Source organism: Narcine bancroftii, chromosome 7 (genome assembly GCF_036971445.1).
Source record: "Narcine bancroftii isolate sNarBan1 chromosome 7, sNarBan1.hap1, whole genome shotgun sequence".
Lineage (NCBI taxonomy): Eukaryota > Metazoa > Chordata > Chondrichthyes > Torpediniformes > Narcinidae > Narcine > Narcine bancroftii.
Genome location: NC_091475.1, coordinates 151263055 through 151407233, shown reverse-complemented (window position 1 = coordinate 151407233; position 144179 = coordinate 151263055). Strand labels below are relative to the sequence as shown.

The window sequence follows — 144179 nt, the reverse complement described above, 5'->3', positions numbered from 1 at the left end:
TTAGATAATGTTGGGAAAGTAACTGTCCTTCGATAGCATTCATTTCCTGCCTGGTACATGTTCATGGATTGATTGGTAAACAATTGAACTCACTAATGTTAGATATATCTATGGTAGGAAATGAAATACAGTTTTACTTCTCAAGTTGTCATTTGAATAGCCCATTTTGGATATAAATAATGTTGCAACACCAGATTAAAATTAAAGATGTCAATATCCCAATGAAAATATTTAGTTCAAAGGAGGAAGGGATGACAAAATCTAAGCTCTCAAAAGAATGTGTCTTTGTTGCCTGAGTGTATTTTTTTGCAACTCCCTTTAGTTGTTTGCTAATGCCCAGTGATTAATATTTTTGGTAGAATTATGCATTGCTTTACAAAATTTGTTTTACCAAGTTGAAGCTTTAAGTTCATTTATTGTCATGTGCACTGAGGTTCAATGAAAAGGTTTGTTTTGCATATAACCCAGCAAGTTGATCCATACATAGTACCGCCATCTGTACACATAGAGTTATAGTGAGAGTTAAATTCTAATAGAGTAAGAGCAACTTGTTTTACTCGTGTGGTTTTTTTCAGTATTTTCTTCTTGATAATAATGTTAATGAGTTTATTTCATATACAATATACAAATGCACCAAAATTTTTACTTGCTGCACAGGTACTTTGTAAAAAAAATCCAATGCTATACTACTTCCTGTAATTGATTTTTTAAAAAAGACAAGAAATAAAATGGAGAGAGAGATAACACAGAAGAAAATTTAATAGCTGGAAGGAGGGAGAAGAATGTGTGATTGGGGTGAAGTTAGGTAGATCCAACGGAGCCAGCATAAAACAGAACCCCATCCTATCCTGTGTTCCGTCTCCAGACCTCGATTTGAAAAGGTAGCATGTAAAAATTAATTTGGTCACGTATTTTCTCTGAAGCAGGATAAAATCTTGAGATGGATATTGGGGTGGGAGAAGGTGTAGATATTAGCAGAAGTTAAAAAACACATATTACGTGGCATTCCTGAAAAATTCAACAATAGATGCTTGACTCCAAATTCATGGACAGTTTTTTTTGTTCTTGTGAGATTCCTGAAAGGACCTCCCATTAGTTTTGGTTACCGACCTGCAGGAAAGACATCAATTAGATTGAAAGAATGCAAAGAAAATTTACAAGGATATTGCTGGGATTGAAGAGCTAGGTTCTCGGCAAAGGTTGAATAGATTTGGACCTTATCTCTGGAGTGTCAGAGAATGAGGAGAGATTTGATAGAGGTATCCAAAATTATTAAAGGTATAAATGCAAGCAGGCTTTTTCCACCAAGGTTAGGTGAGACAAGAATGAGAGGACATTGGTTAAGGGTGAAAGGAGAATTGTTTAAGGGGAACATTGGGGGAACTTGTTCACTTAGAATGCTGAGAGGTACAAGCAGCCAAATGAAGTGATGAATGTGGGTTCATTTCAGACATTTAAGAGGAGATTCAATTGGTACATAGATGGGAGGGGAATGGAGGGCTATGGTCCGGGTGCAGGTCAGTGGGATTGGGCAAAATAAATAGTTTGACGCGGACTAGATGGCCTGAGGGGCATGATTCTGTGCCACAGTGTTCAATGGTTCTAATATACTGTATGCCTTTCACTGTTTAACAGGACTTTTCCCTTTGACAGTATTCCTGCACATTGACCATATGTGACACTGTGTCCTGCACTTTTGCTTTATTGTAATGCTGTTGTTTAATTTGTGCATTGCGTGCGTATTTAGTAGAGGATGACTTTCTTGGTAAGCACGCAAAACACAGGTTTTCACTACATCTGAATACACATAAAAACAAACAAGTTTAACAAAATTTCTGTTTCCTGCCCCACCCAGCCAGACAGAAGGGATAACTGAGTCTTGGACAGGTAGACCTGTGTCCTAAACATAGCCACTCATTGGAGATCCAGGGGAGGGTGTGGAGGTGGGATTAGGAAGGGTAGTGTGAATGCATGTATGTATATGTATTTGTGTGTGCATGTATGTGTATGACAGGGAGAGGATGGTGATGGGTGTCTCATTTTTTAACTTTACATTTTATTTTTGGATGTCGACATCACCTTTTGGTAGTAAAATTGTTTGATCCATGTTCTGTTGAGAAGCTGGCTGCAAACTACCTTCAATTCCAAACATTTGGGTGCATTGTTAGGTTGGATCTGATTGCAGGTAATCCTTTTGTTAATTTGATACTAGGTTGATGGGGTTGGCCAATTTCTGTCACAAAAGAACATTAGTAAGCAATTTTATCTTATTCAGACAGCTTTTTACCACTTTTTGATGAATTGTCTTCATTTTCAGACTCTTTTTATGTGGAATTCAAACTCAATATGGCATGGGGGTTCTCAATTGTTTTCTGGGTTATTGTCCACAAATCACTGCTTATTATGACATTTCCACAAGATGGCACCATATACCATGTATTTTTTATATATTTATATGGAAGATAACAAGCTGCATGTTGGTGTAGATAACTACTTGATCGACATGCCTGTTTCCATGCTCTATTGCACCATACATAGCAATGATATGGCGGTGGGGGGGGGAGGGGGGGGGTGGAAGGGAAACACTTGAAATACAAGAGTTTTCATTTCTTCTGAGCGATGTTCTCCTTGTTGCACTCTATTAAATCAGCTCATTGATCTTGGACTGTCATTCTTGATTAGGGAAAAATCATGATTCAGCTTCTGCCAACGTCATACATAATGTATATGTTAATCGCAATTGTTATTTACATATAAAATGGGTATGTTGTTTTCTAATTAAATTTCTTTGTAATTGCATTTATGCAGATGATTCACAACCTTAAGGCATACCAAAATGGTTTATGTTTAATAAACTATTTTTGAAACATAGTCACTATTGAAATCTGTTGAGCCCATTTTAGATCCATAAAATCTGCTTTACCATGTGCTGCTTATCTCGCCAATAATTTTATACGACTGATTTTCCACCATTTATAATTTGTTTCTTGAATAGCATGTTTAGAGCTAAAGTCTTAAGTAGGTTGAAATTACTCTTTAATTTTGTAGGGTTTTTTTTGGCTCTGAACTAACAAATGTATCCCTATGTCTTTTAATGACACAAGTACTTGGTCTGCTTCTTTTTATTGCCTTCTAATGATTTCACACAGAGGTTTGGTACAACAGTGACTTGCATTCTCATTTTGAGGGCTATTAAAAGCCAGTTGAATGGCTCTGGTTCTATATGCACACAAAGGCTTGGCTGTATATGAAGAACAATTTCTAAAAGACAAACCAATGTATTTTACTTGAATTATTCAATTTTTAAAAATTGTAAATTCCATAATGCCACCTGGTGTGTTTTAAACTAGATCTTCCTGATCAATTTTCAGGGCTTTTAGTCCATTAATTTAACTACAGTGCTACCATTCTCAACAGGATTGTAGAGGTGGAATGGGTTATGGATAGAGAATGTGTTTTGGTGATGGAGGAATTTGAAAGCAAGGGAGAGAATTTTAAGAGTGCAATGTTACTGAATTGCAAGTCCTTGAAAATCAGAAAGCTCTGGTGATATCAGAGGATGAATGGGTGGGGTGGAGGAGAACAGGAGGAACAAGTCATTAAAAGCAACTTTCCAGATCAGCAAAACAATTAAAATGCTGACAAAACTATGGGATTTATTTCTGTTGGGTGTTGTGAAATTATGCAAACTCAGAAGACTGAGGTCAGGCTTAAAAATGCAGAAGGCATCGTTTTAGTCTTCGTTTAGTACTGTCCTTTAGGAATCTATGCTGACTAGGATTGATTGGCATGAGTTTTTCCAAGAGTTTGCAAAATTTATCCTGACGAACCAGGATCAGAGTCCCTAGTCATTGTAGCTAGTTGATAAGGCAAAGATGTTAAAGTAACTTTTTAATTATTTTCATGAAGAACGTCAAACAGTACAGCACAGGAACAGACTGTTTAGTCAAAGGCCATGATGCCAAATGAAACCAATCCCATCTGCCTGTACATGATCTATATCCCTCTATTCCTTGCATGCCTGTCCAAATACCCCTTAAGCATTGCTATCATATTTGCTCCCATCACTAAACACCTCACCTCCCAAACTTATGGCATTGTGTTCCTGGCATCGACTATTCATTGTACAAACCAAGTCATGCCTTGCACAGTCACTTCTCACCTTCAAGCTGTCCGCACTGACATTTGACATTTCCACCACTATCTATTCTATCTATGGCACTTATAATTTTATAAATGTCTTTCAGGTTTCCCCTCAGCCTCAAAAGCTCTAGAGAAAACAATCCATGTATGTCCAGCCTCTCTTTTTAGCTACATTCTGGTAAATCTCTTCTGTTGTCCATCCCAAAGTCCCCACATCCCCACATCAAATATGAACAAACCATAGTTTTATATGGCTGCAACATTGCTTCACAATATTTTATGCTCAATGGCATGACTGATGAAGACAACCTTGCCATACATCTTTATCACCCTGTGATTTGTATTGCCACTTTCATATGTCTGTGGACATACCCTAAAATTTACTGTTATTACTTCAATTTTTGTAATTCTTTTCATGCATTTTAGTTTTTTTTTAATTAACAAAAACAAATTATATTTCAGATGTTTAAATATCTTCATTTAAAAGCTGTTGCATTAATTCATCTTTCACAGTCAGCCAAGGCCTGCAGCTGGCTTTCCCAATCATCAGGGCCCCTCAGGTTAGCAAAAGGATCAGTTTCTTCTTGTTGTGTAGTGTCTATTACTACTGGGACTTGTAAGGTAAAACATCATGAGATGGGAATGTGTAAGGAGTTACCCTGGGCAGGGCTGTAACAAGATGTGAATGCATCCTTGTACTTACAAGATAAGAGAGACATTGATGGATTGAGAGGCAGGAAGCTAGCAGGGAAAGGATAGCAACAGTTTTAGTCATTGGACAAGTAATGATATGATGATGTTCTAAGCACGTATCCAAGGGTATAAAAAATCACCATTTTGCTGATAACGGCAGAATGCATTCTCCGACTAACATTGTTAGTTGCAAGTGTTACAATCCGGTAATAAAGAACAAAGAACCCTGATTTCGACTCAGTCTGGTGTTTGTCTCACTCATTCATGAACAAAGCAGACCTAACAATTTGGTGACCCCGACGTGATGGGTGAGTGAACACTGGACGACGGTTTCTGTTTTTTCTGACAATCATCTCAGCCGGCTGATAAAAAGGTCCAGAGAAGCCTGTTTTAACAAAATTCTCTTTTTTTTTTAAAATCTTTATGATTGTCAGTAAGAACTGGAGATCGGACAAATTAGACGACCACAATTGAAGGTCGCATGCCAGGATTGTAACACGTAAGTGATTACAGACAAGATAAAAGTCCTTAAGGTGTTTAAAAGTCTTTATTGTGTCGTTGCAAAGTCCAATAGAGTGAGAAGGTGGTCTATAAACAATTGAGGACCTGAGTTTTCTGCCCTAAACTGGTTATTAAGAGGAGAAATCTCCCACGTGAAGGTTGGGCTTTGAAAGAAAACAAAGGTTCAGGCTTATTGGCCTCAATTGTATCTGAGAGACTGACTTATAAATGTCCGGTAGGTATGATAATGTCTGTACACTTGAGAAGTTAAGAATTTATTTCCCCAATTCGCCGTGGTGGAATACCACAGCAGACCTAACAGACTTCAGGATGTGAATGGCAAATTTGACCTGCACAGCCTACATATTTTCAGATACGAGGTTACAGCAATTCGAAGCAGAGAGATTGGGCTAGTAAGATCTGATGCACTCCACATATATGTGGAGTATTTCATGTAGCAATATTTCCTCAAGCCACTTCCAACATTTAATTAGATTTAATTTGCCTGTTTCACAATGTCTTTAACCTCCCTTAATTCCTAAAGCCTTATCTAATTCCTGACAAAGGTCCCAGGCCCAACATGTTCTCGGGATGCTGTGTGACCTGCTTAACTTTTCCAGCATATTTGAGTATTGTACTTGACCCCAAAATTTGCAGATTTTCTTAACTTACCTAACTGAAGTCCATTTATATTACTCTTGCTATGTTCAATTCATTTGCCTTCAGCAGCTTTGAGAAGCTTATGGCTGATGACCGCTACTTGTACAAAGAAGTACTTTAAGATATCAGTAATGAGTGGCCCAGTTCTATTATTAAACAAGGCAGTTAATTACATGTCATTAAAATGTGTGATCAATGGGATTGTAGATTACCACTTCAATTTCTTTTAATACATAGAGTTAGCTACAAGTAAAAGCACAATGCCGGAGAAACTCAGCTGGTCAAACAATGTCCTTTGTTATGGAATAAGTTAATTAAATTTTGATAAAATGTATCTTAAAAGGTGAAGATTGTGAGGTTTAGTTATTAGGTCACATTTCACAAACAAACATCTCAATTGCCATGCAAGAGCTATGCAAGGGTAGACTTCATGTCTGTAGTTGGCTTTGCAGAGACAATGGGAAGTGTTTGTGAGAGTTTCACAAGTAGGTGTTAATTGACCAGCATGTTTGAACAGTGTCCAGGCTCAAGAACTGAGAAATCTTTTGTTTTTAGACTGGTGCCAGAGTTTTAAATTTTTTGTTGACGTTTGTTGTCCTAAGAGGATCTGTGTGATTTTGCAAACAGAAAAAAAACATCCATTGTTTGGGAGAGTATTCTGCAGCAGTTTATGGTGAAGGCAGCAAGATGGAAGACCTGCTGTATGACCCCATTTCAAGATGGGTTCGGAGTTCAGCCTATTCTAAATCTCTGTAGTCAATTGCAGAGGTTGTGGCTGGTTTTTGTGTTTCTCCTGAAATGGGGGGGGGGGGGGGAAGAAGAACTCTTTGTGGTATCCTGGAAGAAGAGATTATCTTTTGTAAAAACCCAAGAGGGGACAAATTTCATTGGTAAGGCACCTCAGTTGCTGATTGAAGGAGATCAGTTTGTGTGTGTCCAGCAAATACCTCCCTGAAACCAACAAAGACCTTCTTGAGTGGTAACAACATAAGTTAAAGCATCAAAGCTTGGTGAACATAATATCTGTTAAATTCTGTGCTCAGTGTGGAAGATGGCCTGATACCGGGGAACTTGGAGGAGTGAGAAGTGAATGATTGGACAGTGGCCATTGCCTTGGTGAATTTCTGTTGCTGCTGGTTTTGGGGCTCATAACACATTAATATTAGCAGATGCTTGGCCTTGACCCCTTCATGAAGGTATGGAAAAATGTTGGCAGGCTTCTGAACAAAAGACTTGAGGGGGTGAGGTGGAGAAGAGGGAGGGAGGGGATAGCAGAGATCAAGGGGAGGAGGGTTGGCTAGGTGAAGGGAGGGGGAAAGGCAGGAGAAGAACTGAAAGGGGAAGGGAAGGAGGGAGGGGGAAGAGGAGAAACTGGAAAAATTGATGTTAATGCCATCCGGTGCTGTTCCTGCAATTTGCAGGTGGGATAGTACATAAGGCCACCTGATGCATTAGTTAGTTAAAAGCATGCACAGGTATTTGAAAACGAACTGATCTTGCAATTCCACCTTCTTGGCAGTGGTCAACCACATTCAGGAAAACCTCTAATTTCCCATGCCATTCTCTCTTCTCCCAACACCACCATGCTATCAGGTAGCTCCACCACTGGAAAATAGAACCGACCTCCAGTCCCTCCAAGGCATAAGGCAGAGAGAAAGATAGAAACAAACTAGTCAAATCAACTTAATTGTAATGGTCTATGCAGTTAACAATAGCCCCTTTTAAATTGCAACACCTGGGCAGCCCTCCTGGGACTCAAGTGTGATTACTAGGGCAAAGGTGCTGGAATTGCCTTTTAAATTGCAGGGGGATTAACCCATTAAATCACCAACCTGGCAATTTAAGGGGGAATCCCACCCCTGCAATGACATGTCACGCACTCACCGGAAGTACTGCAGGATGTTCAGATACTGGCGGCCTGGTGATGCACACACACAAGCACTGATGTCACCCGAATAAACAGGTCAGCCACTTTCCTGTTCAAATCACCCATGGGCATGACCTAGTTAAGTTTAACTGGGTTCCTTGACTACTTCTGAGGTAGGTCAGGGACCCGGTTGGATTCTAACAGGGTTGACCAGGTCGGACCCTTTCTAACTGCCATGTAGTTAGGGCACTAACTGAGAAAATTGACCGGTTAACCCATTATACATGACAGCTTGAAAGGCCCTAATGAGAGGTGTAAAGTAACATGGTTTGCTAAGAAATTTAAAAATTTTAAGTACTACCACTACAGCAAAGTATTTTCGATTGGTCAATTCCAAATTCAAATTCAAACATTTTCACACAGAGCATTCAAAACTATTTGTATTGTATTGTTAAAGGTGCAAATAAAACCACAATCAATTGACAATTAACACTTTGATTGCTTACGAGACCTAATTTTGTTTACGCTTTTTTGTTCAAGCCTCATCCAGCAGAAGGATCAGTTTATTACTGCCTGTCCACTGAATTCCTTAATCATTTCAATTAGATCATTAGTGAATAATTTAGTCTTGAGTGAATACAAGCCTGAAATAGAATCAGCAACTTAGATACCCTTAGGATGATTGTGACTGCCTTGTGCCAAGCCATGCTCCTCCTGCTAGTTTTGCTGAAGATCCAGCAGGGCAGCATAGTTAGCGTAGCGGTTAGTACAACCCTGTTATAGCGCTAGTAATCTGAACCATGGTTTGAATCCCACGCTGTCTGTAAGGAGTTTGTACTCCCTGTGGGTTTCCTCCAGGTGCTCCAGTTTCCTCCCACCATTCAAAAACATACCGGGGGGTATAGTCAATAGGGTGTAAGTGGGCGGCACAGGCTTATAAGTCGAAAGGGCCTGTTACTGTGCTGTATGTCTAAACTTCATATAAAGTTAAATTAAATCCTTCCATTATTTTACTTACTTCTGATTTTATCCCAAAGGCCAGACAAATAGAAGACGGAAAGTATATTTCAGTGTTTTCAAATTAGTCTTTTCAGACAGAATTAAATGGTGTGTCTATACAGAACTTTGAGGAAAGTTGTGAGTGCAGGGCTGGACTGTGCCCATGAGCAGCTGGTGGATCTGCAGGCAACTGTTAGCTGTAGGCAGTGTATGCCTCTTGCTTTCAGACTAATGCAGCTGCTCTCTGAAGCATGGAGTTCAGAGTGCACTGAAGATCAGATGGGGATCTACAATGACCTGAGCTGAGGGGCAAAATACACTTAATATCTGACCCCGTCAATGTTGCTGACACATCAGAATCAGGTTTATTGTCAGGAACATGTGTCATGAAATTGGCTGTTTTGCAGCAGTAGTATTGTGCATCACAGGTGCAAAAATCTAGAAATTACAGTTTGGTGAATGCAATATTTAAAAATAAATAACTAGTGCAAATAAATAGAAAAAAAATGATGTAGTGTCTATGGTTCATTGTCCATACAGACATCTGATGGCATGGGGGAAGAATCTGTTTTTGTAATGTTGGGTGTACGTCTTCAGTCTCCTGTACCTCCTCCTTCCTGATGGTAGCCATGAGGAAAGGGCATTGGGCTAGGTGGTGAGGGTCCTTGAGGATAGAGGCTGCTTTCTTGCGCTGCTGCCTCTTGTAGATGTCCTTAATGGAGTGAAGACTAATGCCCAGAATGACACGAGCTGAATTTACAACCTTTTTCCATCCTGTGCAATGGCACCTCCATATGATGATGCAAACTGTCAGAATGCTATCTATGGTACACCAGTAGAAATTTGTAGGAGTCTTACTCCTAACAAAATGTAGCTGCTGACAAGCTTTCATCATGATTACACGTCCAGCAATTATAACAATGACTATCATTGTATTTTACACTTTAATTTCATATTTCTATTTATGCTTGTTTCTTGCATTCTGCTAATTTTTGTTTGTTACTTGTGTTTTGCTCATTTATTTTTTCTTTATTAATTTTATTCACAGTTTTTATTTCAACATTCAGGCCTTTCCGAATCTGTTAAGGCAGCCCTCGCCTGTGGCTTCAACCTGGCTGCCTGAAGGCCACACCCTCCTCCTTCATGGAAACATCTACAGCGGCAATTTTTTGAGGTTGCCTGGGCAGATGATGCTGCTAAAAGCTATTGTGGTTTTGGGGCTAGCCTGGTAGAAGTGCTGGGAGACATTGTGAGGCACATCTGGCTACAGCACAATCTGATTTGGTTATTCCGGATCAAAATTAGGCCAATCGGTCCATTGGGTCAATTGCAGCTCCCACCAGAACAATCCAATCCCATCCACCTCTCCGTAATTCCCCCTTTTCCCCCATGGTCCCGATTTAATGCCAATTAACATCCCTTTGATTTGTTTCCACTTAATTACACTAAGGGAGTAACCCACAATAGTCAGTCTAGGTGTATGGGAGCCAACCAGAACATCTGAAGGGAACAGGGAGAATGGAGAAGCACCAAGTAGATAACACCTGGAGCCAGGAGCTGGATTTGTGCCCCTGCATTTTGAATGACATTAACCAGTATTTTGCTTCTCTGCAGCAAGATGCAACTTTCCATAATGTGGTTGTATTTAAATTCTTGCCTCCAAATTCTGAACCTTGTTCCAAAGAAGGAATTTTCTTACATTCCTTGTTTTTAGACTGTCAGAAATGAAAAAGGAATGAGGTTAAAAGTTTTGATCCACTGAAATTTTATCTGAAGCTTTACATTCTTTTTTTTTTGTACAATAAATGGTACTTGGAAATGATGACCATTTAAGCAGTGGACCCCCAATAGAGATATTTTCCTTCAAGTTAAGTATGAGAGAAGTGGTAGTCATTGGGCGTGGGAATTGTGTCTCTTTGATGGCCAGTGGACCGAGGTCCCTGAAATAATAAAAAGTTAAACAGGATGAACAATTGATCCTGACTTCTTAGCAATAATGAACAGTCCCTTTCATGCTCTGAAAAAAAACCTGCTCTACAATCAAGTCCTGTCCCATTTAAACTCTAGATAATCACGGTTTTAAAAAAAAGGCAACAATAGAACTTCGCCAGATGTCACTCAAACAAGCCCAGTAGATCCTAGGCATTCATTGCTTCATTATTTTCAGAGAGGAATGACAGAAAATTTCTGAAAAACTTGACTCATAAACCACCCAATACACTGAAATAAAATCTATTTTCATTGTGTTTAAAAATTGTTACACAACTTGATAGAATATTTCACTAGAGGTAGATAAACTGGCAACTAATTGGAGAAGTTGGAAAGAAATAGGAAGTAGAAGGTAACAAGATAATACTATACTTACAATGAATACCATATTTGGAAACAATGCGACTGTAAATTACCTGGGATTTTTTTTTAATTTCAAAGTCAAATGTTGCTCTAATTCAGTCATTCTTTTCTGCTTTCCAGCGTTCAGTTCTTCGGATGTCTGGCCATAACTAGGATAATATTTGGACCTTAATGGTCCTAGTGAAACCCAAAATGAGAAGCTGGAGGGACTCAGCAGGTCAGGCAAGATCCATGGAGAGAAATGGATGGTCAACAATTTCAAAAAGGGTCCTGACCCATTTCTTATCATGGATGCTCTCTGACCAGCTGAGTCCCTCCAGCTTCTCATGGTTTCCTCAAGCTTCGAGCATCCACAGTTCTTGGGATTTTCTTGAGATATATCTAGTTCACTGAAATGTTAATGTGTAACGTCCTTTACATAAGTGAATTAGAAATGTGTGGGAGTATTTTAAAAAAATTTGATGTTCTGAAAAATCTGCTGCTCTGCCAAAGGGTCATAGTTTTCTTGTAGCTGCAATTGGGAGCAGGAGGAGGGCTAAAAATTCACATTTATCATATTTGATGATCTGAGCCATGATCATTCTTCACTACTGCATAGATGTCATATTTAACCTTCACGTAATAATTATTGCAAACAGGCCTCTGTGATTGCCCACAATGGCTCTCTGATTGGCACATGTATGTTATTGTACACATGGACAATTGTGCCAGCTTTTCCTGAAGTGCATCATGTGAATGAGGAGTTGGCACCTATGCCTGTAACTTGTGCATTTGATGAATCTACAGCATATATGTGCATGAAAATGTTGTGCTGAGCAATTGAATTTCTGGGCCATATCTATTTTACTGTGTCCTTGATTGAATTTTTGTAATGGAAATAGTCAAACTGTTTTATGTTCATTCAAATGTTCACTTGCAATACCATTGCATTTGTCTATTGCATATTTGGCATTTCACATCAATGAAAGATTACATCAATCTAACATTATCCTGGTTTCCATTGCACCTTTTCTAATCTTGGCCTTTTCTTACCCTGCCCTAAAAGCTTCAATAGTGACTGTTATACGCCTCGTTAATGATGCGGTTGACACAGTTGAGAATGAAGGTATTTAATTTGATCTCATATGTTTTCTTGTGAGAAGATAATGTTTGCCATGTTACAGACAAGCACAATAGCTCACATTAAGAAAGCATTTTTGATATTTTGTTTAAATGTTTAAAATTGGAGGGGAATCAAAATTGAGTTAAAATATTAACATCAAGATGTTATTTATTTAATCGAGTAATTCTAAATGTTCTGAGTATTTTAAGGGACAAAGTATTTGAGATTTATTCCCTACTTTGTGGTAAGCCTGAAATTACATGCGGGAATGTTAACCATTATCTTTCATTCTGGCCACAACATTAATTCATTCACCTGCAACTCCATTCCTTCCCTGTTCATTATCTGAGGATAAACTGATTGTTTCCAAACATGACCTTCTCCTAAGTCCAGAGCTAGGATCACTCCGCCTTTCCTAAATCCTCAAGGCTGCCTACATTCTGTGATATTGCTCTTCTGTGCTCCTGGCCTAGCTCACCCTCGTTGTTTGATAGTTTTAATACCAAGAAAGCAGTTATTTTTTGTACCTAGGCCAAACATGAGAACCCATTCAACATCACATGAATAAATGATCTTCTTGTTGTCACTGTATTAAGTCTGTACTTCAAAAAGTATTTTAATGTGTGTAATTCACTTTGGGAAACTAGAGAGCTCTGGAGAGTAATGGATAGCAAAACATGCCCTAAGGCCCACTGGCTGTTCAGTGACCATCAAGCATCTGGTTTTATACTAATCCTACCCTAATCAGTTTTTTTTTACTCTCCACGAGACATAAATGCATGTCTTGCATTCCTTTTTTATTCTTGAACATTTTAACACATCTCAGCCATGCACGCTTGAACTCAGCTGATATATTGCTGCTTGTTCATTGACCATCACCATCCCATCTTCATAAACATTCCAGTGACTTGCCGTTTGGCCATGAGTTGATATTAAAATTATAATCCTGTTTCCTTGACCTTCTATGTACTTGACCCTCAATTTCTCTGAAACTTCTGTCATCCCCACAAATCATTATTTCTCTGCACCAACTCTAAATCTAGTCCAAAGCACAAACTCAATGTTCTACATTTTTTTTGTCTGTAACCATGACTAGGGACCCAGACTTTTAATAGCAATGCTAAACCTCGGCACTTTGCTACCTCTCTACCTCTTCCTGTCCTTTAAGATGCTCTTTAAAATTACCTTTCTGATCATATATAGAATGGTCTTCCAAAATGACTCACTCCTTGACTGGAAACATTAAGGTCATTCTTGTTTCACTTCAGTATTTTTAACATGGAAATATCCTTATATTTTGGGAACATTGAAATGTTTGAATTTGTTATTTTTTCAAAATAATTGTAAATTACATTATCCTTCTGTTACTACTAACCTACTCTGTTGTACACTAAATTTGATTAAACAAAGAAAACACAATTTTTCATTTAACCTTGAAGAAAACAGAGCATAACTAAATTAGGGTTAGGATTAAAATTGAACAATTAAACAAGATTAAATCTATTAATACAAATTATTAGTCCAAATTTTCTTGTATCTAGTATTTGCAGTACTGAGATATTATTGATATCTTCATGGGGCATGACATTAATGCAATACTTTTCAGTTGGCCAAAATCCTATTAATTGGAAATTGGATTCTGGCCATGTCTAATTCTCCAATACTTCATCTGGCAAGATTGTTATTGATATATCGATATTTATCAATAACAACTTTGCTTAATAAAAATTATAATTCTATGTTAAATGTCTCATAATGCAGTAGGTTTAGACTGAAAGTGGTGAATTCTGTACTACTTTGTAATGGGTCTATTTTACTTTTTGAAATTAATTCTTTCATAGAGAAAGCAAAACAAAAAGTAACACCATCTTACCTCCAGGGTAAATGTCCATGCTGTCTTTTAGAGTGATAACATTGTCTACATGCTGTATTATGATGATGAACTTGAATTTTGTTTTTAACCACTCATTTATTTTTCACTTTCCACCTGACAGTGTCCCTTATGGAGGAGGGGCAGAACTACAACAGAGGTGACTCCCAGACTTGCATTCTGGTTGTTAATGCACTCCAGTCTTTTACATTAAATAACCATTTGCACTGTTTTCGTACCTTTGTGCATGCACGCAATGTAAACTGTGAGATATGTGGTTGTATTTCACAGAGCAGAATACCAAATAATCTGCAAGGGCATTTGAATATCCCTACCTTTTTTTGTTGACCTTCATGCTGAACTCATTACGTTGGAATAATGCATTTCAACCTAGTAATTTATTTAAATTAGTGTGCAGTTGTTTAAGCACAAAAGTGGTGACCTTAAGACTAACCTGAAGTAACTTATTTTAAAAAATCACTGTGGATTAAAGCCTCAGTTATCATTATTCTAATTAGAAAGGGGTCACTGAGCTGATTAACTTGAAATGCTTGATCCAACACTGTGTTTGTTCAGCTGAATTTTATCCATATTGTGCTTTACATTGAGAAGTGAGTGGCTTTCATAGCGCATGCTGAGTTTGGTTGCTCTTTGCATGAACGTGACAACTTACATTATTCTGAATTCACTGTTTTGTAAATGCCTGTATATATTAAACTTCAAGTACATAGAAATGCATCTCTGGTGACAGGCTGCTTAGGAGAGAGAAGAAATAACAATCCAATATGTTCAATATTTGACAGACAATTTGGACCATTTGTATACTTTACAAAATATCATACTTCTACACTGTACATGTTGGCTAGGAGGCATGTATTAGTTGGCAAAGTTTCCATTGAGAGAGAAAATTGTATTTAATAAGTGGGTAGAAACTGCAATGTGAAAACATCTTTTTAATCAGCAGATCTTCAAAAATACTATGATTGCCTTGTAACAAATCAGATCATTCCTTGGGGGGGTAATTGGATCTGTGATTAAAGATGTACACAACACACTTGAAAGCATGTTGCCTTTTAGTTTAAATCCAATTTTGTTTTAACTGTTATCCAACAGGATTAATCAAAGCAATCGATCAAATTCCACTCAGCTGTATTAACAATAGAAATGTAAATCATAAAACATGGCGTTCAAACCTTTTTTGAAAAGCAGCAGAGAGAAGTAACTCCGCTGATAGCTTACTCTCAAGTTACTTATAAAATTAAACGTGCTATTGTATTGTTTCAATGTAGCATATCATTGGGATACTTCAGACTGGATGCCAAGCACTCGACTACCCAATATTGAAGAGGTGCCACATTATGAAGTTGCTGATGCTGCGTCTGTGCATCATGAGAATGTGTCCACACTTGATACAGAGTACTACCTTGGAGGATATGACATCGACAATGACTTCCCGCCTCCTCAAGATGAGGAATTCCTGAGTCAGGACCAACTTCCTCCTCCCCTGCCAGATGATTACCATGATCAGTATGAGATCATCCAAACACACCATGCCACAGCAGCAACAAACACCTTAAACTCTACTGGCCGAAGAAGACCGCATTTCCATCCCAGCCAGTACCTTCCACCTCATCAGTTGCCAGCAGAGGGTGAGACTATTGATGCCCAAGGTGGCAGAGACTATTGTACATTTCGTGCTAATTCAAACAAAGACTTAGAGAAAGTGATTGTCGACAACATCACAATTCCTATGCTCACATCAACAAATGCCTCATCATCAGATATGTCAACAAGCTGTGGCTTTGATGAGTCTGAAATAGTGATGAGTGACTTTGAAAGTGGTGATGAACTTAATTTTAATAACCATATCTCTTTTGTAGAATCTCAGTACCAGACACAGGTATGATGACTGCATGTGGACTTCAAAATCTGAAACAAAATGAAAACATCAAAAACACTGAGAATAAAGTGATGCAGTGGCAGGAATGTGAAGACTATTTCATGGGATATTTACATCCACAGGAAATTATGAACGCAAAGAGTAGAATGAATTGATTTCTTCCAATTAGGTACTAATTTTTATTATGCCCACAACTGACTCTTTCCAAAATGGCTCAAAATTACTCTTTTAAGCAAGTATAGCCTATAAATTTGTTTTTAGCTCAGTCTACGTGGCAGCTAAAACTGCAGAAAGAATATCATCATTGACATTGATGAAATTCTGAGGTATTGTCCACCTGGTAATGCATTTGATAATATACGAAAAGTGATCATCTAACAGTATAAAATATTAATCGTACAGTCACAAACTACATTGATAATTTTAAAACGTAAAGGATGAAACAATAAGAAAATGCACTCTCTTAAACAATGAGGAAGTAAACCATTAATTTTGCTTTTGACAGACCTTAAATAAAACTGCAGTACATGTTTAACAACCCACCTTACATTGTTTCAATTCCTGGAATGTATGCTTGTTGACGGTCTGAAAGTAAGTGATTAATAACAGTAATTTTTTGCAATGTAGTTATGAAAAATAGTTGCCAATAAGAAAAATGTCCTACCTAAAATATCAAGATAAAATCCAATTTGAAACTTACCCATTCCAAAATGATTGAATTACCACAATGTTTTGTACCATATTATTTCTATATCAAACTACATTGAATTTAGGTCAAAGTAACAGTTTGCAAAGAAAGTGCAGTCATGTTGGTTAAATTGTAAAAAGCAGTCATGAACACTGGAGTGAGAGTTTTTGCAACTCTAAATGAGTAAGTAAATTTGCACTGTGGGCTCATAATGTAAATTTGGAATAAATGTGCTTTAATGGTCCAGTGTATGCACTCATATAAAAAAATCTCATGTCTTTAGACCATGAATTGATTTTGTAGAAGAAACATAGAAGAAGATCTCCAAAATTAAATGAAAGTCACTTTCAGACTTCTGTTTTTGTGGAGTCCACCTATTATTGGACTCCAACCCCACAGCAATAGCTGTATAAACTTGGGAATTCTCTTATAATATACTGAGTAACACTTTCAAAGGCAGTGATTTGGAAATGTGTTTCAAATTTTATGACCTTTAAAACTTAGGATGCTCCAAACTAAAATAGGTTTTGTAAAATCACAGGAGTCAAGATGAAAATTCAGTTTCCAAAATGACTCAGTAAAATGGAATACATTTCAATAGAAAATTATTTTAATCAATCAACAGCAAAGCTGTTTTTTGCTATTTAAAAATTGATTTAAATTTACTGTTGCATCAGAAAGTTAGTCCATATTAAGTATTGCCTCCAGTAAAACAGTATTGTCCAGTTTAGTTAAGGCATTCTAAATGTAAAGACTCTGCATATAGATTTACCTCTGGATTTGCAGATGCAGTATTTGGATTGAACCCTCAAGTGATGTATAATTTGAAAGTCATTTTCTCCTTTGATGTTGGAGATCATGGCTGAAGTAAGTTTGCTTTAGTTCACTACATTTATTGCAGATAACTATACCACAAAAACCTGCTATGTCACAATTCATAGCCAGAGCAAAATATGAAGAAAACTACATATTTTTATGCACCTTTAGAGTCTGTTCCATGTATTCTCAAAGCAACAATGCCACTGAAATTCCAAGAATGTGGTTATATCTGGACTCTGATTTGTTTATTTGTATGTAAATTATCTCACAGCAGCTGTGGGTCTATGGCACTGCATTTTAGAAAGTTATGAAATTTGATATGCCTCAAGATTTCTACGCTTTTTGTAGTATTGTATTAAACTGTTGTCCTGTTGTGTACTTTTTTTATTTACCTGCTGTTAACAGGCTTTGTAAAGATGCAAGTTTATGTGCTTTATAAGTTTGTATAAAGTGTACATAGACATAGATTGGGTTGTTTAAATTTTGCAAGCTTTTGTAGATATTTAATGTGTCTGGGATGCCTTGAGTTTTTTTTTGCTGATAAAAGTGAAGTCTCACTCCAAAGCAAAGACTGATTAGTATTGATAACATCTTTTTAAAGAAAGGGATTGTAAATTGATCAATGAAATCCATATTGTTCATTTTAATAACACAAATATAACTTTTATCATTGCCGAAGATTTTTAGTATGGTGAAATCGGGACAGCTGCATAATCCTTTGGAATGAATTCAGCAAACCAAGCTCTTCATATATTTTGTAGTTACAAGAGGCAATGAGCTAAGGATTGTGTCTTGAGTAACCATTATGAATATATCAAGTCTTTGACAAAAAATGGCAATTTACTGCAAAAAGATAAGATTGTTTCATAAGCGTTACTAAAGGAAAATCAGATGCTATCAGAACTTGGAGTTATTTCAATGGTAGGTGTTATAGATGTTGTAGGCAGTCTTAAAAACTGTAGTATTTTACGATCAGTCGTTGTATATTATACAAATTGATTTTAACTGCCACTACATTTCAGAAGTTCATGTAACAATAAAAATGTTTTTAATTAGTAATTGTGTTTTCCACAGAAGTGACTCACTGCATTTGGTTTTTATGTCCATACATGAATCATGATTTCTATCTAACTAGTTTTTGAAAAATTTTGTATTGTGTTTTGTGAAGTTTGGGGGGAAAAAAGTAAAATGTTCATGTATCAGCAATCATAAAGTTAAACAACCCTTGCAAAGATTCACTAAGAGAGTCAAGCATTAGAAATATACAATTTTATCTTCGGAGCTATAAGAACATAAGAAATGGGAGAAGGAGTAGTCCATTTGGCTCAACAAACTTCACCATTATAGCTGATCTGGCTATGAACTCAGATCCAACAACCTGCTTTTCCCTGTATTCCTTAATTCCCTGATTCTGCAAAAAAAATCTAACTTCTTTGTTGCAATGATGAATTTGATTTAACACAAGGAGCTTTAAGTTCCAAATATGGCCCTTTTAAAATCATCTTAGCAGTTTCTAATATGATACAGGTAACTTTCAGCACTTCTGCACTAAGGTAGAAGTAGATTAAACTGAACCATGAACACAAAACCTCTGTGCAGCATTTCTGCCATTTATCTTGATGCGTGTTTATTTTGAACACCCATACCAAATCAATGTGCAGCTTCCAAGCGTACTTACAGCTGGATTATGATTCTGCAACACATCAGCACAATCTCCCTGCAATTCATTTGTGAATGCCTTGTTAAATGATACAAGTCCAGTGATGCCTTTCATTGCAACAATGAGGTATGGCAGAGAAGCACATTCCAGGTTATGGATACAGTATTTTAATTTAAAATTGTTTAATTATTTTAAGTGTCTTCTAATTGCAGCCATTCTCGACCCTTTTTTTTGGCTATGCACTCTGCTCAAAGTTTATGGGCCCCCTTCCCTGCAAAGCACTCACATTTGGTAGGTTTCTTCCGTATTTCTATGAACTACATAAAAAATATTTTTGTCAGATGAGGTGAAAAGAAAACAAGACTTACTCTGAGCGTAACAACTGTGACTTGTGGTTCCAGGACAAACAGACAAATAGGCATCATTCTTATTGAACATTCAAGAAAGAAGAAAACATCAACGTACATGTTACAAAAAATTGGAAAAAAAAGATTCATAGAGCGGAATGAGTCAACAGGAAACATTAAACATAAACTCGAGGATGTGAAAACTCAATAAAAATAACTTTAAAAATAATCCTTATAAAATAAAAAAATTCATGAGATCCTTCAGCTTGACTGTTCCTGTTCAAGTTTTTTTCATGTCAGAAAGGCATTGAAAAATGCACTCTCTTAAACAATGAGGAAGTAAACCATTAATTTTGCTTTTGACAGACCTTAAATAAAACTGCAGTACATGTTTAACAACCCATCTTACATTGTTTTAATTCCTGGAATGTATGCTTGTTGACGGTCTGAAAGTAAGTGACTAATAACAGTAATTTTTTGCAATGTAGTTATGAAAAATAGTTGCCAATAAGAAAAAAGTCCTACCTAAAATATCAAGATAAAATCCAATTTGAAACTTACCCATTCCAAAATGATTGAATTACCACAATGTTTTGTACCATATTATTTCTATATCAAACTACATTGAATTTAGGTCAAAATAACAGTTTGCAAAGAAAGTGCAGTCATGTTGGTTAAATTGTAAAAAGCAGTCATGAACACTGAAGTGAGAGTTTTTGCACCTATAAATGAGTAAGTAAATTTGCACTGTGGGCTCATAATGTAAATTTGGAATAAATGTGCTTTAATGGTCCAGTGTATCCACTCATAAAAAAATCTCATGTCTTTTGACCATGAGGCAGGAACAACCTATGGTGAATTGATTTCGTAGAAGAAACATAGAAGAAGATCTCCAAAATTAAATGAAAGTCACTTTCAGACTTCTGTTTTTGTAGAGTCCACCTATTATTGGACTCCAACCCCACAGCAATAGCTGGTCCAGTCCTTCTTAGGAAGCACGTGAGAAGAAGCAAACCTGACCCCCTGGTGGAAAGGGTGAAACTGCTCCACACCTTCTTCTTCTCTGTCATTGATGAGTACTCCTGCTTCCCATTCGCCATTCCATGTCCAGACAATACCACCTTGTCTGTTATGAAGGCCCTAGACTCCATTTTTACCCTGTTCGGGAATCCCAGCTATATCCATAGCGACCGGGGCTCATTCTTTATGAGTGACGAGCTGTGTCAGTACCTGTGGCAAGGGGCATCGCATCCAGCATGACTACTAGCTACCACCCCCAAGGGAATGAGCAGGTTGTAAAGGAGAATGCCACAGTCTGCAACACTGTCAAACTGGCCCTGAAGTCAAAAGATCTTCCAGATTCACACTGGTAGGATGTCCTCCCCATCGCGCTCCACTCTATCTGGTTTCTACTATGTACCACGACCAACGCTACTCCTCATGAGCTTCTATTCACCTTTGAAAGAAAGTCGGCATAGGGAAGTCTGGCTCACCACTCCTGGTCCAGTCCTTCTTAGGAAGCACTTGAGAAGAAGCAAACCTGACCCCCTGGTGGAAAGGGTGAAATTGCTCCACGCCAACCCCATGTACATCTATGTGGAGTACCCGGATCGCTGGGAGAACACTGTCTCTATCAGGGACCTGGCACCCACTGGAACAGAGGGTCTGTTGCCTCTAGCGCCCTGCGAGCCATGGAGCTCATTCTCACCATCCCCAGTCAGGGCCTCAGGGATGCGGTTCAGGAGGAAAATGCACCTCCACTGAGCCACGAACCTAGCCCACAGCTTCTCCCTCACAAGGGGACCAGGAGACACAAGGAGTCCAAGGCCCCCCAGTGCCAAGGCACTCCACCAGGATCTCCAGACCCCCACCACTTAAATCTGTACATTTATAAATAACTGCATATGTTTCGACTTTTTTCTGAACCCATGTTCTCAGTCTTCATTCACAGACCCTAAATTCTGCAGGAAGGGGTGAATGCAGTGAACAGGGATTCACTGGTAGTGTGTTGTGCTGATGGCTGGTCCTGCCTCCCGGCTCTGCCCCCATCTGCTCACAGATAACCCTGGTTTTCCCACCTAAACCCAGAACCCTTCCGAAAACTACTGTGAGACCCTACCCATAGTTATAAGCTAATAAAAGCATTTGTTCTCCCTCCTGTCATTAGAGCTTTTATTCATGCTACACTGGTGGACAGTGAAAAAGATTATCTTAAATTATAATAGGATCTAGATGAAGTAAGAATGTAGGTAAGGAATAGCTGATGGAATTGAACTTGGATGTGCGAGGTGTTGCATTTTGTTATGTTAAACCAGGACAGAAATATTACAGTAAATATTTAGACCCTAGAGATGTGTTGCAGAACTGAAGATTTGGGATACAGGAACACAATCCTTGAAAGTGGCAACACAATTAGACAGGATGATGAAGAATATATTTGGCATGCTTACCTTATCTGTCAAGACATTGAGTATATGAGTTGAGAGGACATGTTACAACTCTGGAAGACATTGGTGGGAACACACTTGTAGTTTTGTGTACAATTCTGTTCGCTCAGCAACAGGAAATATGTCATTAAGCAAGAAAAGGTGCAACAAGAATTCATAAGGCTGTAACCTGATTGGTGGGTTTCTGTTATTGGGAGAGACTGGATATGCTGGGACTTTTTTCCTTGTAGCACAGGATGCTGAAGGGAGACCTCAGAGGAGAGTCATGAGGGTGCATAGATAAGATAAATGGTCATTGTCATTTTTCTAGAGGAAGAGAGTCTAAACCAATGGTTCTCATACTTTTTTTTCTACTCACATACCACCTTAAGTAATCCCTATGCCATCAGTGCTCGGTGATTAGTAAGGGATTGTTTAAGGTGGTATGTAAGTGGGAAGGGAAGGTTGAGCATCATTGCTCTAGAGCAGGGGTGTCAAACTCAAATTCATGGAGGGCCAAAATTAAAAACTTGGACTAAGTCGAAGGCCGAACTAAATATTTATTGAAAATTTTCAACAACATCTGCATCTTTTCTCTTCTTTCAACATATGTAATGTTAAACTTTTTCTTATTAAAAGAAATGTTTAATAATAGTTTTGGATAAACTTTTTCATTGTCATTGTTATTGGCCCATTTCCTTTAGCGTCTGAAACTGTGCACATGACAAGTCATTGAGGGATGATTAAAGCAGTGGTCTTCAAACTTTTTCTTTCCACCCACAGACCACCTTAAGCAATCCCTTACTAATCACAGAGCACCAATGGCACAGGGACGCGAGTGGAAAGAAAAAGGTTGAGAACTGTTGTATTGTGGTAACTCCACATCTGATTAGGTTAATTGTTAGGCAAGTAGTCAGGGAAGGACCCCCCCCCCCACCCCAAGAAAGGCTTAAATCACAGGAGCAAAATAAGCTTCCGTCTCACTGCTCCCAATCTTACACACAGTCCTGATGTGGAATGTGGGGTCGCAGCTCCACGTTCACCCGAGTTCAGGTGCTGTCTGTGTGGAGTTTGTACGCTCTCCCCTTGTCTTGGACCAACAGGTCGGTCACCTGACGAAGGCACCCGAACCCCCCGTTGAAACGCCGGCGTCCGGGGCGGTGGAGGAATTGGCTGAGAAGAGCGCGTTGCTCCCACCCCCCTCCCATGGTTGGAGAGGGATTAAACTGCGATCTCACGGCGCCGGGCTCGTCTCCAACAAAAGGAATGGGAGGCAGGGTCCGCCGCGCACGGAGCGAGGGGGAAGGCATCGCCAACGAGACGTTCGGTCCGGCATCGCCGCTGAAGCGCAGACCCAGTGAGGATGGTCCCCAATTCCAGCTGCGTCTGTGTGTCTGGGAGCCGGGCGGGCTGAGTGCGGCGCTCCGATCCCCGGGATTCGGGACTCTGAGATCCCTCCAGACCTCCGGCGTCTTCATTTTCACCTTCAGTGTGCATGCACTATACATGGCGCAGCGGCCAGCGGGCCAACTCTAATATATATTTAATATGATCTTGCGGGCCAAATATAATTGACGTGTGCTCTAGACCCAATTGTTACTGAAATATTTTGCTTGAGAAAAATTGTCATTGTCCCAGTTCCTTTGGAGTTATGTAACTGTGCACATAACACGTCAATTATGTATGATTATAACAATGGTTTTCAAACTTTTTCATAGCATTTTAAGTAATCCCTTACTAATCACAGTGCACCTATGGCAAAGGGGTTACTTAAGGTGGTATGTGAGTGGAAAGAAAAAGTTTGAAATCAGCTGGTCTAAACTAAACAGAATAGATTTAAAGGAAGAGGGAAAAGGTTCTGAGGGGCAACTTTCTCACTTTACGGTAGGTATAAGAAGGGATCTAACAGATGAAAAAATAGATGTGGGTACAATTACATGTAAAAGTCATTTATACAGGTGATGTGGGTACAATTACATGTAAAAGTCATTTATACAGGTGCGTAGAAAGGAATGGTTTTGAGGGATGTGCATCACAGGCAAATGGGAGCAGTTTTGACAACTGTGTAATATCATCCCTTTCCTTTTAATCTTGATAAAGAACCTAGACTAGAAATGTTGACTGATACTGTCTGACCTGCTGAGTTCCTCCACCAATTTTTTGTTTGATCATTCATCTCTCCACACGCTTCAAGCCAGAGAATTCAGTTCTACAGCTTGCTCATGCTGAGTTACTTTCCTGCTACGCTCTCAAGCTCCAACATACCTATCTTGACACCAATGTAGGGTTTGTGCATTCTTTAATATTTGTCTTTCCTTGCTGGGCTTTTTAGCCTGCCATAGAATGTCTGCCTCCTCCGCTACAGCCCTTCGGTCTTCAAATGAACACTTGGATAACAAGACTCTAATATATCTGGCATTTGCTCTAAAAAGAACTGCTCAAATAACATATTGGAATTTTTGCCAGCTTCCAGGAACAGCATTTCATCCATTAGTTCTGCAGGGGTGCAGTCTCCCAACCCATGGAAATGTAATAGTTTGGCTGCCTTTTCCCTATGGGACATACCATATATACATAATAAAAATGATTTTAAAGCTGATATGTGGTAGATCCTGTAGGAAGTTGCTGACCGTCTTAGCGACGGCCTGGTCCAGGGCACTGACAAGATGGTAATAACAAGTGGTGTCCAATTTGACTTTGCAAAGGTGAAATTGTGCTTCAGCCTGTTGGAACCACAGTTCAGGCTCAGCTGTCCAGAAAGATGGTAGCTTCATAGCAATGGCTGCAGTGTCCATGTTTGAACAAAAATATGTTTTTTGACTCCTTGGGGTCACCAGTTGTAGCCTATGGAATCACAGTGGACATGATGAAATTGCCACACAAAACATTTCTAGAGTGAATCAAACGGATTTACTCTTCATCACCTGTGTAACTTTTTAAAAGCCAGAATCATGCACCTGGTGTCATCACATACTGACATCACATGGCTGGTTCGATGCCTCCTGGGAGTTGTAGTGCCACCATAGCACCACTACATTGGGACTTTATTCCCTGGAGCACAGAAGAATGTGGGGAGATTTGATAGAAGTATTTCAAATTATGGTGGGTAGAGAGAGAGAGAGAGAGAGAGAGAGTCAATGAAAGAAGGCTTTTTTCCTCTGATGTTAGGTGAAATACAAACCAGAGGACAAGCGTTAAGGGTGAAAGGGAAAAAGCTTAGGGGGGAATATAGGGGGATTTCTTCACACAGAGTACGAAATAAGCTGCCAGCAAAAATAGTGAAATTTGAAAAGGTACGTGGAAGGGAAAGATGTGGAGGCATAAGGACTTGGTGCATATCAGTGGGACTAGGCAAAATAATAGTTCAGCACAGTCTAGAAGGACTGAAGAGCCTGTTTTCTTTGCTCTAATGTTGCATGAGTCTATGGTTTCAGGGATTATTATTCTTGAAAAATTAACCTGCCCTGTGTGCCTCCATTCCATTGGGAGTACTGTGTCAGCATGCCACAAAAAGAATTAGATTTATGTTTGAAGTGAATCGGAGAGGGAGAGCCCAAGAGCTGTGAGTAAAATGTTTGTTTAATTTAAAAACTGAATTGAAAATTATGCCACACATTTCAGGTAGGCCGAGGGGAGGGTTTGGAGCCGAAGTTCCTGACACCCAAGTGATAGTGGTCTTATTTTATACCTGAATATATAATGGACAGTTGTCATGTGGGTAGTGTTTTGTAATTTGTCATTTGTAGTTGTGGGAATCCTCCCAAATCTTTTGAACTGTGTAGCTCTCTTTAGATCTCTTTTTCTACTGGAAAGGGGCAGAGTTCTGTAGATGTATGAAATATTACTATCAGGGATAATTTGCTTGTATTCGTGAGTGACAACCTGATAAATATGAAACAAGTTGTATATGTAAACTAATGTATGCTAATAACAACTTTGACTAAGGGAGAATGTACTGTTCTTCAGTTGGAAGTGAACTGAGGTTCTTCAGTCAGCGACTGGCATATTTTCATAATAAACATTTAGAAATAATAGTTCATGGCATTCAGATTAAATCACTTTCTTTGTACGTATGCAAATATCCTGTTGTGAAATTGGTTTTCTTTGATGAGGATTTGAATTTGGGTAAAAGGGTTTGTAAATGTGATAAGATTAGAAAAAAGAAACTCTGGAACCCTGAGAGTGATTGCAAAGTCAGGAACACTGAGTTTAAGAAATTTATCTATTACTTGCAGCTGGAACATTGATAATGAATAACTCAGAATATTCCTAAAGCCATTAGAATTGAAATGCTCCATTTATTGCATCCCCTTCAACAAGCCATCTTTCACAGACACTGACAAGTTCAGAGATAGAGTCCATCTTTATCTCTTCCTCCTCCTGTTATTCAAAAAGCTTTCTTTTCTGCTGTTACCTTTGTAAGGTTCAACTAAAGAGAACATGAGGAGATGGAAGATCTAGTCAAGGTAATTAAGCTTGAGATGTCTACTCACTACTTTTTGATTTATCTTGGCATTTACTGTCTCAATTCTGTTGATGAATAAGACCTTCATTTGAGTTTTACAATGGCCATTGAGCACACCTTCAATTGAATTGCTTTTAATGACTGATACTTTTGAAAATAACCATCTAGTACAAACATCAGAGTACATCTGCACTGAAGTTAACCTTTTGTAATGCACTAGAGCAATGGTTCTCAACCTTTTTCTTTCCACTAACATCCACTTTAAATAATCCCTATGCCATCAGTGCTCTGTGATTAGTAAGGGATTGCTTAAGTTGGTATGTGAGTGGGAAGGGAAGGTTGAGAACCACTGCTCTAGACCCAATTGTTACTGAACTATTTTGCTTGAGAAAAATTGTCATTGGCCCATTTCCTGTGGAGTTATGAAACCGTACACATAACGAGTCAATTAAGTACGATTAAAACAATGGTTTCAAACATTTTCTTCCCACTACTTTAAGTATTCCCTATACCATAGCTGCTCTGTGATTAGTAAGAGATTACTTAATGTGGTAGATGGGAAAGAAAAGGGCTGAGAACCACTGCACTAGAATGAACATGTGACACTTCAAGTGCACATGGATCTTCTGCATTTGATAGACTGTTTCAAAGATGGCAAAATGAACATTAAATCTTTTTTGATTGAATGTTACTTTGAAGACATCATGGAGATGAGTGGAATAAAAGAAGCTACTTTGAGATCCAAGTGTGAAAAATACACATCTTCCTGTACTTTGCCTTTATCAATAGCCATGAAATTATGGTAGGCAGTTTTAAATATGTGAGACAATTTTTAAATTGTAAAGTTCAATTTATGATCATGCTCCGGATTCACTGGACAATTAAAGGGATGGAGCTAGTTCAGCCAGAAACCCCTCCAATTGATATTTAGCATTGAATGAAACAAACTGCAGCCCTTAAAGGGACAAACTAAGGCATCCATCAGTTCTTGAGAATGCTAAATCAGAAAAAAAGTGTTATAATTCAAGGAGAGAACGAAAAAGAATATATTCCATCCGTGAAAAGGTGGATTGTAAACATTGAGGGAATTAGTGTCAATGTGTTTAATTCTGTGATGTATAGATTAATAACTGAACTACTATGGTGGGTTGAACTCAAAATTTTGTGGGTTGCATTTGTCGACCCCAATAGATAACTTAAACAAAAGACCAGAATATTTTGGCTAGATCTTCCTAATGTGTTTGGAATTATGCTCATTGGGAGTTGTTCACCATATGTAATTGCCAAAATTATCCTCATATCTTTTAAATTCATGTTTTTCTTTCATTTACCACTTGATTAATAACATTAACAGAATATTAATGATGTCAGATTTTTAGGTTAATGGAAAGGTCATTGCCCTGATGCCAGCCTATTTTCACACCACTTTTATATGAAATTACTTTTCCATCACCATCCCAACTTATACTACACCTATTCCAATCCCCATTTTCAACCTGACCTTTGATTATAAGAAACAAATTAAGAAATCAGTAAAGTTAGGGAATAATTAAAATCTGACCAGTGAGATGCTTGCAAGTGCTTATTCATTCATGCCTCTTTTAAACTGCAGCACCAAGGCGGCCCTCCTGGGACCCAGGTGCAATTACTGGGGCAAAGGTGCTGGAAGCATCTTTTAAATTGCAGGGGGAATCTACCCATTAAATCGGCAACCCGATGATTTAAGGAGAATCTGCCACATACTCACTGAAAGTACTGCTGGATGTTCGGATGCTGGCTGCCCGGTGACGCACGCATGCAAGTGCTGATGTCACCTGAATAAGTGGGTCGGCTAATTTCAAATTGCCTGAGGACGTAACCTAGGTAAGTTTAACTGGGTTCCCTGACTTCCTCTGAGGTAGGCCATGGACCTAGTTAAGCCCATTTAACAAATCAGTTTGAAAAGACCTAATGCTTGAAGCTCACCCAGTTTCTGCAAAGGAGGGCATCTATTAAACAGCTTGTGATTTCCTTCACACAACCCCTTTTTTCCTCTATATCCACATGAGATGAAAATGCCTCCATTAATTTATCTGGTTATAAGCATTGCCACAGGTATGGAAAATCATCTATCATTCAGCATTTTTCACCAGATTTTACAACAGTTCTAAACTTGTTCAAGTAATCAAATAAAAATATATTTGGGTAAATTAACCATCCTTTACCAATACTTTTACCAAAGGTTTTTATTAAACTATTTAGTACAAATCTTTTAAAATTGTTGGTGAAACTTCAGCACTTGGATTCCTAAGCAGAGCACAATACTTCAACCTCAAAGGCTAGAAGAGATCATTTTTTTCAACGGTTTCATAGATCTTTAAAGGTTTACACATATCTCATGTGTAGGAATGAAAACAATCAATGTTGTAAATGTGACTCAAAAATAAATTCAGATCTGCTAACCATAGCCTTATAACATCTCACAAGCTGAACATCCATTCCTGATATATAACATTAAGAATGTCAATGCTTAATCAGGCTTTTGACAGGTAAAAGGCAGTGAGAAGAGGACAGTTTGTTCTCATAAGTTGTGCTGTTTCTGTGCCACATGTTTGTTTTGGAATCAGATGAATAACATTGTATGCAGAGAGGAAATTAAAAATGCAAGTTGTAATTTATAGTGGAGCGGCAACCAGATTTACAGACCCTTTCTGCTTAAATTTAGCTCCAAATGTAGCACATCTGAAACACAGCCTGGCTTCAGTACTGGCAATAAGAACAGTTAAAATTACCACCTCTAAACTGCTGCCAAGCACAGCCTGTTATACTGTTCAAATGGGGGAAAAAAATAAGATAATTAAGGAGTGCTTGCTAGTGATCTTCATTTAATTAACTTGAGAGACAACATTTAATTTCTATGGGGGAGTTCAACAATAAATAGCACAGTTACAGAATGATCCTTTACCCGGCTCAAACACATAAAGCCCCACCTTTGTTCTACAATGGATGAGGATAGATTATCTGGGTTAACTTTGGTCTCCATTGAAAGACAATGGCTACTGAGGTAGAATATAATAAAGTAATAGATAACTATGTTAGAAGAGACTGTTGTAGTTCCTGCATATTGCTTCATTTTATTTTCATTTTGCATTTAAAATGTACAATAGTTAAATAGCACATGTTTTTATTATGTTTTGATTTCAAATACAAATAACAATTATGTATTTCCCTTAAAACTGTATCTTCCTTAAGTTCATGAATGGGAGGTCTGCAACGTTATGGAATGGAATCAGGTAAATGGAACTAGCGAAATAATGGTCGGCACAGACTAGAAGGTCTAAATAGCCTATTTACTGAGCTGCAGTGTTCTATAGTTCTTTGTTCCTCATATTTTGCTGTTAAATACAAAATAAAATGTATAATCATTTTAAAATTATTTGTTATGCATGGTGGATGTGTTCACATTAATTTTGTTTGTGCGCTGGTTGCAAAACCTGTGGGCACGCACAGTCATGGTTGTGGTGCCTTTTTTATGTACTCTTGCTCCCCCTAACGTCAAAACCTGGCTACTCTACTCCCCTGCTGGTCCTTATTGTGTTGAGAAAGTGTCAGGTTTGAAAGAGACGAGTCTGGATGCAAGGGTAGCAATCAAATGTTACTTTTATTAACACAAACAATTAATAGAAGAGTGTATGAAAATCATAATGGGAATAAAACACACAACCACAGCTGTGTGGTTATATGCTCTCTCTCTCTTGCTAACATCAAAACCTGGCTACGCTTCTGAACAGAACTTGCAGGCCCTGGTGCATTTGGTAATATTCTCACCTTTAGGTTAAAAGATGAACTCTGGGTACAGTACTGACAAAAAAATCTACATCGTCAAAGTGACCATCCTTTAAATATGTTGCTAAATCTGTGCCCCAGAAGAAGAAGAATCAAGATTTTATTGTCATCAACATGTCTCAAAATTCATTGTTTTGCATCACAGTGAAAACATTTCGATAAACCACATTTCAATAAAATACTGCAAGAAGAATAAAAAGACAAAATGTGATAGTGTCCGTAGTTTATTGTTCATTCATTTTTTTAATATTAACAAACAGCACAGTAACAGGCCCTTTGGCCCACGAGCCTGAGCCGCCCAATTGACCTACAACCTTCGGTACATTTTGAACTGTGGAAGGAAACTGGAGCCCCGGGGGAAACACATGCAGACGCAGGGAGCATGTACAATCTTATTACAGACAGCATGGAATTCAAACCGATTACTGGTGTTGTAATAGTGCTGCACTAACCACTACGCCAGGGGTGGCCAACCTTTTCATTTTTAATCTTTAATTTAGACATATAGCACAGTAACAGGCCATTTCAGGCCACATATACTTACCAGGAGTGTAGGTTAATTGGGCGCCATGGATACATAGGCCGAAATGGACTGTAACCGAGCTGTATGTCTAAATTAAAAATTAAAAGGTTGGCCACCCCTGCACGACACTAACTGTGCCACCATCTGATGGCAGAAGGGAAGAAGATGTCCTTGTGCCGCCGAGTGCTCATCTTCACAATCCTGTACCTTTTTTACAATGGTAGGAGAGAAAAGAGGGCATGGTCTTGGTGGTGGGGTCCTTGAGTATGGAGGCTGCATTTTTAAAACACTAGCTCTTGTAGATGTCCTTGATTGAGTGAAGACTGGTGTGTGTGATGTTGCAGGCAGAGTTAACAACCCTCAGGAGATTTTTCCTGTCCTGAGCATGGCCACCTCTTTACCAGACAGTGATGCAACCAGCCAGAATGCTCTCCATGGTACACCTGTAGTTTTTGAGTCTCTGGTGACATACCAAATCTCCTCACAAAGCAGAGCCGCTGGCAGGCCGCCTTCATGTTCGCATTGTCATGGAGACTTCAGTGATGTTGACACCCAGGAATTTAAAGGGCTTGACCCTCTCCACTGCTGGCCCTTCGATGAGGAATGGTTTATGTTCTCCTGATTTCCTTGGTTTTGCTAACATTGAGTGCAAGGTCGTAATTGTCCTATCCATCTCCTCCCATGGTACTATTTTGGAGGAATAATAGGGATCAGTTCTGACTTTGACAGTACATGCCCCTAAATCAATGTCACTTTTTAGCTAAAGTAAATAGAGAGCGAGGAGGAAACACAGCACTTCCCCGTAGGGTTCTTTTACTCAGTCCAACTATCACTGGCTCTGACCAGGCTTTAATCAGCTTGTTAAAGGAGCCGGCACTGGTTTATTTTAAAATCCTGCTATTTTGGTCTGGCCTCAAGAAGGCAGAGCCTATGTTCAGCAGGAGTCTCGAGGAGTTGCAGACTCCGGAGAAGTAGAGGATTGGTGCAGGGCATTTAAAATAGGAAGAAAAACAGCCTCCCCCTCCCTCCCCCCCCCCCCCCACCATTGAGATGGAGAAGCAGAGGAGATGACTATGGAATGGTTACCAAGGCTACGAACTGGTGAGGGGCTCTGCGGCTGAAGAACACACAGGCGGCCGGCGGACTCGAGGTGAAGAACCCATGAAGGCTGTGGGCTGCTGGCAGCTGCAGTCAAAGGACTCACACTAGGCTGCGGACTGCAGGAGAATAGCTGGACATTTACTGAAAAGGTACAAAGTCAAGTCACCTTCATTTATCATTCATACCGTGCTGGCACGGTAAAGATGAGATAGCATTTCTCCAGGACTTATATTACATAAATGTAAGTTAAACACATTAAATATTAAGACATAAAGTAACAGTCCCCAAATGTTCTAGGAGTTCAGGAATCTGATGGCTTGGCGGAAAAGCTATTGGCCAATCTGGATGTAAGGGTCTGAGTGCCATGGTTACCTCCTAGTGGCAAAAGGAAGAACAGTTTACTTGAGAGGTGTGTGGAGTCCTTCACAATGTTTATTGCCTTTTGCCTCCATCAAGTGTTGTAAAAATCCTTCATGGTAGGAAGAGAGCCCCAGTGATCTTTACTACTGATTTAATTAGCCTCTGCAGGTTCTTGCGGTCTGAGGAGGTATAGCTTCCAAATTAGACAGTGTTGCAATTGCACAGGTATTAGTATCAGGATGCAAGAGAGTACTGAGGGTTCAAAAAAGTTTCCTGATCATGTTGGAGGTTTGGATCTGGAGCTTGGGTTGCTGATGGTTTAGACTAGATTTTGTATGGTTGCAGAAGCTGTGGGAGCGCTGGAAGCAAATCCATTTGTACTGACGATAATCACAACAGCAGTGTGAGTATCTTTCTTTGGCTTGGCTTCGCGGACGAAGATTTATGGAGGGGTCATGTCCACGTCAGCTGCAGGCTCGTTTGTGGCTGACAAGTCCGATGCAGGACAGGCAGACACGATTGCAGCGGTTGCAAGGGAAAATTGGTTGGTTGGGGTTGGGTGTTGGGTTTTTCCTCCTTTGTCTTTTGACAGTGAGGTGGGCTCTGCGGTCTTCTTCTGTGAGTATAAGACAGCTTTAATAAACTAATATGTACACTAAGAGGTCTTGGCTCTCTGCAAGACAAACGTGGAAGCCTAGACTGTAGCTCTGGACTGCTTTATATACAAGGATGACCCCTGGTGACCTAGTGGTGTAATTACATATTGCCACACCACTGACACTCAGTGATTCTAGGGAGACTCTTGTTTACTTCTCTTTCTCTGACTGTAAGAGATGATCAGCAATTTCTGCAGATGGCCTGATATCAAGATTGTCAATCAGGACAGTCAATTTCATATAATATTAATATTTTAGGGTGGCACAGTTGGAGCAGCAGTTAGTGCACCACCTTTATAGCACCAGTGATCTGGATCAGGGTTTGAAACGCGCACTGTCTGTGAGAAGTTTGTATATTCTCCCCATGTCTGCATGGGTTTTCGCTGGGGGCTCCGGTTTCCTTCCACCATTCAAAAAGTACCAAAAGTGTAGGTTAATCAGGTGTAATTGGGCAACATGAGTGTGTGGGCTGAAATGGTCTGTGTCTAAATTTAAATTAAAAAAAAATCCTTTCTTGTTACATGACAATAATGGAATCTTGAATTTTAAAACAATTTCATTTATTATTATCTTTTTGTTATTTGTGTGCAAAATAATTTGAAACATTCTGAATCATGAAAGACAATGAATAAATTTAAATATTTATTTATATTATAAAGGTCTAATTTTGGGTGATTCCATTTAATCTTACAGAAATATTGGCTGAGATGATGACTATTTTTAGGTGGTCAATGTTTAAGATATGCATTTGCAATAAGAATTGTAAATTAACACAGACTTAAATGTGATAATAGATGAGAAGAATTGAGCTGATATATGTCAGGCCTGTATATCTAATACAATAAATGTAAGATAAGGACTGGTACAATATAATTATTTTTACATCAGCTATACCTCACACCACAAAAATTAAATAATTGAAATCCGATTGATCAGATCAGTTGTTTTAAATGTGGCGAAGTGGGAACTTTTTTTTAACATTCACCATGGTCTTGTGATAAAGTAAGACTTTTTTGGCTGGAATTAGGAATTATTTTTAGAACAAATTACAAGAGTCCAACTTACACAAAATCCAGAATTATTTTTATGAGGTAACATTATGGGGATAAGATCTAAATTAAAATTAACTAGATATCAGACAGAATTTGTTAAAATTACATTAGCAGGTTGCAAGAAAGTGTATTGCAGTTTGGAACGATGGAATGGGGAAATGTACATTTGTGTTCCCCTAGAGAAAATTACTTATAATTTAAGGAAAAAATATATATTTTTACAAATTTGGCACCTGTATCTACAAAAAAGAGAATTTAAATTTTTTTTTTAGATTTCTAAATGTTCTTCTTAACCTCCAAGACCTACATGGAATTCCATTAATGATGAAATAGATAAGAAATTTAGACTAGATGGAATTTAACATTTTCAGCAGTTTATTCTTCTTATTCTTATTCCTTTCTTTCTTGCCTTTTATTTCCTATTCTAAAAATTTGCTATGTACTTTTCATTCTTTTCTATATCTTTTCTTGGGACTGTGGGGGTTGGGGGAGAAGAGATATTGGGGTATTATCATCATATATTTGATACTAAAGATATTATTTATTTGTATTTTGAAATATATTTTAATGCATGGTTATCATTTTAGATAAAATATTTGAAAAATAACAATTGTAATCAATCTAAAGATAGATTATGTTGTTAATAAAAGTATACACCCTTTATGTTATCTCTTGTAAATTCATCTGATTTTATAAAATGAATGTTCTTCAGTTAATTCCTTGCATAATGGCTTGTTTTGTAAAATTATTTCTCTGCTAAGTGAGAACAGGAGAAAACTGAACCATGATGTAAAATCTTAGGTGAATGATGAGGTAATCTTCACAAATGTAACAGATGATTTAATATAATTTTACTGCATAATCCAGAATGCCAAGGATAACTGCAGAGCTTTATTATCATTCTAATCTGATGAGTTGAAGGATGTCAGGGATTGACCCTGAAACTATGATCAGGCAGCAGAACTATTTATTAGAGAAACTCCCTGTGGTACTCGGAAATGTTTTTCAATTGATAAATGAATATTTTGCAAATTGTTTAGACCATGTACAAATGACCCTGCTTTAGGGAGGGATTATGTTCATAGAAGAGCACCCATTTTGCAATTTTATGAATTTCCTTTCTTGTCAGGTTTCAAATACACAAGTGACCAGAGATGCTTGTCAACTCCAAGCCTAAAGTTTGAATGAGGTGTGCACTTTTTGACACTTATCTGGGTAAGATGGCTTAATGATATAACGGAGTAAATAACAGGAGTAATTGAGGTTTGAAAGTTGCACTTAACCTTGCTGGTCCTATTTCTGACATCATGATTGCAAAAAAAAATGGAAACTCCGGGGTGGGTTGGGGGGGGGAGGGGGGGAGAAGTCTACTGCACAACAAAATAAACCTACCGGTATCTTTCTTACTGGCATCTGCTCACATGTCAAGAAATGCAAGTTGAAAAGAGTGACAACATTTGTTGTTCTGTTTGCATTTTGTGGTTATTTATTTTCTTTCCCTACATGAATCATGTAAGTGAATATTGTATCCTACACCACCGAAATGTTGGTCTTCTTTGGCTTGGCTTCGCGGACGAAGATTTATGGAGGAGTAATGTCCACGTCAGCTGCAGGCTCGTTGGTGATTGACAAGTCCGATGCGGGACAGGCAGGCATGGTTGCAGCGGTTGCAAGGGAAAATTGGTTGGTTGGGGTTGGGTGTTGGGTTTTTCCTCCTTTGTCTTTTGTCAGTGAGGTGGGCTCTGCGGTCTTCTTCAAAGGAGGTTGCTGCCCTCCGAACTGTGAGGCGCCAAGATGCACGGTTTGAGGTGATATCAGCCCACTGGTGGTGGTCAATGTGGCAGGCACCAAGAGATTTCTTTAGGCAGTCCTTGTACCTTTTCTTTGGTGCACCTCTGTCACGGTGGCCAGTGGAGAGCTCGCCATATAACACGATCTTGGGAAGGCGATGGTCTTCCATTCTGGAGACGTGACCTACCCAACGCAGTTGGATCTTCAGCAGCGTGGGTTCGATGCTGTCGACCTCTGCCATCTGAAGTACTTCGATGTTAGGGATGAAGTCGCTCCAATGAATGTTGAGGATGGAGCGGAGACAACGCTGGTGGAAGCGTTCTAAGAGCCGTAGGTGATGCCAGTAGAGGACCCATGATTCGGAGCCGAACAGGAGTGTGGGTATGACAACGGCTCTGTATACGCTAATCTTTGTGAGGTTTTTCAGTTGGTTGTTTTTCCAGACTCTTTTGTGTAGTCTTCCAAAGGCACTATTTGCCTTGGAGAGTCTGTTGTCTATCTCATTGTCGATCCTTGCATCCGATGAAATGGTGCAGCCAAGTTAGGTAAACTGGTTGACCGTTTTGAGTTTTGTGTGCCCGATGGAGATGTGGGGGGGGCTGGTAGTCATGGTGGGGAGCTGGCTGATGGAGGACCTCAGTTTTCTTCAGGCTGACTTCCAGGCCAAACATTTTGGCAGTTTCCGCAAAACAGGACGTCAAGCGCTGAAGAGCTGGCTCTGAATGGGCAACAAAGTTTTAATGATTTGTGAATTGCATTAGGGTGGATTTCTGTAATCCGAACAGTTGTAACATCGGGGCGGAGGGCATCTGTATTTAATCATACTTATATTTTTATAGTTTTAATTTGAAAACTTCAATGCATTTGAAATAGTTCTGCACTTGGAATCAGTACAGTGACTTAAGCAGCGAAATCTAGAATTATACCATGTCACAGCAAGTGCAGCATTGTCAAAGGTAAAAACCTTTCAAGTGTGACATGAAATCAAGTCCTGTCTGGGTGTGTCTCTGCAGAGGAGTTGCTACCCTTTGTGTCTGGCCAATATTTATTCATTAACCAATAGCACAAAACAGATTGTAGCTTATTGTCTAAGCTTGCTGTGAACAAATTGTCGACTGTGTATCTTATGTTACAGCAGGAATAACACTCAAAAAATATTTTAGTGGGTGTAAATCACTTCTGGACATCCTGGAAGGAACATGGAAAGCACAACATGAATGCAATTCTTTCTTTCCTTTAGGATTGTGATTATCTTTGCTAGTGTCTCTATAAAATATTTGTCATGGAACTTTCACATGGATTCTTCCATAATTGATGAAAGATTGGAAGAGATCACTAAGAAATTTTTTTTGTTATAGTGTGCTAGATTTTCACAATAACTCTTGGGAAGTCTAAATGAAACAATTGTTGCTATGTTGCCAAATCTCAATGTAATGAACAGGCTTTAATAATTTTGGGACATGGGAAAGGAAAATACATACACCATAATTTTACAAAGCGATTATTAGCTATGTATTCTGCTGGAAAGTACAATCCCTATGCACTTTCAATTCCTTCAGTGGGTGTTTCAGGCCCCTCTGGTTCTTCCCTGAATGTATATCCTTGATCAACACTCCCCTCCATTTGGTGGAATTGTTCATACCCTTATCAACTTCACATTTGACCCCCCTCCCCCCCCCAGTTTTCTACAAATTCAGGGTGTATCCATGGGCACACAAATGGGCCCCAGCTCTGCCCATATTTTAGTGGATTTGTGGAATAGACCCTTTCAGACTCAGATTCAGAAATAATGTCATGAAATAGTCACAAAATCTGTTGTCTTGCAGCAGCGTCACAGGAGCAAATATTCGTATAAACCACCGTACAAAAATAAATACAAATAGTTCATGAAAAATCAAAGTAAGGCTGAGTCTTTGGTTCATTGATCATTCAGGAATCTAATGGCAGTGAGGAAGAAGCTGCCCTTGTGCCACTGAGTGCTCATCTTTAGGCTCCTATTCCCAATGGTGGTAGAGTGAGGAGGGCATAGACTGGGTGATGGAGGTCCTTGAGGATAGAGGCTGCCTTCTTAAGAAATTGCCTCCTGTAGATGACCTCGATGGAATAAAGTCTGGTGCCCGTGATATCGCAGACTGACTTTACAACCCTCTGGAGTTTATTCTTGTCCTGAGCATTGGCACTTCCATACTAGACAATGATGCAACCAGCCAGAATGCTCTCCACTGTACACCTGTAGAAGTTTTCAAGAGTCTTTGGTGACCTACTATTATCTCTTCAAGCACCTCACAAAGTATAGCCGCTGGCATGCCTTCTTTGTGGTTGCAACTACATGGAGGCTCCAAGACAGAGCCTTGGAGATGATGACACCCAGGAATCTTAAGTTCTTGACCCTCCCCATTACTGACCCTTCAATGCAAACCAGATCGTGTTCTCCTACTCCTGAAGTCCACAAATATCTCTTTTCTATTCCATCTCCAATACCACTCTCCAACTCTTTGCTAAATTGACAACTATATTAGTGCTGCCTCTTGTATCCTTTCTGGAGCACCTCAGGAGACAAATTAATCAAGGGCATCTATTACAAACCCACAATCTCCCACAGCTAACTGGTCTGAGCTTCTTCCCACCCCGTCTCTTGTGAGGACATTGTCGCTTTCTCACAATTCTTCTGCCTCTGCTGAACCCTTCTTCTCCAGAAAATTGAAATGTTCTCGTTCTTTAAGAAAAGTGTAATTAATAAGGCCCGTAGCCAGATCTTTTCCATTCTCAACCTACCTCTCCTCAGACTTAAGGATAGAGTTTCCTTGGTCCTCACATTTCACACCACCAGCCTTTGCATCTGACTCACTATTCTCTAAATTTCTGACAATTCAATACAATCCCATCACCAGCCATATCTTCTTCTCCCCACCTCTTTCTGCTTTTTACAGGAACTCGCAGTTACTCGCTGAGCTACAGGATAGAATTTTGGAAGTGGAATATAAAGCAAGAAATTTGTCTGAATATTCACCTTTGTTAATAACAATTGTAATGCCTGATAAAGAGAAATCAGTTTATGGATAGAGATTGAATACATCTTTGTTAAAGACAATTGATTTTTTTGTGATTTTATCAGATAACGTATTAAAATATTTTCTGAAACAAATTTGAACTCTATAAGTGATAAATTTATAATGTGGGATGTATTGAAAGCATATTTGAGAGGATAAATCATAAGTTTTACTTCTTAGTTTAAAAAGGAATATATGAAGGAATTAGATAAGTTGTAGAAAGACAATACAATTTTAGAAAAAATATCAGAAAAGGCATTTTGAAGATAAATGAAGATATTTGATTAATAAAACACCAATAAATACATTACAAACTTATTGAATAGAGAAAGCAATTACTAGAACTAAGCAAAGGTATTATGACCTCCAATCTTTCTCTATTCAATAAGTTCGTATATTCAATTGCTTTCTCTATTCAATAAGTTTGTAATCTCTTCCAATCTTTCATCAATTATGGAAGAATCCATGTGAAAGTTCCATGACAAATATTTTATAGAGACACTAGCAAAGATAATCACAATCCTAAAGGAAAGAAAGAATTGCATTCATGTTGTGCTTTCCATGTTCCTTCCAGGATGTCCAGAAGTGATTTACACCCACTAAAATATTTTTTGAGTGTTATTCCTGCTGTAACATAAGATACACAGTCGACAATTTGTTCACAGCAAGCTTACACAATAAGCTACAATCTGTTTTGTGCTATTGGTTAATGAATAAATATTGGCCAGACACAAAGGGTAGCAACTCCTCTGCAGAGACACACCCAGACAGGACTTGATTTCATGTCACACTTGAAAGGTTTTTACCTTTGACAATGCTGCACTTGCTGTGACATGGTATAATTCTAGATTTCGCTGCTTAAGGTATTATGAATGATCACATAAAGTTCTTGCATGGCCATTAAAAACAAAGCACATTTCAAGAATGATTAACACAATTAAAAATTATTCTTATATTATTAGTTATAAACCTCAAGAAATAAATGCATCTTTTAAGAGTTTGTAAGCTAAACTATATAGGTCAAAACTTTTAAAGGATGACAATAAAATAGATAGATATTTGTCGCAAATAAATTTACCAAGATTAAGACTGGAGAAGCAGATGGAATTGAGTACCCCAATAGCACAGTTGGAAGTAAGGGAAGCAATGATTTCAGTACAAAATAATAAATCCCTAAGAGAAGATGGTTTTCTGTCTGCATTTTATTAAAAAAATAAAGATTTATTAATTCCTATCTTTATGGAAATGCTAGATCAGGTCTCAATAACTCATACACTTCCAGAATCATTTTTAATAGCAATAATTACTGTGATTCAAAAAAAAAGATAGAGCTCTTTTGAAACCTTCATCTTATAGACCTGTATCATTACTAAATGTAGATTATAAAATTGTGCCTAAAATCTTGGCAAATAGAATTACTAAACTTTTGGCTAATTTAATAAATATGGACCAGATAGATTTTGTGCAAAAGAAATTATCAAATGATAATGTAACTAGATGATGTAGAATTATTAATTTAGCATAAAAAGGGAGATTTAAGTGTTACAGTGACATTAGATATGGGAAAAATATTTGACAGTTTGGAATGGGACTTTTTATTTAAAATATTGGATAAATTTGGGTTTGGACAGATTATTATAAATTGGATTAAAGCATTATGTAATAACATAAAGCAAAAGTAGTGACGAATGAACAGATATCTGCTCCACTTTAATTAACAAAATCTAGTTTAATTAACAAAATCCTTTATCACCAGCTTTATTTGTATTAGTTACAGATCCATTGGCAGAAAGAATTAGAACTGATTCGGAAATAAAAAGGATTTAGGGTTGGTCAAGAAGAGCATAAAATTAGTTTATTTGCAGATGATGTATTAATTTATTTGACAAAATCTGAGAATCCTTTGCAAAGATTATACGCTAAATTGAAAGAATATGGAAAATTTTCAGGGTATCAAGTAAATTGAGATAAAAGTGAAATCATGCCCATTATGGAGGGAGATTATAGTCACTATCAAAAAGATTCTCAATTTAAATGAGTAAAAAATGGAATTAAATAATTAGAAATTTATATAGATAATATTTTTTTTTAATTTGTATAAATTATATTATTTACTGTTACTTAAAAAGGTTGAGGATGATTTAAATTAATGGATGAATTTACTTATAATGTTATTAGGTAGAATTAATTGCATTAAGATGAATATATTTTCAAGAATACAATAATCTTTTCAAACTTTGCCAAAATTATTTCCTCAAAAAATTTTTAAGGATCCAAATAAACATGTAAGGAAATTCCTCTGAAAAGATAAGATGTCAAGAGTCTCTATAGAAAAATTAACTTGAAAGTTTGAATTGGGAGGATTACAGCTTCCTAATCTTAGGAGTTATTATCAAGCAATTCAAATGAGATTTCTTACTTTTTTTGAAGGAGAGAGAAAGCTGACATAGGTTAAAATAGAATTGGAAAAAAATAGGAGAGAGAGTAGTGGAGAGCTTATATATAAATGGCATTCAAAATTAATGGTTGGTGTAAAAGAAACACCATTGTTGAAACACTAAAATAATGTTTAGAATAAGATAAATGATAAAATTGGAATTAAGGGAGGTGTGTCTCTAAGATATTGTTATTTCAAAATTATCATAACTTTTTTGAAGGATAATCAGTTTTAAAATATTTTATCCTGTAAAGGGATCAAGAATATTAAAGCTTGTTATGAACAGGATCAATTGATGTTGTTTCAACAATTAAGGGATAAATATGGGATATCTGGTAATACTCTTTTCTGTTATTTCTAATTGAGAGGATAATTAAGAGAAAAACTGGGTTCAGCTATGACATTGCATATTTGTAGTGAAGTGGAAAATCTCATTTGAAAGGGAAATATTAAAATATTTATTTCTATCATATTATAACAATCAGGAACTCCATAACATGGAGTATATAAATCTAAACAAAGATGGGAGACAGATTTGAAAATTATAATTAATGAATGAAGATGGTCAGAGTTATGCCGAGACTAATACTATTAATGTAAGGTGTAGATTAGTTCAGTATATTTTTTTTTTATATATCAGTTATACCTTACGCTGCAAAAATTGAATAGAATGAAATCTGATATATTGATTCAATGTTTTAGATGTGGTCTAGAGGTGGGACTTGCTTGCATTCAACATGGCCATGTCCCAAATAAGGCAGTTTTGGGTGGATTTAGGGAACTCTTTAGAGCAGTTTACAAATGATATATTTCTGCAAAATCCACTTTTATTTTTTATTGGGGAATATACAAAGGACAAGTCCTAATTAAAATTATCAATATTTCAAGTGGCAAGAAAATGCATTGCAATTACTTGGGAATGGAAAGATGGAATGCAGAAATTCAGAGTTGTATTCCTTTAGAGAAAATTACTATGTTATGATGCCTTTACGTGCAAACATTAGGCATAAATATATAATAGTCTTCTTCCTTTCTCTTGACCCCTGTGGAGATCCTCTCTAAATTGATTATATAGAAGATTTGTTAATGCCTAGTGTGTTTGTGCATATCCATAACCATATAACCATTTACGGAGCGGAAACAGGCCATATTGGCCTCTCGAGTCCACACCGGTTCACTTCTTTTTTTCTTTCTTCTTCTTTGGCTTGGCTTCGCAAATAAGAATGACTAACTTGTGCTTTTCACAATTGGAAGAACACAATGAGAAAATACATTTGGAAAACTGATATGTCAGAGCAATCCTTGAAGATGTTCTTTCCTTTTCTTTTTTTTTTAGTTTATATTACTATATTAGTACTTTTAAATAAATTCTTTATGGGGTGGGGGTAATGTGTGGTTAGGGAAGGGGGAAATATAAATATAATTTTTTTATTTTATTTTTGTTGAATTAACTAATTGTTAACTAGATGTATGGAAAATGTAAATAGAATATTTTTTTAAATGGAAAAAAAAGCTTTATTTAAATGGGGGCATTCTCCTTGCCATATGTAAGACAATATAAGCAAATTGAGTGAGTAAAAAATGATTTAGGAATAAAAACTGGTCGACTGAAAGAGATGCAAAATTGTAGATAGAATGTTCATTTTAATAAAATTAATATGGCCAATCAAAGAGATAGATAAAGGAGACCATTTTGTTAAAGACAGTTTTTATGCTTAAGTAGAGAAATTTTCCCTAAAAAGATGCTAATGAGTTTTCATAATTGTAATGCCCAGATAAGTGAATTGATCTCTCACAATCTTAAAAGGAAAATTTGAATACGTTAGTGCAGGAGAATTTAAAGGGAAAAGTTCACTCTTATGCAGATTTAATTTATACCCTGAAAACTGACTAAATTGAGAAAGTAAGGATGGTATGGAAGGTAAATAAGTATCAGGGTTTGACATGAAAAGCAAAAGATCATCTGCATAAAGGAAAACTTTGTTCAGTTCCCTTCCTTATGATCCCTGAAGTATCTCTGCACTCGAAAATGCAATTGCTAGAGGCTCTAAGGCCAAATCAAAAAGTAATGGACTTGAAGGACAGCCTTCTCCCCATTGGAGAATGAAAGGTTCTGATTGTTGTAAGTTAGTAAGAATTTAAGCAGTAGGATTTGAATATAGTAATTGAATCCATAAAATAAAACATGGTCCAAAATTAATTTTTTCCAAGATCATAAATAGATATCCCCACACCACCCGGTCAAATAATTTTTCTGCATTTAATGAGTTAACACATTTCGGGCCTGCAGTGGGGGTGAATACAAAATATCCAATAAATATTAAAAATAAAAATAAAGACTTAATAAAACCTGACTGATTGTCAAAATAATTGATGTAAAATGTTCTCCAGCCTATGAGCCAAAACTTTAGCCAAGATCTTCATATCAACATTCAATAAATAAATTGGCCTGTAGGAGGACTATTCAGCTGGATCTTTTCCCTTTCTCACTAGGAGGGATACATACACTTCATTAGAAGATAATGGAAGATTGTCCTGTTTAAATGAATCAGTTGACACAGAAATTAATTGGGGGTATGAGCAATTTAGAAAAGGATTTGTAGAACACTACAGGATATCCATCCGGTCCTGGAGATTTATCTGACTGCAGTGAAGAGATAGCAAAATTATTTCATCTTGTAAAATAGGCTCTTCCAAACTCAAACCATTATTTAGAGAAAGTGTGGGAATATTTAAGAAGTCCAAAAAAAATCATTAAATTGTTATCATTAATAGGCTCAGAGGTATATGGCCTAGAATAGAATTCCCTGAATGTATCATTTATTTTAGAATATTACCATAATTCATCCGGATCTTAATAATTTGTTTATTAGCAGCAATACCCTTCTATTGATTGGCCAAGAACTTGCCAGATATATCACCATGAATATAAAACTGACTTTTGCTCTTTACAAGTTGATGTTTAATGGGGTAGGTTTTGAGTTCAACTCTCCTTTCATATAATTCCAGACTTTTAACTTGTGCATAATGTAAACATTATTTGATCTGATTAACTAAATCTAATCTTTCTTTATTAGTCTTCTTCTTTATATTAGCAGTTTAAGAAAATTTGCCCTCAAAGAAAAGCTTTCAGTGTCCCAAACAATCAAACTAGAAATTGTTGAAGAGTAATATGTGTTAAAGAAAAAAGTTATCTGCTCATTCATAAATTTTAAAAAATCACTATCTGAAAGTAAGGTAGAGTTAAAATGACAGTGCCTCTTTGTGGGGGTGGGGGAGATCTGGAAAATTCATGGACAAAATAGTAGGGGCATGGTCAGAAATCACTATTCTCTGATATTCACATTAGTTCAATTATCAATTGAATATCTATTAAAAATCCTCAAGTAATAATGATGAACAGGAGAAAAAAAACTCTTCTACTAGGGTTCTACTGAGATACCAAAGTATGATTAAAAAAAGAATGAATTACAGAAGCAGATTTGCTCCAAGAGGCAAGTTTAAAGGATGGGCGATCCAAAGCAGGGTCTAACCAACAATTAAAGTCTCCCCACCCCAGAACCAATGGGTAAAGACTCAAATCTGGTAGAGCTGTAAAAAAAAACTTTCAAAAAATCTCACATCATCAATGTTTGGGCTGTATATATTAGCGAAAGCTAACATTTTAGTATATAATTTTCCTGTAACCATAATATATTGACCATTTTTATCTGATAGAGCATTATGATGCACAAAAGGGTGTTTTGGTAAATTAGAGACCTCCCTGACTTGCCCTCTCCATTTTGACATAAGACAAGAATAATCACAGCTATCAATATGGGTTTCTGGTAAGAAAACAATCTCAGATCTCAATTGCTCAATGTGCAAAGACTTACCTTCACTTAAGTTATTTAAACCTTTCACGCTCCAAGTAAAACTTTGATATGATTATTCATGGTTTTTAATTAATGTTATGAAGTAAACCAGGGACAAATTATCACCAAACTCCAGGTGGCCACCCTGAAACCATGCAGTAACACAGCTTACACAGAACTTATAACCTGACGCCTTAAACCAAAATAACCACCCTCCTTCCCAAATAACCAAAACTGGAAGGATGCTATTTGAAACAGCAACAAACTCAAAAAAATTCTTGTGCTGTAAATTCTAATTATAGATCCTTTATTTCAAAAGAGTTATTCTGATTTCCAAACAATATAAACTTATATTTAAAGCTACAACCAAAGTGAAAGACAAAAGTTACATTAAAGATTCACACTCAGGTCCTTAATGCACGTTGTATTCATTCACCCTTTACCACAATTGACTATAGAATAAAATGTGCACTTAACGCATTGATGTCTCAAGTGTTTCTAAGCAATAAGTATCTGAAGTACCAAAAAAAGTGTGCTATTAATACTAAAAGAGCCATGAATTTATAAATTTCTGCCTATTCCCCATTTAGATTTCCAAGCTCAGTGGAACAAATAGCTGAAATATATACATGGCAAACTTTAAAGTTTCCCACACGTAACTTGCATTATAACCGTTAGCCTTATTTCCCACAGTCATCTATAACCCGAGCACATAACATTTCATGTTCTATTAATAAGTGACTAACTAAGGTAGTGAATACAATTTTTTCATTTTTATTAAGATAAAATTAATATATTCAACTTAGTGCACTCATGGAAGAAAAAGTAATTAAAGTGCAGTAAAATTAATATAAAGAGAAACAAACTTACATAACTATAAACTAAATGAGCACATTACCCCTTCCAATTAACAAAAGGGAGAGAGCAGTCGAACCTCACCCAATCAGGAAAAGAGAAAAGCTTCAGATACCAAGTAACAGTTCATGCAAGACTTGGTGTTGAAGGCAAATCTGCCAAGAATCTTCATGTTTCTTCCACCAAATTCAAAAACTTCTTGTGACCATTGAAGGGTGTGATTCGGAGATGTGCTGGGTATAACAAAGCAGGCTTGAAACCTTTCTTGTACAGTTCAGCCTTGACTTCTTTATATTCTATACACAAACTCATCGATTCAAGACAAATCTGATCTGTTGTTCACGATATTGAAAAGTTCCTTTCTGAAGGTCTTCAAGAATTACGAGATCTTTTATTTTGTAGCAGTGGGGAATGGGCAGTGTCCTGGAGCTGGCTTGGGAATCAAAGAGTGATGAGCTCTGTCAAGCTTAGACTTCGAAAAAATAACTCCTTTCCAAAAACTTCCAAAAGTATCTCTGAAAAGAAGTTGGTCAGTTGGCCAGTTTCAGTATTTTCAGCCAAGCCCAAAATTCGAGTATTCTGTCTTCTGCTTCTGTTCTCCAAGTTGATAACTTGCAGTTAATTTAAGGTTGTTAGCAGACAATCCTGAGCAAAGTTCCTCTAATTTGTCCACATGATCATTGACTGTTTCTAAGTCTCACTCCATAGATCCCAGACGTACATTAATTTCTGCTAATGGCTCCAAAATTTTTTCAAGTGTAGATTTGACTTCACATTGACTTTCTTTTACCGTTTCAGTTATCTCCCGTGTATGCTTGTTTAAGAGATCAGAAATGGAGTGCATAATTCAGAGTAGCTGTCTCTTCTTCTTTTTTGCCATTTTCTCCAGCTTTTGTATTCCTCATAGTCATTTTAAAATAATTAGTAATGTTAAGTAACAAGGGAGTAAAGTAGAAAGCACTTTGGTTGAAACATTAGGAATGAATAAATGGAAGAAATATTTAAAAAAAAAACAGGAGACTTATCTACTGCTGCCAACCCATGCAATAGCCAGCTGGAAGTTCACATAAATGGTTATTTTTATTTGTCTGATTAATTGCCCTTTAAAATCATCACATAACATTTATTTATTTATTTGGCTTTTAAAAAAATTTTTGAAAGACAGTATCTGGGGATTAGAGACTAACAGCTTTTGAAATGACATGATAATTGTCAGTACAATAAATATCAGCTCTCATCTTGAAATTTAACAACTGAAAGAAACAAAAATTCATTACATCAGATGGGAATTTGCTATTAGTGATTTTATTAATAGTCATTATTTTTTTTTAAATAAAGCTGTTTCCTCTTTACATCCTCTCTTCATTTTCTTCCTTAATCCAAATATTGCTTTCATTTATTTTATATGGCTTGTGGTCAAGACTCACCATTCTGTAGACTGCTGGAGACTGGCTCTTGGGAACCAGGTTCTGGAACTAAGATTTGAGAGCGTGCTGAGGGCAAGATGGGCCCCTGAAGGCTTCCTAATTACATCAGAGGTTTGGTTCTGGAGCTCAGGTTGCCCAATGATTCGAAAATAAGTTGTGCGGCTGCCAATCCATGGACAGTGTTTTGGTCATATCCTTCTCTCTTTAATTTTTGGCAAGGGGTATTTTGCACCTTATCTTTAGTTTTTGCTGTCGTTGGATTGAGTGGGCCAATGGATTTAACATTGACTTCTTCACTATTCCATGTGGTGGCCTTTGCTTCCCCAATTACCAGAAGGACCATTTTACTGAGATCCTAAAGTGAAAAAGCAGTCTTTTCATTTGGACCTCTGCCATGTGACAATCCCACCAAAAGTAATAAGCCATCAAATAAACAACTGTTCCGATGAAGGGTCTGTGACCCAAACTTTCACTAGTTTATCTTTCCACAGATGTTGCTTGGCAGGCTGAATTCTTCCACCATTTCTGATTTTGTAGCAACAGCAAGATGACTTCAATGTACCTAATTCTCTGCTCAATCGGCATTAGCTCCTGCCTGTATTACTCGCAAATTTGTTTGTTTTAGACTACTGATAAAGTCAAAACATATACCTCCATTCAAAATGCTTTGCTTTCTTGAGCACCAAGATGGCACAATAAAAAAGGAAGATTGTGTTAATCAAGTGATCATGGGTGTGATTTTTGGATTATTAGCTCTGAGGGAGGGAGAAGTTAAGGGTTAAAATGTTTTAAAGAACACCTTGCAACTAGTCTGGGGTAGAATAACCCGAGTGGTCAGCATGACGGGTTCTATCACGTCCTTTAGATTAGAGAATAAATATTGTTTTTAGCTAAAAGGTTAACTTGCAAGACAACTACAAACAGGATTGACAACCTGTATGAAGAGGCAGGCCGGAAATTGCATTTAAAGATCAAAGCTACGTGAGACTGCTATAGTTCGCAATTTCCAAATTTTGTAATTTTATTAATCAAAGTCAATATCATTTATGATGATTTAATTTATATTATTTTATTTGTGATGTTTCTTAAAAGAGTTCTGAGTTATACAGTGAGTGTTAACTCAGCTGAAGATCTAAACTTTTAAAATAGGGACATTAAGAAATATATTAAAATAGCTATGGACAAGTGTGTCCCCATCAAATCATTTAGGGTTTCCCCCAACCAGAAGACTTGGATGAACAATAAAATCTGGAACTTGCTGAGAGCTAAATCACAGACATTTCAATTCAGAGAACCAGAAAACTACACAAGGAGTAGATATGACCTACAGCAAGCCATCTCTCTGATGAAGTGGAGATTCCTTCTGAGTATGGAAACAATGAATGATACCCAACAGCTCTGGCCGTACTCCTACAAAACCAGATATGGTCCAATAGGGGACACTTCCAGATGTACTCAATACCTTCGACACCCAATTTGACTACCAGAACAAAGAAGAACCACTGTGCACCCCTATGTTTCCTGATGATCCTCGACTCTCAGTATCTGAAAATGATGTGTGGGCTGCCTTAAGTAGAGTGAATCCAAGGAAAGCATCTGGTCCATCTGGAGTACCTGGCCAAATACCTGTGCTGACCAAATGACCAATGTATTAACAGATATCTTCAACATCTCACTGCGACAACGCTTGGTACCCACCTGTTTCAAATAGGTCAGTGCCCAAGAAGAGTGTGGTAACCTGCCTAAATGACTTCTGACTAATGACACTCACATCCACAGCGATAAAATATTTTGGGAGAGTGGTGTTCAAGCATATCAGCTCCTATCTGAGCAGTGGCATAGATCCATTCCAATTTGCCTACTACAGTAATTGGTCTAAGGCAGATGCCATCTCACTGTCTCTACATGAAACCCTGCAACAGCAATGTTCAGGATGCTCTTTATTGACTACATTTTGGCATTGAACATGATCATCTTCTCAAAACTAATCAGCAAACTCCAAGGCCTGAGTCTCAATATCTAACTATGTAATTGGATCTTGGATTTCCTCACTTCCAAGATTTCCTCACTTCCAGTCCTCAGTATGGATTTGCAAGAACATCACTACAAGCTCCATCAGTAATGGAGAACCACATGGCTGCATATTTAGCCCCCTTCTCTATTCGTTTTTCACCTATGAGGGTGTGGCTCAATATGACAACACCATTTGTAAATTTACTGACAGTCATTGCATGGAAAGGATATGCAACAAAGTACTAAATATGACTAATATGCACACCATTTCTATATCCCAAATATTATGGTGCCCTGAAATGAGGGGTCTTTCATGCCCTCCATAATGTTTGGGACAAAGACATTTCTTTTTCCTTTATTTGCCCCTTTACTCCACAGTTTTAAATTTGTAATCAAACAATTTACACGTGATTAAAGTGCGCATTCCAGATTTTATACATTTTGGTTTGACCATGTAGAAATTACAAACGTAATGTTCGGGAGATAGCAATGGTAAACAATTAAGGATAGGTTTTTGATTTACATTTATATTTAATTTGTGATATGTGATAACACCTATTATTTTTTTATTGAAGACTTTTTATGTAGGATTTATATTCAATAAAAATATTTTTAAAAAGAAAGCAATGAAAGAAAGCAAAAAGAAAGCAGATTAAAGTAGCCATGTTTAATACTTTGTTGTATATCCCTTGCATGCAATAACTGTTTGAGGTCTGCGATTCATCACCAGGTGCCGAGTGTCACCTCTGGTGAAGCTCTGCCAGGTCTCTACTGCAGCCATCTTCAGCTTCTGCTTGTTTAGAGAGCTTGTCCCATGAAATGTTCCTTCAGCATATGGACAGCATGCTCAATTGGATTTAGATCAGATGATTAACTTGGAAATTCAAGAATTTTTTTAGTTTTTAGCTTTGAAAAACTCCTTTGTTGCTTTAGCAGTGTGTTTGGGATCATTGATTTGCTGTAGGATGATGCACCATCTATTTTCTTGAACTTGAGCAGTTATTTCTATAGACCACAGGATTTATTTTGCTGCTGACATCAATGAAGATATGTGCACCAGTACCTGTGGCAGCCATAGATGCCCAGACCATAACACCCACACCACCATTTTTCACAAATGAAGTGGTATGTTTTGGATCTTGGGCTCTTCCTTTATGCATCCACACTTGGTTCTTGCCATCACTCTGAGACAGGTAAATCTTGTTTTCATCTGACCACAAGATGTTTTTCCAGAATTCTGCAGGCTATTTTATTAAATATTTCTTGGCAAACTATAATCTGGCTTTCCTGTTTCTGCAGCTAATTAGTGGTTTGCATCTTACAGACATTGGCACATCCACACCTGCCTCCTGGAGAGTGTTTCTGATCCGTCGGACAGGCATTTGGGAATTTTTCTTCATCACGATGAGAATTTTTCGGTCATCAGCAGTGGAGATCTTCCTTGGCCTACCAGTCCCCTTTGCAATTACTGAGCTCACTAGTAGCCCTTTCTTCTTAATAATGTTCCAAAGAGTTGACTTTAGTAATCCTAAGGTTTGTGCGATTTCTCTTACTGTTTTCTTTGTGTTTTTTACCTCATAATGGCTTCTTTCTTTCATAAACATAACCTAATCCTGTGTTGAAAAATGGCAACTACACAGTCCAAAGGTGACCAAAAGATTTGAGGCAAGCCAAACTCCCTTAGACCTGGACCAAAGAAGCAATTAGACATAGATGAGAACTCACAAACACCTGTGAAGCCATATGGCCCATACATTACAGTACCCTGAAATGAGGGACTATGTATAAACAGTGCTGTAATTTCTGCATAGTCAAACCAAAATGTATACAAATTACTTTAAATAAAATCTGAAATGTGCACTTCAATCGGGTGTGATTTTGTTTTGATTACAAATGTAAAACTATGGAGCACAGTGACAAATAAAGGGGAAAAAATGTCTTTCTCCCAAACATTATGGATTAGACTGTAGGTGTCACAAGATGCATACTGCCAAGTTCAGATCGCAAACCACCAAGTTCAGTTCAGATTCTTAACATGAATCAAACTCAATCAGATTCTTACTTTCCATATTATTTATTACTGAATATTTATTTGTTATGTATCGCACAGCCAATGTGTTTGTTTATATTTCTCACTTTTGTATGTGTATCTTTTTTTCTTGAATATAGTTGCCGATGATTAGAAATCATGGCTCACCCACAGGAAAAGAATCTTTGGGTTGTCTGTGATGTCATGTATGTATTCTGACAATAAATTTGAACATTAAATTTGAAATTTGTTCTGATGTTCTCCACCTGGGTGAGTTCCAAATAAAACCCAGAAAGTGCATGAGCAAAAATGGAGATTACAAATGTAGGAACAGGTTATGCCATGGAGGTAATGAAAACCAGCATAAGAATTTTAAATCTCTGGCCTTATAGGTGAATTTGACCAAGTTGGAAATTAAGGTACAGGAAGGAGAATTTGAATGTTCATGATTATGAGTGTATCTTGCAGAGATCTACGGAGAAAGTCCTGAAAATTGCCAGTCGGTGGCGTGGTGAACCAGAAGAGTAATGTGCTATGTCAGTAAAGTTACAGAAATGTGCCAGGCTCTGTCATCAATATAAAATCAAATCAAATCTTGGCAAAGCTGGAAAACTGAATACGATTATAATTTATTTTGCTCTAAACATTTAAAAATTACTTTTTTGTCGGAGCTGAGTAAATGAAAGGTGAGATTTTTCTCAGAAGTGACTTCCTTTTAAAGGTCACAGACCATACATGTCACTGGAATAATTTACTACTCCATAGAGGGGATGAGTGAAACAAACACTTAATTTGTGCTTTCTTTGTGCAGGTGACCTGAGATGGTCCAAGTCGTGCAAATTTGAGATCAACTGAATCTATAATGTTCTTTTGCATTTGTTGGAATGAGGATGTACACCCTTTCCTCCCCATCTTAATAATCATGGGCTTTCATCTCCTTGGGATTGTCAATGACTTCCTCTCTCTGAGCCCTGTTGCTTCCTCAAACAGCTTTTCTCTGAGCCTTGCGGATTATTCTAATGAACTCTTTTATCAGTCTCTATTCATTTATCCTTATGTTTCAGATCATCGAAAACTTTACATATTGTCCCCTTAATCCCAATCAGCCATGATCAATGTCTTAAATTAAAATGTTCATTCTGAACTCTTCCTGTTTCCTCCATTCACATAGCTCCCAACATGTCCTATTCCCAAATTTCTGTTTCCATCAATTATGACAGAGCCTTGAATCACCTCAAACCCATATGCCAAATAAACTCCTTCCACTTAACCGTTTCCCTTCCTTGATTATCTTCTTAAATTCTATTTATTTTGTAATATGTTTCATCACTCCTCCTAATTTCTTTACTACACATTTTTTGAGTTAACCAGGTGACATGTATTTAAGATGCTGGACAAACTAAACTACTCTTGTATTTATTTTGAAGTCAATATTCCATTGACATCAGATTTGCAAAGCAGATTGCTGTTTGGTGAAAATAATTTCTTAATTATACAGATAATACTTGCAATGTTTCCAATTTGTCACAAGAACTGACAATGGACAATGATTAGGCTCAAGACAATGATGTCAAATTAAATGAATTGGTCATATAGGCCAGGGACTTGTATAAGCGACCACTTGCGTCAGAGAGCTCTGCTCATATCTTAATCAGGAAAACAGTCACATTTACTTTTTTTAACTAAATACATCACACAATATCACAAATTAAATATTTTATGAAAAGAAATTTCATTCAGATTATCTCTGCAGAAAGGATTTTCAAAAGAAATCTTCAATACTGCTATTATCAATTATTTTTAAGTAGCACATTGAGCTTTCTGAATTAATTCCAAATATGAAATACAATCAAAGGGATTGCATCCATTATGTTAAGTTCTCATGTTGCATGCAGCATTGTGCAATTTAGAATGTGTCACTATATTAATTTGATGTTTCCTTATAAGTAGGTTAATTGAATCACAGATGTGAAATCAACCAGATATGCAGAGTACAAAATATCCCCATAGACAGGTATATTTTATTCTGCATGATCCATCTGGGTTCTTGCAGGCACAGTGTGACTGATATTCTCCAAATCTGTAAAATAGATTTACGCAGCAATTTTAAATCCACTCACCATGAAATTCCTGGGCTCATTTCATGGAGAAGCAAAGAAATAAACAGGTATTCAGCTGGGTACCAGAGCCAGTACTGTTATTGTGGCCAGCTTTTACAAGGACAATTACTGCCAGTTTGAAGCAATTCTTTGTGTTGAATTCCTATAACTCTGTCGAGGATTGAACAACTTGTTGAATGGCTGAAGCCCTTAAGAAATTAATCTGATTTCCCTTTAATGCTAAAATGCTAAGAACCTAGTTTATATTGTCAGCACTTTGCTTCCACCATATTTTCTGTGATTTTTAAAATCAAAATGGTGCTGGAGAGTAGTGACATATTTGCAATACCTGGATAGCACATAAAACTAAAATTTTCATGTGACAACAAACTAAACTAAAGAAAGTAAACTAACATTATCTGTGGCTTGGAGCTCTGGCTACTCGTGGCTTAACAGGAGAGAAAAGGAGAGAAGATCATTATGGGATACAAGAAATCTTCAGGGCTTCCATAGAAGAAACCCTCACGATACCCACCCCAGACTCCACATAAATATTTATATAATCTTTCATGTAATCTATTAAGAAAATATTAAATGTACTTACAATTTTTTTTTGAAGAGTGATAGTGGATATTATAGTGATCCCAGGTTGTAAAAGAGCAGGACAGGCAGAAGCCAAATCAAATTCCAAAATCCGCATTAGCTGAAGTTAACATATTCTTGGAGCCAAGCAACAATTTTTAGGTGAATTCTGTGTTTCCGAGGTCTTTGGTGAAAATAAATATTACTGCAAAATTGGCTCCTTTGTCATTAATTTCTCCCAGGAAGTGGATGTGTTGGACAGAACCCCCCTTTATTTTCCACTATTCTTCTCATTGCATATTGTCTCACTAATGCTGTAATACTAATTTACTACATACTCTCATTGTAGAATGCATATATGGTACATTACCTAAAATTATGAATTACCTTCATGTAATCTATTAAAAAAATACCTTTTTATTTATCTGCGCAGAGATAAACTTTGCAGTTATTGCCCCTGCTGCCTTACCTTTAAGAAAATGCTGGTGGTGATGCACCACAGACTTTGGGATTTATGTCCTCCCAGTGTTTTGGAAGGGAATAAGCGCCATCCTGACTCAGGAATAATGAGTGATTTGAAGGGGAATTTGGAAGTGACGGTACTCACATGCATCTGCTACTTTCTAGGTTTGAGAGATTCTATAGGGTTTTTAGACTTCAGGCATGTAACGGCACAATCAACAAAATTTGTCATTACATGGGTAGTCAATTCCTGTGCTGCGATTTATCCTGCAGGACCCCTACTACTTTCCTGGGGAAGCCTGCAGTCTAAATCGCACCACAAAACTCAACTCATGAATTCGACGTCCAGCTGATGACTCAGACCACGTTGCTCCACTTAAAAGCAGCAGGACTAATGTGCGCAAGAACTTAAGGTGTGCAGTGTCAATGACCACAAGGTGAGGAATTATGTTAATTCATGTTAAATTTCTCAGATTTTTCCAACATTGCTGTCTTGTCTAAAAAACACTTCTGTGAAAAAAATGCCTTACCGATTCTTGCATTATATCTTGTTCAATGCCTGAACAGAGGTCTCAGTAAATATTAAATGTTTAAACTTGTGAAGTAAGTTAGTTTCTTTGCTGAATGGGATTTACTTACTTAGGTGATGTTGGAACTGTATTCGTCCAGGCAAGTGAAAGGTGTTTTATCACACTCCTGGCAGAAGGAATTACAGGGCTCAGGAAATTAGTTTCTTCCCACAAAATCTCAGTCTCTGACCTGTTTTTGCAATCAAAGTATTCAAATGGTTGTTTCAATTTAGTTTCTGATTAATGACAGCTCCAGGCTTGCTGTTGTTTTATGACTATATGTCATGAAATGTTGGTAGATTTCTCCTTTAGTGATTGTCTGACATTTTTGTATGATTATTACTTGCCATCATAAATCCAAATCAAATGTGATCCAGATCTTACTGAGGACTTGTTGGATTTTTTTTAAATGAAGGTGTGGGAGCTTAGGGCAGGGCTCTAAGTAACTCCAACAGTGATATTTCAGAACCGATATTTGTATTGCAACAACTATGACTTTGCACTTGGTATATTACAGCCAGTGGAAGCATTTTCTCCCTCAGCTTCACTAATTAATTCTATTTTGGTCAAATGGTGCCTTGATGTCCAAGAGAGCCACCCTTATCTCTTCTCTAGAATTCAGCTCTTTACTGAAAGTTTGAAGCAATGGAAAAACCTGAGGCTCTAACTAAACATTATCAACAGGTTTGAACAATGTACATGACAGATAGTGTACTGTGATTTATTTTGAAATGTATCCAAATCTTCCTGTTTGTATTTATGCTGCAATAATATCTTACCAGGTGAAAAGCCTATACTTGACTTAGTAACTTTTTTACTTTTTTAAGTTGTCACAGTTATCTAATTCTTTGAATATATGACATTTGACTCTTTTTAATAAATTTTAATGTACCTGTAGACTGGAAGGGCTTAAGGGGCCTGTTTTTGTAATGTTCTATGGTTCAATTATTTGAATGAAACAATGCACTGCATTTTGGAAACATTGTATCAGAGAAATATCTATATACTTTCCCATGGGCAATGCCATTCAGTCTTAATATCTTCACTATTAGGGAACACATCTTCATGTGTGATATACAAAGAATTTAAAATACAAAAGCAAGGAGTCATGTTCAAATGTTGATTCCAACCCCCTCGCCTCTGCCAACCCTAACAGTCTGTTAAATGTCAGCTCAAATGTACATATGTGGGGAGTGTAGTAGAAAACATCAAAATTCTGTTCTAAAACTGATGATTGAGGGATTTTAAAAAAAAACAAGACGAGGTTGCAATACATTCAGGAGCTACAAAAAAATACACAGTTACTTTGAGGTCATTAGTTTTATTTGGGAGAAATGATACCTGGAGGCTAGACACAAGTGATTCTTTTCTAGCCAATCATTTTACACACTCCAGGCAAAATATGCTTATTTCATTAGTTAAATCTATTAGATATGGAACCTGAAATCACCAATGGGTGAAAGGATGTGCCGATTTTAAAAATCTTTGTAATAGTTATTTGTATTTACAGAAACTAATTAAAATATTGCAGAGGGTTAACTTCAAAAATTCACTCTTTAATTGTTAAAATACATTTTTACTCAGAAATTCAAAGCAAGAAATGTTCTGCATTGTCTATCAAGGTTATTTGACATCTGGTTATTTTTGGTAAACCAATTGGATTGACTGTCCATGGCAAAAGTGACTTCTAGTAGATTTGCATCCTTTGGCTTGACTAGTTAAGTATTGAGTGTTACTTGTTGCTCATCTGCCATGCACTGTGATTCGGTCAGCAACTTTATCAAACAGAATCAATCAAAATCTCCTTCATTTATTCATTCAATCCACAAAATAAACAAATCACTTGACATTTCAGATGGAAAGTAGATCAATTTAAAATATATTTGACCAAACGCAAGGCAAATACTGCCTGTACAACTTGGCCAAGATAGATTTTCTTAACACTGACTTCCAGCAACATCAGGAAAACATCAATGAGCAATTTTCCGATGGCGTTCCAGTGAAGCAAGTTCCTTGAAGACCTTTCCTTCTCGATTATTGACTCCATTGAAATACAGGTTGTCACTGTTGCATTCAGCAAATTGCAGTTATAAAATGCATGAGCCAGAGTATTTATTGAGGAGCTTCAATTGTGTTATCAAAACAAAATCTGTCACTTAACACACATAGTAAAATACACTATAAATACACTGTTCAAAGGAACATCTTTAAAAGAAAAAACCCAAGGTAGCGATTTGAAAATGAATTCAACATGTGCCTTGTTTGTACCAGTTCCTCGAGGGAGACCATTTATTTTTGCTTTAAATCCCACCTCACAAAACCTAAAAAAAAGTAAAGCAGCTTGAAGTGTTAACCCCGGGTGTCTTTCGCTTGACTACATCCCCCTTTATGTGAGCCGGTCCAGACACCTGAACTCATCAAAGAACCAAACACCATGTTTCTTCTCCGCCTAGGAGTCAATAGTATGTTGCAGAAGACTGAGGTTGAGGGTGGGGATTGAAGTATAACCATAGGGTCCAGAGCAAGCTGTAGTGGATGAGCAGGTCATTTCTCAACCCACAATTATAGTCGTCAAACTTCTTCCCTGCTTTTGTTTGGATCTGATGATAGTTTTATAGGTGAATGTTAAATGGTATTGACACTTGAGGGAGGGGTGGTGTGGTGTGTACATTTCTCCCCGCATTCCTTCTCTCATTTAGGCAATGTGCCAAGCCTGAGGATAACTTGTTTCCAAACTATTATCGAGGGATTGGGAGTGCATTCTTTCGTAACTAACTGAATTAACTAGAAGGCTGTGGTTTGGAGTCCGAGCGTTCGCATTGCAAGTGTCAGTACCACATCGCTGTGTGGTAGAACCTAGACGGTCAGGCCAAAGTGACAGCTGCAGAAGATGCTGCTGCCCTGCCGTCGCCAGGATGCCGTCAGAAAGAAACAGGCAGACATTCAGAAGGAGAGGGAAAGAAATAAATGACCACTCCTACTTCGGATTCATCAGCATAATTTGCGGGCATAAGAGCTCTCCACCTATTAAAAACCTCGCCTCATCAACAGGGGCAGTCCTTTTAAATGGATACAACGTGGCTATATTTAGAAGTTTTCCTTCGCTGCCTCCCGCCAGAACTGTCGGACGTGCGACACAAACTTCCAGACATGCCAGAGAATGTCTCGGTGAGGAATTACTCCGCTTTCTCCCGGTCACCCGCCTTGGCAGGGACCCCTCGCCCCGCCTGGGCAGTGGTTGCGCTGTCCAGCGTGCTGATTTTCACCACGGCCGTGGACATCCTCGGCAATTTCCTCGTCATCGTGGCTGTCTTCAGAAATAAAAAACTGAGAAATACCGGTAAGTTAGACCGTGCAAGATTACATTCGATTCTCTTTGCAAACTTAATGTGAAATGCCACGCTGGCAGCAGAGCCGGGCTCCACAGTCACGCACCAATTAAAGCGACACTGAGTAGTTTTTAAACTTTGCGACAGTAAAAAAAAGAAACTCATTGAAAATGTACATTTAAATCTGATGTGGATTTTGTGTCTATTTCAGGACTAAACCGTTTCCGAAATGTGCACAATTATTATAAACAATCGCCACTCGAACCATCTGAAACTGGTTTTAACTTATAGCTGCAAACAACTGCAAGACAAAAGGGCAATTTGTGTAAATGATTGATATGTAAAATTTGCAAGGTCTAAACCTATCTAAACAAGCAAAATGCTTCAGCCAGAAAGAGAAAAAAAAGTGTGGCATCGTTCCGGCAAATATTTCCGCCGGTCCGTTAGTTGGTGGAGACAAATAACCTCGCTGCCCCTCAACTGCGGATCTCCCTGAGGGACCCCCATGAACAGAAATTGGGTTCAATAAATACCCTTAATACAATTGCAGGCTATTTGATGCATATTTTTTCATTCTGGACTGGCAGGGCAAATGCAGGAGGCAAGTGTAATTTTTATAAGGGAGCTGGGATTGTGGTAGAGAAAAGGGTAAAAGTAAGTTACGCTTATCAAAATCATGGATTTCTAAAAGTGAATTTATCAAACATATTTAACTTTTCAGTTGCTGCTGTTATTGGGATTTTTGTGACCCACCCACTTATACAAATGCAATATTATTTTTAATATTTTAATATGTACTAACAGCCTTATATATTTAGCAATGCATTTCATCAGTTTTCATTATTTGCCCCTGCCTTGGAACTAATCCTTTTGCTCTCAGTGCAGGTCTCTGACAATTATAGTAGTTAAGCAAGTTTCCCTGTCATCGGTAGAAGTAGAAATAAGTGCTGCTCGGGTGCAATTTGCGCATAATACAGATAGTACTTTAACATGTAAAAAATCTACATGTCAGGCAAGTATTCATAAAGCAGATTAACCTGTCCAGTAGATGAGTTTGATTTGAAGTCTGATTGGGAAATTCACAATAAAATAGAGAGGTCTATCCAGAGTTACTCCAGTCATCCCAAACTTTGTGAATAGTTACACAATTTATTTAAAACATGTAAGGATTTTGTTATTGTATGGCTCACCACCTGCTTCTTGCAATCCCATTAGTTAAAATGAATTATTTTGTATTATATCCAGATTGTTTAATGTTGTGTGTCACTAATATTTCATCAGTGTCCATATGCACATTCATACACAAGTCATGCTATGTGCTATTTAAATGCAGCATCAAATACATGTAGATTTACTTTCACTTTATACTTTTGTACAATACTTCATAACATCAATGGTCTACCTTTCCAGCAGTTCTGTGCTGTATCACTGGAAGAATCCTTAAATATATCCAAAAGTTATATCTGTGGATAGTTAAACACACAAGTTTGGAGACACTGGGGTTGAAATAAAAACACAATGCTGAAGAAACTCAACAGGTCAAATAGTATCCTTTATACAGCAAAGATAAAGATACACAATCGATGTTTTGGGTTTGAGCTCTTCATCAAGGAATGAAGGGCTCAAGCTGTTGATAGGATTTGCTGGAGGGGTGTTCCAAGAGATAACTTGTGAACTAGTATAGAAGGTCTATATCAATTGCCCCATAGATTGAAGTTGCCCTGAATATTATGTTGAAAAACTATAGGCACAGCAAAAGGTGGCCAAATAAGAGCTTGTCTATTGTTTAGGATTAGTTGTAGATTTCTATTCCTATTACTAAATTATTACATAGCATTAAAATATATTTGCACATTCTCTAGATCTGAGCCTTTCTTCTTTAGATATCTTTGGGAACAGAACTCTTAGTCATCTTAGATAGACTTGGAAAGTGATTGGACAGATGTCATGGAATATAGAACACTACTGCGCAGAACAGGCTCTAGGGCTCTCGATGTTGTGCCAGCCCATATATTCCTTTAAAAAAAGTACTAAAGCCTCCCTACCCCATAACCCTCTTTTTTCATCCATGTGCCTTTCTAAGAGTCTCCTAAATGTACCTAAAATGCCCCTTTGTCATTACACACAAATCTGTTAACATGTGCTGTCATTCCCCAATAGGAGAAGCATGAAGAACATTGATGATAATGATTTTGCAATCTCTCAGGAAGACCATATATCAAGATTATCTCACAAACTCCTGGAAGTGTGTCAGAAAACAAATGCATAAAGCAGACAGTTTGAACAACATCATAATTTCAAAAGTAATAAATGCAGGGGAGAAGCTATTTCAGAAGACAATATAATGCATGAGCTATTAACTCTCAATTTGTGTTAGCCTACAGCATATTCTCCTCTGGCCAGAGAGGCACCTGCGGAAGTTGCAGAACACATTTTGCACAAATAAAAGCATTAGGACACCAAATCCTGCACAGATATCCATCTTAACAACAGCTTTTGGATGGCTGAAGTTTCTAAGTGCTGGGAAATGTTTCCTATTGGGATCTTGGACAATGTGCACCAAGACCAGGGACAGGAACATGAATGAATGAATGATTCCACATCCATTGGATCCATTGCTGGATTATATTGTGAACCTCTTTACAGCCTGAAAAAAAAACTGCATCAGATTCCCAGATTTAAGTATATAAAAATATTTTCAGTGCTTTTCTATTTTCATGATTTTTATTCTTAACACTGTCTGATTCCATTCTTTATAGCAGGTTTTTTGCTTGATGATATTCATAAGGTTTTGAGCAGAAACCTGAGTAAAACCACCCAAATTTTTAGTAGAGTTTGTATGCTATTATCATTTGTGCCAAAATATAACATTGTGAATGGTTTAGCAGACTGGCAAAGATTTTGTTTTTTAGCAATTGTATCTTCAACAGTACTCACACATCTTGTCACCTCTTCACTCCCATTTCTTTGGGTTTTCTTTATGACTCTCTAGATTGTAAAATATGGTGTGTTTAATAAACATAGAATAGCCAGGACCCTATAGCTGGACACTTATAATGTAGCTTTAAAGTATTTTAAACCTTAAATATAAGTCTGCAACATGCCAGTCAGTAAAGACTCAGAATCTGGCAGTGAATTGAAACTAAAGAATGGCATTGAATATTTATCTATGATCAGTTTTGGATTTGGGTTTTGTTGTCAATAATGCCTTGAGAAATATAGAAAAAATGTTAACCTGTTGTATTTCAGACAAAGATTTTTTTACATCTCAATATGAACGTTTGCATTATGACGCTGCTGTCAAACACCAAATTTCGTGACTTCTTCATGGCAATAAATACTGATTCTGGGGAAAAAAAAATCACAGTCTACAAACAAAACAATGATAGTTTATTTATTCTCCTGCATTCAAATAAAAATCAAATGAGACCCTGCCATATTTTTTTTCACACATTGTATGATCTTTGTTTGATCATTAAGTTGTTATAGTAACACAGGAAGCATAGCATTTAGTGTAATGCCTTTACAGCGCCAGCGATTGGGACTGGACCGGGGTTCAAATCCTGCTCTGTCTGTAAGGAGTTTGTACACTCTTGCCGTGCCTGCTTGGGTTTTCTCCTGGGGTGTCCAGTTTCCTCCCACCCTTCAAAATGTACTAGGGGTGTAGATTGGGCTCAAAGATTTGTGGGTGAAATGGCCTGTTACTGAGTTGCATATCAAAATTTAAAAAAATAAAAATTAATTAACATTAAATTAAACTCTGTATGTGATATATCTTGAATATTTCCATTAAAACATTTACAGTATTCTTCTGTCTGCCAGTTTAGAACTAAGAGCATAACAGCACAGTACAGGCCCTTCAGCCTATGATATTGTATTGACCTATATATACCTACTCAAAAAATTAAACTCTCCTTACCTCATAACCCTCTATTTTTTCTTTCATCCATGTGCCTGTCTATGTCTCTTAAATGCCCCTATTTTTCTGCCTTCACCACCACCCTTGCATTCCAAGCACCTACAACTCTCTGTGCAAAAAAAACACCTGATGTCTCCCCTAAACCTCCTCCCTTTAGTTTGTACAGATGTCCTCTGATGTTTGCTACTCCCACCCTGGGAATATGGTGCTGCCTGTGTACCTTATCCAGGCTTCTCATAACCTTCTAGATCCCTAATGTCACCTCTCATCCTTCTTCACTCCAAAGAGAAAAACCCTATCTCTGCTGAGTTTGCCTCATAACACATATTTTCCAATCCAGGAAACTTCCTGGTAAATCTTCTCTGCACAGTCTCCATAACTTCCTCTAATGAAGTGACCAGAACTGACACAATATTCCAAGTGAGGTATAATCAGAGATTTATAGAGCTCCAACATTATCTCATGAATTCATTCCCCTGACTAATGAAGACCAGCATACCATAAGCCTTCTTATCAACCTGTGCAGCACCCTTGAAAGATCTATGGATTTTGACCCTAAGGTCCTCTATTCTTCCACACTGTTAAGTATCCTACCATTAATCATGTAAACTGCCTTTGAGATTGACCTTCCAAAATGCATCACCTCACCTTATCCACATTGAACTCCACACAGTCTATAGCACTTGATTCAAAGCAGTTTCAAGACCAAAATCTCTCAAGTTGAAAGCTAAGCTGATAACTTAGTTTAATTTAGCTGATTTAGATGTGAGTACTTTTTAATTCACTTTCTGACAAAATAAAAACATTGAAAGTTGAAAGAAAAAAGATTAGATTATCACTGTGCCTGAAGCACCACCAAATGCAGCAAAGTAAATTCTAGGTAAACTCTTGAACATGAAGCAAACCAGATTCTATAGATATGAGAAATTATTGTCATGGACATGTCATGAAATGCTTTGTTTTGTGGCAGCAACACAGTGCAAATATTGCTATATTTAAATATAAATAAATTACATTGAAATATAAATAAATTAGTTCAAAAGAAGAGAAAGGGACTTGGCGTCTGTGATTCATTTTCCATTCAGAAATCTGATGGCAAAGGAGAAGAAACTGTCCTTGTTCTGTTGGGTGTTTGTTTTCAGGCTCCTGCACATCCTTCCTGATGGCAGCAGTGTGATGAGGGCATGCCCTGGGTGTGAGGGTCTTGATGATAGATGCTGTTTTCTTGTAGATGTCTTCAATGGAATGAAGACCCTGACCCATGATGGTGCTGGCTGAGTTCACAACTCTCTCTTGTCTTTTTTTCTGTCCTGTGCATTTGCACCCCAAATCAGACAGTAATGCATCCACTCAGAATACTCTTCATGATACACCTGTAGAAATTTTCAAGAATCCTTTTTAACATACCAAATCTCCTCAAAATCCTCAGGAAGTATAGCTGCTGAAAACCCTTCTTTGTAATTGCATCGACATGCAGGCCCTAGGCCTGTTCTGCTCAATTTATATCCCATTAACCTACACCACCGGTATGTTTTGAACCAGAGTCACCATAGAAAACTCACACAGACATAGAGAGAACATACAAACTCCTTACAGAGAGCATGGGATTCAAACCTAAGTCCAGTCCCAATCACTGGCGCTGTAGAGGCGTTATCGAGCCACTACGCCAACCATGAATTTGAAGTCCTTAACCCTTTCCACTGCTGACCCTTCGATGAGGACTGGTTTGGGTTCTCCTGATTTCCCCCTCCTGAAGTCCACAATCAGTTCCTTAATTTTGCTAATGTTGAGTGCAAGGTTGTTGTTGTGACACCACCCAATTAGCTGATCTATCTCACTCCTGTACACTTCCTCATTGTTGTCTGTGATGTAACACATGCTATTAATATAGCAGAAGTAATGGATGTAAGGGTCTGGATGGTAATGTCATAAGCCTGAAGTGAGGTGCAAGATATATTATGATTATCATGGGATACAAGAGGTACAAGGACTGCCTAAAGAAATCTCTTGGTGCCTGCCACATTGACCACCGCCAGTGGGCTGATATCACCTCAAACCGTGCATCTTGGCGCCTCACAGTTCGGCGGGCAGCAACCTCGTTTGAAGAAGACCGCAGAGCCCACCTCACTGACAAAAGACAAAGGAGGAAAAACCCAACACCCAATCCCACCCAACCAATTTTCCCTTGCAACCGCTGCAACCGTGTCTGCCTGTCCCGCATCGGACTTGTCAGCCACAAACGAGCCTGCAGCTGACGTGGACATTACCCCTCCATAAATCTTCATCCGTGAAGCCAAGCCAAAGAAGCTCATGGGATGTGTATATATATATATATATATATATATATGAAAGCTTGGAAAACAAGCCACGATATTTAAAATGAAAGCATTCACCATGAGTGAGATACTAATCATCATTTAATGTATAGTAGCAAAAAAATACAAAACACAACGAATTGAAATGCATTGCTGAATATTGCCTGTAATGCCATAGCTGAAAAAGTTGATTAAACCAGCAGTGGACACAGTTGTTGAAATGTTTAAAGAAACCTTATCTTTATTGGACCCCAAACCTTTATTATTCCAAAGATTTTAGCTATTTGTCGAAACAATATTGTTAAAGTCAAGGTCCTGGGCTTTATTCAAATAACACTAGCAGGAATGAGCAGTCTGTAATGTTGGGTAGACAAGGTCACCTCACTAAGACTGCTTGGACTCATTTAAAGATCACAGTCACAGGGTTCAATATTTAAGGCATTTTCCTGCATCAAATTGGATAACATTTCTTTGAAGGTATTGCTATATCTTATGTTTAACATTTTGCATATCCTCTTCCGAAAGCCAGGGAAATGATTTGTTAATGCACCAGTTATAAGGGCATTTCAGATAGCTCAAAAGTCGGGATGTAAAGGTGGAGAAACTCCGCCAAAACGCATAATGTCTTACCTCTCTGAATGTGCGGAGGTGGTCTCCGAGCCGCATATTCCAACCCCCTCTCTGAGAGGGATAATCTCCACAGCGCAACCCTCCACCAATCAATCTGAATGTACAGCCGCGCCAAGGGGCTGTTTATGGGCGGGCTGATGATACCGTCAGCCCATGACCCACCTCCCCACTCACCCCTCTCTCTCCTAGTCAGAGGCGGCGGGGAGCCCTTGGGGGCAGCGCGGCTAATCAGCGAGGGCAGTCGGAGCTGTCAGCGGGGGCAGTGGGGAAGCGTGGACCACTGGAGTAGCGGGGACCGGCGGGGCAGTGGGAGCAGTCGAGGCATCAGGGGGCAGCCGGTGCGGGCTGGGACAGCCACACTGGGCTGCTTCGGCCTTCGGGGCCGCTCCCACATAGCTGGAACTGTTCTGGGAACCATAGAGCGGTTTCAGCTGCATGGGGGATTATGGGGAGGGAAGACGGCCATTGCTCTGCCACATATTGATGACGGGTGGTGCTACAGCACCAGTCGGCCCACCTCTCCGGGGATCCGGAGAACGCTCCGTGGTGTCTCTCCTTTGAATGGGGGGTTGGAGCAGCCTTTTTGGGCTGCAGTCTGAATGGTAAATTCCAGATTTTCAATCCGCCATGTAGATGGTCTCCAGGTGGAGCCCCGAACTGAAATGGCCTATAATTAAGAACATCCTTCTGGTATATATATAAAAAAAAAATCAAGACATCTGGAAGGGTTGCTCAGAGTGAACATTAGTATCTATTCTCTGCCTGCCTGATTTCTGATTTCCAATTTACACATGTAAATGGATAGTTTCATAGTCATCTGAGATTCTTGAAGATGACAATGGTGGCCAACACTTCAAAGCCGAAACAATGCCATTCAGGGACTGAGTGGTGCCTCCAACGGTCAGTTAGCACTATTGTGTTATAGAGATCAGGCAGGCATTAGGATATGGCTCAGTAGAAGAGGTGAGAATTGATTCCTGTCTGGAATGTCCTTGGTTACTCTCTCTCTCTCTCTCCCAGCTTACTGGCAAAGTCTGTATGATGGTTTCTTCATCATAATTCCCATAACCAGATATTCTACAGCTAATAATCTATAATATATAAAACAATCATGGCATAAACATAGCAAAGGGGTTCTTGGTATTTTCACATAATCTTCAAATCAAAATGCAACTGCATTAGTTCAAATAATTGCAAAAATAATTGAGCTGACAAAATGGGATAACTCCATAATAAATTGGACTAATTAACAGTTCCACAATGTTAGCCAATGGATCAGCTCCTCATTCTCTGACTAGGCAAGTTATGCTTACTGAACATTTAAAAATAACTGACTTTTCCCATTTGTATCACCATTTCCCAGACTTCATGAGAGTCCATCAACCTGTGATATTAATTCGACATTTCTATCTCTATTAATGATGCCTGGCCTGTTGAGCATCTCTAGCAATGTCTTTCATTTCAGATTTCCAGCAGTTTTTCCACATTTTACACTTCCAGTAGTGTTTATTTTCTGTCTCTATTTACATCTATTCCAGCTAGATAGACTCCAATTAACAAGTCTTGATCATCCTCCATCTGCTCAGTCAGTATCAACAACATTATTACATCTGCCATTCCATCAGACATTCCCTTCGTTCTTTTTATTTTTTATACTTTTTGCTGCAACATAAAACCTGTTCAATTTCTAACTTCCTACCCCTGGATGTAAGTGATTGACATGAAATGTGAGTACTCGCGTTTTCCGTTCGCTATCCTCTGTCCAGGCACCTCCATCACAGTCATCAGAGCTCTGCACTCCATTTTCACCATGTTCAGGTATTCCATCTATATTCATAGTGACTGGGGCCCGTTGTTTATGAGCGAAGAACTACACTGGTATCTGCGCGCATGAGGCATCGCCTCAAGCAGGACGACTAGCTACACCTGGGGGAATGGACAAGTTGGAAAAGAGAACACAATGGTTTGGAAGGCTGTAGAATTGGCCCTCCAGTATAAAAGCTTTCCAGACTTGCGCTGACAAGAGGTTCTGCCCACTGCACTCCAATTCATAAGATCGCTTCTCTGCATTGCAACCAATGTGACTCCTCAAGAACTAATGTTTGCATTCCTGAGGAAATCCATGTCAGGGATCACTCTTCCAGCATGGCCTAATGACACAGGATCAGTCCTGCTGAAAAAGCATGCGAGGAGAATCAAAACAGATCCACTGGTCGAGAAAGTGCACCTACTACACGCCAATCCAATGTAATCCTATGTGGCATGCCCGGATGGCAGGGAGGATACTGTCTCTATCAGAGATCTCGCACCTTCAAGAACTAAGGTCCTGATGCCCACAATAGGCCTGGAACCTCCAAATATCACATGCAGACTTCTGGACGACATGGTTCCAATGCAGCTACCATTGGATCCGGGACCTCCGAGTTCCCCTTCGAGCCACGAGAGGCACAGGAAGTTCTGGAAGAGCAAAGTTCACCAGTACTAAGGTGCTCAACCAGAATTACCAAGACCCCTGATAGACTCAATTAGTAAATAATTGTAAAAAATTGTGTTGTTGAACGTGATCTCTGTTTTCGCCTGCAGGTTCTCTTCTGAAGGAAGGGGTAAATGCAGTGAAATGCAATTCACTGTTTATATAGAGATTAGACGGTCGACCCCTCCTCTTGGCTCCACCTCCGTCAGTCCCGATATAAACCTTGTTTTCCCACGTTACCTCCGATTTACCTGAAGGCTATTGTAGATGCCGGCCATTAATTATAAGCTAATAAAAAAGTGTGTTTGAACTCCACACAAGTCTCCGAGTTACCATCGATCACATTACACCATGTAACTGTCTAAATGTCTTCTGAATATTCTTACTTCTACCATTTCTTATGGCAGCTTATTCTATACACATGTCACCCGCTGTTGGAAAAGGTTACCCCTCATAACACTTTTAATCATTTCCCTCCACCTTAAATCTATTATACTCCAGTTTTAGATTCCCCAAATCTGAAGAAAAAACTACCTAATTTATGCCTGCAAAATTTTATAAACCTCCACAAGGTCCATCCTTAGCGACCTGTGGTGCAGGAAGAAAAGTCCCAGCCTTCCCACCAGTTCCACCAAGCTCACCAGTTCCGGTAATATTCTTTTGAATCTTTTCTGCTCCCCTCCAGTTTAATCATATCTTTCCTACAGCTGGGTCTCCAAAACACTGCACAATATTCCATATACTCTGCAACTTGGGCATGAGAGAGAGAAAACACTATAAATGACTGAACCATGCTGGAAGTTCCATGGAGAACTACTAATTGTTGCAGTTTTCTCGTCAGTACTTTCCATCTATCCATGCCTACATACCTCAGTACAAAATGACAAAATGCAGATGTTCAGACTTGACACATAGAATCTCTTGCTATGCCCAATTGTCACCACATCTAGGGCCATTCGATGACCTGCTGATGTAAGGAGTGAGATGCACCCCATATGTGCCCCTAAACTTTATCCTACCATGGTTGATGTATCTAATATTTAAAAGAAGGTCAGAAACACCATGTTTTAATAGACAATAGACAATAGGAGCTGGAGTAGGCCCTTTGGCCCGTCGAGCCAGCACCGCCATTTTACAAATCATGGCTGATTACTACCATCAGTACCCCTTTCCAGCCTTATCCCCATAACCCTTAACTCCTTTGCCCACTAGAGTCTTATCTAACTCTCTTTTGAACATAATCAGCGAATCTGCCTCTACCACCCTCTGTGGCAGAGCATTCCACAGATTCACACTTCTCTGGGTAAAAAAATGTTTTCTCATCTCCGTCCTAAAGGGCCTACCCTGTATTCTTAAACTATGCCCTCTAGTCCTCGTCTCCCCCATCATTGGGAACAAGTAATCCGACTTCACCCTGTCTATCCCCCTGATGATTTTGTATACCTCAATCATGTCCCCCCTCATCCTTCTAAACACCATCGGATACAAGTCCAGTTTTTCTAGCCTTTCAGCATATGTCAACCCCGCTATCCCTGGAACTAACCTTGTAAATCTGCGCTGATTTATTCCTTGGTGTTGCTGAACTTCTTTCAAATGTTAAATGGTTTGTTGCATTTACATTGTTATAATTATTGTTGTATTTTTCTAATTATCATCAGAAATGTTTGGAAATATTGGAAAGATCATCTAGTAGCATGAGTTGTGAAAAGGCCATCAAGCCTGTCAAGGGGCAGAGCTTTAGTTCCTGCCATTTTATTGCCCACCTTGGCTTGTTATGCTGGTAATGCTTCATGAACCTAGAATATCCAATAGGAGTTCATGACTGTGGGGATAGAATGTGCGTGCATGGAACAGTAGCTGTGAAGTCATGCCCAGTATGATTCCCACATTGGTTTCAAGCCATAATTGTTTGTCATTGTTTTTGTTAAAAATAAATGTATAGTCATACAGCTTCAGAAATGATCTTTCATCTTCTAATTGTTCAGTATTGACCACAAAGAAGATTCCTTTGCTGGATCTGTGAATGTCATACTGGGTCATGCACTCATGTCAACTACACACCTATATGTCAGCAATCCTGCTGAAGAGTTTAATTAAAAGCACAGAAATGCTGGAGGAACTCAGCAGGTCTCGCGGCATCCAAAGGAGATAAAGATATATTACCCATGATTCACGCCTGAGCCCTTCTTCAAGGTTTAAGAAAAGCAGTCAGTGCTGGAATAAAAGAGATGGCAGGGGGAGGAGTACAGACCAAAAGACAAAAGGTCATTGTTGGATATGGAGAAGAGACCAAGAAAAAGGGAAGGTAAGAATATATGGGGAGGAGGAGCTCTGAGAATGCAGAGCTATGGTGAAGGATACAGAGGGAAAAGGAGAGAGACAGAGAGACAGATAAACATGGAAAGAGAGACAGAGAGACAGGAAAGAAGACATAGGGAGAGGGGGGTGGCTAATGGAAAGCAGAGAAGACAATGTTAATGGATGGCACCCAGGTAGAATAAGAGTTTGCAGCAGAGGTTTGATCCTGTTAGCCACTGGGGTCACAGGGAAAGTTTGTGTCAGCAGCTTTGTCCTGTAAACTGCCGAGACCAGGGTGAGAGTTCGCATCAGAGGCTCAGACCTGTTAGCTGCGGGGTCAGTGAGAGTTCGCATCAGTCGCCAGAACCAAGGTGGTTATCTGTGTCAGAGGCTTGGTCCTGTATGGTAGACACCCACACCAGAGGCTTGGTCCTGTAGACCACTGTTATATGTAGATTGTGGAGGAACATGTGGCCTCCCTGTTTGGAACATTGTGGATTATGGATGTCACGTGACCTCCCTGTCTGAAACTTACTCGAAGTTGGCATCACCTGCCAATCAAAGTTGGACTCTGGCCACCCATTAGTGCACACCTTACCGTTGGCTCATTTAAATTATTCAGTGTCATCATTGACCAGACGCCCAGCTCAGAACAGTATAAAACTTTGATGCATGCCCCATTTATTTCTCTCTGCCTCTTGGTCCAAGTCCCAGACATCACTCCATGCCAAGTCATTACTGTGCACAGTAATGGATAAGGTGTGCACTACACTTAAGTTGACCCATAGTACTGTGACAGATCGGTATTTGCAGATGGCCACACTCCATTGGTACAAGAAATCGAGAATCTGTTTGTAAGTCCCTGTCGTTGAAGTGTGTACACGTGTGGGAGCATGTAGAAGATAGGCAGCCACTGGTGTTGGAGTCCAACCTGGGTCTGATGTGAATATCTATATAGTTGTTTAGTAATAGAGTAATTAAGCATCATTTGACATCTCCTGTTTGTCTCCCAAATTTTCAATAACATAACCTTTGATTGAAATGCTGGTGTCCAGATTCATTTCTCTGTGAACCCACTAAACCTGATAACTTTCCAAACACAAAATTCACCAGGACCAGGGTGAGAGTCTGCAATGGAGGCTTGGTCCTGTAAGTCGCTGGGACCAAGGTGGAGACCCACGTCAGGAGCTCATTCCTGTAGGCCATCGGGGCTAGGTTGGAGAACCATGTGGGAGGTCACAGAGGCAGAGTCTCCATGGAGGCAAGCTTTCGATCGTTAATGGAAATCAGTTGAACATAGAAGTTTATATAACAATTCTGGTGGAACCCAGATAACTCAGTGACTTAGCTCAGGACAAGACTACATGTTCAATTAGCGCAGGGTTCCCCAAACATTTTAGACCATTGACCCCTTCATGGAATCCTTGATCCCTCATACACTCCCAGGCATGCACAAAAAAAATAATAAAAAGACATAGAACCCAGGGAAGAAAGTGATTACAATAACAGTTAAAAAAAATCATTTGTCTCTGGCCAGAAAGATGCCAAATGGAGCTAGGTCCAAGCCTTCAACATCTGCTGCAGCCAGAGATGGCGATGGTGTCTCCATTCTCAACATTGGGTGTGGTGCTGTCCACATCAAAGAAGTCACTTCGGGTTCCCGGCTGGAGCTGGTACCTCAGGATCTACAAATCTTTTGACCCCAAAAGTTCAATCGAACCTCCCCCCCTCGGCATTTATCAATCCTCTTTCGACCCCCTGGAATTTTTCAACCACTTGGATAGTCCCATTGAACCCCCCCCCCCATCCCAAAGGGTCGATATCGATCACTTTGAAAACCCCTAAACTATAGGGACTATTTGAACATCTGAAAATAAATTTTGAATCAAAATATTTTATTTGATTCCTTTTATCCCTTTCAGATGCCATGGATTTCTACATTTTAGGCTAGTTTATCTTCTCTGTTGTATTCCTATTCATTTTGTTTCAAAATAATTTTATTTACTCTTTGTTTACTTCGGTTTTAACTTGAATATTATGAAGAAGGTTGTTCTTTGCATCATAAAGCATCTTGCTGAATCACGTATTTAATGCAGACCATCCTTTTTAATCTGAAAGATAAAAGGAACATTTTAGCAACTCTCAGCTTCAAGGATAGTTTTTTAAGCTTGTGTTTTTGCTGACAATTACACTTGGGGAAATCAATTTGATAAAAGAGAAGAAAACCGATGACCTGATGGAAGTTATTAAAATTATGAGAGTCATTAACAGGGAAGACATTTACAATCTTTCTCCCTTGGTAAAAATGTCAAATACAACAGGACATGCATGTGAGATGAGGGTGGGAATGGTTAAAGGAGATGTGCATGATGTTTTTCTCACAGAGATTACTAACTACCTGGAATGGGTTTCTTAGCTGACTGCTCTACGCACTCTGCACCCATGACTGTGTGGCTAGGCACATTCAAATACAACCTGCAAATTTGCCGATGACATGACAGTTTTCGGTAGAATGACATGGCCTTGAGGAAGCGTGCAGGAGTGAGATAGATCAGCTAGTTGATTGGTGTCACACCAACAACCTTGCACTAAACATTAGCAAAACCAAGGAGATGATAGTGGACTTCAGGAGGGGGAAATCAGGAGAACATGAACCAGTCCTCATATCTCTGAAAATCTGTCTTGGACCCTCCATGTTTTTATAATTACCAAGAAGGTTATCCAACATCTTTACTTTGTAAGGAGTTTGAGGAGATTGGGTATGTTACCAAAGACTCTTGGAAACTTCTATAGGTGTACGGTAGAGAGCATTCTGGCTGGTGCCAACGCTCAGGATAAGAAATGGACACCAGTCTGCATTTCATCGAGGACATCTACAAGAGGTGGTGTCTTAAGAAAACAGCCTCTATCCTCAAGGACCCCCACCACCTTTTAATTCTGCTACCATCGGGAAAATGGTGAAGGAGTCTGAAGATTACACTCATCAGCTCAAGGACAGCAGCTTCTTTCCCTCTGCCATCAGATTTCTGAATGAACAATGAACCATAGACACTACCTCACTTTGTCTTTTTCTTTTTCTGGCACTATTTTTATATATTTTGTAAGGTGGTTTATATAAATGTTTACACTGTGATGCTGCCCCAAAACAACAAATTTTCTGGTGGAAGAAGATAAAATAGCAGCATTTAAGAGTCTTCAGATAGATGCATATATATCATGTGCCAATTGCAGAGTTATAGTTTAACTGGGGCATCATGTTTGATGCAGACACTTGTTCCTTTGCTCCATGTAAATTCAATATACAGAAGGACCAAAGCCTGATTTGGTTGTGGGGCCCTGAATGACAATTCGATGCCAACATTGATATAGCGGATGATTCTTGTACGTCGAAAGAATGTTTGTTTATTGACATGTTGGATGTCTTCATGCACATTTTATGCTTATTAAACAAATACGCAGCACCAGATTTCTGGACCACATGTTCAGTCATTTCAGTTATATATTTGATCAAAAGGCTGAGTCTTTTGAGTAGCCAGATTCCCTGGTGGTTTTCTGAATTTGAAAGTAACTGCAATTTCTATATAATCCAAGAGTGGTATCATCCTCTGCCTCGTGAATAGAATGAATAAATTTAAGTTATCTTACAAAAGAAAAGCTTTGTGCTTTGCATAAATTAGAATATTAAGAACTCTAAAAATAGTAGCATTACACTGAGAAAAAAGGAAAACTCATGAAAGAACATGGAACACTGCAATGTCAGATGCAGAGAAAAGGGTTCAGAAGACCTTGTTTGAAGAAACCATATAACCATATACAGCACAGAACAGGCCAGTTTGGCCCTACTAGTCCATGCCGGAACAAATCCCCACCCTCCTAGTCCCATTGACCAGCACCTGGTCCATACCCCTCCAATCCTCTCCCCTCGATGTAATTATCCAGTCTTTCCTTAAATGTAAATAACGTCCTTGCTTCAACCACCTCTGCCGGAAGCTTATTCCACATCCCAACCAGCCTTTGCATGAAGAAATTTCCCCTCATGTTCCCCTTATAATTTTCTCCATGCAATCTCAAACCATGGCCTCTGGTTTGAATATCCCCCACTCTTAATTGAAAAAGCCTATCCACGTTGACTCTCTCTGAACCTTTTAAAATCTTGAACACCTCTATCAAATCCCCCCTCAATCTTCTACGTTCCAGAGAAAAAAGCCCCAGGCTGCTCAACCTTTCTCTGTAACTCAAACCCTGACATCCTGTCAACATTCTCGTGAACCTTCTCTGGACTCTCTCTATTTTGTTTATATCCTTCCTATAATTCGGTGACCAAAACTGCACACAGTATTCATGGCATGAAAATTCAAATGCTTCAATGCTAACAGAAAGATCATTCTTCAATGTGAAGAGAAAGGGTGAGGGAATCTATATTTATTAGCAGTCATGAGGTTGGAAGGAGCCATTACAAAATAAACTGTCAAGCATTTGGATAAATTGACATCCGTCATCAAACTCCGCAGAGTGATGTTAATCAAGATCTCTGACATATGATTTTCCTTTCCATGACATCAGTTGATACTATGCATTATCTTTTGGGCATCTGGCATCCACCAATGGTAATATCATCAAATAGGCTGAACAATTTATCAAATTTGACAATTCTCATAAACAGCAAGATGGGAAATAAAAATCACTATCTTGGAATTTATGAAACAGTGGTGCAAAATTTACTACTCTCAGTTATTGAAATTCAGTTTGTTAAACAAATGAGAATTTGTGAGCAGAACATTGCATAGATTTGATACTATATTGTATGCTATCCAAGAACAATAATTTCCCATTGATTGGAATTAATTGTACTAACACACCAGCGAATGGTCAAGGACTGACAACAACATGGGTTTTGACTGAAAACGTGTATTATGATGCAGTTAAATTTGCTTTATGATTAATAGGAGCACTTATAAATATTATTATTTTCTCAAACTCTTGGCAATTGTTTTGATGTAATATTATAAGGGAGATTAAACATATTCCATGATGAGTATATTAGTAATTTATTTCATTCAAGATTATTGCCAAAATGCTAATCATATTTTAATTTTATTGAGTTGATTGCAAAGGCACGGGCTATATGACCCAGATAGTCTTCTTCAATCCCTTTCATCTATTGAAATTTCATTGTGTATGCCCTTTGATAATGAAGTCCATATTTTTACTATACCTTTGCAAAGGAGTTTCTTCTGAATTAGCCACCAAATGTACAATGAACTCTCTGATATTAATGATCCCTTTCTCTAACATTAACTTCAAATGTGGAATCATCTTTTTAATGATCATCCTATTAACACTAATTGTTCATTTTCTAATCATTAGACAGAATGTCCAACATTGTAAGCTCCACATTTACTCTTTGAGCATGCAATGTTAGAAAGCACCCATGAATTGCATTCTTATAATTTTGCTCTCCACTTTTGTTTTAAAACACGGCATTAATCAGTAATATTCGAGTCACATGTGGCATAGATAAGTAAATATTTGAGTTTCAATGACCTTAACAGTAACATCATCTCAAAGTTGATATGATTAGCCCTTGATACAAAGACCTTATCAATAATATGCATTTACTTAAGTGATCATCTGATTTTTATCCACTTCAAAATTAGACCCATTATCCAAAACTCAATCAAAAACATCCAATGTTTTTGTTTTGTTTATTGGAGGCTAAATTAAAGTGCTGCCTTTAAAACATGTATGTGGACGATCATCACTCTTGGAAGTTTTTAAGTTCCCTAGAAAACTATGGTGAGGGAATCAGCTTGAATGCTTTTTTTTAAAAATATGGATACTTAAAAAATTTAAGTAACTGAATAAAAAGAAAGGCAGAATGTAATTTTGGAATTTAATCTCTGGGCAATAGGGCAAACCAAAAACCTCTTCTTCATTGGATTTTGTGGATGCTTCTCCTTTGTTCTCACCTATAACACTAACAAGTGCTTTTGATCACTACTATAATGGGAGACAAATGGGAGCAACTGATTGCATCCTACTTTCAATCATCAATCAGGCAACAAATCCCTTTCTTTATTTTCTTGAATGGGAATGAATTGAGGTAGTTAGTAAATGTATGATGTCAATTCTGACCATTTCTGCCTGCATCATGAAGTAAAAAAGTAAGTTGTAAAGCAAACAAAAACAAGGCCTCAAAGACATAAAAATTTATAATGTGTTTAAAATGTGAAGTTGTCCATTTTATCAAAAAAAGGGAAAGTACATATTTTATCCAAATGATGGGTGATTGCTGAACTCTAAGATGCATAGGTGTGTCTTAATGTATAATTCACATAAAGCATGTTTTCATTTATTGCAGGTTGTGATTCAGATCTCTTGGGAATTGGTTGGATAGGGTACTGAGTGTTGGTCACCTTTTCCAAAGGAGGATATTAATGTGTTGGAAGCAATGTCACTAGACCTGTTTGACCTAGAATCAGCAGACAGTCTTATGACAAAAGGTCAAATGGGCTGCATTTGTATCTATTAGAGCATAGATTCTCAAGGTGGGGCGTGGTAATATTTTGGTGGGGTATAGGGCTTAAGAATATTTTAGTGGGGCATAGGAATATTTTGGGAAATAATTAAAAAGTTGGTTTGAAAAAATAAACTCATTGCATTGGTGTGAAAGATGAGACTTGGCATCACTGTCGGTTCAACACAATTGTGGTAACTTCCAAGTAAAATCATTTTGTTCTTTTCATTTTCATCACATGTGATTTTGCTCTTCCAATGTTTCTCTGTTGTTTCTCCATTGTTTCTCTTATTTTAGCTGCTGTTATCCTTGGTTAACATTATAATTATATTTTTTCTGACCAGTCTTATTATCATCCATTCCAAATTATCTCATTGTTGACAAGGATTCCAAATTCTCTCAACAATCATGTTTTCATTCATACCCCTTTACTTTTTCAGTTCAGTAGTGAATGAGACCTGTATCTCTATGTATCTTTGTGCACTAGTGTATTGTTGGGGGGGGGGGGTGGTGTCTACCCCAGGTACCAACCTGAGGGGGATGCCAAAATTGGGAAAAAAATAGGGATCCCAGAAAGTAAAGCACGAGGCTAGTGCAGGTTTTATGCACCCTTTGTGAGAAAAAAATTCAGAAACCACGTTAGTGTTTTTTTTTATATCTTTTTTTTAAGGCTCAGTATTCTTCCTTTGATTTGATATTTACTTTTATTACATTTTTCAATTCTAAGACTTAAAAAAATGATTAATCTGTTTCAGGGAGCTCGCGCTGTTGTATTAATCTGTTTCAGGGAACTTGCTCTGTTGTATATTCGAAATGAGCAGACCAAGCAAGCAAAAGGTTTTTCAGTGTTCAGTTGAGTTCTTGAAGTTTGGGTTTATATCTACAGCAATGTGATGAAAATGAAATACCAAAAGGAAACATTGTATCTTGTTCTGAAGATGGTGCACCTGCTATGATGGGTAATAAATCAGGATGTTTAAAATTAATGAAGGAGGAAAATCCAAACATGTTGGTTGTGCATTGTGTTACCTACCGACAAAACTTATTTGCCAAGAAAGTTTCCCCTGTTCTACAAGAAATATTGCATTCTGTGATCGAGTGTATTAATGCCATCAAAGATAACGCAAAATGTGAACGTCTATTTAAGCAGTTTTGTGTCAATAAAAATGCAGAACATGTGAGATTATTGCTTCACACTGAAGTAAGGTGGTTTTCCAAGGAAAACTGTTTCAAAAGGTTTATGGAACTGTTTGATCTCAGTGAGTTTTTGAAGGACAAACCTGAAATGAAGCTCTTGCTTACAACAGATGGCAAAGCTTTTTTGAGTTCTTGATGGACATTGTTGTCCATCAAGGTACATCGAAAAAGCAACTTCAAGTAGAAAATATGATGTTCTTTGATGCAAAAACAAAGATATTTGGATTCATGACACTTCTAGAATTATGCCAATGAATATTTCTGCACGAAATTTCAGTCAATTCTATTGGTTGAATAATTGTGAGGTAACTAATGCTGATACAAATGTCATTGTTGACCATTTGAAAATGTTGATTACTGACTTCGATGATAGATTTTTTGATTTAAAGGCAATGGATTTTCCCTCTTGGTTAATTCAGGCATTGCTGGTGGACTTATCTGAAATTTTAGTGCAATACCAAGAGGAGTTATCTGAGTTGCAACATGATGAATCTGTGAAAATTCTGTTCAAAGTGAAAGGAACCATGATGTGTCTGTCTAATGAGATCAAAAAGAAATCCCCAAACTCGACTACTTTAGCAAGGGAACTATTGATACATTTTCCATCATCTTATTTAGTAGTATGTGGCTTCAGTGCTGTTTTTGATTTGCTGCAAGCTAAGAGAAACTGACTGGCAATTACAAAACATAGAGATTTAAGGTTGAAAGTTAAAAAAAAATTAGTCCCTTGAATAAAGAAAAAAAATCTGCAGACAGCATCAGGGGCAAGGTTCCCACCAAAATGACGACAATTGTTGAATGTGTGTTTGAGATGGTTGACATATTGAAGTAGTAGTTGAATATGAAATGTGTTCCAGTGTATTCCAACCTTAATTGTATTGAAATACACTTGCAGTAAATAATGTAATTAATTTTTTTTGAATATATAACTTTTTTCCATTAATGGTGGGGCATACATCTTTTTGAAAAATTTAAGTTGGGCCTAGGGCAAAAAAGGTTGAGGACCATTGTAATAGAGTGAAGAGTGAGGCAGTATTGATAGAGATGCATAATGTCCTGGAAGGACTTGACAAGGTAGATCTGATGAGGGTGTTTTTGTTTTAGGAGAATCACAGCCCAGAGGATACAGCTTAATATCAAAGGATCACCATATAAGTTAAAGATAAGACAAAACTTATTTTCTCTCAGAATGTTGTGAATCTTTGGAAATCTCTTTATCAATCGTGGAAGTCTTTGAACATTTTTAAAGCAAAGGCAGATTGCTACTTCACAAAGAATAAGTTGAAATATTGCCAGGATAGACAAGAATATAGTATTAAATTTCCAATCACGTCAACCAGATTCTTATTACAAGATGGAGCAAATTTGAAGGACTGAATGCTCCTCATTCATGTCACAGTAACTGGATCATCCACTAATTAAAATGCTGGAAGTTCCCACAAGGAGCCTAATTCTATTTTGACTCAACATCACAGTAAAGCGATGGTAGAATTGGCATCCACTGCAACCTACACAGATGATGTTCAAATAGTTACTGCCAACATTACGTTGCTGATTCAACATACTTCAATATACTTCTGCGGTTCCATTGTCATCACCTGAAAGTTTATGTTGTATGACTTATAGTGGGCATACTTTGCAACAATCTTCTGTTATTGTTTATAAGTCCATGGTATATTTTACTTTTTGTGTTAACAATGAGAAGCTGGTGTAACTCAATGATCAATGTTTAAAGTCAGGAACACCCTTTATGGAGGCTAATGTAGGAAGGGGTGATATCAAGAGAGTAAAAATTCTTCCTCACTGTTTGGCTCCATTCTTATATATGTGGTTTATTTAATGTTGGCTGGTTTTCCATTTTTCTTTAACCTCTTTATTTCACTGGTTTTTTTTTCATTACCATGTTAATTTTAGCTTTTAAAAGATTTCCATTTGTTGTTTACTTTCTTAATTTCATTCTCATCCCCAGAAAATCATATTTATATTTGACCAACATGTCTTTAACATTTATTTTATTTCATTCTTGCCCATATATTCCCCGTGCTTTTTTTTTCAACTCCCATTATTTCCTAATTACTACTATTTCCTTTGCTGTTTGTCTCTCAGATTAGATCAGAAAGAAACCTGAAATATTTACAGTTTCATCCTCAGCTCCTCTTTAGGAGTTTCTTTTTGTGATATGAGGCTTGTTGAAATCCAGAACAATTCCATCCAGTCCCAGTCATGCTGCAAGATGGTTGCAAAGTAAAATTAAACACATATTCGATGGGAAGGAAGGTCATCATCATGGGTTCTATAAGTAATATAGATACTGTTGAAGTTTGTGTTTATAGAGCCCCTTTCACACTTGCATCCCACTAAATTGGCTGTTCAGTGTCCTGGGATAGGAATGGGGTGATATGGTTATGTGCACTGGCTGGCCCAGGGTCAGGGGCCAAGAAGTACTGTTGCAGCTCCTCACTCATGAACAAGATCCCCTGGTCACTATGAATATAGTCGGGGTACCCAAACAGAGTGAAGATGCTGCTCAGGGCCTTAATGACTGTAGCTGAGGTCATATCCAGGCAGGGAATTGCAAAGGGGAACCTGGAGAACTCGTCCACCACTGTTGAGGATGTCCAGTCCAAGACCAGATGCCGCCAGATCTGCTCCGAGTGTAAGCCCTAGTTCTACCGGCTAGAAAAGGCAACCTCATCAAGGCCACACACCCTTTTGAACAACTCAATGTCGATTTCAAGGGCCCCTTCCCAACTACAAATAGGAACACATACTTCCTGATGGTGGTGAATGAGTTCTCCAGGTTCCCCTTTACAATTTCCTGCACGGATATGACCTCAGCTACGATATCATTAATGTCCTGAGCAGCATCCTCACTCTGTTCGGGTACCCCGACTATATTCATAGTGACTGGGAGACCTCGTTCATGAGTGAGGAGCTGCGACAGTTCTTCCTGGCCAGTTGCATAGCCACCAGCAGGACCACCAGCTATAACCCCAGAGGTAATGGCCAGGTGAAAAGCACCGTCTGGAAGGTGGTGCTCCTGGCCCTCCTTGCCCAAGGCTTTCCATGCCATCCGGTCATTACTGTGCACCGCCACTAACACCACCCCACATGAGCGCCTCTTTGTTTTCCCTAGGAGATCGGCAAATGGTTCATACATCCCTCCCTGGCTGACAACCCCAGGGCCGGTTCTGCTTCGGAAGCACGGCCATAAGATGGACCCACTGGTTGAAGCAGTGCACCTCATACATGCAAACCCTCAATATGCATTTGTGAGGTATCCGGATGGCCATGAGGACACTGTGCCAATACGAGTCCTGGCAAGGGCTGGAGACCCTGAGGCTGCTTTGCCAGCCGCCGACCACACCGTGGATCCAATCGTGTTGCATCAGAGCATGACCTTGGAGTCTGAGCTGCTTGCCTTGCCGCCAGACGTCCAGGCATCTACCCCGCATGAAGCAGCGGACGACCCCCCCATCACCCCGGGAGTTCCCCACCAGCACCCCAACCCAGACGGTTCCGGCAGCGGACTCCCCCCTGTCGGCCCCCTCTCTGGAGGAGTGCCGCAGGACAAGCCAGTCCCTTGGCAGTCTGGCTGAAGGAGGAGTTCACCTGTGCAGCTAAACCTCTAGCCATTGAGGGCGTCCACTTCTCTCACCCCCTTTTGTGACTTTATTGATATTACTACTGCTGTTATTATTGTTTTTCTGTTATTACCCCCCACCCCTGGTTTGCTGTTTGTTTTCTGGTGGGTTCCATTTTTTAAAAGAGGGGGTGAATGTGGTGATATGGTTATGTGCACTGGCTGGCCCACCCTCTGGGTGTCTTCCTGTCCTTGACTCTTCCCTGGTCCTGAAAATGTGACCCCGGACCATAAAGGTCAAGTCTCCTCTCCTTCCCGCTCATTTTCCTAGCCTGGACCCGGGCCACCAGTCTCTAGTACAATAAAGCCTATTGTTCGCCTCAGTCTTTTGTCTGTGTCATTATTGGGGCTACAGATAGTGTCCAACAACTTTTCACACTTGACCACTCCTAAATGGGACACTGCACACTTTCACACTTGCAAGGAGCCATCCCCAGGGTTAGGACTGTTCTACCTTCTACGTTTGACGTCATGACACATCAAGTGATGGTGGACCTGCCCTAAATCCTGATCAATGTATCATCATCTTATATTTGAATATATATAACATATATCATATATAACATAATTAACATGATCTAGTCAACAAGTTGTCAAAAGGCAGACCATTCATAAATCAGTTTCCCTCCCAAATGCGGCTGATAGAGTCTACTATATCAGACGCAATGTTATTGTCAAAAGGTATAATAAGCATTCAATAACCTTAATAGCACCAGCCCAGCCCAATTTGACATTGTTTCTGCCCAGAAGTTTCTCCCACTATTGTTGACTGTAATGAGTTAAGATTAGGGTGAAACAGTCATTTGCATGCGTTAATTAAAGACCAGAAATCAGGCAGGCAGAGAACAGATGTTGATGTGTATTGGGAGCAACCCTTCCAGACTTCTGTTAATTTCTGGATATCTCTAAATTAGGACTTGTACTTGAGAATAAATGATTGACCATTTCCCTGTCTTTAGAAAAGAGATATGCAAGATATAAAACATAAGCTTGTAACAATAAGCTCAAAGAAATATTATCAAATTGATATGCTGAAAAATGCCTTTAATATTGTAGCTTTTGACTGAGTTCTTTCAATGAGATACACTCGTATTAGTGAGGTGACCTGGTCTACCCACCACTAAATACTACTCATTCCCACCAGTGTGACTCGAATAGATATTGTGTGTGTTGTACTGTGTGGCTTAGTTGTACTTTTTGTACCTTGACAGGAGCGCAGCTATCACAATACCAGGCTGCAGATTTCCTGTCATTATTCATATAGTTATTATTGTAGCGCTGATGGAAGCGTTCTAGAATGCTTCCATCAGCGCTGTCACCGCTCCATCCTCAATATTCATTGGAATGACTTCATCGCCAACATCGAGCTGGCAGCAAGCATCGAATCCATGCTGCTGAAGACCCAACTGCGCTGGGTGGGTCACGTCTCCAGAATGGAGGACCATCGCCTTCCCAAGATTGTGTTATATGGCGAGTTCTCCACTGGCCACTGAGACAGAGGTGCACCAAAGAAGAGGTACAAGGACTGCTTAAAGAAAGCTCTTGGTGCCTGCCACATTGACCACCGCCAGTAGGCTGATATCGCCTCAAACCGTGCATCTTGGCGCCTCACAGTTTGGCGGGCAGCAACCTCTTTTGAAGAAGACCGCAGAGCCCACCTCACTGACAAAAGACAAAGGAGGAAAAACCCAACACCCAACCCCAACCAACCAATTTTCCCTTGCAACTGCTGCAACCATGCCTGCCTGTCCCGCATCGGACTTGTCAATCACCAACGAGCCTGCAGCAGACGTGGACATACCCCTCCATAAATCTTTGTCTGCGAAGCCAAGCCAAAGATTATTGTAACCCTTTCCTGAAGAACTTTTTGAAATGACCAAATTCATTTTGTGTAACTGCTAGGAGGAAGTGATTATTTAAAATTGAAAATGCAGTGTAATTAACATAACAACAGAGAAGATCAATAAAATTGAACAGTCAGTTAGTTTAATATGCTGTTTGACAGTTAAATGTGCCCGAAATAGCTCTTAAGTACGCAAGAGGAAAAAAATCGACCTAACAATATAACAGAAGTATCAAGGAGATCAGCATGTTGTACGCAACGTGAAGCACATCATTTATTCTACATAGTTTCTCTTTTTTTTTGTAAATAGGTTTTTTTTTAAATCTCTACTTAGCCAATTAAAGTATTTTGGCAAATCTTGATTGCATCCTCAAATAAAGGAACACATTTACACACCCTTACACAAGGGTCACTTTTATATAAGCTCTGCTCTACTTTATGGCAATACTGTTTTGAACTTACTCAACCCCATTAGTTGTAACGCAGGAACAGCAATGGAAGATTTGCCAGACAGTGGTAAATTCGAAATAATAATTTCTACTAAATTATAAATCACATAACAGTTCTTAGTTAACTCTAAACTTACTTAACTCTAATTTTAACCCTCCATTATGCACAAATGTAATTGTATAAATGTGTGTGTATTAAAGACCAAACTATTTCAGTTTAAACTTGAGCCTGAAAAGTGTTTTAAAGTCATGTTGAACTTGAAGGTCTATTAAATTGTAGTTCAGAACTGATTACAAAACATTAAGTTCTTTTAAATTGTTGCTTAAAGCAATAATGAATTGTTTGTTAACACTGTTCAAACTCACAAATCTTGTGAGCTATTTTCCAAGAAAGATTTCTTCTTAGACTCTCACACTGATGATCTTCAACTCTTAGATTCTTAAGAATTCTGGAGTTTCTTTCCTTTATGAGACTGCATCCTTTATCTTCAAAAGAGCAATCGAGAAGTGGCCTCACTTTCAAAATTCACTTATTTCTGTAGTCCCCTTTTGTTAGGAGTCACATAACAGCACCTATTTTAGTTACTGTAATACAACCCTTTGCTTCACAGGGGTCTAACACTAGTGTTCGGCTACTGTGCTATAGTACAGACCAAATTCTCCCTCTCTTTCTAGAGATTACTGTTCTAGTCCTGTCATTCCAGGATATCTCCTATGATAAGGATAATGTAGTACAGACTAGTATCTCCCTCTCCTTCAAAATATTACTGTTTTTACTCCTGCGTTCACCACAGGGTCTTGACTTCTCAACTCCTGCAGTCTTCTCTTTTAATATGTCCGAATTTGATAATATATTTCTCCAAATTATGTGACCACTTACATCATCAATGAGGTCAGTTCCAATGCTTTGAAATAATGTGACCATTTACTGGAATCTTTAATAGCTGTTAGCAAGTTTCTTGGAAATCATGTGATCTTCATACCTCTGGCTTGTAGACTTCAAGACTTCTAAAGATTACCCCATTTCTGAATGTATTGTATGGGTGGGTGAGTGTGTGTAACTCTGTTCCAAACCCACTATATTACTTAAGACATATTTATAAGAAATATAGCTTAACCTTACCCTAAATATTACTATTATAACATCATTCTGTATTTTCTGGATCTTTCTTTAATTTTTTTTAACTATCCCTCAGTTTCAAGGTCTGTTTTTTAAAGTTTTTTTTGTAGCAAATTAGCAAAGAATTGCACTGACATAAAGAAATTGCTTCTCTTTCTACAGTTTAGCTTATGGACTGCCATTCATGATTACTATTTCAAATACTACCAGCGAAGGAGTGTAGGGTTCATTAGTCATTGCTAGAAATTAATTTTAAATTATTGAAGAGGTGTTTGTCATTTGAATTTCTTTCAGAGAAATTTCAGGATTAAATGACCACAGACAACTGATTCTTTGAACTACAAAGAATTTTTAAACAACTTTAAAATAAAATAATAAATTTCATGAGAAAATGCAAACATATTTATGTCTGGTAAAATTGGGTATTTCATGTCTGTTGAAAACTCTAGTTTAAATTTCAAATAGTATATTGAAAATCAATGTTAAAAGAATATGGAAACCTTTTATACATTACATTTTGGCACCCAGTTTGATGAATTCCCTTTACTTGCAAAGAAGATGACGCAGACATGCGTGTGTGTGCGTGTTTGTGTTTTAATGAAGAAAATTAGTTAATTGATTCTGTGTTAATATGTTTATTGATTCCTTCATCAATTGTATAGGGGAGGGTGGTAGGGGAGGAAATAAGGGAATATGATGAACACATACTCTGTTTATTGATTTGTTTATGATTTGTTGAGTCTGTAAAAATCAAAAATAAAATATTCAAAAAAAAAGAAAGCTCTGTGAGGAATTCACCAGGGATTCTTAATTGAAAATTGAAGGTCATGAAATAAACCTTGAATCAGCACTGTAAACTTCGTGTAGTTCCTTCATTAATTATCTTCTTTCTTTGGCTTGGCTTCGCGGACGAAGATTTATGGAGGGGGTAAAAAGTCCACGTCAGCTGCAGGCTCGTTTGTGGCTGACAAGTCCGATGCGGGACAGGCGGACACGGTTGCAGCGGTTGCAAGGGAAAATTGGTTGGTTGGGGTTGGGTGTTGGGTTTTTCCTCCTTTGTCTTTTGACAGTGAGGTGGGCTCTGCGGTCTTCTTCAAAGGAGGTTGCTACCTGCCGAACTGTGAGGCGCCAAGATGCACGGTTTGAGGTGATATCAGCCCACTGGCGGTGGTCAATGTGGCAGGCACCAAGAGCTTTCTTTAAGTAGTCCTTGTACCTCTTCTTTGGTGCACGTCTGTCTCGGTGGCCAGTGGAGAGCTCGCCATATAACACGATCTTGAGAAGGCGATGTTCCTCCATTCTGGAGATGTGACCTACCCAGCGCAGTTTGATCTTCAGCAGCGTGGATTCGATGCTGTCGGCCTCTGCCATCTCAAGAACTTCGATGTTGGAGATGAAGTCACTCCAATGAATGTTGAGGATGGAGCGGAGACAACGCTGGTGGAAGCGTTCTAGGAGCCGTAGGTGATGCCGGTAAAGGACCTATGATTCGGAGCCGAAAAGGAGTGTGGGTATGACAACGGCTCTGTATACGCTAATCTTTGTGAGGTTTTTCAGTTGGTTGTTTTTCCAGACTCTTTTGTGTAGTCTTCCAAAGGTGCTATTTGCCTTGGCGAGTCTGTTGTCTATCTCGTTGTCGATCCTTGCATTCGATAAAATGGTGCATCCGAGATAGGTAAACTGGTTTACGGTTTTGAGTTTTGTGTGCCCGATAGAGATGTGGGGGGGCTGGTAGTCATGGTGGGGAGCTGGCTGATGGAGGACCTCAGTTTTCTTCAGGCTGACTTCCAGGCCAAACATTTTGGCAGTTTCCACAAAACAGGACGTCAAGCGCTGAAGAGCTGGCTCTGAATGGGCAACTAAAGTGGCATCGACTGCAAAGAGTAGTTCATGGACAAGTTGCTCTTGTGTCTTGGTGTGAGCTTGCAGGCGCCTCAGATTGAAGAGACTGCCATCCGTGCGGTACCGGATGTAAACAGCATCTTCATTGTTGAGGTCTTTCATGGCTTGGTTCAGCATCATGCTGAAGAAGATTGAAAAGAGGGTTGGTGCGAGAACGCAGCCTTGCTTCACGCCATTGTTAATGGAGAAGGGTTCAGAGAGCTCATTGCTGTATCTGCTCGATACACGCTCGATAAGCACATTTTTTAAAATTATATTTTATTTTCATTTTCAAACTTATTTTCAACAATTATACAGAACACACACAAGACACCAAAAAAAACCCACTTCCCTTCCCTTCCTATATAAACCCAAATAAGGGGGGGGGGGAAAGGAAAAAAAGACAGTCAGTGCACAGGTGGCCTGAACACCCCAGTGTAAAGCCACATAATCTCCCCCCATGTGGCTAAGGACGTACTCACCCGAATGCTCCAAGAGTGTCTCCAATGCGCTGACACCAACCCTCCTCCGGGATTGATAATTGGCGGAGAGCTGATCTCCCCCGACGAACCTGAGTGCAGCCAGGCTATAAGCGGCTGTTTAGGGTCAGGCTGATGACATCACCGTGACATCATCAGGTTGAGACCCATTAGCACCAATTTTGAAACACCCAACAGTGTGCATGCAGGGTATTGCAGGTACAGTCTCATTTTGCAGTAGATTTGAGGCTTACATTATCAGTGACACATTATGGGTTCAAATTGGGGAGATGCAGAGATCAAATGGCTTCTTGACCATTTGTCTCAAGAAGCCCTGGAAAGGGAGCTCATGGGGACAGTGAGGGATGATCCTACATTTGAACGCCTGGCCAGGGCACTTTCAGCACGTGGTCACAGCCGCAGTAAAGGCCAGGTAGTGACCAAGCTAAAGAGTCTCAGGAAAAAGTTCCACTTTGTGCTGGATCACAACAGGAGTGGCAATGGTCATTTGGAGTGGCAGTACTTTGAGCAATGCCACAATATCTGGGGTACTAGCTGCTCAGCAACACCTTTGAGCATAGTCAGCACTCTGGAGAGCCCTGATTCCCCAGTTCCTATCCCTGAGGCATCTTAGGCCGCAACCAGCAGCGCTGATGGGAGAGATGTGCAGGCCAAGGAGGGGCAGATCACCACAGATGATTCCACTGGCGTGGATATGGACGTCCCCAAAGGAGACAATGCAGAATTCACTGTCCGTGGAAGTGGTGAGGCGGGACTGTCACCAGAGCAGACAGGTATAGTATCATTAAGGTTTTATATATCTAAAAACATGTAATTCCAATGTTGATGCCCTTTTCCTGATATGACTCACAGTACCCTGTCCCAAACGCAAGTGTCAGAGGTTGACAAAGGCTCAGCTTCTCTCTAAGGAGTTGGAGAGCATGATGACGGTGCTTGACATGGAGGATGGAGAGAGGGATCGCCTGTATCCAGAGATGACGCTGGAGCAGGAGGGATCAATGCTCGCTGATCTGAAGGAGGAGGAGGAGTATGCAGTACACTGGTCGGAAGTGGACAAGCAGGTGCAGGTGGTAACTGGGTTGTCATCTGCGCTGTGGCAACTCAGTGCTGCAATGGACAGGCAGTCCTCCATTTTCCAGAGATTGGTCACACAAATGGAAACTCGTCAGATCCCATACCGACAGCCCTATGGTTCCCCTCATCCCATGTACTAACCCACTCCCGTCAGCATGCCATTTCATTTCACACTGGCACATCACAGTAGTAGCCACATGGAGAGGAATGAGATGGCGGGGTCGATTACCGGTTCCCCTCCCCCACCTCATTCCTCTCAATGCTGGAGTGACGTGTTTGCCCTACAAAACTACAGGAGGGAGTAACATTAATACTGCTCTCTCATTCACAAATTTTTTGTTAATGTGCATCATTCTTGGAATGAAACACAGATTTGTGCAAAGTGCTGTGCACTATTTAAAGGATTAACGCACTCAGCAGTGTGATATTGTGGTGCTGGGTTGAGTTGTTAGTTTTTTTGAACTGTGTTTGTGTCCATTCAGTGGTTTTGCAATGTGTTTTTGTGTATTGAATGGATTTGCACTGTGTTTGTGTCTGTTCAATGGTTTACAGCTTGTCAGTGGAATAGGTTGAATTGTTATGTCACGTTATTTTCTACCTCTGATATTTATGAAACCAAACAAGTGCCACGTAAAATAATTTTTACTAAAGTTCCAACAGGCTGAGAAGTCTTGTGTTTCATTTCAATCACACTGTTTCCTTCATTAGATTATAACAACAGATAAGATATCAGGCAGCACGCTCATGTTACAGCATTTGGTGGGGGTGGGGAATGGGTGGGAGTAGGTGGTGGTTGTAGGTTTGGTGGGTTGGAGTGACATATCCCAGTGACAGTGGCAACCCCTGAGAAACCCCTCCCCCTTACAGGGCGGACATAATCGCCCATGGTGTCCATGGGCCTGCTGATCATTACAATCTGGCTATCAGGTGCAGGGGGATCTGTTTGAACAAACGTCCACTCTGGCAAAAAGTTATCTCTGTTAAGCTCACATATATTTTGCAGTACATAGCAGGCAAACACAACATCTGGAACAAAAGCAGTAGAAATATCCAGATGCCTGGTCAGGCACTGCCAGCCTTTTAGACGACCAAAGGCATGTTCAACCATTATCCTTGTGGATCTCAGGGATTTGTTAAACCTTCACTGCTCTGGATCCAGTACTCAGTGCTGCATGAACCCCTTCATCACCACATCGCCCACAAGATGTGCTGGAACCTCCACTCCATTAAAATCTTGGGACACCTGTGGTCACAAAAATGCAGATATGTAGTTCACCAATCTGGGTACATACTGGTCTCCACACTTCATGCCTGTGCATCATAGGACCTTCCAGTGTTGTTTTGGACTGCTGTCTGCTGCCATGGCCTAAAAACACAACAGCCACCTGCTCGTTGACACTAGAAGCATGAATAACGTCAACCCGAGGAGCTTTGGAGGGTGCACACTCATGTCATGTGGGAAGAGGTATCTGGCCTGGTCCTTTGCCTTTCTGAACAGGGGAGAGTTGGCAAGCACTCGTGCATGGTGTGTGCGGCCAGGCCACCCCACAAACGCACCTGTGAAGCTGTAACATGGAAAACAGAGTATAATTATCGACATGGAGACATGTGAGGTTACAAACATCAATGGCTTAAACTCACCATAACTTGTGGTCAACAAGTGCTTGCAGAACAACCAACTGCCACCCTTTGCGATTGTAGTAGGCTACAGTGTCCACGGTAGTGGCAATAATGGGAATATGTGACCCATTAATGGCACCAGCACACATTGGGTAGTCCCTTTCTGCAAAGCCATCAATTGTCTCCTGGAGACGTGTTCCACTTGGCAGGGGAATGAAACGTTTACGAAGGACCTTTCTCAAAGCTGCAGTCACCTGCCACACCACCATGCATACAGTGCTGACACCTATTCCAAAGATGGTACTGATGGATTGATACTCACATGGGGTGGCATACCACCACAGGACAACAGCTAATTGCAGTGCAGGCTCCAATGGTTGCTGCCAGTTTGTGTCTGAGGCCTTGGGTGAGGCTCCATGAGTTCCAGCATGAAGTGAAAGATACTACACAACATACGAAAGTATCTCCTCCACTCTTCATCATCAAATTTGGTGAGGACATTATTCCCCAGAATCTGTTTAACCTCCAGAGAGCCCTATTTGTTATTACAGCTAATTTGCTGACAAGCAGAGTTTACCTTTGTCTGTGCTGCCTACTCTCTGCATGCCTTTCCACCTCTAATTGCCACCTTCTTCTCCACAACCTCTGCAGGAACCATTTCCTGATCTCAATGATACAATTGTCAGACTTCAAGGAAGTGAGAAGAGTTTCAATGGCCTTAACAAGGATTCGGCATATCTTAGCCTGAACACTGAGACAGGCTTATAACATTATATGTATTTCCCTTGCCTGCTCATGTGCTCTTCTGCTTCAACGCGGTTCAACTCGGCGGGCGGAGCTACGCTCCAGTCGGCCATCCTCCATGGGCTCCAGATGGTGCTCCAAGGTGTCTCTGGTGGAACAGACACTTTCAGGTGGACCAGGCAACCCTGCAAACAGCTTTTTAAGGATGCTACCTGGAAGGTGAGTCGGCAAGTGAAGATCTGCTCCTGCTGCCACCCTCAAGGTGGAAGGTCCACCCGAAAGGGCCTAGTGAAACCCAATAGAGACACTGTACTAACACAGTGTTATACCCTTTAAAGAGGCCTTCTGGCTAACCAGAAATTATCACATCCCAATTGTGGCAACAGTGAAGTGCCTATATAGTCTAGGTAAGGCTGCCAAATTTTCAGAATTTCCTTTTTTAAGACTATTTCTGATTCTTTTCTAGAGGAATACAAATGTTCATTTCCAAAGACCATCTATCTTTTTCTATATTTTTATTAGCATTGAAATTTCACATTAAAAAATATAGAGTACATAAGGATATATGTTAAAAGTCAAAATCATCCAAGGTAACCCACATTTTAAATCACACAAATTATATTGTATTCATATTTTATTATAAAAAAGATTAAAACCCACTACCAAGAAATAAGTTGTTTGGCCAAACAAAAGGACAGAATTCTTATCAGAGAGATAAATTACCTCATTAGTCAACACTTCTACCTTCATAACAAATCAAAGATTATGAAAGTAATTCAAAAAGGGTCCACAAAGTGTGTGAAAAATTGAATTCAATTTGGAAATTGAGCATCTAATCTTCTCTAAATTTAAACATGACGACGCAATGTAGCCATTGAGCATGAATAAGCTGAGCAACACTGAGCAACACTGCTTGCCTAACCATAAGGGAAATAAAAGCAGATTTCCATGTCACTGTTACACATTTCCTGGCCACACATGAAGAAATTTCCTTAAATTTAATTTGAGAATTGGTTAAAGATCTACTGACACTCGTGAAATTCCCCAATAAGCAAACCTCAGGATATAATGGGAAGGTGACTCCTGTGATCTTAGTCAAGGTGTCACAGAGTTGTACCAAAAGAACCAGGTACAGTGCAGGAAGGAGTAAAGCATGTGCGCATCCACAGCTGTGGTGTTGGTGTCTTTTTTATGTGCTCTTACTACCCCTAACATTAAAACCTGGCTATGCCCCTGTCCAGGAGGGGACACAGCCACCCTCAAAATGGGATGAAATAAATTACATTTGAGCTGCCAACTAATAATATTTAAAACTGGGTAATTGAAGGCCTCCTAATCTAAAATCCCATTGTTAATTTTCCCTTAGACTTAGGCTTGGCACTTTACAATTCCATATTAATTGTCTAACGTGTTTGTTGAGGGTATTAAAGAAAGTTTAGGGTAATGGGATGTGCAAGAACTAGAAAAGATACTGTAACCTCAATAATATATTCATTTTCACACAGTTGACTGCCACTTTGAGCAATGGGCAAACTCATCCACGTATGTAGATCCTCTTCAATTCCATTGAGCAATGAGAAGTAATTAAGTTTATATGAATATTTAAGGTTATTATCTACAGTTATTCCAAGATATTTTATACAATTTGGAAGCCACTTAAACTGGCTTGTTCACTGATACTCAGTATAATCAAAACTCATTAGTGGAATAATTTCATTTTTTTTCCCAGTTCACTTTATATCCTGAAATAACACCTGAAATATTTAAAAGAGTCTATAATTTGGTGAGGGAGTTAACAGGGTCTGTTAAGTACAAAATTACATCATCTGCCAAGAGGTTAATTTTATGATTTGTCTGATCTACTTTGAAACATTTTATATCAGGATCCTGTCTAATAGCTTCAGCTAGAGGCTCAATAGCCAAGAGTTTTGGAGACAAAGGGTAGCCCTGTCAACTCGATCTGCTCAAGGGAAACATTGTCGAGATCTGTCCCTTTGGCTTGTGGTTCATAATAGAGGGTTTTTACCCAATTAATAAACAACTGCCCAAACCTAAACTTGGCCAAGACTTTAAATATATGGCTACTCGAGCCTATCAAAGGCCTTTTCAGCATCTAAAGCTACAGCTATACTAGGCTCAGTCTTAGATACTATTAAAGAGCCAACAAATATTGCTAAAATTTATATCCAAGTGCAGTGGCATAGCTAAAGCCACTCTGATCTGGATTTATTAATTTTGGCAAATATTAGCCAAGCCTGTTAGCAGGGCCTTAGAGATCAAATTATAGTCTGAATATAATATTGAAATAGGCTGAAATGAAGAGCACTTTAATGGGTCTCTATATTTTTTGTGAATTACAATGATTATAGCAGTAGAGAATGATTTGGAAAGAGTTTGAGTTTAAGATGCTAAGTTAATAACATTGATAATGAGAAGGATGAGTAAATCCTTAAATTCTCTGTAAAATTCAGGGGGAAAACCATCATCCCCTTGTGATTTATTAGATTGTAGTAAGCCAAAGGCCTTTTCAATTTCTTTTTGAGTGAAGGGAAGATCAAGATTCATTTGGTCATGGCCAAGTTAGGGCAGTTCAACAGTGGACAGAAATTCATCAGTCTTAGTCAGGTCTTCTGGTGATTCCAATGTATATAAATTTGTATAAACTGTTTAAATGTGTCATTAATTTCTATTGGATTATATGAAACTGAACTTGTTTCTGTTTGAATTGTATTAATTGTCCTTGAACTTTCTTCTGTTCTCAGTTGCCAGGATAAGACTTTGTGCATCTTCTCTCCCTATTTTGACTATTTCCCTTTATAATTGCTTGAGCAACATGCTTTGATTAGTTAAAACTGAAAAATCCATTCCAAAGTAGCATTGACTTTTTTACTGTTTATTTAAACTCTTAAAACAATTACTAAATGAACAATAAAATTTTAATACGTTAATACATTCAAAAATACACGGTCAACGAAATTATCTGGACGATCTTCATTTTATTATGGTCCAACACAGCACAAAAACAAATTCAAAACTAACTTTGTTTATATTAAAAATACAAATAAAGACCTTGGCTTACAAGTTGTTACTATGGAGACGCTCAAAGAATTCATAGAATTCATAGCACTCAAAGAATGCTGGATTTCTTGACAATTCGTGTTTACAAGTCATTTAAGTCATTTTAACCCTTAAAATACTGGTTCCTAATTATTATATCTAAAATAATGATTACCACTGCAAATAAAATCAAATGTAATAATAATATTCAAAAGAAAGTAAAAGCCAGTTTTAGTCTTAATCCGAACTTGACGTACAAGCCCTCTTTTGTCCTGGATGGTATCAACAATGTTCCCAATTAACCAGGAATTCCATGGTGCTGAATGGAATCATAATATCTCCAGCCACAAAATTGCACTTGATCTTAAACCACTTCTGTCACTCTTGCAATAGTGGAAGATACTCTTTCACCCATATTTAAAATCTGAGCAACCATATATTTGCCTTTCTCAACCAATTCCAGGATGAAAATCCTTTTCTTCAGACATTATGTGAACAGCATTTGCAATTTTACCCCAGATTTCAAATTGATTGTGAGAGTTTTCTCTTTTGATTTCAGGGTCTTCTAGTAAAATTTCTTTTAAATTATTAGGAATTTGAGGATTTTGAGGCCGTGGAGTAAACTGAGGCCCTGGCACTCACATTTCATTCTTCAGAAAAGACTTGACTTTCAAACCTTGGGAAGCCAACTTGGCAGAATTGTTAACATATATTCATTGTATTGGACATGAAATTTTTTAATCAATTTCTGTGATTCTGTTAGCCACAAAAGTTTGAACCTTGTGGTTTTATTGTTGATGTATTTGAGCACAGAGGTGCTATCAGTCCAAAATATGGAGTTTGTTAGTTTCATCTGCAACTCTTTCTTCAATGTTGTGTCCACCCTGCTTGCCATGATAGCACTCATCATCTCCATTTGTGGGATAGTAACTGGTTTCAATGCAACCACTCTGACTTTTCCCATTACAAATTTACAATGCACCTGATCTTTGTTAACATGCAGTAATAGATAACTAACAGTTCTATAATCGTCCTTACATCCATCTGCAAAATGATGCAATTGAGCAGATGTTACAGTTCCGAAATATGTGGGTTTGAAGCACCTGTCAATCCTGAAGTCTTCAAGCTTCCAAAGATCATGCATCCAACATGTCCATTTTTGTATAATGGAGTCTGGTATTTCATCATCCTAACCAATCTTTTTCCTACACAAATCTTGCAGGGTCTTTTTGGCCATCAGAACAACTGGTGCCAATATTCCTGGAGGATCATATATCGAATTGACTTGATAGAATCCCCTGTCTAGTGAGAGATCAGTTTTTCAGAATTATTTTGAACTTGAATACATCACTCTGAACACATCATTTTACTCCTAATGCCCTTTCAACGGGAAGGTTGTCAGGATTCAAGTCAAAATTTTTAATTTCATTTGCCCTCCCCTTTTCAGGTATGGAGTCAATACCTGGTGACTATTACTTGTCCACTTGGTAAATAGAAAGCGTCCTCTGAAACATATTGCTTTAACTCTTGATAAAAAGCTATTTCTTCTTTAACTGAAGCTGCAGAAGTGATCGACATGAAAGTTATTCTTGATGGTGCTTATAGCTTGAGAGCTAAACTGTTCCATATTGTTCTCAGCACACTTCCTAAGGACAAAACTCACACAACTTGCTGGTGATGTGGCTTCAAATAGATAGCCTATAATTCTGTATTCCACCTATCAATGTATTGGTCAAATCAGGACATTGTAAGAGTTGAGAATTTAGTGAAAATCACTGAAAGGTTACTCCACAGTCAAACACCACACAACGGTTTTCCTTCTGTGGATGTAAAATTCCATTGTCTAGTACCATTTTTTTCCCCGCACTACTTTCCAAAATATTATCTGGTACTTTCTCTGCATATCCTTTGGATATTATATCAGATACACATTTTGTGTAGTCTGAGTGAAAGGAACTCTTTTTGTGAATCTCTTTACATTCAGTGTACATTGCTCCATAACACTTCTATTATCATGCATACATATTTCCTATTTTCTTCAAAGGTAATCCAATGCAAGAATGATCATTAACCAGCTTTGCAGATTCTGACACTGATTCAAAAAAACTGCTGGTCTTAATTTGAAGGTCCTTGGTTGTCGCTGATTCACTGAGGAGAGTCATTCTTGAATTGTTGCTCCCACAGCTTATCAAGTTTAACAATCGATATCTTGTTGAAGATGGTTTTCGGAGACTGCAGAAGGATTTGGACTGCTTAAAAGAGTGGGCTGAAAGATGACAGATGGAGTTTAATACCGATAAGGGCAAAGTGCTTCATTTTGGGAAGAATAATCAAAACAGGACATATGCAGTGAAGGGAAGGGCATTGAGGAATGCAGAGGAACAGAGAGATCTGAGAATGACAGTTCATTGTTCTTTGAAAGTGGAATCTCATGTGAATAGAGTGGTGAAGAAGACTTTTTGTATGCTGGCCTTTATAAATCAAAGCATAGAATATAGGAGTTGGGAAGTGATGCTGAGACTATTCAAGGCATTGGTGAGGCCAAATTTGGAATACTGTATGGAGTTCTGGTCCCAAAAATATAGGAAGGATATCAATAAAGTAGAGCGGGTGCAGAGAAGATTTACTAAAATGTTGCCTGGATTGCAGTATCGAGAGTACAAAGAAAGATTGAGTAGACTGGGTCTTTATTCATTGGAGCATAGAAGGGTTTTTTTTGCAAACTTAGATTATATATATAAAAATATTATAAATGTTAACAACATTTCAAAGTATATCTAAATGCATATATTTCAAATAAGGAGACCACTTACTAACAAAAGAATAATTATCATGTAAAGTATAAGTATTTTTTTCCATAACAACACATACTTTCAATTCATTGTGCCAACATGAAATATTAATCTCAGTATCATCTTTCCAAGTATGAGCAACACATTTATGTGCTACTGATAACACCAAACGTACAAAAGCAATTTGAATTTTATCCAATCCCATTCCCCTTAATGAATACAAATTTCCCAACAAAAAAATGGTTGGATCTAATGGTAATATAAAATTATATAATTTCTCCAAAACTACTTTAATTTCTTGCCAAAATGATTGAAATTTAACACAATTCCATACAGCATGTAAAAATAGTTCCAATACATGAACCACATCTAAAACAAGAATCTGAATTACTAAACCCATATTTTTTTTAACTTTTCCGGGGTCAAATATAATTGATGTAAAAAATTATGATTAACCATTCCATATTGCACATTAGTCAATTTAATTACATTGTCTTGACACATATTCGCCCAATCTTCTTCAGGAAAAATAAATACTAAATCGCTCTCCCATTTAAGTTTAGATTTCTCCCAATCTGGTTTATCCATACTATCTTGTAACTAATTATACATAACTGAAATATAACCCTTTTTCGTTATAGAGGAAATCAAAGATTCAAATCTCGACAAAGTTGGTAAAATCATCTCTCTATCATAATTATCTTTTATCAAAGCCCTAAGTTGATAATACACAAACAAAGAATTTACAGGTATATCAAATCTTTCTCTCAATTGGATAAAAGAAAGAAATCGCCCCTCTACAAAACAATCTTGTATTGTCTTTATACATTTAGAATCCCAAATATTTAAATGATTATTGAACATTGAAAAAAGGATAAGCTGATTGTTATACAATGGAGTTAAAATAGATAATTTATCTTTCAACCTTAACACCCTATTTCTTTAAAACCAAATCTTTAATAAATGCTTCAATATCGGCATATCATATTGCTGTAACAAAATCAAATTCCAATAAAATATAAATTAATTTATTTCAATCCTAGGAATACACACCATCTCCACTTTATCCCAGCTAGGAGGCTGATCTAAATCCATCATTCTACTAATAAACTTCAACTGGGCAATTTCATAATAATTTTGAAAATATGTTAATTGTAGTCCACCCAATGTATACTTCTATGTAAGTCTATGCAACACCAGTTGAGCTAGTTTACGTTTTATAAAAACGCTTGCACTACTTTATTAAAATCTTGAAAAAAGCCCTTAGAAAGTAAACAAGGTAGTGACTGGAATAAATATTGAATTCGAGGAAAAATATTTATTTTAATACAATTAACCCAACCAATCAAAGTTAATGGAAGATCTTTCCACTTAATCAAATCTACTTTAATCCATCATAATATAGGTACATAATTTAATTGATATAGTGATTGATAATTCATATCCATAAACACACCTAAATATTTAATTTACGTGTCCACCTTAATTTTGTAATTGTTTTAAATTCAGAATAATCTCCCACTCCAACTGGTGAAAATTCTCTTTTATCCCAATTAACTTTATATCCTGATAATTTTCCAAATTTCAACAAACAATCTTGCAATTGTTTCAACGACCATTCTGGTTCCATCAAATATGCCAACAGATCGGCCGCAAACAAATTAATTTTATATTCTTCATTCTTAATCCTCATCCCTCTAATTTCATAATTTTGTCTAATAACCTGAGCTAACAGTTCAATAACCAACGCAAATAGGGTTGGTGACAATGGGCAGCCCTGTCGAGTTGAATGAGTCAATTTAAATAGTAATGAAATCTGTTCATTTGTCACCACCTTAGCAATCGGGTTTGTATATAAAGCCTTAACTCAACCAATAAAAAAAGGGCTAAATTTAAATTTCTCTAACACTTTAAATAAAAAATCCTACTCAACCCTATCAAAAGCTTTTTCTGCATCTAATGCAGGTTATGTTGCTTTCAATATGCGTTCACCGAAGTAATTATTCAAAATATATTGTCTGATGCATTTCTATCCTTAATAAAACCTGTTTGATTAATGTGTACCAATTTAGGCAAATATTTAGCAAGTCTATTAGCTAATACTAATTTAATAAAGAGATAGGTCTATACGAAGACACTTTTAATGGATCTCTATATTTTTTTGGAATAGCAGTTATTAAAGCACTTGAACATGATTCTGGTAACTTCTGATTCTCAGTAACTTGATTCAACACTTCTCCAAATTCATTAGAAAAATCATCATTAAAAAGTTTATAAAATTCCACAGGGAATCCATCATCCCCTGGGGACTTTCCATTAGGCATTTACTGAATAGCTTCCTTAATTTCAAAATCCGTAAATGGAGAATTCAGTTCCTGAACATAATTTCCATCTAATACTGGTAACTTTAATTTAGATAAGTAAGAATCAATAGAACCATTATCCTGTTTCCCCTCAGAAGTATATAATTTTTGATAAAATGAATAAAAGTGGTCATTAATTTCCTGAGGCTTATGTTATTATTGAATTCTTCTTAACAGCATTAATAGTCCGAGACACCTGTTCGGCTTTCAATTGCCAGGCAAGTACCTTATGAGCTCTTTAAAAATCTTCTGTTACACCTTTCTGAAAATCCTTCTCGAATTCAGCAATCTTATTTTCTAACTCTAAACTTACTGCCAAATATTATTTCTTAACTTTTGTAGAATAACTAATGATCTGTCCTCTCAAACAAGCTTTTAAAGCATCCCATATTACAAAATGACTATCCACAGAATGAACATTTTCAGTCAAAAATAAAGAAATCTGCTCTTTAACAAAAGTAACAAACTTTGGTTTCTTCAATAACATTACATGAAACCTCCATCTAAACAACAGATGTACTACCTCCGAACTTTCACAAGAAAAAAGTAATAGTGAATGATCTGATATAACTCTACTTTTATATTCAGCTTGTAATACTCTACCTTGTAAATGTGCTGATACCAAAAATAAATCAATTCTGGAAAATGAATCATGTCTCAAAGAATAAAAAGAGAAATCTTTTTCTGTAGGATTAACTTTTCTCTAAATAGCCACCAAATTTAAATCTTTCATTAATGCATTAATTTGTGTTGCCATCTTTGATTTCCTTATTTTTTTTGGATTTCTGTCCAATAAAAGGTCGAGAACACAGTTAAAATCACCACCAACTAAAACTTTTTCATTAGCTTGAGTTAACAATAAAAAAGCTTCTGAAATATACTGCTCATCATCTATATTAGGGGCATAAATATTCAACAAAGTCCACAGTTCAGCAAAAAAATTACAGTTCACTCTAATACTCTGCCAGCATACCCATTGGAAGATTCCAATTCAAATTGTAAATTTTTATGAATCAAAATCGCTACTCCTCTTGCCTTAGAATTAAAAGAAGTAGAAAAAACATGACCAACCGAATCCCTTTTCAATTTCAAATGTTCCTTTTCAGTCAAATGTGTTTTTTTGTAAAAAGCAATATCAATTTTCATTTTCTCTTTCTTTTAATTGGATTATTTAACCCCTGCACATTAAAAGTTGCAAAATTCAATTGAGACATCTTTTTTTAACTACTAATATATTTACACACTATAAAATAATGCTCCCCTCTATAATTATTCCAAAAAAGAAAAACCCCCTCAAACAAAAACAAAAAAAATACACCCAAAGCTAGTAATACCATAAAAAACTGTGGTGTGGTGAACCCACTAATGGCAGATGACTATCAAAGTTTTCAGTGTCATCCACCCCCACCCTCCAGCCAGATACATATTAATTATTTAATCAAACACAATTGAATATAATCCATATATTCAGCTCAATGATTCCAAGCCTAATGACTGCTCCGGATCTTCAACATCAAGAAGACTTTGTGTCATCTCTTCTTTCTTTCCATTCTTTCCATACTTTCCATTCCCATGTTCATTTCCATTTCTGTTTACTCTCCTCTTAAGAGATAACGGAAGAGAAGACCCATTTCTTCGCAATTCCGGCAAAGAATTAGCAAAATCCAAAGCATCATGATCATTCTCAAAAAATTGAGATTGAAAATTTCCATAGAAAACCTTCAAAATTGCAGGATAATGAAAAGCAAACTTGTAGCCTTTTCACCACAAAACATCTTTAGTCATATTAAATTCTCGTCGTCTTCTAATAACCTCTTGACTCAAATTAAAAAACACCCTATTATGTTGAACCATTAATGGAGATCGATTCTGTCTTGGGTTCTGCACTGCCATACGTAAAATCATTTCTTGATCTTGATATTTTAAACAACGAATCAAGACCGCTCTCTGTGTTTGTCCTGGAAGTGGTCTTCTTCTCAGAGCTCTATGAGCCCTATCCAATTCCAAACCTTCAGGGAAAAGCTTTTTACCCAGCACCTCTGGGATCCAGTGCTTAAAAAAATTATAGGGTCAGCTCCTTCAATATCCGCTGAGAGACCAACTATTTTCACATTATTCTCTGACTTTGATTTTCCAATGAATCAATCTTCTTCATTAAATCTTTTTTCTGAATCCCCCAATCCTCAAAAGAACATTCCACTTTTTCCATTTTTCCTCTATTACGTTCTACCTGAGTTTGACACTCCGAGAAAACTGTTTCAATTCTCTTAAAATTTTCTTGCACAGTATCAACTGATTTTATATGTTTATTCATATCACTTTTAACTAGTCATTTCCTGTTTCACAGTTGACATTTCATCACACAAAGTATTCATTTTTATTTTCATCTCCATAAATCTTTGATTCATTTGAGTTGATATTTGTTTTGACATATTATGCATTTGCTGCATTTGACAAGCTATCCCTTCCAAAACAGTAAACACTGAATCCAGTCCAGATTCCACTTCCCCTTTTTGAGATTCACCTTCTTTAACTGCAAGCTCCTCTTCCTGGATGAATTCCAATAAGGTAAGTTCCTCTTCTTCCTCAGTCATCGTAGGTCCTTTGACTGAACAGCTGTGGGTCTGGACACCTGACGCCGGCATCCCGATGTCTTTGGAATACCAGCGTTCAGGCTCCCCCACAGCCTTGACTTTCTCCAGCAACTCTCGGACCCGCGATGCCACACGCAGGCCAGGCAAGGCCGTCGGTTGCGCAGAGGCTTCCTCCGATGCTACCCTGTGCATCACCGGGCCGCCCAGTGAGATTGCGGGTTCACGGGTTCCCTTATCGGCCATGCTGCCCACACACATGGCTTCATGTGAATGTGGGTCAGCAGCGGCCGAATTCACTGATGTGCCGGCACCATCTTGTGGTTGCAGAATTGGTGCCGGAGCCAAACTCAAACAGGCTGGAGTCCTCTGAGGCTTGTAGACTCCCAGCGATGACTCCGTGGATTCAGCTATGCAGGTAGGCCTGAATTCTTCTGCACTTTTATATGGTAGTTTTTTTCTGAAGCTGAGGTTTAAACATGTTCACATTGGATGCCATCATAACGCACTGTTATTTAAATAACTGTAAATCTTATTTTTAATCACTTTTATACTATTGAAAAACTGGGTATTTAATTATTCAGCTGGGGAGAGGTGGAGTACATGTCTTCCTTCTATGCCATCTTGCCATGCCCCCCGGAGCATAGAAGGTTGAGGGGGATTTGATAGAGATATTTAAAATTATGAGGGAGATAGATAGAGTAGATGTGAATTGGCTCTTCCCCTTGAGGGTAGGTGAGATTGAAATGAGAGGTCATGAGTTAGGGTTGGGGGCAAAAGTTTAGAAGTAACATGAGAGGAAACTTCTTCACTGTGGTGACTGAGTGGAATGACCTTCCAGAAGAGGTGGTTGAAGCAAGGTCAATTTTGTCATTTAAGGAAAAATTGGATAGGTGTATGGATGTGAGGGATTGGAGGGTTATGGGCAAAGTGTAGGTAAGTGGGACTAGAGGAGATCACTTAAATTGGTATGGACTAGAGCGGCCGAGATGGCCTGTTTCTGTATTGTAATTGTTATATGGTTATAGCTGATTAATTTTGAACCTCCTTTCTCCTAATGGTCCATTCATCACCCAACCAAGCAAAGTTTGACAGCGTAAGGTTCATCTCCCACACTCTTTATCATATCTAGTGGTTCCAGAGCCTTTGGTACATCTGAACTAATTAGCAACTCAATCTTAGAGTCAATATTATGTAAACATATATTTTTCAAATGCATCCACTGTTCAATGTCATTTTGATGTTGGATATTTTCTTTTTGCACAGGCATACACTTCTGAATATATGTGCCTGAAGTTCACAAAAATTGTTACTATCCAATCTAGTGATCTTTAGGACATAAACGATATTGGTTTTAATGTGTTTAACTTGATCTATCATTTTCAGTAGAATTTTTGTACTTCTTCCTTGAAGATTAAGCTTATTAATTATCCCCACGGTGCAAAATGACGCAGTGCTTCCTGGATCAAGAAAGGCATAAATACACACTATTGTACTTCCTTTCTTGGCCTTGACCTGCACAGGTAATATCAAAAGTTTGCAGTTATTTTCATTGCCCCCGGTAAGACCATTTGTCAATACTGAGACTTCAGCACAGTTTTCAATTGCTTCTTTCCTCATCATTTGTTCCTTTTCAATATTCTTCTTTTCCAAAAAGTTATGCAATATCTTTGGTTGCCTTTGATTACATATGTCACAGCTGAGTCACTTTTTGCTGTTTTTGCTGACGTGTCCTTTACACAGACAGCCAAAGCTTTCTTCATTTTCCTTCAAAAAAGTGATTTTCTCACTATCCATCTTCTTTTCCATCTGTGCACACATTTCCAAATCATGTTCCTCATCACATAATAAACATTCTTTCTCAGCAGGTTGCAAATGTACTTTACTTCAATTTTGGTTGAGGATACGATTTAGCCTTTTCAACTTCTTTACTCATAGTTTGAGTGCCTTTAATTCCATACACTGGATCTGTGACAACCTGCACTTGTCCTCCAATGAACTCCACCAAAATCTTAAAAGTAGCTGTCATATGGTATCTTCTTTGGTATTCAACAACTTGTCTTCTCCATAATTCTCTCATCCAGTTGGATAATTTGACTACAATGTTTACCATATTCTGTGGTATATCAAGCTCTCAAAGATGTCCAATCTTCAACATTATGTTGCAACATCTTCTGAGAAAAAGGGTGTAAGCTTGTAAACCATTCATGTCCTCTGGTCTTATTCACGACCATGAAAGAGCCTTCTTTACATAAGCTCCAGAAATTCTATACTAGTTGCCAAAATGCTTCTCTAGTAACCATTTCACCTGTTTGAGTCCTACTTCTTAAGTTGGCATCTCTTTACAAGTTCTTGTGGTGATCTTTTTGTGTACTGCTGAAAAAAAATTAAACAATCCTCCTGGCTTTGATATTTCATTTCAATAGTGTGTTCAAAGCTTTATATAAAAGAATGGAATTCAAGGGGTCACCATAAAAGTATGGAATCTCTTTCTTAAGCAGAGAAGAGAGAGTATGTAACTGCATTATGATGCAGCTATCTCATCTTGTCTTGTCATGCCTAGGTGTATATTACATTGTCCACCCAGATTTCTAATACTTGCTGGGAGTGCCTGGTATGATTTTGTAAGAGATGGCATTTGGCTCCCATCTTTGTCCAATGCGGGCATCATTAGGCTTTGATCACTGGCTCCTTGGATCAACCTAGTTAATTCACCATCTTGCATATCTCACATCCACACTACTAGCTCAGGCCCATGCCTTAACCTGCCTGGTAAAGGACCAAACATACATTGTGGCTATAGCACTGGCTCAGCATCAAGTCTTAATCTGCTTAGTCCTTGACCAAACGCTTCCTGTGGTTCTATCACTGGCTCAGCTCTGTGCCTAGACCTGTCTATATCAGGACCAAGCCTGTATTGTGGCTGTAGCACTGGCTCAGCTTTAGAAATTAATAGTTTTCTTTTCTGAAGTCCTTCATCAAAACTTGATGCTTTCAATAATTTGTTTTGAGCACCGAATATCACTGAGCCATCTAGTGCCTGTGTCCTGGCTTCATTAGCAGAATTTTTTTTTGTCCAGTTCTAGTTGCTTCTTTAGCTCCATTTCATCCATCCTTAGCTGATCCTCCTGTAGCTCCTCTTCTCTCTGTTGCAGAACCTTCCATAGCTCCTCTTATTTCCATCGCTGTACCTCCCATGGATCCTCTTCCATCTGCAGCTGCTCCCCTTGTGGTCGCTGCACCCTTGTCAGTCTTATCTGTTCCTCCTAATCTTCTGTCCAATTCAAATTGAAGTATTTCCTTTTCTACTTTAAGAGCTGCCTGTGTCTGCTTGAATCTTTAAATTCATTGTAGTAGAAGTAGTTTACTTATATCGTGCATTCAACACAACACACGTTGATTCAAACTGCTGAACATACAATTAGGAATAAATTGGTTACTATCTAAATGATGACAGGCAGCCAAAATACACTGGACATCTTTTTACATAGGCTATCCCACTTAGAACATTAATTATTTAAAACCTGACCCATTCCTCCCAAGCGCAACAATGAAGAACTTCCCAAATTCAAATGAACAGTGCTACAAACACCAGACTTCAAAGAACAAGCAGTGAATACAAATAAGCACAGTTGCAAATATGTTTCGATGTTACAAGAAGTCCAGCCGCAGCCATCTTAGGCCTGGTTTACCGGCATTGACAGGATGTAGATGTTAAAGCCTGCCAGCTTCAAATGGGAAACAACCAAACAAGTCACAGCAAAGCAACAGATTCAGTACTTGAAACTCAGGACCCTTCTCTAGAGCTGCCACTGATTCTGCTGCTGGAAGTATTTGACGTACCGTCGCTAGGTCCTATTACGTCCTCTATGTCAGATGTTGCTTTAATCTCTGCCATGTCTCCATTTTGACTGTTCATCCTCTACACCACCATCTTGTGGTATAGCTTCAGCCACTTCCTTATGGCAGATCTATTAATGTTTTTTTGCAATAATTCTGTGGGATCAGATCCCCAGCAGCTGAAACCTTATGCTTTTCTATTTTCCCCTTCAATCTTGCTTGAAGAGTCATTTTGTTTCCACTTGCATCTCATTGCCACCTTTGCAATTCTTCTTTAAATTCTGCTTTCTTCATCTTGACGACACATAGCTCCCTTAGGTGCAGCAGCTTCAAAAAGAGTTGCCATCTTATCCATTCAGCCGACTGTTGCACTGACATCCATCATTCACAACCATAACTCCAAAACCAAAACAGTCCTCATAGGACAAGTGGATCCAATGCACCAAATGTGTTATAATCTGTAATAAGCACATAGAAGGATTATTGTTTCTTCAGTGGTCTTGATTGTTGATCTGCTCTAACAGAGCCCATTGATTCAGTCATCTTCCAAATCCAATTTCCAACTTTCTGTCTTCAATTCTATCTTCTATTGACTAACAAGTCAATAGTCCAGTTCATTTGATTAAATAGTCTTGCTTGAATATCATCTTTTGTTGACTAATGAGTCAATAGTCCAAAGTTTTCTTTTATAAAAATAGTTCACTTTATTGACTAATGAGTCAAAAATCCAGTTTTCTTTGACTATAATTTTGCGACTATTTCCCTTTATAATCACTTGAGCAACATGCAGACATCGTTATTTTGACTCGTTAAAACTGAAAAGTCCATTCCAAAGTAGTATTGAGATTTTTTTTACTGTTTATTCAAAATCTTAATAAAATATGAATATGTTAATACTTTCAAAAGTATCCAGTCAAATAAATTATCTAGACCATTTTGATCTTACTCTGGTTCTACACAGCACAAAAACAAATTCAAAACTAACCTTATTCTTGGTTCTTGATCCTCCAAAATATTCTGTATGGAATTTAAACTGGAGGAGGAGGAGGGTGCGTTTAAGGAGGAGATTTAATATTAAACATGCAAAAAAAGACCTATGCTTACAGGCTGTTATTATGGAGCCACTCAAATAATTTGTAAGTAGATACTAGCTGCTGGATTTCTTGCAAATATGTGTTTGCAAGTAATTTTAAGCCATTTTAACCTTTACCCTCCCAATTCATAATATCTTTGTTTAGTTATTAACTTTTTCAATTCTTGAGCTTTATGTTTAAAAGCGATTCATAAAATTCCTTGGAACCAGACTGTTGGAACTCCTTTTCCAATTTCAAAATTTCTGCTTCCATTTCTTCTAGTTCTCCCATGTATTTCTTCTTAATACCTTTTGTATGTGAGATTATTTGTCCCCTTGAATTAGCTTAAGCGATTCCCATAATATAAACTAGGGACTGGAGGCACAGTTTTTCTCACAGAATAGCTTTATCTGGTCCCTAATAAACTTTCAAAAATCTGGTTTTTGAAGAAGGATGAGGTTCAAACGCCATCTATATGAATTAGTTGGTTTCTCTGGCATCAAGAAAGACAGGGTCAAAGATGAATGATCTGACAGGGTTCTAGATAAGTATTCAGATTCTAATGTTCTATGAATTAGCTGTGTTGACAACAGAAAAAGAGCCATCCTAGTATGAGAGTTATGGGGGTAGGAATAGAAAGAATAGTCCTTAGTTTGAGGGTGCATTTGATTCCACACATCTGTCAAATTTAGATCTTTCATAGAAGCCAAGGTAGTTTTGGCCATTTTTGTTTTAGATCCTGTCAAGGATGACTTATCCAGAAAAGCAAAATTAAAGTCACTCCCTACAAGTATATTTTGTCGTCGTCCTGATACCTTGAGAAAAATATCCTGAATAAAGGATTCATCATCATAGTTAGGTGCATATAAATTTAAAACTGTCAAGAATTCTGAGTAAACCTGACAATTAACTAATATGTGACTGGAGTGTTTTTATTTATCAAAATAGCCACACCCCTGGCTTTGGAATTAATGGATGATGGTAATGCACGTCCTACCCATTCTCTCCTCAGTTTCATGTGCTCCTGTATGGTAAGATGGGTTTCTTGTATAAAAGCAATATCAATTTGCAATTTTTTTCAGATTTGTCAAGACTTTTCTTTTTAACTACTCCATTTAGCCCATTCACAATAAGCTGACAAATTTCGTTACTCTGTTCAACGGTAAGTGTGTGCATCTTTTTGTTTGAAAATTTTATTTATTAGTGTCTTCATACATTTCAATTCAACTTGCTATAACATTACATAATAGATACTAAATAATTTTCAATTTTCACCCGTCCACCTCCCACCGTCCCTAACCCCTACAGATAGAAAAAAGAAAAGAAAGAACACATTCATCATAATAATTATAACCTTATTAATAATACCATACTATATTTCTTGATGAAAGTACGATATTTTATTTTCAGGAGGGGGATCGTATTAAAAGGTCTGGATTAGTCTATATTTATAAATCTTATATAAGACTTCCATATTTGACAAAATTGATCATAATCATCTCTCATATTATAAGTATATTTTTTTCTAATGGGAGACAATATTTTATTTCATTAAACCATTCTTCTAATTTAACATTATTTTCCAATTTCCAAATTTTAGCGACACACTTTCTCACTATTGCTATTGCTAGACTCAAAAATCTCTTCTTATATTTATCTAATTCCGACTTAATATCTTCATCATATATATTGCCCAACAAAAAATTTCTTGGATCTAATTTAACCTTCACTTTTAATATCTTCTCTAAGGTAACACATAATTCTTTCCAAAAATCTTTTACCTTTTTTCACAACCATACTGAATGCAAAAAGTTATAACCTCTTTTTTACATCTAAAACATTGAGCAGAGAAATTCAAATTAGATTTATTCAACTTATGAGGTGTATAATACATTTGATGTAAACATTATATTGAGCCATTTAATATCTGGCATTGATTGGATTAGTTACATTATCTCTGCACAATTTCATTCATAGTTCTTGAATTTGTTCATTTAAATCCTGTTCCCACTTCAGTTTAGTTTTATACAAATCTTTTTTTTCCTTATTTCTTGTAATTTATTATACATAGTAGTTATAAATCTTTGAATAATAAAGGTATTTATTATAACATATACAAATTAACTATATTTTGGGTCCATTCCTATTTTTTCCTTCAAATATGATCGTAATTGATAATATGCAAATATTATATTTTGCAATATCCCATATTTCTCCTCTAATTGATCAAATGTCATAAACAATGAACCTCTAAAACACTAAATCTAAGTGTCTACATCTATCAAAGTTTTATAACCGCTTTGTGAAATCCCTGTGCAACTGAAAATATGTTTCTTGTAGTAAAATGGCAAAAAGTAAAAGAAAGTATTAACAATAGGAAGAAAAAAAAACCCAGGACCCCCCCCCCCATAATCCCCATCCCAGTGCCGACTACTGAACATTCGGTACCATCTACCCTATCAAACTGGGATGGGCATTTTGCACTTGTCAAACATGACATATCTGACTGATTCATCAACATCTTATCCAGTCCAGGGCTCCAAGGCTCTGTTTAAAAACATGAATTACCATACAAAAAATATCCAATTTAAACAAAACAATTAATTATTACAAATACTGGGAAAAAAACATTTCAAAACTTGTTATTATGGAAATTAGCCAACTTAAGCTGAAACCAGTCTATCAAATGTAAATTGTGAATGCTGTCATTATATCACATCTAGAACGTCTTTAACATAACAAAAGTGACAACAGTTTTAAGCACATAGACAGGGCAGCTCATTAAAATCTACAGCTGGTTTTCAGCCACCTGTTTTCATCCATTATTTTTCTCCTGGAGTGTCACACAGGAATGCTGCCACTTCCTTAGGTGTTTTAAAGAATCTTCTTCCTCTGTCGGGGAGTGTGATCCTCAGTGTTGCAAGATGGAGTAGGACAAAAGGAATACTCTTAGATTGAAGCTCTCTCTTAACTTGGTCATACTCCTTCCTGCATTTCATTAAGCTGGCACTCAGATCAGGAAAAAAAAGCACTGGCTTATTATTGTACATGATAAGACCCTTATTCTCTCTGGGCCACCGTGTGGCGACATGTAGGATATTTTTCCTGGTCTTAATATTTGAGCAGGCATATCATGGCATGTCTCAGATTTTGGTCTGCAGATGGACAGGGTGCAAGAGCCTGATGCGCTTGCTCTATTATCACAGGCTTAGTAAAATGCTCTTGTTACCATGATGGCCGAGATGCAGTTGGCAAAAAGGTTTACAGAGTCGTTTCCCTTGCAGCCTTCCTAAAGATTAACAACACATATGTTGTTGTGTCGGCTGTACTTTTCCATTTGGTCAACTTTCTCCATTAAAAAATAATTTTCCTTCCTCAACTTGATAATATAGGAGCCCAGCTCTACCACATGGTCCTCCACCGCACCGACATACTCCTCCACCTTGGCTATGCGGGAGCTCAACTTATCCAGCATAGTTTTCAGATAGAGTGATTAATTTCTGCGGTTTTTAAAGTCAAGTTTACTGGAATAGGCTTGATTACCATTTCTTTTCTCTTGAAGAATAAGTGAGTCTCCTCTGCTCAGATGTTCCTGTGCCGATGCCATTATGTGAGTTTCAAGGTCGCCAGCCCTGGGAATAGTTTTCTCTGCAGATGTCAGAATTTGCTCACAAGCTGAATTTAATTGTTTGTTCCTTTGTCTCTGGTCCATACCACAGCTCTCTGACCAAATTAAAAGTGGGTTTGGGTGTTTTTAAAGGCTTGAAAATGAATTTGTTTGGAGAGCCCATGGGACAGCGTCTACCTAGCTTCATTGCATCGTAATTCCCCCATCACACCTTTTGTAAAGATGCAGGGGTGCAAAGTGATACATATTGCAGTTGTTTTAGAAGCAAAATACACACACACAGAGCTCACAGTAATATTAGCAGGGACCACAAGGTCTTCTTCCCAATGTGAGAAGTTTTAGGCCTACGGCATGTTTATTAAATACAACTGGATAGCAACCTGAATTAGTGCCCCTTGAATGTACCAACAGGAGGATTAATGGGGAGCAATGTCTTTGTATGCATGATGTGCAAGGCATCATATGGAAAGGGATCACAAATTCTGGCACTTATTGCCTTCAGACCAAATTGTCCATGCTGACAGAATAGCATTTTAGGTTACTTGGACCTGCATTTGTTCCATATCCATCTGAAAACTTCCTATCTATATTTCTATGAAAATACTTTTTATGCATTGTAATTATACCTGCTTCTAGAGCTTCTTCTGTCACTTGTTCCAGATTAAAGGTTCATCACTGCTATAGTGGGGGCACATAAAGTGGAAGTTCTCAGAGGGTTCTGTTGGTTCCTTTGAAAGTGGAGTTTGGCACAACTTGAATTTTAAGTGCTACCTGTCAATGGGAGCTGGCACCAGTTGGTCAGTGGGAAGCATACATCTCATTGTTCTCTCAACTGTGTTCTCAAAGCAAAGTTAAGCATTGTCAGATCCCTCTCCCCAAAACCCCTCAACCAAGATTCTTTTATTGTCATGTACTAAAACAGATATAATGTTACATGAAATTGCATTTAGTCTGCCATACGGGAGGCAAAGGTTTGCCACCAGCAGAAACTGCACAGCGCCCCTTACAATCTGACAAAGAGAAACAAAGGAGAGTCCTTTCAGAGTCATTGTGTGTCTGTGGATTCACCACACAGTCTTCAGTCCAAACTATCTCCGACACAAGCTCCAGGTTCAAACCTCCAACATGATCAGAAAGCCCTTCTGCCCTCGGCACCCTCTCGCATCCTGGTTCTGATACCTGGTATCCCTTCAGCAAGTCTTGAGCCAGTCTCCAGCAGTCCACAGCCTGATGTGAGTCCTTTGACCACAAGTCGTCAGCAGCCCTCAGCCGCAGAGCTCCTCACTGGTCTGCCACCCAGGTCACCATCCAAGAGGGTCATCTCCTCCTTCTCAACGTGGGTGTGTCCTCCCCATTTTCTGCTGCCCTGCACCAGTCTTCTGCTTCCCCGGAGACCACGACCCCTTGTGGCTGCTGCTGAATACAGGCACTGCCATCTTGGGCCCAGACCTCGCAGTTGAAGGATTTTAAAATAAAGCACTGTTGGCTCTTAAACAGGCCATTTAAAGTCTGTATAGAGCAGTTGGTAGTCGGACTGGCCAGCAGAATCCAGCAGAGGAATGCAGTGTATCATCTCCATACTCTCTGTGGGACTGCACCAGGGGTAGCGCTGCCATTGCAGGAGCTCCACCGCCGCCACCTTTTTTTTGCTTCCTGAAATTCAGCACCACAAAGGAAGTAGGGAGCATTAGAGTGGCTTTTCACTAAAGATTTAATGGTCATATTAATGACAGAAGTATTGACAGCAGATCAATTTAGAATGGGCCTTTTGCCTTACATTTGAAAGGCCTTCTGCCTCCTGCGTGGCATGTTTAAGCATTGAGCATTGGCATCAAGCATGCACAGTTCTCAGTTATTGCCACTATCCTGATTGCCTCCGTGCACAAATACATATTTGTAATGGAGTTTAGTAAGTCAGTTCAAATCTATTGCAGACCAAGACAAAAACCTATACTATTTGACAGATTCCCTAAACAATTATGATATTGGATGCTGTCTTGTGTGGTATTTGCATTTTATCATCACTGTGTGGGTTTCCTCTGGGTGCTCTGGTTTTCTCCCACATGCCAAAAATTTGGAGGTTGGTAGGTTAATTGGCCACTGTAAATTACCTCGAGTGTGTAGCTGAGTCAAATAATTGGGGGTTGGGATTGATGATAATGGGGGTAAAGTAAAAATTTGATGAATGTAATTGAATGGTTGCTCTTGCACAGATTTGGTGGGCTTAATGGAGCTTCCATTCAGTATCTCTCCATGATTCTCTTAAAGATGAAGGAGCTTTCTCAGCCACCTTGAGTTTAAAGATGCAGGTTATTCACCTTGTTTGAGAGGCTATCATCTGAAGCATTAAATATTCTTTCTGGAAAAGGAATCATAACTAAAAAAATCATGTTACAAGACTGAGGGAACTTATTGGAATCTATCGACATAGCTTTTCAAAATGCCAATGAGAAAAAAGCTGAACAGGTAACTCTGCAAGGTATTCCCTGGTTGAGGTGATGAGCTGTTACAATGAATTTGGAATCAGCCATATTTCAAACCCTGGAATATTTTGCTAATAGTTATTGATCTTTAGTGATCTCCCATCATAATTAGATTTGAGCAAGAGAACTGCCTTATACACTCTATAAATAACCCAGGTACAAGTGTTGAGGCATTTTCTGCACATTTGTAAATGAGACTATAGATTATAGGAAAGCAATGATGATTAACTTTCATTTGCGTCGAGATGAGCAGAGGATTAGATCAAACCACGGCACGTGAAGGAGCAAAATATGGTTGTGCAACATTGTTTTCTTCAGGAGTGTGGGCGCCATATTGCTTCTAATTTCATTCAGAAATTAGAACTTCACAGTTAGAATGGATTGTACTTCTTGAAAAGTGTATGATGTATTAATGCATGTGTCATTCTGACTTGCAAATATACCTTTACTCCTATATCATTTCTGAATCGCATTCCTGGAAGCACTAGTGGAAGGAATACCACTTTTGCTGCTCTGAGAAATCCAAGTCTGGATAATTCACTGAAGATCAATGACACAATTTTGAAAAAAATAATGTGCTGTTTTTAGTGTCACTCATTGCAGTGTCATTTTGGAGGTGGTGTCCAAACATGCAATCAAGAACAGAATTTTGAAAGTGGCATGTTATTGTTCAAAAAGGCTTTGAGGAGACATTGCTCCCCAGCAAGGTGTTAGTATATGAGCAGGGGATCATGAGTGCTAATTCATCACATTCAAGGAAATATGATTGTCGTGGGCAGTTTTGATGAAGTGATTGATTCATTGATTTTCTATACTTGCATTTACCTGGATTTAACAATTGGAAAAACTTAGATGTATGAGAATAGTTTGTTCATCATTACACACATACATGAGATTACTTCGCCTATGTTCTGACAGAATTTTGCAATTGTCTTTAGTGCAAGTGTGAGGCTAGGTGTCCAAGTCTTCTTCAAATATTTACTTGACTAACTAGAGTGGACTGGAATTTGGGAACATTAGAAAGCTCGTAAGGATCCATTTAAAGTCAATCCAGAATTAATTTGGCTAAGAAAGCTAATGTGTAGACATTAATTTGAGACTTCCACATGTTAGCTGTTAGATGTGACTTTTACTTTAAAGGTTGGAATAGAGTGCATCATCTACTACAGTATTTACACACTGTGCCTCAACTTCAATTGTGTTGCAACAGCCAAAATAATATATGCTTATTTTAATAATTCTTGTCTAAATTAATTATGTAGCACTACAAAACAATAAATAAATTAAAACCAAAAATTGTGACTTTTCATTTTTTAATTAATATTTAAGGTGGAATTTTTAGCCAGATGAAGCATTGCACCCAAAATGAGAAAGAAAATACGAACCACTAGTTCTGATAAGAAACACAAATATATTGACTCATCTCAGTTAAATGCAGATTTTCTTCAATGTACAATAAGGCAAAAGTGTCTCCTCTAATTGACTGATGGAAACAGTAAATTGGATCACCCAATTTGCACATGACACATAGATTGAAGTTGTTGTGGACAGCGAGGAATATTTTCAAAACTTGCAGAGGGATCTGAACCTGCTGGAAAAATGAGCTGAAAAATGGAAGATAGAAGTTAATGCAGAGAAGTGTGTAGTGTGGCATTTTGGAAGGAAAAATAAGAAAGGACATACACGGTAAATGGTAGAGCACTGAGGAGGCAGAGGAACAGAGGGATCTGGGAATACAGATACATAATTCCCTTAAAGTGGTGACACAGGTGGTTAGGTTGTAAAGATAGCTTTTGGAATATTGGCTTTCATCCATTAAACTATTGAGTATAGGATATGGGATGATATGGTAAAGTTGTCTAAGACATTGGTGAAGCCAAATTTGGAATTTTGTGTGCAGCACCCAAGTACAGGAATGATATTAATAGGATTGAAAGAGTGCAGAGAAGATTTACTAGGATGTTGCCTGAATGACAGAAACTGAGTTACATGGTAAGGTTAAACAGATTAACACTTCATTCCCTGGAGCATAGAAGAATGAGGGGAATTTGTAAAAAGTATTTAAAATCATGAGAAATCTAGTCAGAGTAAATATAGGTAGAATTTTTTCACTGAGTGTAGATGAGCTACAAACCAGAAGCAAACTTAGGGGAGATCAGACCTTCGCTATTGCAGCCCCCAAACTATGGAACAACATTCCTTCATCCATCAAATCAGCTCCTTCCTTTAACTCTTTTAAATCCAGGTTGATGTTGTATTTTTACTTGCAAGTGTTGAGAGGTGATTGTTGATTGTATATACAATTCTAAACCCTGAGTACCTTTTTTATACTATGCTTTAAATAGCTGTATTTTATGATCTGTACAGCAGTTGACCAATGTGAGTTGTTTTAAATGTGCTATATAAATAAACTAAACTAAACATGGGTTAAGGATGAAAGGGGTAAGCTTTAGAGGGAATATTAGGGGGAACCACACAGAGAGTAGTGGGAATGTGGAACGAGTTGCTAGATGAAGTGGTGAATATGTGATTAATTTTAATTTTTAAGAAAAATTTGGAGAGGTACATGGATTGGAGGGGTATGGAGGGCTTTGGTTGGGGAGCAGAACAGTAGAATTAGGGAGAAGGTCAGTGGGACTAAGGAGAATAATGGTCTGGCACAATCTAGAAGGGCTAAAGGGCCTGTTTTTGTGCTGTATTGTTCTATGGTTTCTAGTATGACACTTCTGCGCATTGTATCTTCAAAAGGAACTCATGACTTTGAAAGAAATTCAATATGATTGATTGCAATGATAAATGGAAAAAGATAACACATTATCACAGAGACACTTATCATTATTGCCCAGAACTTAGAAAGTTTAATTAAATTTTTAAATACAAGTTTTTAATTTTTTTTAAGTTCAGAAATGCAACACAGAAACAAGCCCTTTTGGCCCAGGAGCACTTGCCGCACAATTACACTCCCAATACACAGCTTTAAATGCTGGGAGGAATCCAGAGCCCCCAGGGAAAACCCAGTTTAACATGGGGATAATGTGAAAACTCCTTACAGACAACACGGGATTCAAATCCTGGTCCCATTTGCTGGAGCTGTAACAGCATTGCGCTAAGCGCTATGCCAACTATGCCATCCAGTGATTTGATTGTTTTTTTTCCAGATGGGAATAGATAAAGAGAAGTTTGTCCTGCCGATTGAGGTGATGAGGCATGGCCTGAAAGTGTGATGCAGAACTACTTGTATATTTAGAATTTATAGAAAAGCTAGTTGTTCATTTTAAGTGTGAAGTTGATAGGTCATCATTAACTAAAAATTAATAAAGGATCCACAGTAAAAATGAGTAGGTCACAAAAAAAATTACCTCATCAAATGAAAAATTATGTTTTAAATAAAGATTTTTTAAAAAGCAAAAGGACCAGACATGAAGTGCCTTTCAATCACCCACTTACGGAATACCTCAGGACTTATACTGGTGATCTCCAGTATTTTCCAAACTTCTGCACTGCGGTATGCAGGTGCAAAAGTCCAGGAGATGCTGCTACAGTTCTCCAAGCAGCCAAGATTTCCCTGTGAGAATTGCAAGCAAGCAGTATCTTCCAACCTGGTGTTTCCAATATGCAGTAACTTACCAATGAAGAAAGTATGCTGTTAAATGGTGATTTAATTGATGAGTGGATCTAACTGAAATCATTTAATTATCATTTGAGTGTAATTGATAACTGATTAAAATGAAATAAGTTATACAAATATAGACCAGGCAGAATTTACAGCACTTTTTAAGAATGGATTGTTTTATGGAGTAAGTTAATTGGAAACTTAAAATGATTCTATTTGCGTAGTATATTTTCCGAGGAATTTCTACTTGCGCAGTGGTTCTCAACCTTTTTCTTTCCACTCACATACCACTTTAAGTAATCCCTATTCCATGGGTGCTCTGTGATTAATAAGGGATTGCTTAAGGTGTTATGTGAGTGAGAAGGGAAGGTTGAGAACCACTGCTCTAGCCCCAATTGCTACTGAAATATTTTGCTTGAGAAAAATTGTCATTGTCCCATTTCTTTTGGAGTTATGAAACCGTGCACATAACGAGTCAATTAGGTATGATTAAAACAGTGGTTTTCAACCTTTTTCTTTCCACCCACATATCACCTTAAGCAATCCCTTAGTAATCACAGAGCACCTATGACATAGGGAATACTTAAAGTGGTATGTGAGTGGAAAGAAAAAGATTGAGAACCACAGTTGCAGATGGTGATCTTTGTAGCCAAGGTGCATGGGCAATGGAAAGAGCACAAATCAAGTTATTTTATTTGACCTATCTCATATTTCATAAAAGATAGAAAGGTTTAAGGATACAGGAACTGGGTCATTGGCATAGAACCAAATGCTGAAATCCCTACATAATCTATATAGCTGGTGATGTTAATTGTCTAATCAATGAAGATTTTAGTTACAGATAATTCAGAGATGGTAAAGGAAGAAAAGTAGGTGCTTGTTGCTGATGGTCATTGCCTGGTCCTCATCTGGCCAAAACAGCCCAAAATGGAAATTATCCAGCTCTTGCTGCTGTGGGTATGGACTGTTACATTATCTGAGGAATTGTAAATTGAATTGAATAATGTCAAATCATGAGCAAGTATCATCAGTTCTGACCTTATAACCATATAACCGTTGACAGAGGGGAAACAGGCCATGTCGGCCCTTCAAGTCCACACCGGTTCAATAGAACAACTCCACTAGCTCAACCCTCCTGTTCTCCGCCCATAACCCTCTAACCCCCTCACCTCCATGTACACATCCAACCTTCTCTTAAATGACAGAAGGGACTCTGCCGCAATTATCTCATTCGAAAGATCATTCCATTCTGCCATGATGGAGTGAAACAGCCAATGGTTTGGTTGAGGATGATTGGCTTTCAACAATAATAAATGCTGTGTTCATACTGTTCTGGAGGATCTCTGTCTTCATCATATGTCCTCTGAGCACCTGGCATTTAATTAGAAGACATCTATGTTATAGAATTGGGACATCCATTTGTTGAATATTAAGATCATATTTTGGACTGGTAGTTGCAAACTGTATTCATTTAGAAATCGCCTAGATTTCAAGTGCTCGAAGAATATCTATAGTGTTACAAGCACAATAAACTGCATAATTACATGTTATTACAGTATCTATTCCAAATTACCAACATAATTATTTTGACATTTTCTTAATCCTAATACTTAAAGCTTACACCTGTTGAAAAGAAGTCTAAGAAATAAGCCATATGTCATTGAGTCATAGAGTGATGACTCATGACTCAATAATAGGTGGCCTATTTTATGACAAATACCTACAATCTAGAGTCAACTTATTCATGGTTCAAAGTGCAATTTAAGACTCAAGCTGAATCACTTGGATTTTCTATGTAGTGACAAACACAATTAAAATTTCATATTTTTAAAAAGTGAAGCATATACAAATAACAGATTTATACTTCAATTAATTAATTGGATCTATTCTATCACCAGATGTAACATCCCAAGCTGAACATCAATCTGTGCTGCCATCATTTCTGGGTGGAAATTTAGAGGTTGCTAAAAAAATACTAACCTAACATTTTAATGTGAACTGGAGAGGGCACATGCCCTTTTTATTTCTTTCCTTACCTTATATCTCCTATTCTCTCAAAAAAAATCACCTTAATTTTAATCATAATTTACTAACTGCTTATTTTGGAGATTTTTTTGGTGGTTTATTAAGAGTGAAATCATTTCAGTCATTTATTATGTACATTATTTGACTTATATTTCAATTAGAATCTACTATTAATATTGGTGACTGTTGACTTTGTGAATCTCCCACGTAGACTTCCCCTGCCCCTCCCACAACTCCAACACATCAGGCGGGAGACCATTAGAAAGTCTGTATCAGTCAATCTAAAGAAGCACAGATGACACTTATGTTGTTCCTCAAAACGAGACAGAAAAAGGTCACATTGCATGTGGGCATTATATTTGTCGATGTTCTCTTCTGGGAGGCCCATGTACTCTTAGTGCTGCTGGACTTTCGTTTCTTGATCCATTTACAATATGGAAAAATATGATCTCAGCAATCTGGAAGCTTGACACTTTCCTGGTGAAATGAACATGAGAAATACTGTGAACCAGGGAGCTCTGAAATACCTGTCCTACATATGCCACGTCTGGGATTAAGGGATGTAACTCAGTCTTTGGTTAAAATGTAATTATGCCATTTGAGTGATATCAAGATTTTGTTATAATTAAAATGTCAGTATTTTGAAATAAAAACACAAGGACCCACACCACCCAGGCCATGCCCTCTTTACTCTGCTACATCTGAATAAAGGTAGAAGAGCATGAAGACAAGTACTCAGTGGCACAAGGACAACTTCTTCCCCACTGCCATCAGATTCCCAGATTCCTGAATGAACAATTAACCTCAGACACTGCCTTATATTGACTTTTTATTTTTCTTTTCTTTTTAATATATTTGTATTGAGTTTAACATAATAGGCATACATAATAAATGATGATTACATAATGAATAAATTGTATGCAAGCAAATATATACCAAAGGGAGAGAGAAAAAGAGTAAATACTAAAATGTGCATATCTACATTAATAGTTACTTGTAATAATTCATTCTAGTAATAAACTTAATGAATGCAACCATATCAGACCCATTATTAGACTATTAAAATAATACTATGGATTAAAAAAAGAAAACCCTAAAGGACTAAACTAAACTAATATAATCCCCTCCATCTAATCAAGGTTACAATTTTGAAAGAAAATAAATCAATAATGATGTGAAATCACTGGTGACCCCCTGAGAACAGACAAAGAATTACCAAAATGTATAATACTTATTAACTGTTTCAATTATATAAAAAAAATTCTAAGACTAGGTCCCATCATTTCATCAATTAAAACTTTTGATCTGTAATATTATATGTGATCATCTCTAAACTTAAATAGGACATCATATAGCCACTACATATGAGTAGGGGATGCATCTCCTTTCCATTTCAATAAAATAAATCATCTGGCTATCAATGTAGTAAAATATAAGACTTGTTTTCTTGAGATGCCAATAGAGTCAATTGAATCACAAGGAAAAACCAAACAGAGCAATTAATGTACAGGATTCCAGGGTAATCTTAAGAATTGTTGATAGATTTTGAAAAATCTCTTTCCAGAATCTCTCTAAATTTGGGCATTGCCAGAACATATGAATTAGAGAGGCTTCAAAAATGTTGCATTTCTCACAGAAAGGATCAATATCTGCATAAAAATGGGATAATTTAAGATTAGAACCTAAGAATTCTGTGCACCACTTTAAACTGTAATAAGCAATGTCTTGCACAAAATGAAGAATCGTTAATCAAGAGTATAGAGCACCAATATTTTTTAATTTTTTAAAATTTTCCATCAACATGAAGTAACAAAACACACCAAATCAAAGAAACAACACAGATGTATACAATAAAATACCAAAAATGAACTATATGTTGATGTACAAAGAAGGAAGAATCAACACCTTATCAACAATGATCAAAGTCTGCACAATTCTTTATGAATACACAATTACACAACGTGCCGATCCTTAAAAGAAAAGTAGGAAGGAGACAAAAAAGAAGAAAAGAAAAAAAAAGAGTAAGACTTCCTCTACCAAAGGGAAAGGAAAAAAGAAAAAGAGGCAATTCTGCTATATGATGTGAGAAAATCATCTGTTTTCCAAAAGCATTAATTACATACAGATGAAACATTATGAGATTCATCCAGAGATTTCTTTTTCCCTTCAGGGATAACGTCTTGACATAGACATCGGTAGGGATACTGGAGATAGTGGTATTGGAGACCAGAAGGTGGAATCATCAAAGGTTAACCCCCATATATCTTAAATATGAGTTCTGTATTCTTAAAAATCTTCTCCAGGGGAACACAACTATCCATTTCTGACTTCCAGTGGGTCAGACTCAGTTGGGAATCAGATTTCCAAGTAACGGCTATGCATTTCCTGGTTATCACTTAACCAAGTTTAACAAATTTCAATTGTTATTTTTACAGACACATTTTAGGTTTTATATCTGCTAATTTTCACCACAAAAACAATTCTGGCACCTGAGGGTATCAAATTCCAGTAATTTGTTCCAGGAGATTTCCCAAATCTTCCCTGAAGAATCTCACCTTAGGGTATGACCAGGTTGAATGCAAAAAGGTTCCCATATCTTGACCACATCAAAAACATAAATTGGATAATTCAGATTTCCATTAATTTATTTTTTGTGGAGTAAGGTTCAGCTAATGCCAAAAATTATATTGCACCAGCCAAAACCTTTCATTATATGCTCATGCTGTCCCGAGGTAGGACAGATCAGCAAAGTAAATAATACCCAATTCTGATTCCTAACTCTCTGTGGACTTATCTAGCCCTTATTTAGGGGCTTCTGCCTGAAGAACGAAATATATATTTGAGATAAATTTCTTGGTAATCCCTTTGCGAACCAGAGTCTCCATTTCTAGAGTACCAATCTTCACCTGAAAAAGTTATATTCAAGACTCTTTACAAATGCTTTTTAATCCCAGCCATTGGGACTGAATTTAAGTCCAGTGAATTATTTTAAAATACATGCTATTAATTTACCATGAAAATAAAATCATATGTTAAAAAGGATTCTTGTATACTTTTCAAGCATTACCAATTTTTATCCCCAAATCCTTTATCAGCTCGCTGGATTGGGCCATTTCTGTGTATATTTGGCAAGGGAAAAAGAAAAACGTGTTTAAATAAAGCCTGTCTTCAAAACACTACTTTAAATGGAGGATGATCACTTCTAGATTTCAGATTATACTATTGGGCGATTAATGTACGTAATTTACTTTTACTATTACATTTGGATAAATCAGTGATTCGCCCTTCCTGGATAGAAATGGAATTACAGTTTAGTAAGAAAACCTCCATGTGGGCAATTTTAGGATCCTTCTTACCATTTTCCTTTTCAAAATTAACAAATAATCTGTCCATGAAAAATAGGTTGAGAATTTGGGTTCAGTTCAGGAAATACTTTGGAATTTAGGGTTTTTTATTGGCTAGTCCAATTATAGATAGCCATCTATTTCAACCATCTTTGTGCAAGTTTCAAGGAATGACATACAAAAGGTATTCAAAGTTTCAAGGATCTTTTTATTTGAAATAATTTTGCCCCTTTCGAACAATTATCAGCCAAATTGAATCTTTCCAATAGACATTTCTTGTGATATTTACAAATAAGGCATTTTGTTCAGTCCAAGCTTTTGGATTTTCCACAAATTTCTAATATTAAGATTCTTGACCTTTTATTTTTCTTGCACTATTTTCATTTTTTTTAAGGTGGTTCATATAAATGTTTTCACTGTGATGCTGCCATAAAACAACAAATTTTGACATGCCCATGACAATAAATTCTGATTCTGAAATGTTTAGGAACGCAGAAGGTCTCTCAACCTCCATAGAAGGTAAACATACATAACTGACATTTCAGGATTGAGCCCTTCCTCGAGGTGTGAGTAGAGCAGGCAGGTGCCTGAATTAAAAGGCTGGGAAAAAGTGTTTCACTCCATTCAATATTTTAAAAGAAGATGTGAAGTAAAGGTATCAGAACAGGAGAAGAGAAGTAATAAAAGAGTTGGATGAACTTTATAAGGAACTGGAAACACTAATAAAACAACTAAAAGAGATTCAGGGAGCAATTTAACTGTAGTGATAAAGAAATTAAAAGAGATGAAAACAAAGACATGTTAAATTTGGGTTATGTCTGTCATTCTTTTGTCATTTGCATATACCAATCTTCAATTGCAATTTATTGCTGGTATGTATGAAATGTAGTGATCAAAGGTAAGATGATACCTAAAAATACACTGACATGCTAGAGGAACTCAGATGGTCTTTTCAGCATCTATAAGAGACAAAGGAATATTGCTGATATTTTGGGCCTGAGCCCTTCCTTAATGAATACACTTTTCTTCTTATTTCTTGAAGAAGGGCTCGGGCCCAAATCGTCAGCAATATATCTTTGTCTCCTATAGATGCTGAAAAGACCGGCTGAGTTCCACTAACATTTTGGTGCATTTTTACTACAATCACAGTGTCTGCAGACTTTCGTGTTTCACTTAGATGGTATCTAAACATGGAATCTGCATACTTATACCAGTTTAAAGATGTGAAGAAATGTCAGATGTCATTAACTACATTTGTGTGCATGTGAGAATGTGTGTGCATGGGTACGTGCATGGGTGCTCTATGTGCTTGTGTGATTTATTCATTAAAGGAACAAGAGAAATCCAAATGATAAAGCCATTGAACACCATGATTATGTCCTTCAAGCATGTCTTTCATTCGATTCCCATTGATTTGATGAAGCACCTTTGACATATCCAATGTTTATTTGCTGTACTCGCCCCTGGTGTTTTAAGAAATATGAACAATAAATATTCATCTAATTAATTTGCAGTTAGGCAAATAAGGTGATGTTTTTGATGAACCTTGAATAGACTGATAGCTGTTGGGTGAAAAAAATAATTTTCTTGAACCCAGAGGTTCAAGGAATTCTGTTCCTTCTACTGAAATTATTTAACAATGTTTGGCCAAGACCTAGGAAATTAATAATATAATAACAAAATTAATTTATTAGTCTTGGTAATTATTTCACATGACTGTTACATTATATAAATATATTATGGAACAAAAAACTGGTACATAATAGTGCCTGATTACAAGAAAGCTCTAAATATTGCAACTTCATTTTCAGCCCACCAAAGATCTTATTCTTGCGTTATTTTGTTAATACATGTAGTTATATTTCTTTACAGTTTTTTTTTATGGAGAAGGATGTGGTGTGGTAAAAGAGGATCCGCACAGAGATCTGTCCCATGTTTTCTCTATCTTCATAGTTATTGATGGGAAAGTATAGGTAGCATTAAAAGAAGTATTTCCTTAACTGACTATATTAATGAATAATATGTATGAATGAAGGTCAAATGATTTTAAACTTTAATATTCATACTTTAAAAAGTTATGGCAGTAGATGTGACAGAGGCAGAGGAATTGAGTTAAAGCAGTGGTTCTCAACCTTTTTCTTTCCACTCACATACCACTTTAAGTATTCCCTATGCCATAGGTGCTCTGTGATTAGTAAGGGATTGCTTAAGATGATATGTGGGTGGAAAGAAAAAGGTTGAAAACCACTGTTTTAATCGTACCTAATTGACTCGTTATGTGCACGGTTTCATAACTCCAAAGGAAATGGGCCAATTACAATTTTTCACAAACAAAATATTTCAGTAGCAATTGGGTCTAGAGGAGTGATTCTCAACATTCTCTTCCCACTCATATACCACCTTAAGCATCCCTTACTAATCACAGAACACTGATAGCATAGGGATTACTTAAAGTGGTATGTGAGTGGAAAGTAAAAGATTAAAAACCACTGCTCTAGTCTGAGGATGTGTTGCTCATAAGAGAGGTCAGGGCAAGATCTTGTACTTATGAAATCCCACTGTGATTAGGTTTTCACGTGTTTCCATTTCTGTGCCTCTACCCCCCATGTTCCTCAGTTATCTCGGATGCTTGGCCTGATGGTGCCACTCAAACACTACTGTAAGCAGTGTGCCACATTTAGTTAAAGGAGCGATTATTGTAAAAAAACCCTGAATGTTGGGTTTATCAAGCTGAGTACTTTTTAAAGAATACAACCCATCTCCTGTGATGTTTACAACTGTTTATGAAGTCTCCTATTGATTGCTAAGTGGTTTTTCAATGATATCTGACTGGGGAATATAGTGGGGACCAGGTTTTGCTGTGTCTTTTTGGCGAAAGCTCTTTTGTAAGCTTTGAGTTCCAATTTATGTTAACCATGGTGGAAAACTGCTGCATTACAATTGACATTGTGTGGTGCATGTCTCCAATAAATGGGGCATGTAAGACATGTGAATGAAATCAGTAGATCTCACTCTAGTTTTGCGGTTAGTGTAATTTGCTTTGGAAATGGTCACACATGGGCTTTAATTAATGTTCATAGAGAAAAACAGAAAATGCAAATCAATTTCCACACAATAGTGATGATTGAGGAAATATTTGAAGTAATTTCATGAATTCATCTTTCATTTTTAAGGTGTCATTTATGAATAGTAATGTTCGATCACCTTCATGCATATTTCAGAGTTTTCTTTGTAAGGCTGTTCATTTAGATGGTAAATTTCTCCAATGTTGAGCTGTTGCAATGTTAGGAAAAAGAGATTTCACTTTGGTACAAAATAATGCATGCAAACTTATGTAAATTAGCTATACCTGCCAGTATGGGCCAAAGCACACACTGGAATTCATATACTTCTATAAGTAACTGTAAAAGGAAAATAATTTACCATTTGTATGAAGCATATCCACTGAGTAATTTAATTCTGGTATCTACTGATCCCATGATACCTGCTGATGTGAACTGATTTTTAGCAGTGGTAATTCACTGACTTATGTGATTGCAGACTGTAATCAACCAAACATTTTCTGTGGATTGAACTGCCATGTCCAATTTTGAAAATGTTGCCCAAAAAGATATAGTAAATGAAGTTTTTAACGTGTAAATTTTAACATATCACCATCTGCCTTTTAATGCTCACTAGTAGATGGAAGATGAGGAAGGGTGTCAGAGGGAAGGTTGAATATTTTCTCAATTTGAAGGGGGTGACACAGTTAGTATAGCAGTTAGTGCAATGCTGTTCCAATGCCAGCGATCGGGACTGGGGTTTGAATCCTGTTTGTATGTTCTCCCTGAGCTTATGCAGGCTTCCTCCAGATGCTCCGGTTTCCTCCCACCATTTAAAATCTATCAGGAGGGTTGTATGTTAATTTGGTGTAGTTGGGTGGCATGGACTCAGGGGGTGAAAGGGCCTGTTACCATGTTGTATGTCCACATTTTTAAAAAAATAATAATTTAAATCATTAGCGTGTTCTTTTACAACTTATCAGGTTGTGTTTCAACTTCTAACAAATTGTCCAAGAACTTGGAAATATATCAATGCTAGAAAGTACATTTCTGATACAAAGTTTGCTTAATATCAAAACAACATGGAGTATCCAACACGAAAGTCAGTGTGAGGATTTGGTATCTGATTCAAGGCAGTCTTTGTTTATCTGCCATTCATTTAATTGCTGATTAATTCATCCACATTTCTACAGATCATTCTTGGAGCAGAATGTACAAAATGTACCCTAGCATGAAATTAGGAAATTAAAGAAAGAATGTCATGACTGCCCTGTGTTATGAGCCCAGAACACCCCAAAACCCGGTAGCAATAGATATTCACCAAGACAAAAGTTGCTTTTAATTATCTTTAAACATGAAAACAGAATCTGACTTTAAATGATCACAACTGACTTAACTAAACTAACTTAACCCCCTTCTAATTCTAAGCGCACGTGTATGTAATATGTGCGTAAGTTCAGAAAAGTTATTTGATTCACATTCCAATCTCATTTCTCATTCTTCCAAGTTTACTGGTTGCAGGCAATTCTTATACTGTGCACAGAATTTAACATTTATAAAGTTCACCAGGCTTTGGTGCTTGAAGGGTAAATGGTTACCACTCAGGAAGGTTCTTGACAGTTTTCAGAGAGAGATTCGTTGTATGCTGGACACCCACAACTGATTCCTTTCTAATCAACCACTTCAGTGTCTTGCTGAAGAAACTTGCCCCATCAGGGTTTTCCTGATGATAACCTCTTTCTTTCACGTCATCATAGCTTTCCTTTTTGTTTCTCTTATTCCAAGTGAGACATTAGACACCCAGTCCTCTCCTCTTGCATGAACCACAAGGGCTTTGAACAGGCTGAACTAAGCACTTTAAAGCTGTAGAATTGATCTCTCTCTCTCTCTCTCTCTCTCTCTCTTTCTCTCTCTCTCTCTCTCACACACACACTCTCTCAGAAAGAAAGCCTGTTTGATTCTCTCTGCTTGCAAAACCACATGACCCTCCTAGAACAGCAAGTTCCCCTCCAGACAATCTGCGACTCCAACAAGTTCTTTCATCTGTTGCCTTTTTTTCAACAACAATCCATTAGTGAAGTCTCTTGGGCATTCTCCAAAGCTTTTGCAAAGGCTGTTGGCCCTGACATGTCTAGCATGAGCAGAGCTCCAGCATTTTAAATAAGATCTGTTTTTAAGTGTTTGTATATGACCTACACTAAAACACCTGCCCAATTTATCTCCCAAAAACTTATCTATATTCTGTCACAAAACTTAATCATTTTAAGAGATTATATTGAAAATGTGTCAATCTTCAGAATGTAATTCTCCAACCATTGACTCATGGGGTTGACGATCATTGAACAGTGAAGGTTTTAAGAGGTTGCACCAAGTGTATTTGCCGGGTTGTTTGATAAACCTATTTTCAATATTCAATAAATGAATGAATTGATTGTATGAAGTAAAAAACCCAAGGCCAACACAGTTAATGTGCCAGTTAGCTCAACACTATTTCAGCACCAGCCTGTCGTGATCAAATCCGGTGCTATCTGTAAGGAGTTTATATGTTCTCCAAAGGACCACATAGGTTTTCTCGGGGTGCTCCAGTTTCCTCCACACTCCAAAATTGTTTCGGGGGTTTGTTAGTTAATTGGTGCATTTGGATGACATGTCTTTGTGGACTAGAAGAGCCTGTTACTGTGCTGTATCTCTAAAACCACAAGTGTACCAAGACCTATTCATTCAGTTGTTAGAAGACATTCCAAATGTATCATATAAATAGATAATGAATATTTGTTGTTAATGTAGTCTAACAGTTAAAAATAACTTTGCATATGCTAATCATTTGTCAAAACATTTCTGAATGTTCCTTCAGATGGGCTAGCTTAAAACAGTACATACAAATTTTACATGTTCAAAGTTTTATTATCCAATAAAGTTAAATGGTTACAAATCAAGCTCCATGATAAAAACCATACTTCAGATCAATTTCCAGTTCAATTTATCACTTTTCATAATTTTCCTGAGCTACTAATCACCAATTTAAATGACGATATATATGCAACGGTGAAGATAAGCTATTGCTCAGCCTTGCTGAGGTGGCTTCTTCTCTTAATGCTGTTTCCATATTCTGATCTCACCTATTCATCTGCTGTCAACCCATGTCTTGTTCAGGGACCTAAATTGAAAGCTGAAATGAAGCTTCATCATGTTGCCTGTAGTGAACAGAATCTTTCTCTCTCATTCTCTCTTTAGATTTGGTGGTGAGGAATAATTTTAGTTCATGCACACAAAGCTAGTAACTCATTCCTAACCATTTCTCCAAATGTTTTCTATTTGCTATGTAGTTAAATCTACATATATCAAGTTATGTACAATCCTGCAAAAGATAGAGTTGAAAAAGCAGTTAATATATTTTTAATTTTAAAGTGACACTAGAATATCTTTATTGGGGGGGTAAACAATGCTTGCATTTAATTTAATAGATATTTCTCTTATTCTTTTGCAGGTAATGCCTTCGTTGTGAGTTTGGCATTTGCTGACCTTGTTGTGGCTGTGTATCCATATCCACTGGTGCTCTTCGCAATTTTTCACAATGGATGGTTCCTTGGTGATATTCACTGCAAATTAAGTGGCTTTTTGTTGGGTCTAAGTGTAATAGGGTCCATTTTCAACATCACAGCAATTGCCATAAACAGATACTGCTACATCTGTCACAGTCTGTCTTATGACAAATTATATAGCTGTCGAAACACAATGATCTTTGTATTTCTGATTTGGATATTGACTGTGTTCGCCATTGTACCAAATTTTTTTGTTGGATCCTTACAGTACGATGCCCGTGTCTATTCCTGTACATTTACTCAGACATCTAGTTCCTCTTATACCATTGCTGTGGTGATTGCTCACTTCCTAATTCCTATCACAGTGGTGTCATTCTGCTACCTGCAAATATGGATTTTGGTTATTCAAGTAAGAAAACGTGTCAAAATGGACATAGCACCAAAACTGAAACAGAGTGACTTCAAAAACTTTCTGACCATGTTTGTAGTATTTGTGTTATTTGCATTTTGCTGGGCACCCCTGAATTTCATTGGTCTGGCTGTGGCTATTAATCCACAGAAGATTGCACCAAAAATTCCAGAGTGGTTCTTTGTCCTCAGTTATTTCATGGCCTACTTTAACAGCTGCCTTAATGCCATTATATATGGACTGATGAACCAAAATTTCAGAAAAGAATATAAAAGAATAATAATGTATTTGAGGACACCACTTCTTTTGTTTCAAGATACATCAAGAGGAGGAGCTGAAGTGCTGAAGACTAAACCATCACCTGCAATAAATAATATCGATTAGGATAGTTCACGCTGATGCGTGATCAGCCATGATCAGCCATGATCGTATTGAATGGCGGAGCAGGCTCGATGGGCCATTTTTGGCCTACTCCTCTTCCTACTTCCTATGTTCCTATTTGAAAATCAATTTCAGTTTATTCAGTTAAAAGTTCTATTTATTGAAAATACAGTGTTCACTATATGCTTGTTGAAAACATTATTAGACATTATGTTTGTATAGCTATTTACTGAAATGATGAACAGTTGGTTAAGTTAAACATGGAATGGCATTTAATTACTCCAGTTTTGAAATCTCACCTCAATATATTTCTGGAAAAAACATTCCATTCACCCACCATCCAATCTGTCCTTTATTTTGCCTAATGAACAATCTAGAAATTACATATTAATTAGAAGTATTAATTTTAAAACCTTATTTTAGTACATTTATAAAAGGTTTCTGTGGAGCTAGTGAGCACCCTGGATTATTCACTTCCAAGCCGTATACTTTGTACAAACTGAAATTCGCTGTTTCGTATTCATGGTAAGTCTGGTGTCCAGGGATGGTACATTTTCTTTAATGAGAAAATTCATTCCCTCACCCTATCACTTCTCAGCCTTTTTCTCTTTTGCCCTCCCACTCTGCCTCTTGCCTGTGACCTTGTGCTCCTCCCCCTGCTGTTGTCCCGCATCATTTTATTCAGGCGCTTTTTACTCATAACTTGATGAAGAACTCAGGGCGGAAGCATTGGTTATGTATCCTTATCTTTGCTACATAAAGAATGCTGTGTAACTTGCTGAGTTTCTCCAGCATTTTTGTGTAAACCAGTCACAGTGTCTTCAGATTTTCTTGTTTAAAACCTTAAGTGTACATGCCTATACTGTACACACACACACACACACACACACACACACACACACACATACACACACACACACACACACACACACACACACACACACACACACACACACACATGGACACATAGATTATACACATAGAGACATACACACACACATACATACACTACACTGTTATGGAGTCCAGAGGACCCCAAAAACCAACAGCAATAGTTATGCTCCACAACACAGGGTTACTTAAACAGAAATAGTTTTCAATTATATTTGAACAAGAAAACAGAATTAAACTTTAACTTATTACTATCAACTTACTTAACCTACCTAACCTACTTAATCCCCCCTCTAATACTAAGCGCAGGTGTGTGTAATGTATATTTAAGATTAGAAAAGTTCTTTGGATCACAGTCCAATCTCACTGGTTGCAGGCAATTCTTGTACTGTACACATAAGTTAGCATTAACAAAGTTCACCAGGCTTTGGTGTTTAACAGGCAAATGGTTACCACTCAGGAGGGTTCTTGCTGGTTTTCAGAGAGAGATTCCTTTTCCAGGACATTCGCAACAGATTCCTTCTCAATCAGTCTTGCTGATGGAACTTGCCCCCTTCAGGGTTCTCCAGATGATCCTCTTTCTTTCAGGTCACTTTTCAGACCACCAACCTTCTCCTTTGACCAGGCAGCCTTCCAAAGTTTGCCAGCTTATCCCTCTGGAACTGATTCCTCTGACTCCTTCTCTCTGTTTCACACCCTCCCTCTCTGAGAGCAAAACTGTTCTGGCCTGCCTGCAAAGATCACATGCTCTCCCAGGTAAGCTGCTGTCAATACTTTGTTGCTCCTCTGCAAAAAGCATTCTGCAAAAGTCCTGCAAAATTTCAGTTTTAAAATGTGCATGTACAAGCTGCTCTAACAATTCCTCCCAAACCATCTCTAGATACTCTGTCACAACACACACACACACACACACACACACACACACACACACACACACACACACACACACACACACACACACACACACACACACACACAGAGACATACATACACATGTACACTGATGCACTATCAATTAACCACATAGAAGTAGTGATTAATAGGGTTTAATCACCATAAATTATCAGCATGTCTCACATGTTGCTGACTCGGTTCCAAGGCAGGTACTGAGGGAGGAGTTCAGGTATAACAGCCTTTATGGGGATTATGAGGGGAAGAGTCACAGGTACAGGGGCAGGCCAGTCCATATATTATATTCATACAGACAGACAGTGCTAACACATTCACCCCTCCTTTTAAAACTGAGTTCGGTGGGGTGAAATAGATCAATGTCTATTCAGGTTCAGCCTGTCTGGTGGTCTCGTCTGTCATTGTGACCATCACAGTGCAAGCTGTGGCCCAGTTGCTGGGCAGTGTTTTGCGTGATAGACCAGGTCTTTGGTGTCTGAGAGGGGTTAGTAGGACCATGGGATTGTTCGGTCTATGGTTGGGGCGGGGTGCCGGGTGCCATTAGTTGGGTCGGGTGCCTGGTTATGTCGCCAATGGCATGGGGGGTACTGATTGGTCGATTGAGGGATCCCCTGCATGCACCAGGTCCTGAACAGAAACCGTGTCTTTCCACCCATCCTGGTGCTCCACGTAAGCATCCTGGGGGTTCACCTTGAGGAGGTGGACCTTCTCGACCAGGGGATCAGTCTTATGAGCCCTAGGGTCATCAGCCAGGGTGGTAGTGTGGTTCTCAACACCGACTGCCTGGGGAAGGAAAACAGCCTTTCATGTGGGATAGCATGAGTAACAGAACAGAGGAGGGAGCTGGTAGTGTGAAGTGCCTCAGGGAGGACCTCGCCACTGGGAAATGGGCAGGCCTTTCAACCTGAGGGCTTTCTACCTGGCTACTCCCTCTGGGGTTATAGCTCGTGGTCCTGTTTGTGGCTATGCCCTTGGCCAGCAGGTACCGGCACAAGTCCTCACTCATAAACAAGGATTCCTAGTCACTATGGATATAGCAGGGGTATCCAAATAGAATGCGTAATGACTTTATGACTGTGGCTGCAGTCATGTCTGGGCAGGAGATGGCAAATGGGAAGCATGAGCATTCATCGATAATATTAAGAGACTACGCATTCCAATTGGTGGAGGGGAGAGTGGTTGGTTTAAAATTGATAGTTGTGGGGGGGGTGGGGTTATCATATTCCATTTGGATGCTCTTGAGATGGCACTGAAAATCCAGTCCCAGAATCTCTGGTGCACAGAGCTTTGGCATAATAAGGAGTTTAAAGTTCTTGCACATAGTGCCATGCTTGGTCAATGTCATGGCTTAGCTGCCATTGATCTCAGCCGAGTGGGATTTAGAGGCCAGAGTGACTGTGCACTTAGCTGGAGTTACCACGAGGGAGTAACACTGTACTGTGCCTAGGTGAATGAAGCTCTCCATGCTCCCAGTATCAAATAGACAGAAAGTGATGCAACCATTTACCTCGAAATCCATCATAGCCCTGGCTAGCTGATGTGGGCTGCCCTGGTCCAGGGTGATCGAGACCAATATCTGGTTGCTGTCTGATTCACTGCTGTAATACTGGCCCATTATGCCATTCTTGATCATACAGCCAAGGATGGCTAGTCGTGCTGTCTGGAACACACATTTGTCCTCGTTATAAGTAAGATTCAATCATTTTGTTGCCTGGAGGAATTTATGGAGATTTGCATTGTGGAAGTGGTGGATCCTGGTTTGTCGTCCCCATGGCCCCATTGAGCTGTTTCCCACAACTGAAGAAAAGCTGCCCTGCCAAGGAGGCGATATGCGCTGTGCAGGAAAAAGGTACACTATGCCAAGGTTTTCCAGTCCAAATCATCTGCAAAACCTAGCTGCGCCATGTGTGAGTCACCACTCTGGACAGCGCAATCGGCACCAACTCCTGTATGAACCAGAGACGCCATGTGCAAGTCATGGTGGCTGCCATCTTGGACTGCGCGGCAAATGCCATCTTCCCAGGTATATGATATCATGAGGGAAGAGCGAGGGAAACCACCTTGGGATCAATGGTGGCCATGTCGGGTTTATGAGCACCTATCAGACTCAGACAGTGAATCTATACTGGCTTCCATCAGCCTGAACCAAGATGCACTGCACAAACTCACCAGGTCCATGATGGAGGTCCAGGCAAATGGGCGCGTTACCAACTGTTTATTTGATAGCGGAAGTACAGAAAGTCTTATTCACCTCGATACCAATAAGAGATTATCCCTTAAAGTACAGCCCGCCAAACACAAAATTACACTCATATACTGAATCACATACGGCAGCCATCCATGGGTCATGAGTAGTGACCCTAACCGTTGGAGGCATAGCTTACAACATTTCAGGCTACTTGTCATGCCACAACTTTGTGACCCCTTGCTCCTGGGACAAGACTTCCAATGCCAACTTCAGAAAATTACATTGAAATTCAATAAGCCCCATCCCCCCTCACTGTCTGCAATGAGCAATTCACAGAGCCATTCCCCACCCCTGACTACTGTTGTCACCCATGATGCACAAGCACCACACTCCCTTACCGCCTCGCAATTCCCCCCCCACCCCAACAAACTGTAACCGGTGATGACAGGCCAACCCCACAAGCTGCTCAGGACACGACAGCAGCACCACAACCATTATCATATTGTTCACTGCGGCAAAGGAGACCCCCTTACATATGTATATATATGTTTATTTGTTTCATCTCTTTTTCTCACACTGCAGGGGTGAATGTGGTAAACCACTGTTAGCTATGATTGGCTGCTGTGGCTGGACACGCCTCCCGAGATCGATCCTACCCATAGCCCTTTGCATGCCCCCCCATTTCATTCTGCCTTGACAGTTACTGAGATTGATGGCTGTTCCAGTCTATAATTAATAAAAGCCTATCATTTTCACAACTTCAGACTTTTGTGATAATTGATGGTGCATCATAAACACACACACACACACACACACACACACACACACACACACACACACACACACACACACACACACACTAGTATAGGAGATCAATGAAACTATATTGAGGTGTTTAAAAATGAACAAGATTATATTGATTGTTGTTCACTTTTGTCAAAGTTCAAATTATTCTAAGAAAAACAATCCATTAATGTAATTTGTGAAACTTTAAACAAAAGATTTGCAGGACAATCATTTAAGGAAAGGGACATTAGTGAAACTGATTATAATTGAAATTAAATGCAGCCTACTGAGGATATTCAAGGTTTAAGGTTTCATTTATCTTCACGTAATAATACATTAAAAATGTAATATACATGATGTACTCCAACTTTTGTCTGCCATAAGGCAAACACAAAGTCACCATAAACTTATCTGGTGCTCCTAACAATAGGAGAAAGAGAAGCAAAAGAGAGTCCCTTCAGAGACAATGAGTACTTGTGGATTCACCTCCAGCGTTCCTGCACTCTGCAAATACACAGACTACAGTTCAAACCATTGGCAGCCCAAGCTCCAAGTCCAAACTCTATAATGATTAGGAAGCCATCAACACTCAAGGCCCTTCAATACTTGGTTCCCTTAAGCCAGTCTCCAGCAGCTTGCAACCTGTGTGGTCCTTCAACTGCAAAGTCTCCAGCAGGCCACAGCCTGTGTGGGTCATTCAGCTGCTGAACCTCTCACTGGTCTGCTGCCACGGTCACCTTCCCTGTCGCATTGTTACTTCTGCTTCTCCTTCTCAACGGCATGCCGTTCTCCCTGCACTGATCTGCTGCTCCCCTGGATTCTGCCCTCAGAGCCTTAATTATAAAGTAGATCGCATTGTCCCACGGAACTTGGTACTTTGAAACTAATTTGTTAATCAGTGTTTCTAAAATGTATTACATGATAATATGTTGAACTGATTTAAATGAACAACCATTGACAACAAGCAAAGATCATCTTGCCTGAGCTGACTTTAAACTATAAATACTGAAATTGATTTCAGACTAAATTTGAATCACAGGCCACATTCTCTTTGAGATCTTAGCAGTGATCTGTGAAAGTGATGACACGCAGGCCTACTACACCCACAAAAGCAGACTTGTATCTAATTTTACATTGATTTAATCGTTTCATTTCACAGTCTTCACAGTCATAATAATGTTTTGCCTCGACATCTATTTTACAAATTTCCCAAATGTACCTTTGCTTGTTTTTACTCATGATGAAGTGAAGTTCACGATAAAAGTATTTCAATTATGTAACATGATCATTGAATTTAATGTTCCCATGACAAACTGTAGTTTTCGTAAGGTGAGGAGCAAATTAATTTTCAATTGCATGCTTTATTTTTATATAAATTTTACATCATCACGCAAAAATTGTTTAAATATCATTGCAGCTTAAACACTTTCAAAGCTCCTAATGAAAGCTTTAAGCAACATAATTTTCTTATTTCTACATTCATCCCTATCCAGAAATAAAAGAATGACGTCTTTCATTGAATGCTTATAGACTGACTGCTGAACTACTTATCTCCTGCAGATGTTCATATTCATTTTTTTATGTCTTAATAGTTAATTTTCTCTAGAGTAAAGGATTGTAGGGTAGCTCATATTATGCTGTTGTTTAAAAAAGGCTCCACAAATAACCTTCAAAATTATAAGATGGTCAGCCTAACAACAGAAGTAGATAAGTTACTGAAAGGTGTTTTCAGAGATTGGATATAGATGTATTTCGATAGTCAGGAACTCATTAAGGATAGTCAACATGGTTTTTTGCATAGTAGGCCATGTTTAACAAATCTTATAGAGTTTTTCAAGGAGGTTACCAGGAAAGTTAATAATGGAAAGGCTGTGAATGTTTTCTACATGGATTTTAGTAAGGCCTTTCACAAGATCCCACATGGGAGGTTAGCCGCCTCCTTCTTTCTGCCCGGACCGGGGCCTCCGCCTGCTTGACCCGACCGAGGCCGGGGCCACCGCCTCCCCCTCGCTTCTGCCCGGACCGGGGCCTCCGCCTGCCTCACTCTGCCCGGACCGGGGCCAACACCTGCTTCACTCTGCCGAGGCCGGAGCCACCGCCTCCCCCTCGCTTCTGCCCGGACTGGGGCCTCCGCCTGCCTCACTCTACCGAGGCCGGGGCTGCCGCCTCCCCCTCGCTTTTTACATTTTACACCTCGGTTACACAGCAGTAAGAAAGGGTGTGACTCGGTCAACCCCGTCAGAATCCAACCGGGTCTCTGACCTACTTCAGAGGTAGTTAGAGAACCCAATTAAACTTACCTAGGCCATGTCCACAGGTGATTTGCGACCAGGTATGGTCCGACCTAGGAGGGGAGGCAGGCCCCTCCAACCCGGGTAAGAAACCTGCATAGGAGAAGGCCACTCCAATATAAAACTTACGACCCAAGGACCTCACTGCCACTTCCCAGCTTGCTTGGCCATGGCACACGAACCATGGGTGTAAAGGGTGGGGCCAGTACTACACACACTACACTCCACCTAAAAGCTCCTTTGCGCAGGCCCGAGGACATGTCCACGTCCTCCCCCTCCACGTCCACCCCCTCAAAAGATGCTCACAAACTCAAGCTAGCATGCTGAACCATGCTAGACAAGGCTGACAGCCTCCGACCTGAACGTCGGTCTGCCCTCATCGCACATGAACTCCTCAGACTTGACATCGACATAGCCGCTCTCAGTGAAATCCGCCTTGCAGATGTAGGCAGCCTCCAAGAACACGGCGCGGGCTACACACTCTACTGGTCTGGCAAGCCTATGGATGAACGACACCTATCTGGTGTAGGCTTCATGGTCAAGAACTCCATTGCCTCCAAACTCGAAAACATCCCAACAGGCCACTCGGACCGGATCATGTCCATGCGACTCCCCCTTCAAAACAAGCGTAGCATCACCCTCATCAGTGTCTATGCTCCAACCCTCCAGGCGGAACCAGCAGAAAAGGACAAGTTCTACACTGATCTGCCCAACCTCATTCAACGCACCCCTATAGCCGACAAGGTTGTCATCCTTGGCAACTTCAACGCTTGTGTTGGCAAAGACTCAGAAACCTGGCCAGGAATCCTGGGCAAGCATGGTGTCGGCAAGTGCAACGACAACGGGCGCCTCCTGTTGGAGCTCTGCGCAGAACAGCGGCTTGTCATTACAAACACCCTTTTTCAGCAGAGGGACAGCCTGAAGACTACCTAGATGCATCCCCGATCCAAACACTGGCACCTCCTGGACTACGTCCTGGAGCGAGAAAGAGACAAACGAGATGTGCTCCACACCAGGGTCATGCCCAGTACAGAATGGCACACTGACCACCGCTGGTTCGCTGCAAGCTCAACCTTCACTTCAAGCCAAAGTCCAGGAACAGTAAAGGCCCCAGAAAGAGGTTCAATTTTGGAAACTTGCAGTCAGACGAAGTGAGAGGAAACTTCCAGGCAAACCTCAAAGCAAAGCTCGAGGATGCAATCCGCCTCACGGACTCGTCCCCTGAAACCCTCTAGGATCAGCTGAAGACTACCATACTGCAATCCACTGAAGAGGTACTGGGCTTCTCCTCCAGGAAAAACAAGGACTGGTTCGACGAAAACAACCAAGAAATCCAGGAGCTGCTGGCAAAGAAGCAAGCTGCCCACCAGGCTCACCTTGCAAAGCCGTCCTGGCCAGAGAAGAAACGAGCCTTCCGTCGCGCATGCAGCCATCTTCAGCGCAAACTCTGGGAGATCCAAAATGAGTGGTGGACTAGCCTCGCCAAATGAACCCAGCTCAGCGTGGACATTGGCGACTTCAGGGGTTTTTACTAGGCTCTAAAGGCTGTGTACGGCCCCTCACCCCGTCCAAAGACCGTTGCGCAGCTCAGACGGCAAAGTCCTCCTCAGCGACAAGATCTCCATCCTCAACCGATGGTCAGAACACTTCCAATCTCTTTTCAGTGCCAACTGCTCAGTCCAAGAATCCGCCCTGCTCCAGCTCCCTCAACAGCCCTTAAGGCTAGAGCTGGATGAGGTCCTCACCTGGGAAGAGACATATAAGGCAATTGAAAAATGGCAAAGCAGCATGTATGGATGGAATCCCCCCCCCCAGAGGTCTGGAAGGTTGGCGGCAAAACTCTGCATGCCAAACTGCATGAGTTTTTCAAGCTCTGCTGGGACCAAGGAAAGCTGCCTCAGCACCTTTGTGATGCCATCATCATCACCCTGTACAAAAACAAAGGCGAGAAATCAGACTGCTCAAACTACAGGGGAATCACGCTGCTCTCCATTGCAGGCAAAATCTTCGCTAGAATTCTCCTAAATAGAATAATACCTAGTGTCGCGGAAAATGTTCTCCCAGAATCACAGTGCAGCTTTCACGCAAACAGAGGAACTACTGACATGGTTTTTGCCCTCAGACAGCTCCAAGAAAAGTGCAGAGAACAAAACAAAGGACTCTACATCACCTTTGTTGACCTCACCAAAGCCTTTGACACCGTGAGCAGGAAAGGGCTTTGGCAAATACTAGAGCGCCTCGGATGCTCCCCAAAGTTCCTCAACATGGTTATCCAACTGCACAAAAACCAACAAGGTCGGGTCAGATACAGCAATGAGCTCTCTGAACCCTTCTCCGTTAACAATGGTGTGAAGCAAGGCTGCGTTCTCGCACCAACCCTCTTTTCAATCTTCTTCAGCATGATTCTGAAACAAGCCATGAAAGACCTCAACAATGAAGATGCTGTTTACATCCGGTACCGCACGGATGGCAGTCTCTTCAATCTGAGGCGCCTGCAAGCTCACACCAAGACACAAGAGCAACTTGACTGTGAACTACTCTTTGCAGACGATGCCGCTTTAGTTGCCCATTCAGAGCCAGCTCTTCAGCGCTTGACGTCCTGTTTTGCGGAAACTGCCAAAATGTTTGGCCTGGAAGTCAGCCTGAAGAAAACTGAGGTCCTCCATTAGCCAGCTCCCCACCATGACTACCAGCCCCCCCACATCTCCATCGAGCACACAAAATTCAAAACGGTCAACCAGTTTACCTATCTCGGCTGCACCATTTCATCGGATGCAAGGATCGACAATGAGATAGACAACAGACTCGCCAAGGTAAATAACGCCTTTGGAAGACTACACAAAAGAGTCTGGAAAAACAACCAACTGAAAAACCTCACAAAGATTAGCGTATACAGAGCTGTTGTCATACCCACACTCCTGTTCAGCTCCGAATCATGGGTCCTCTACCGGCATCACCTACGGCTCCTAGAACGCTTCCACCAGTGTTGTCTCCACTCCATCCTCAACATTCATTGGAACGACTTCATCTCCAACATCGAAGTACTCGAGATGGCAGAGGCCGACAGCATCGAATCCACGCTCCTGAAGATCCAACTGCGCTGGGTAGGTCATGTCTCCAGAATGGAGGACCTTCGCCTTCCCAAGATCGTGTTATATGGCGAGCTCTCCACTGGCCACCGTGATAGAGATGCAACAAAGAAGAGGTACAAGGACTGCTTAAAGAAATCTCTTGGTGCCTGCCACATTGACCACCGCCAGTGGGCTGATATTGCCTCAAACCGTGCATCTTGGCGCCTCACAGTTTGGCGGGCAGCAACCTCCTTTGAAGAAGACTGCAGAGCCCACCTCACTGACAAAAGACAAAGGAGGAAAAACCCAACACCCAACCCCAACCAACCAATTTTCCCTTGCAACCGCTACAACTGTGTCTGCCTGTCCCGCATCGGACTTGTCAGCCACAAACGAGCCTGCAGCTGACGTGGACATTACCCCTCCATAAATCTTCATCCGCGAAGCCAAGCCAAAGAAAAAGACATGGGAGGTTAGTCAGGAAAGTTTAGTCGCTCAGTATTCATGGTGAGAAAGTAAACTGGATTTGACATTGGCTTTATGGGAGAAGCCAGAGAGTGGTAATTGATGATTTCCTCTCTGACTGGAGGCCTGTGAATAGTTGTGTACCTAAAAGTTTGGTTCTGGGACCGTTGTTGTTAGTCATATCTATAATGTGGTAAACTGGATCAACAAGTCTGCAAATGACACAAAGATTGGAGGTGTAGGGAACAGCAATGAAGGCTTTCAAATCTCTTTGAGGGATTTGGAACAAATGAAAAAATGGGGCTGCAGAATGGCAGATAGACTTTAATGCAGACAAGTGTGAGGTGTTGCATTTTAAAAGGACAAACTAAGAAAGGACATACACAGTAAATGGAAGGGCACTGAGGAGTGCAATAGAATGGAGCGATCTGGGAATAGGGATACATAATTCCCTGAAAGTTGAGTCACTGTTAGATAGGGTTGTAAAGAGAGGTTTTGGTACATTCGGCATTAGTATAGGAGTTGTGATGTTATGGTAAAGTTGTATAACATATTGGTAAGGCCAAATTTGGAGTATTATGTGCAGTTTTGGTCACCCAATTACAGGAAAGATATAAATAAAATTGAGAGAATGCAGAGAAGATTTACTAGGATATGGTTGGGACCAAGAATGAGTAACAGGGAAGGGTAAACAGGTTTGGACTTTATTTCCTGGAGCGTAGAAGAATGAAGGGAGATTTTAAGGTATTGATAGAGTAAATGCAAGTACACATTCTCTACTGATATTAGATGAGGTGCAAGCCAGAGGACATGGGTCAAAGGTGAAAAGAGAGGTTCAGGGGAATATTAAATATAGAACATAGAACATCACAGCACAGTACATGTTCTTTGGCCCTTGATATTGCACCGACCTATATATTACTGCCAAAAAAATACTAAACTTTTCTTATCCTGTAACCCTCTATTTTTTCTTTCATCCATATGCTTGTCTCAGAGTCTCTTAAGTGCCCCTAATGTTTCAGCCTCCACCACCATCCCTGGCAAGGCATTCCAGGCACCCACAACACTGTATAAAAATTTTTACTCCTGATGTCTCTCGTAAACTTTTCTCCCTTTGTTCAGATATTTGCTGGTGTTTGCTATTTCCTGCCATGGGAAAAAGGTGCTGGATATCCACCTTATCTATGCCTCTCATAATATTTTAGACCTCTATTAAATATCCTTTCATCCTTCTTTACTCCAATAGAGAGTCCAAGCTTTGCTAACCTTGCCTCATAAGACTTATTTTCCAAACCAGGGAACATCCTGGTAAATCTCCTCTGCACCCTCTCCATAGATTCTACATCTTTCATATATAAGGTGACCAGAAATGAACACAATACCCTAAGTGTGGTCTCACTAGAGATTTGAGGACTTGCAACATGACCTCTCAACTCTTGAATTCAATCCCCTTATTAATGAAACCCAGCACCCCATAGACGTTCTTAACTGGCCTATCAACCTGCTTGGAAACTTTGAGAGATGTATGGATTAAGACCTCAAGGTCCTCTGTTCCTCCACACTGTTAAGTATGTGACCATTAATCCTGTACTCATACTTCTGGTTTGTTCTTCCAAAATGCATCACCTCACTTATCCAGATTGAACTCCATCTGTCACTTTTCTGCCCAAAACAGCATATCCTTTTGTAACCTATGACAATCTTCAACGCTATCCACAACTTCTCCATCCTTCATATCATCCACAAGCTTACTGACCCATCCTTTCACTTCTTCATCTAAGTAATTTCTAAAAATCACAAAGAGCAGGGTTCCCAGAAGTGAACCCTGTGGAACTCCACTCGTCATTGACCTCCAGGCAGAGTACTTTCCGTCCACGACTACTCTCTGCTTTCTAAGGGGAATTCCTTCACACAGAAAGTGGTGAGAGTATGGAATGTGCTGCCAGCTGAAGTGGTGAATGTTAGCTCTATTTTAACATTTTAAGAAAATAGGCGGCACAGTTGGAGTAGTGGTTTGCGCAACGCTGTTACATCACCAGCAATCGGGACCAATGTTTGAAGCCCACGCTATTGGTAAAAAGTTTGTACATTCTCCCTATCTTCTGCATAGATTTGTCCCAGGGGCTCCAGTTTCCTTCAAAACATACCGGGGGTGTAGGTCAATCAGATGTAATTGGGTAGCACATACTCATAGACTGAAAGGGGCTATTACCGTCCTGAATGTCTACATTCAAGTTTAAATGTAAAAAATGAATAGAAAGAAAAATTTAGACAGGTACATGGACTGGGTACAGATGAGTGTGTCTAAGCCAAATCATAGTTCAGCAGAGACTAGAGGGCCTGTTTCTCTGCTGTTTCTATGGTTCAATAGTTCTATAAATTATTTTATTCAAGGTAAGCTCTACATTGCAATGTAATTAAATAATGGTAATGGTAAAGCTAAAACTAATACACTTAACAGATTTAGCACTTCATAGATAAGTAATGTTTCAAACTAGGTTTTATTTGCTTTACTGCTCAATGCTGATTTTCTTCATATTTTCTTTTCTGTAAAAATGCTGATCTTTTAAATATCCGTTTGCACATTTGCAATTGTGTTAATGCTTTTGAAAGTTATGCAACTATCTGGTAAACCATCCTCATGTATATTATCTGTAAAGTATAACATTACAATTTCCTTGAGCTCTTCTATGATGAAGCCTTGCATGTAAAGGATGTGAATAAAAATAAAATGCTGTTGTACCACTCCAGTAAACCATTTGTTGACACGATCATGAGTTTTAAAATCCGCTGAAGTTCCTCCAAGGCCAACAAAACCTGACAGACCCAGGACCGTGTTTACAGCCCTGGAATAGTTGGAGCTTTTTTAGGCTTATCACTTCATACAAGATTGAATCTTGAGAATATTGGCTTGATTGGTTTATAAATCTGATCAGTATGAAACTGAATTATAGTCACTGTTGTTACCTATTCTAATGTAATCTTCAGTGTTGACCCAATCCAGCTCCTGTGTGTTAGAGCACTATACAGGTATTCCCCAACTTACCACCTCTGCAACCTTCGATCATCGTACCTATGACTGAAAAAAATATAAAAATTACACTTTTACGGTGAAAGCGGGGCCTATCTATGGAAAATAATGCCTCTTGTCAGGGGTGGCCAATCTCTTGCGAGAGCTGACTAGTGGCTAACTTCTCGTGAGAGCTGGCCTTGGTGACTACTATATTGTATTTGATGAATGATAACATGGATACAGTGCATTTCTGACTTACGCCCATTTCGAGATACAGCCAGACAGTCAGAACGGAACATGGACCTAAGTGGAGGAGTACCTGCAATCCATTTTTTTAATGTTACAGCCATAATTTTACAGCAGATGGAAAATATGTCATGTTGTACTGGCTAATAAAATGTGATATGTTGAGCTAAATTTAAAACATTGCTCTATTAAAAATATTTGGTCAAAAATAAAATAACGAAGTAAAACACTATCACCAATGCGTATAAGCCAATATCTCTGAAACAAAACAGACCACATATTTATTGCTCTCTATTTATTTATTTAATTTTGAAAGTCAGTTGGGGGCCCCAGTGAACAGGCACATGAGGTTGGTCAGGTGAGAGAATTTAAAAAGGGAAGGACAGCTAACCTTGCCAGGTGAGTCTGGTGACTGCTGGTAAATGATTATTGTGGGAATGTTTAATTGGTAATTATGTAAATTAGTAGGGACCAATAAAAGGAGGGCTTGCTGAAGAAGTGACCCAGTGAGTGAGTGGGACTTCTAGGTTTTGGTGCAAGGGGCTTTGGTGAACAAAGGCTGAGGTAAGGTTCTTTTTAAGTTTATCTTTAATTACTCTAATTTAAATTGAAGAGTGGATGATGGAGACAATTAGGGTAGTTGAGTGCTCTGATTGTAGGATGTGGGAGGTTGGGGACAGCAGAGATGTTCCTGATGACTACACCTGTAAAAGGTGCATCCAGTTGAAACTCATGGAAGACAAGGTTAGGGAGCTGGAGTTTCAGCTGGATGAACTGCAGATCATAAGGGAGGCAGAGGTGGTGATAGATAGGAGTTATGGTGAGGCAGTCACCCCCAACAGTAAGGGAAATTGGTGACTGTGAGGAAAGAGAAAGGGGGGAGATAGGCAGTGTGGAGTACCCCTGTGGCTGTTCCCCCTCCACAACAAGTATACTGCTTTGGATACTGTTGTTGGGGGTTGGGGGGGGGTGGAAGAGATGATCGTCATGGAGGTTGGGTCTTTGGTACAAGGGCTGGATCCTTGGCTCAGAAGGGAAGTGGGGGAAAAGAGTAAGGCTCTTGTAGATGGGGTTCAGGGAGAAGGTAGGTGGTTTGCTGGATGAAATCTGGGATTGTGGTTGGTATGTTGCCTCCCAGGTGCTAGGGTCTGGGATGTTTCTGATAGAGTCCACAGCATTCTGGAGGGGGAGCAGCCAGAAGTTGTGGTCTACGTCAGCAGAAGTTGTGGTCTACGTGAGGACCAATGACATAGTTAGAAGTGGGGATGAGGTCCTGAAAAGGATTACAGAGAGTTAGGGAAGAAGTTGAAAAACAGGACCTCAAAAATTATTATAGAGCAGCACAATTAAGGTATATATCAGATTTTTATCAAACCAGGGAAAAACTAAACTGGACCAAAATAGAGCT

At 38.6% G+C, this 144179-nt stretch overlaps 2 protein-coding genes across 5 annotated transcripts in view; both read left to right on the top strand.

Annotated features, from left to right (window-relative positions):
- LOC138739226 (protocadherin Fat 3-like) overlaps positions 1 to 35226 on the top strand; it is a 781242-nt gene extending 746016 nt beyond the window's left edge. The window contains exons 27-29 of one of the 4 annotated variants that reach the window (XM_069890848.1): positions 12261 to 12320; positions 14312 to 14347; positions 15477 to 18653. In XM_069890848.1, coding sequence (XP_069746949.1) covers positions 12261 to 12320; positions 14312 to 14347; positions 15477 to 16093 — 713 coding nt within the window. In that variant the 3' untranslated portion in view covers positions 16094 to 18653. Of the gene's footprint in view, positions 1 to 12260; positions 12321 to 14311; positions 14348 to 15476; positions 18654 to 35138 lie in introns of those variants that run through there. The other 3 variants (XM_069890849.1, XM_069890851.1, XM_069890850.1) reach the window with 3 other exon arrangements.
- A 23092-nt stretch (positions 35227 to 58318) lies between these two features.
- Positions 58319 to 128985, top strand: mtnr1bb (melatonin receptor 1Bb). The gene is made up of 2 exons (XM_069890847.1): positions 58319 to 58517; positions 128067 to 128985. Exons 1-2 carry the CDS (start codon positions 58328 to 58330, stop codon positions 128912 to 128914), a joined length of 1038 nt encoding a protein of 345 aa, XP_069746948.1. The 5' UTR covers positions 58319 to 58327; the 3' UTR covers positions 128915 to 128985.
- The last annotated feature ends 15194 nt before the right edge of the window (positions 128986 to 144179 follow it).

Bases quoted from the DNA above. Each gene is read 5' to 3' on its own strand.
- mtnr1bb (XM_069890847.1), top strand. From the start codon at position 58,328: ATGCCAGAGAATGTCTCGGTGAGGAATTACTCCGCTTTCTCCCGGTCA. The intron at 58,518-128,066 runs GTAAGTTAGACC...ATTCTTTTGCAG, and splicing joins TAAAAAACTGAGAAATACCG to GTAATGCCTTCGTTGTGAGT.